The 136,728-nt window shown below is 43.4% G+C and overlaps 16 protein-coding genes across 28 annotated transcripts in view; 8 read left to right on the top strand and 8 right to left on the bottom strand.

Annotated features, from left to right (window-relative positions):
* Positions 1-3,854: 3,854 nt before the first annotated feature.
* si:dkey-250d21.1 (uncharacterized) lies at positions 3,855-15,267 on the bottom strand. The gene is made up of 11 exons (XM_062486397.1): positions 14,960-15,267; positions 14,346-14,466; positions 13,781-13,894; positions 13,533-13,569; positions 11,611-13,430; positions 11,472-11,499; positions 9,119-10,902; positions 8,810-8,858; positions 6,767-8,565; positions 6,600-6,636; positions 3,855-6,417 (listed from the first exon to the last, which is right to left on the bottom strand). Exons 1-11 carry the CDS (start codon positions 15,058-15,060, stop codon positions 4,922-4,924), a joined length of 7,386 nt encoding a protein of 2,461 aa, XP_062342381.1. The 5' UTR covers positions 15,061-15,267; the 3' UTR covers positions 3,855-4,921.
* A 583-nt stretch (positions 15,268-15,850) lies between these two features.
* thap12a (THAP domain containing 12a) lies at positions 15,851-18,967 on the bottom strand. Its single transcript, XM_062485893.1, has 5 exons — positions 18,739-18,967; positions 18,360-18,480; positions 18,156-18,257; positions 18,032-18,068; positions 15,851-17,943 (listed from the first exon to the last, which is right to left on the bottom strand). The coding sequence occupies exons 1-5, from the start codon at positions 18,831-18,833 to the stop codon at positions 16,154-16,156; spliced, it is 2,145 nt and encodes a 714-aa protein (XP_062341877.1). The 5' UTR covers positions 18,834-18,967; the 3' UTR covers positions 15,851-16,153.
* Positions 18,968-19,334: 367 nt separating this feature from the next.
* si:ch211-266i6.3 (cytoskeleton-associated protein 2) lies at positions 19,335-23,043 on the bottom strand. Of its 2 annotated transcripts, none has more exons than XM_062486034.1 (7): positions 22,726-23,043; positions 22,372-22,439; positions 21,430-22,229; positions 20,947-21,304; positions 20,637-20,697; positions 20,238-20,508; positions 19,335-20,125 (listed from the first exon to the last, which is right to left on the bottom strand). In XM_062486034.1, the coding sequence occupies exons 1-7, from the start codon at positions 22,787-22,789 to the stop codon at positions 19,849-19,851; spliced, it is 1,899 nt and encodes a 632-aa protein (XP_062342018.1). In that variant the 5' UTR covers positions 22,790-23,043; the 3' UTR covers positions 19,335-19,848. The 2 variants fall into 2 exon arrangements, with proteins under 2 accessions (XP_062342018.1, XP_062342019.1); XM_062486035.1 differs by having other exon boundaries at positions 22,708-23,041.
* Positions 23,044-27,081: 4,038 nt separating this feature from the next.
* stt3a (STT3 oligosaccharyltransferase complex catalytic subunit A) lies at positions 27,082-33,152 on the bottom strand. Of its 2 annotated transcripts, none has more exons than XM_062485410.1 (18): positions 32,999-33,152; positions 32,049-32,171; positions 31,816-31,876; positions 31,599-31,720; positions 31,208-31,353; positions 30,964-31,054; positions 30,760-30,866; positions 30,494-30,658; positions 30,058-30,238; positions 29,624-29,779; positions 29,392-29,483; positions 29,074-29,229; positions 28,701-28,889; positions 28,488-28,604; positions 28,258-28,360; positions 27,939-28,127; positions 27,688-27,803; positions 27,082-27,421 (listed from the first exon to the last, which is right to left on the bottom strand). In XM_062485410.1, exons 2-18 carry the CDS (start codon positions 32,134-32,136, stop codon positions 27,383-27,385), a joined length of 2,118 nt encoding a protein of 705 aa, XP_062341394.1. In that variant the 5' UTR covers positions 32,137-32,171; positions 32,999-33,152; the 3' UTR covers positions 27,082-27,382. The 2 variants fall into 2 exon arrangements, with proteins under 2 accessions (XP_062341394.1, XP_062341395.1); XM_062485411.1 differs by lacking the exon at positions 32,999-33,152 and adding an exon at positions 32,656-32,675.
* Positions 33,153-33,471: 319 nt separating this feature from the next.
* ei24 (EI24 autophagy associated transmembrane protein) lies at positions 33,472-38,502 on the bottom strand. Of its 2 annotated transcripts, none has more exons than XM_062485422.1 (11): positions 38,374-38,502; positions 37,323-37,456; positions 36,917-37,062; positions 36,756-36,816; positions 36,566-36,632; positions 36,340-36,464; positions 36,090-36,209; positions 35,665-35,776; positions 35,444-35,555; positions 35,255-35,329; positions 33,472-35,162 (listed from the first exon to the last, which is right to left on the bottom strand). In XM_062485422.1, the coding sequence occupies exons 2-11, from the start codon at positions 37,362-37,364 to the stop codon at positions 35,000-35,002; spliced, it is 1,023 nt and encodes a 340-aa protein (XP_062341406.1). In that variant the 5' UTR covers positions 37,365-37,456; positions 38,374-38,502; the 3' UTR covers positions 33,472-34,999. The 2 variants fall into 2 exon arrangements, with proteins under 2 accessions (XP_062341406.1, XP_062341405.1); XM_062485421.1 differs by having other exon boundaries at positions 38,339-38,481.
* A 1,254-nt stretch (positions 38,503-39,756) lies between these two features.
* Positions 39,757-45,595, top strand: LOC134039539 (beta-galactosidase-1-like protein 2). Its single transcript, XM_062485449.1, has 19 exons — positions 39,757-39,945; positions 40,336-40,521; positions 40,620-40,688; positions 41,278-41,373; positions 41,809-41,917; positions 42,008-42,100; positions 42,207-42,288; positions 42,426-42,490; positions 42,617-42,701; positions 42,800-42,937; positions 43,052-43,132; positions 43,256-43,365; positions 43,494-43,640; positions 43,732-43,803; positions 43,945-44,023; positions 44,114-44,201; positions 44,292-44,403; positions 44,560-44,676; positions 44,887-45,595. Exons 1-19 carry the CDS (start codon positions 39,854-39,856, stop codon positions 44,971-44,973), a joined length of 1,908 nt encoding a protein of 635 aa, XP_062341433.1. The 5' UTR covers positions 39,757-39,853; the 3' UTR covers positions 44,974-45,595.
* A 220-nt stretch (positions 45,596-45,815) lies between these two features.
* b3gat1b (beta-1,3-glucuronyltransferase 1 (glucuronosyltransferase P) b) lies at positions 45,816-59,924 on the bottom strand. Of its 2 annotated transcripts, XM_062485450.1 has the most exons (6): positions 59,674-59,924; positions 54,713-54,967; positions 48,686-48,828; positions 47,793-48,304; positions 47,345-47,641; positions 45,816-47,031 (listed from the first exon to the last, which is right to left on the bottom strand). In XM_062485450.1, exons 3-6 carry the CDS (start codon positions 48,795-48,797, stop codon positions 46,945-46,947), a joined length of 1,008 nt encoding a protein of 335 aa, XP_062341434.1. In that variant the 5' UTR covers positions 48,798-48,828; positions 54,713-54,967; positions 59,674-59,924; the 3' UTR covers positions 45,816-46,944. The 2 variants fall into 2 exon arrangements, with proteins under 2 accessions (XP_062341434.1, XP_062341435.1); XM_062485451.1 differs by lacking the exons at positions 54,713-54,967; positions 59,674-59,924 and having other exon boundaries at positions 48,686-51,094.
* Positions 59,925-74,976: 15,052 nt separating this feature from the next.
* On the top strand, positions 74,977-79,630 carry slc37a4b (solute carrier family 37 member 4b). 2 transcript variants are annotated; one of them, XM_062485759.1, is made up of 10 exons: positions 74,977-74,992; positions 75,083-75,253; positions 75,371-75,603; positions 76,898-77,144; positions 77,285-77,440; positions 77,535-77,620; positions 77,752-77,865; positions 77,987-78,052; positions 78,175-78,313; positions 78,418-79,630. In XM_062485759.1, exons 2-10 carry the CDS (start codon positions 75,106-75,108, stop codon positions 78,582-78,584), a joined length of 1,356 nt encoding a protein of 451 aa, XP_062341743.1. In that variant the 5' UTR covers positions 74,977-74,992; positions 75,083-75,105; the 3' UTR covers positions 78,585-79,630. The 2 variants fall into 2 exon arrangements, with proteins under 2 accessions (XP_062341743.1, XP_062341742.1); XM_062485758.1 differs by having other exon boundaries at positions 74,982-75,253.
* Positions 79,631-79,780: 150 nt separating this feature from the next.
* On the top strand, positions 79,781-81,636 carry rps25 (ribosomal protein S25). The gene is made up of 5 exons (XM_062485830.1): positions 79,781-79,880; positions 80,218-80,307; positions 80,462-80,645; positions 80,741-80,839; positions 81,582-81,636. Exons 1-4 carry the CDS (start codon positions 79,878-79,880, stop codon positions 80,836-80,838), a joined length of 375 nt encoding a protein of 124 aa, XP_062341814.1. The 5' UTR covers positions 79,781-79,877; the 3' UTR covers position 80,839; positions 81,582-81,636.
* A 140-nt stretch (positions 81,637-81,776) lies between these two features.
* Positions 81,777-87,056, top strand: LOC134039775 (gamma-sarcoglycan-like). Its single transcript, XM_062485828.1, has 8 exons — positions 81,777-82,857; positions 83,551-83,748; positions 84,175-84,276; positions 84,413-84,503; positions 85,229-85,348; positions 85,451-85,523; positions 86,491-86,614; positions 86,755-87,056. Exons 2-8 carry the CDS (start codon positions 83,554-83,556, stop codon positions 86,932-86,934), a joined length of 885 nt encoding a protein of 294 aa, XP_062341812.1. The 5' UTR covers positions 81,777-82,857; positions 83,551-83,553; the 3' UTR covers positions 86,935-87,056.
* A 256-nt stretch (positions 87,057-87,312) lies between these two features.
* On the top strand, positions 87,313-91,878 carry LOC134039829 (tumor necrosis factor receptor superfamily member 19-like). 2 transcript variants are annotated; one of them, XM_062485932.1, is made up of 9 exons: positions 87,313-87,509; positions 87,621-87,717; positions 87,872-87,982; positions 88,705-88,883; positions 89,010-89,095; positions 90,120-90,281; positions 90,385-90,510; positions 90,664-90,757; positions 90,854-91,878. In XM_062485932.1, the coding sequence occupies exons 2-9, from the start codon at positions 87,649-87,651 to the stop codon at positions 90,945-90,947; spliced, it is 921 nt and encodes a 306-aa protein (XP_062341916.1). In that variant the 5' UTR covers positions 87,313-87,509; positions 87,621-87,648; the 3' UTR covers positions 90,948-91,878. The 2 variants fall into 2 exon arrangements, with proteins under 2 accessions (XP_062341916.1, XP_062341915.1); XM_062485931.1 differs by having other exon boundaries at positions 87,330-87,452.
* A 19-nt stretch (positions 91,879-91,897) lies between these two features.
* On the bottom strand, positions 91,898-99,048 carry mipepb (mitochondrial intermediate peptidase b). Its single transcript, XM_062485933.1, has 19 exons — positions 98,754-99,048; positions 98,365-98,538; positions 98,175-98,263; positions 97,988-98,074; positions 97,801-97,864; positions 97,425-97,607; positions 97,061-97,217; positions 96,869-96,917; positions 96,721-96,781; positions 96,572-96,624; positions 96,173-96,326; positions 95,948-96,025; positions 95,606-95,810; positions 95,306-95,415; positions 94,786-94,860; positions 94,555-94,671; positions 93,940-94,061; positions 93,349-93,422; positions 91,898-92,260 (listed from the first exon to the last, which is right to left on the bottom strand). The coding sequence occupies exons 1-19, from the start codon at positions 98,889-98,891 to the stop codon at positions 92,169-92,171; spliced, it is 2,082 nt and encodes a 693-aa protein (XP_062341917.1). The 5' UTR covers positions 98,892-99,048; the 3' UTR covers positions 91,898-92,168.
* Positions 99,049-99,902: 854 nt separating this feature from the next.
* Positions 99,903-103,216, bottom strand: hmgn1b (high mobility group nucleosome binding domain 1b). Of its 2 annotated transcripts, none has more exons than XR_009932774.1 (6): positions 103,035-103,216; positions 101,676-101,702; positions 101,467-101,496; positions 101,302-101,352; positions 101,103-101,207; positions 99,903-100,911 (listed from the first exon to the last, which is right to left on the bottom strand). XR_009932774.1 is itself a non-coding variant. In XM_062485278.1 (6 exons), the coding sequence occupies exons 1-6, from the start codon at positions 103,050-103,052 to the stop codon at positions 100,852-100,854; spliced, it is 285 nt and encodes a 94-aa protein (XP_062341262.1). In that variant the 5' UTR covers positions 103,053-103,213; the 3' UTR covers positions 99,903-100,851. The 2 variants fall into 2 exon arrangements, 1 of the variants encoding a protein (XP_062341262.1); XM_062485278.1 differs by having other exon boundaries at positions 101,103-101,210; positions 101,311-101,352; positions 103,035-103,213.
* A 4-nt stretch (positions 103,217-103,220) lies between these two features.
* Positions 103,221-107,026, top strand: LOC134039415 (guided entry of tail-anchored proteins factor 1-like). Of its 4 annotated transcripts, none has more exons than XM_062485276.1 (5): positions 103,221-103,349; positions 104,449-104,614; positions 105,943-106,010; positions 106,180-106,294; positions 106,765-107,026. In XM_062485276.1, exons 2-5 carry the CDS (start codon positions 104,491-104,493, stop codon positions 106,839-106,841), a joined length of 384 nt encoding a protein of 127 aa, XP_062341260.1. In that variant the 5' UTR covers positions 103,221-103,349; positions 104,449-104,490; the 3' UTR covers positions 106,842-107,026. The 4 variants fall into 4 exon arrangements, with proteins under 4 accessions (XP_062341260.1, XP_062341258.1, XP_062341261.1 ...); XM_062485274.1 differs by lacking the exon at positions 103,221-103,349 and adding an exon at positions 103,391-103,795; XM_062485277.1 differs by lacking the exon at positions 103,221-103,349 and adding an exon at positions 103,952-103,997.
* Positions 107,027-110,066: 3,040 nt separating this feature from the next.
* On the top strand, positions 110,067-116,608 carry igsf5a (immunoglobulin superfamily, member 5a). Of its 2 annotated transcripts, XM_062486344.1 has the most exons (8): positions 110,067-110,181; positions 110,981-111,292; positions 113,758-114,048; positions 114,448-114,576; positions 114,899-114,923; positions 115,050-115,144; positions 115,335-115,402; positions 115,546-116,608. In XM_062486344.1, the coding sequence occupies exons 1-8, from the start codon at positions 110,130-110,132 to the stop codon at positions 115,654-115,656; spliced, it is 1,083 nt and encodes a 360-aa protein (XP_062342328.1). In that variant the 5' UTR covers positions 110,067-110,129; the 3' UTR covers positions 115,657-116,608. The 2 variants fall into 2 exon arrangements, with proteins under 2 accessions (XP_062342328.1, XP_062342327.1); XM_062486343.1 differs by lacking the exon at positions 110,067-110,181 and having other exon boundaries at positions 110,754-111,292.
* Positions 116,609-123,044: 6,436 nt separating this feature from the next.
* Positions 123,045-136,728, top strand: part of pcp4a (Purkinje cell protein 4a) — a 17,653-nt gene continuing 3,969 nt past the window's right edge. For both annotated transcript variants that reach the window (XM_062486059.1, XM_062486060.1), the window contains exon 1: positions 123,045-123,179. In XM_062486059.1, the coding sequence (XP_062342043.1) occupies positions 123,171-123,179 (9 nt within the window). In that variant the 5' untranslated portion in view covers positions 123,045-123,170. The remainder of the gene's footprint in view (positions 123,180-136,728) is intronic.

Raw genomic sequence — 136,728 nt, forward strand, 5'->3', positions numbered from 1 at the left:
GTAGAATTAAAATAACTGTTAGCACTGTAAGCACTGTTAAAGACTGACCTTTTACCAAAAACATTGCCACAAATAGTTTATTAATCATCACACTTCAGTGTTAGCATACAACTGAAGATAGACAAGGCATCTGGGCAGTTCTACTCACAAAACACCCAGTCTGTCTTCCAGAACGGCAAAACTGGTTTGAATATAATGATGAAACGTTTGGCGGGAACGGCTCTTACTGCCTACAATGTCGGCCCATTGTGTCTCCTATCTTAAGAGGATCAGAGTTATATCAAGAGTATGGAGGCTCGCCAGGAGAAGACTCACCTTTCCCCTCTGGGATCTGGACCTGAATAGGCCCTGAGATGCAGCCTCCCAAGCCCTTTCTACTTGTAAAAACCCCTCTAACTGTCTGGCAGGCATTTAGGACTTTCTGAGGACCAGCCTTTCAGTCCTCTCTTCCTCCTCTCCCCCGTTCTTCAGCTTGGTCGGGACGCTGCTGGTTGATGCATCTTGTAGATCCCCTTTTTAGTAAGGGGCATCTTTATTAAATCAGCTTTAAACATGAGTCACGATGACAGACTGAGAATGTGCGATGGAGAGCGGATGGGCGACCGGCACGTAGTCTCTATTTCTGCTATATAGGACTGGTGACATTTGAGGACAATTTGTTTAGGCGTTCATTGGTCATGCTCCCATCAACTGGCACATAGGAATGCTGTCAGTTTAATGAAGGAACCCAAATTAACCCATGTCATAGTTACAGTAGAAAGACAAAAAAAAGATTTAGTTCGAAAGATCAGAAACTTAACAAACAATACAATTGAATCAAATGTCCCCTTACAGATGTTAAGTTAGAAACATATGTTTCAACGGTTAAACTCTGTATCCAGTAAGAACCTTTGCCAAAGGGTTCATGAATGGATAAATAACCCTATACTGCCATATATTATGTCGGTATGAGTGTGGGGGCTTCTTTAAGACTGCATTAACTGTTTTGAAAGTGCCACCCATCTGTCACTTGAAAGGGATCTGGACCCTCAAAGCAGAGTTGAAGAAAGGTTATACACAAATGGTTCATAGAGTATTTGGTCCAATCTTCTCTTGTAGAACGGGAATTGGATGGGATTGTTGTTTCTGTAGTGGTTCCTGCTGTGACATACACTCTTGTCTGTTTACCCAAGGGCGACACCTGAGAATGTAAAGCAAAATTACTTTTTCACATTGCTGAACGGAACTCCAAAGAGGTCCATTGATGTAGCATTTCTTCACCATTAATTGATTAGGAATGTGTAGTGCTTTTCTGATTACAAACTGTCTTTATTATGAATCACATAAAACAGTACGTAAACAGTCATCACTGTCCTGTAATGTTTTTGCTGGTAAACAAGTATTTGCTGTTGGTATGACATCAATATTATTGCCATCTGTATGTTACCTTTGAAGTGTTTATTCAGTACCAAACAAATGCTGGTTGAACTTTATATTTGCTTATTTATTTGAATGATATGAATGCTATTCCGTTCACTCATTGAGGTGAATTGTTGTCTGCATAATTTATGAATGGCATTTTCTCTCACAGGATGCTCTGTTTACATGCACTGAGAATCCAGTAAGAATAATGGTTCAAATTATGGTTAAATTAGTGGCTAATGATTGCTACAACTGAATTATTTATTCACAGCTTCAATGAAGCATGTGAACCAAATAATATTTACAGTGGATCTGATTTCAAAAAGTCATTTGATTAATTTGACATATTTCCCTAACAATCCTGAAAATGTGCTTGTAATAGTAAAGTAACCAACAATCAGCTTTTAGAATCTAAGATAGATTTGACTTCGGTTCATAAAAGGTCAGATTTAACACAAATGGTCTGAATAAATCAGACAGTAGTGTCTTTGTACAGTTGTGATAAAAAAAGAAAAGAAAAATTGAATCAGCAGAAGAGTTACACAAAAGCTGAACAAGAGATAACTCAATCAAATCCACAAGACAGTGTAGCCTATATTCTTCACATACTGTACTCCAAAATCTTATATCACAATTCTGTTCATCTTCAAAGGGAAACAATTTTCTTGGTTGGTATCAGTACTACGTCTTCCAAGTGTAATTGAAAGAGGAATACAAAAGGAGCTGGTTACAGAGCAGCGACAGGATCATGGTGGGGTAGGAACTCCTATCACCAATCCTCTCTTTTAACACCCCCACGAACACTAGCTCACACCATTTCAGGGGCAAGTGTCACCACCACAGGCTTCTGAGCAGCACAATAGATAAATTGTGCAGACGCATCTGTTTCGTATAATTTTCTTCCCTTTTTAGAAATGCCAAGAGAGGTAACAGAGAACCGGAGAAATGAACATAAATGAGTGATACTTCAACCTAAAAGTGGAGCAGACGAAATGGGGTTACCAAAGCAGTAACCTAATCACTTCATATCGCCAGGTAATCCTACTTGCCCTCTGCTGGAGCAGGGGCATATTTTTGCTGGGCCAACCTCAGTGCACAAGCAATCAGTGACCAATCACTGACGCCCCAGCTTTGGAAAAGTGACTGTGCAGCCCAAATGTCTTCAAGTTGTAAAGTACTGATAACCTGAGAAAATCTGACGGTTAGATACACAACGCTCTGCTCTTGAGCAACGGGTTCATCATTGATATTCCGGAAAATTCTATACAGAAGTGTGTTACATAGCGAGAGAATAAAAATGAGTGTTTCTGTGTCTGATCGGCAAGTCCATATTGCAATAACTCAAACCATTTGTTGGTGGTTGTACATATCCTGACCCAGGCCGCCATTTTTTCCCCTGCAAAGAAACCTTGAAATAAAATCCACTTAAGCCCTCTGCCTTTCCCTCCAGAGTAGTTAAATCCGACCTGTGTATGGACATGATTACAGACTGCCACAGGTCTTAGATCAGTGCAGAACCTTGACTTCCAGCAGGAAACCAGCGCCGAAGTTCAATTATGGTATTTGCTCATTTTGCTGAAACAAGGAGGCCTTCTTTGCCTGCTGTATAAAAGGTCACCAATAACCAAAACGGCTCAACTTGTCACAGTATCTTCCCAATCTAAGAATGTTCACCTTTGGAACAAGAAAGGACACATAACCCCTGAAATAAAGCCCACCTCTATATTACCGTGTGGAGGGGTCTAACCAAGGGTTTAAGATTGAGTAACAGGAGTTTCTAGTACTGGATGTGGAAACCACATGGGCTGAGCTTTAAACCTGTAGGTAAACAAGGCTGTTTGGGGCTCACAGAAGTCAGACAGATCCGTTTGCACAGCAGCTGACTGAGGACACAGAGATGCACCTTTCACACTAAGCTGAGCACCAACAATCAACCCATTGTTAGAAAGGGCCCTCTGGTGTTACAGCCTACAGGAAGAATACATGCCCCTTAAAGACAAGGTGAGGTCATCAGCCTTTGAGGAGAGGATGCTCTCTATCAAGATGGAGTGAAACTGTTTTCAGGGAGCCTGAGTATTATATACTGCTGCCTACGATTGACAGTGTTTCTAGTTTGTGTCCTGTTATACTTATTGTACCACCTAAACGTCAAAAACATATCTTACTTAAACAGAGGGACAAGATGTTTCTCATTTTTATTTGAATATGCTACAATCAAGTATTTCTCTACACCATAAACAACGTCTGAAGTGAATATCTGGTTTAGAGAGAAACCAGTCCAGTTCAGTTGTGTATCTCAAATGCAGACATATTGTCCACAGTCCAAGCTACTCTTAGCTAATTTAACAGCAAGAACTAAAGACAAAAAAAAATAAAAAATACATAGGAAAAAGGATTTTGCAGTCCTGCACAACCTCTGTTCACCAAACCTCTGAAGTTTTGCACAACAGTAAGATTCAAGCAGGAAATCCCTCAGCTATCTTAATCCTCTTTTATTACTTAGTATTAAAACAGTCTTTAGTAAGAGTGTATGCCTACAACTACATACCTTCCAATAAAAAAAACAAATTTTAACTGAATGGAACACTTGAGATTGCATTTGTATAGCTCCCTATTGGATGGTTTATTGATATAATCAAATATATACATCTCCATAATCTAAATCTACAGTTAGTAGAATTAACAATTAAGAAACAAAAAATATTAATATAGTTTCAGTAAGTAAAATCATTTGAATCATTAAAAAACACAACTCTGATCCAAACTGAAAGACTAGTCCCCTCATTCAGTGCAATCAGAAGACTCGCAACACCCTCTTGTGGCATTCCAAAATAATGTTACTTCAACTGCTACTGTACCAGTGTTAAAATAAAAACTATATACATTTTTTTCCACAAGTTTTTATTAATTTTTTGACAAATATATATGAAGGCTGTCCTCTTAAGGAGACAGTATTTGGAGACATTGCAGCAAATTAACCCCTCTAAGACCCCTCTAGACTGGAATCCTAGGCAATCATCATAAAACACAAACATGAAATAACTAACCATCTATTTGTGCCATGGGAGGGAATGATACAAATTAAGTGAATTGATGCAAGTGATTCTTTAATTGAGAGTAAATTAATTAGATCATGTTTTAATAATAGTAAAACAGTTATTCCAAAAGCCTGATGGGACTGAATTATTTGTTGACATCAGTATTATCATGATGCATGGAGTAGACTAAGTTTTGCATAAAGGCACACAAGCATTGGTAACCCCTCAGGTGAGCATTGCTTTTTTTTGGCAAGACATTGGTCCCAATAGGCAGTACAAGTGTTTCAACAAAAAGAATATATGCTTGCAGGAAAACAATAAAATCTTCAATCATTCATGTATACATAGAAATATCACCTAGTAAGTTAAAAAAAGGGACTGAGACCTAAATAAAGAGTGAGGATACAATGGGTCAGCAGTATATGACACCCTCTAAGAAGCCAGGTTTATACTCACGAGCTTTGAGGGCAGACCATTAACTATTACAGAGGATGAAGTTCGGCAATGCACCTTCTCTCCTGCTGTACAAAGCCCTGTAGACTTCTCTTTCCCTGTCTAAAGGTACTTTCTTTCCTTGAGAAGGGCAAGATGACGAGGAGACGAAGGAGAGTCTCAAAGTTACTGAAGCTCCGTATATGCGACACCTTCAGGGTGTCGAGGACTGTGGCAGGGAGATAGCCTGCCATGGGATCCAACCACTTCTCCTTCCAAGACTTCAACTCGGTGTGGAGCGAGGCCACATCTGGCAAGTCATCCTTGTACATGCGGAGCATGTGCACAGCAACACTGTTGCTTTCTAGCTTGGACATTGCGTAAGGCACTATCACCAGGCAACTCAAGGTGCTCAGAACTTGCTCGGCGAATAGCTCTGTGACCTCAGCAATGACATGCTCTACCAATCTTTCACTCACTGCTCTTTTGTAAAACTCGCTCAGGGGTTCTAGAAGTGGTGGGTGTAGCATGGTTATCTGCAACTTGGAAGCTAAAGTGACAGCCTCCTCAAACCAGGCCTGATGATGGTTGTCAATATCACTCATCAATTCGCTGAGGGAAGTCTGGAGGTCGGGCAAGTTACTCACAGCTATCAACACATCCAGGGGCTTTCCCTGGAGAGACTGACTGAACTTTCGGGTCAAGCTCAGAACGTTCTTCAGCACAACTGTGGAGAAGATGAACTCGAAACTTCGGACTGCATTAAGGTAGTGTGACGCTGGGCTATTCGCTTCACCTTTCAGCTCGCTCAAACAGAGCATGATCACTTCTAGAAGCTCTACCATAACCTCATGCATATCGTGGCTCTTCTCCCAATTTTTGATCAGCTCGTCCCTCAGCTCATTCCCTTTCCCTTCGTCATGCTGGAACATATGAATGATCATGTTGTCCAGTTTGGTCTGTCTCTCTGTGTCCTCAGTAAGCCACTGGAGCATGTCTTCTATCGAGGCTGCCCCCTCCGCTGTGTCCCCTGCTGGAGAGGACCTGGCCAGCCACACGTTCAAAGACACAGCAGAGCTGACCGTGCGCACGGCCAGGGGGTATTTCTGGGAGATCACTGTTGTCACTGCCTTCATCTGAGACCCTACTTCTCCAACACTCAAAAAGGCCTGACCTCTACAGTATTCCATGTTGAGTCCCCATTTCTCTGACAGGGCTGTCTCAATATAGTCGGCCAGGACAGCTGTGTCCTTAACGAATGGGACAAAAGCCACAGTCTCCTCGCACTGAGTGTCCTGCTTGTCCAAGTATCGGATGCAAAGTGGGACATACAAGTTGCCCTCGATGTCTACTTCACGTTCAGTTATTATTGTAAAGAACTGGGAGTCCCAGAGTTCCTTGAGGATTTCCTCTCGAACGGGTGGCTCGTAGAAAGACATTGTTTGTCTCGGTTCCGTATCGCTGTCCCCTACATTCAGATTTCCAACTGTAGGTTTCACATCCATTGGATGTTGAAGTCTTCCAGGGCAGGTTGCAGATCCAACTTCTGATAGAAATGCATGAAACAAGATGTTGTTAATACCCCTTTCCCCCCTTGTCACTCAAGTTCTCTCAAAATCAAATTTAAACCAACCTAAACTATCCAATCTTAACCTAGCCAGGGAAGTAATGGAAAACAAATATTTCTATGCATTAACATTATGTGATATACTTTTCACTTTTACATACCAGTTTCCAGTCTCAGTACCCCTGTTATCATCTTCACCTGTAAAACATATGACCTCAGATTAGAACCAAACATTTTCTTTTGAATGCATATGACAATTTACCACAGCATATGTTATTACTACAAGATGGTGGTTTTGTTGTCTACAAAAAATACAAGTTGTTGTTACCCGTGACAGGCATACACTGCTCTCGGAATCAACCTCGATGCACTTATCGATGACCTCTTGCAGACTTTGAATAGTCAGGTGATGCATGCGGAGCATCAAAATGTCGGTTTTGCCTCCTTTACAGATAGTGTTCTTCAGGATATCCTTCATGGAGTTCAGTGTCGTCTTCATGAGGTCCCATTCCATGCTCACACTGGGCAGGACAGCCACCAGCCTGAGCAGCGTTGTGACAGCGGGGCTGGTCTTTGACTCGGGGTGGAGCAGGGTCTCGGAGATGGACGCCGGTGGTGCCACATCCTGATATTTCTCTATCCACACTGTGGCCCAGTTACTGATTTCCTGCTCTGCTGTGTCGGGGTCCGGAAGATCACTCAGGTACAGGCTGTAGAGCTTGTCAGTGGAGTCCTGGAGGATGGGCTGAGGGTTACATGAGGGAAGCAAAGACAGGACCTTAAGGGCCTTCAAATGGCTCTCTGAGAAGCTGTACTTCATTTCTTCTACAAGACAGCTGAGGAGGGGCACACTGAGTTTCTCCTTGTAGTACGTCTCCGGAGAAGAATAGTTGTTGGTTTCCTCTGGAAAGCAGACTTGTTCGGGGGCCACTTTGGATGCGAGTTGGAACGCCTCCTCAAACCAAGGGGAGTGTATTGCGGCGATGTTCTCCTGCATGTTACCCAGTGTCTCTATGATAGCAGGGATCTTCTCCACCTCACAGATGATGTCAGCTGGGTTGCCACAGCGAAAGACGGTACTGCAGTTTCTAAGGGGAGCACAGGCATTCTTGAGGATCACCAGATTTATAATGAAGTCCAAGCTTTTCAAAGCAGAGGACAGGACCTGTGCATGTAACGAAATTGCACCTGTGGCACTGGAACTGACTGAATCTAAACAACTTAAGATTCCCTCAAAGGTGTCGACCAGGATATCAAAGAAGTCCTCCCTCTTTTTCCATCGGGAGCAACAGGTCTCTGGAAACTCGTCCAGGGCCTCCCTAGGTGTGTTGAGTAGCCCGTCCACAGCCTGTGCCAATGCTCCCTCCAGTCCAGGGGACGAGTCAAAGAAGAGTAGCAGATCTTCCACAACATCCAGCATATTCGTGACAGAGGGAATAGCCAAACTACCAGCAAGCCAGCAGGCGAGACCGCAAGACTCACTGGGTGTGATCACTGACAGTGGATAGCTCTTGAGAAAATCCAGAGACATTTTCTTTAGGCTCTGACAGCCTGAGCCCATGCGCATGAATGCTTGTCCACGACACTGAGCCATCTGCAACCCCCAGTCTTCAGTCAGAGTCACAGCAAGAGACTTTGCTTGTACGTCAACGTCACAGTTTTCATCAAAAGGTAAATACCCAATGAGCTCCACTTTTGGGGAACTTTCACCACCAACATACCTGACAAACACAGGCAGATACTTTTTACCAGTGATTGACACTGGTCTGTCAGTGATCAATGAAAAGAAAGGGGACTCCTGGATTTCTTGGAGTATCACTTCCCTGATTGATTTTGTGAGTAGTTTTACCATTTCCTCTTCGCCAATGTTAAGTGAGCACTTGCCATCACTTGGAAACCAGTGACACATGCTGAGCTCTTGAATGACAAGCTCTTGTTCTTCTTTGGAAAGTTCTGAGAGAGAGCAGTTATTCTTTCCTAAGCGGGCAGCCAGTCTGAACACAGTTTCCAAACTTTGCAGATTATCTCCACTGTGTCCATTCTCATCCACGGGTTTGATTTCCTGTTCCTCTTTCTTCTCAGTAGATTGTGGCATCTCAAGTTCCTCTACTCCATCTTTGTCATCCACTGCAAAGACAGACAGATCAGAAGAGGGTTAGGGTTACCTATGCATTCATTAAAAAATTTTTAATAAAGTGTCACAACATTTTGCAACACACAAAGCATTATTTTTTTTATAAAACTTAAAATAAGTTGAGGCTAATTTAATACATTCAATTTAAATGTACTCATTGCATATGCTTACTTTACCTCCTGCGCAGAGGTTTTACAAATATAATTACCATTATAAACAATGGTTTGTGAAACTTACCTTCCATGTTACTTTCAGAGCTCTTCAATAGACACTTGGATTCTTTATCCTGAGAAAACAAAAATAAAAAACATATAGCATGCTTGTTAAGTACAAAGTCTACGCAAGTGCCTTTTTTAAAGATATTATTATTTATTTTTTACTGCACATCTTCTTTAGTTGGACAGATACAGTGAAGCGAGATAGGAAATGAAGAGGAAAGTGAGAGAGAGGGGAGGACATGCAGGTCATGCTGGCTCGCTGGCATGTAAGCTTCTTAACAAAACAAAATACAAAGTCACAGAAACAATAGCCATGAGAATAACCTACCAAGCAGATCCCCTCCAATGTCTGGGGAGTGACCTTTAAGCACTGGGAAACCATCCGGTCCAGATCTCTGCTGAAGTTGGTTCCCACCTGTAACATAGCCAAACATGGGGACCGGTCTTTGGGGCAGGTGTTCCTCAAGTACTCTTGATACTTCTTGTGGCGCATGGTGACACCACAGTCCTCCAGCACGGTGCTGGGCAACACAGACATGATCCTCAGCAGGGTGTTGATGTTCCCAAAGTACTGCATGACTGGCAAACGGAGAGTCTGAAAGATGCTCTCTGGGATAGTCAAGGATGCAACTTTGGTCTTCCACTTCACTCTCCAACAGCACAACTCGGTGAAGAAGTTGTCGGCGTCGGGGAGGTCGCTGCTGTAGAGAGGAGGCTTGGACTTCAGGATCTCAAACATGTAGCTCACGGTCACGGAGCATGGAACTAGGGAGAGGAAGTTCAGGGCTTCCTTGTGGTCTTCAGAGAAATGGTCTTTCACAGCATTGATGAGGTTGTCCACGAGTGGCACACTCAGAGCATCTTTGTAGTACATAGCTGGTTTCAACATGCTATCCCTGGGCAAGGTCGAATTATCAGGCACTTTAATCTGCACACCTAGACTCTGTGCCAGGGCACAAGCTTCATCAAACCAATTCTGGTGAAACACCTTGATGTTAGTCTTCACCCTGTTTAGGGTAGCCACAATGCCACTGATCTGGCAGAGCTGGGAGGCGGCACTGAAATGATCCTTCTGCAGGCCAGCACTGAGCTCTCTGGTGAACGAGGAGGAATTCTTCAAGGCTACCATGGGTACAATGAACTCAAAGTCCCTTATACGACGTAGCAGATTGCCAGCTTGTTCTGAGATGGATGGTTTCCATCGCTGTGGGTTGTCTTTGATTTTCTCCAGACATTCAACTAGGGGTTCCAGCATCTGCACAAAAACCTCATAGGAGTCATGCTTCTCTTGCCAGACGGTACAGAACTTTCCCTGTAACTCTTGGATTTTCTCAAAGCTTTCCCTGAGCCCAAATGCAATTACATGGTCTAACTGTTTCTCAAGTGTAGGCAAGCTGCTAAAAAACATCAGCACTTCCTCAAAGGTATCCAGTGCTCGTTTTACAGAGGGCACAGGGATGGTTTTAGACCACCATGTATTGAAAGAGTAACAAGAGCTGTGAGTGCATATAGCAAGAGGGTACTTCTCCTGGATTTTGCAGGCAAAGGCTTTCAGCTTATAGGACACCTCACCGGATCCGAGGTAGGCTTGCCCTCTACAATAGCGTAAATCTAGGCGCCATTCTTTGGTGACAGTCTCAAAAAGGCGCTCGGACATTGCATCACAGTCGAGATCCACATCAATGAATCCCATTAGCTCCAATCGCATGACATCAAAACTGTCTACGAACCTGAGGAAAAGTGGTAGATAATCGGTCTCTCCAAGCCTTACAACGCTGTCAATGAACAGGGAGAAGAACGAACTCCCCACCTCCAGCAGAATGCCTTCCCGTACTGAATCTTCGCATACCGTGAGCACTTCTTTCATCTCAGACTTGGACACATATTCAACTTCTCCGTCTTGTTCCAATGGCGCCTCACTACCCTGCCTCATTTGGCTGTTGTACGCAGCTGTCACAGCAGCTTGCAGAGCAGATTTGAGGGCCTCCTTATCAGTCTCGGCACACTTTGGTTGCACGACTCTTTCGGCTTCCATCTCAATGGTCATGACTTCAGTTTCTTCTTCCTGCTCCTTTTCAGTGTGGTTTCCATCATTCTCCTCAGGGACCGAAGCTGCAATAGAGGAAAAAAGGGAAAATGTAATTTATTAATTTGCAGATGGCACCACATGAGAAGACATTAGGTGAGAGGCATGTGTACTCGAGTACTCAATTTGGACACCAGTATGTTAAACGTCAAGAGTAAATCACCTATGATAAAAGTAATTTTAACCCTGTTCTATATTCAAAGTTAACATTTTTAGGAGCGTATGCAGTGATGCAACTGCTATCTATGAATATCTGCATTGATCCATGCAGCAAAAAGGATAGGCAGGTGCAGATAAAAAAAATTAAAAAAAATAGTAAAAGAAACATTCCTTTTTTCACCAGCCAACTAGATTTTATTTAATTTACTGCAACATTTAAATGGTTGTGGATGTCTTTTTTCTTAATGTAGGCTGTTTAGCGCTGCACAGGTAAACACCTACCCCCATTTTTGATAGGGTGTTCATTTCAGACTATTCTTACGTTTGCAAGTGCTTGAGTACTCTATAATATGGTAATGTTGGTACTCGAACACTGCATTACTTAACATGTCCATCCTTAGACAACATCACAAACTAAATACAATAATTGTCTTACCTGTGGGCTGCACTTCTATCACATCCTCCTACAAAACAAACATCATCATTAAATATATCATATATCCATCATATGCAAATAATTTAAACCCCTTATAATTGCAATGAGCAATTTATGAGATATCAAATAGACAGCTTACCATATGCAGCAACGCCAAAATTTCAGGGTGCTTCTGGACATAGGTCTCCACCACGTCTTCCACATTGAAGTGCACATCTTGATTTACAAAGACAAATGCCATGTTGCACAGTCTCTGGTCATCTGGTGTGGCCATTAGGTAGGACTGGAATCTTTCCAACACCATATTGTACTGCCCGTACACATCTGCCTGTGCATTCACACAGGGAATCGTGCCCAGAACCCTGAGCAGGCTCTGCACATTAGGATAAAACCCAATGTCTGGAATTTTCAAAGTGGCAAATGCTGTTGTCGGCAGGATCCTGCGCTTGCTAGCATGTCTCCACTTCACCTCCCAATAACCAAGCTCATCATAAAATGTGTCGGGCCTTGCAAGGTTATTCAGATTGGCGTCTGCCACTTTATCCCTGCGGATACTAAAATTGTGATCAGCCATGTAAGAGGGAACCAATGAAAGCCATCGGAGAATCCGTACCATCTCAGTGCTAAACACTCTCTTCACCTCATCAGTGAGATACTGCAACACATGCCTGCTTAGAGTTTCTCTGTACAAGTCTTCCAGGGGGGTTTCAGTCACTGATCCTTTGTCTGTCTCAGGTAAGGTCTCCGGCACACAGACTGCCACACCCAGCTTCTTAGCCCGGCCCACAGCGTCAGAAAACCACTTCCTGTGGAGTATTGCAATCTCCTGCATATACTTGTTGACCAGCTTTAAGGCATTGGAGATTGTATACTGCAGAGTGCTGCTGATGCTAATGGCTCCTCTGAGACTTGAGTTGAGTATGCTGACACAACAAAGAGTGTTTTTCAGAACAACTAGGGTCATGATGAAGTTGAAATTCTTCAGGAAAGGCTTGAGATTAGCCATTTGCTCTGCAGTGTCTGCATCTGTTGTTGAGGATGTGGTCATCTCATTGATGCAACTTAGGAATGGCTCAAGGATCTCCAGCATGACCTGAAATGCATCGATGCCATACTCCCAGTTGTCCTGGCAACCCTCTGTGATCCTATCTGCTTCCCCTTTAAGGTGGCCATATGTTGACCTGATCTTTATTTCCAATCTTTTCCTAAGATCAGGTGTTTTTCTAAGTATCTGGGCTACCTCCTCAACTGAATTCACAACCTTCTGAATTGAAGGTATGGGCATGGAGCGAATTAGCCAAATATTGAATGCATACGGGTCACTTGGAGCTAGTACTACCTGAGGAAACTCCTGAAGGATCCTGTTTGTGAGATCTCTCATCTTCTGACACATGCTACCTGTGGTTATGTATGTGAGTCCACGACAATGCTCCATCCTCAATTCCCACTTGTTTCGAATCTCTGAGAGTAGCATGTAAAACAGGCTCTCAGCATCCGCATCACAGGGCAGGAAACCCATGAGGTGTTTCTGAGGGAAACCGGCCACGGTAACTGATCTAATGAACACTGGGATCTGTTCCTTCCCCTCGATATTTGTGACATCTTGAAGCAATATTGAGAAATAACGTGCCAATCTCAAACTGTTCCGGATCTCCTCTTGCATGAGATCTTCAGTGAACTGAAGCACTTCTTTCTGGTCAATTTTTTCCACACAGATAGGGTTAAGAGACTGCTGACCTCTGTGGCCTCCCAAAGGTTCATCAGGGTTGGGGTTAGCATCATTCCTAATGCTGAAACCAGAAAAGGCAAGAGTTTCCTTGAAATAGACTTTAAGGATTTCCTTTTCTTTGGAGTTGGGTGTCTCTTCAGTCTTTTGGTCCTCTTCCTGTGATTCACATACAATGCTCTCTCCAGGCTCCTCTTTCAATTCAGCACTTAACTCAGGTGTGACCTCGTCATCTAAGAAAATAGATAAAGTTGGTTGATATATACATAGCAGACCCGTAAGATTATACACTGATGTGAAAAACTAGGCACAGTTGGCAAATACATGTCAGTTACCTTTAGACTTCTTCAAGGAAGCAAGCTCTTCTTCAGCCTGGGGTTGGAATTATTTCAATAATGAGGCAATGAAACAATATTTTCATTACTTGCAGTGTGGTTATATTTAATTACTGGTTACAGGATTTAATAACCAAACGGTCTGAATGTTGAGGAAATACAGGATGTAAAGAATTTCATGACATGGCATTCTTTGCATGGCATTAATTAAGAGGATTGATATAATAGTGTGAATTCCAAATACTTACTGGAACTATTGTTCTTTTCCTAGTGTGGGTCAATGGATTGTTTGAATGGCTTGAGAAGATGAATATTGTTGGAATGGCATCCTCCTTCAGCACCTTCTCAGTGCTGTCCATGCCCTATAAAAAAACAAAATTCCTAATTTAACTAATTGTGTCGAATATCTCCTAAGTTGAGTGGCTCATTATTATCTTCTATCTAAACCTAATGCCTTGTCCTTACTGATCTTGTAATCATGTTGTCTTCTTTGATGGTGCCCTTTATAATTTATTGATATAACTTTTTTGCAATTTCCCACTGGGGATCAAAAGTACCTACTACTACCACTTCTTATACCATTATTAATACCAATTATTATGGGAAATTATGGCAGGATTGTTTGGCCACCATTATTTATTGAAACATAACCTCCATTCCATCATTATTGATTCAGGACCAGATTATAATTTAAAATAAATCCCAACATTGTATGATCTATGTTTACTGTGAAACACAACCTAAAACGTGTGTATTTGTATTATCCGGAGTAAATAAATTGCAGGAATGGACACAAACTGTTGTAATACTTACAAGAGGACAAATCAGGGATGGCTCAAAGTGATTAGCACATAGTCTGTAAAGCTTGTGCAGTTGTTCAGGAGTCTTTGATGCCAGATCTTGTCGACGACAATTATTTAGCCATTGTTTGCATCTGTAATGTAACCATAGAACACAAGATTACAAAAAGTAACCACACATGAGATGTATACAATGCAATCACACCAATTATGCCTTTATAAATTCAAAACAATTCAACTTCGAGTTGAGCTAGTGGCTAAAACAAGTTAACATTTAGCTTACTGTACCTAGCCCTAAATAGCATGCTAAGCACTGTAAGGCCCTGTATAATTCCTGGAACAAAATGGAACATGCATTACATGCAACAGAAACAAAACAGTTTACAAACTCCAACGGACTCCTAGTGAAAGCATCGGGCATTATGTTGACGTATTATGCAACGAAACCTGCATGCAATGCTTTCGTTCCAGGAATTAGACTGGCCATTTTCAATTAAACTAGCTAGCTAGCATTGAATAGCTTATTTATGTTGTTAGCTAGTGGATACGCAGAACTTTATAAACTGGTGCAGTAGTACTTGAACACAAATTATCACCAAAGTCGACTTATTTTTAGTAGCTAGTTACCTTTCTGCATCCAAAGGAAATCGAAAAAAGAGGACGTTGGATCCCTCTCTGTGTAGATCACAATTTGGTGCGGCACAGCAGTCGGGCATTTTGGGCTGCATGTACTACTGTAGATCAGAATAAACCATGCCTCTCATAAAAATCCGAAACCCTACGTGTCGAGTTTGTAGATACGAATTCTAACGGAATGCTAGAATTAACTTTGCGTTGAAATAACTTATTTCATTCTTAAAAAGTTGATGAGATGCGTGGGGCTCTCTCGAGTATTTCAACCAGGAAGAAGTCTACCGAGGGACGGAAATGGTTCTATGCAGAGCTTGAATGGCGCACTGATCTCTGATCTTAGTACCATGTGTTCTGCACTGGAATAATGTAATTATTGTGCATTTACTCATCTATAATTTCAATGTACACACATTACAATTCTGCTTATTTCATATTATGACTGTACGTGAATTACAGGTTGAGTTTACAGAATATATAATCCCACCACGAGGCCTCTATCGCCAAACGGTGCATTAATCACGTGACATTTAGAGCTCTATCGTATGCTTCAGATTCGGTTCCATCTGTGGACATCATAGATGGAACGTGTCTTTAATGTGCTGAAAATAGGCCGCTTGATCGGCGTTCACTTTAGATGGAAGCTTTTTCTTTTCTTTTTTTGTACTCAAGATGTGTTTTGAATCTGAATTGTCATTCTCTCATCTGTTCACTTAACATTTTAGTGGTATATAATGAATAAGTGCCAGAATCATAATTCTATAGTTAACTAATCCATTAATAACACTAATCTTAGAACACTGTCATTATTTCATCCAACAAACTAAGATTTCCATGTCTTTTCTTAAATCAACAATTGAGAAATGCAAAAAATAGATAAACAGAAGCTATATACTTATTTATTGAACAACAAATGTGTAAAAATACTGTAATCACGTTAACAGTTTGGATTAGAAAATGATAAATGCATCCATCAAATTATTTTGTATGATTGTAAGACTATTAAACAGTATTTGTTACATTTTACAGCACCATGTTGGCCTAAAACATTTCTATCATCATCTATTCAATCTATTCAGATTTTTTTGTTTGTTTACAACATATAACAGACTCATCTATGTATACCACACACATTGTAATCAAACAATATTTACATTGACTTTAATAAAGATGCCACTTTCTCCAGTCATATCATTCTTTCTCAGGGTACTTCTCCATGTAGGTGTCTACAATGAAGTCCAAGTTGTGTGTAGCATTATAATGCATGTTCAAAAAAATAATACTCTTGGATCTGTGGTCGCCAGGTGTATTTTCCACGTACAGTTTAAGCCGTTTGCGGGCGGCATCACAACTGCTCTCAGCCGTCAAAAACGGCAAGGTGGCAAGCACCTTCAGGAAGGCAAGCACATTGGGGAAGAATTTCACTTCAGCCAGCAGCAGGGTTTCGGGGACACTGGAGGGCAGAGTGGTGACATCCTTGACCCTGTGCTTCCACTTCACCCACCAGCAGTGGAGCTCTGCAGGGAGAGTCTCTGCATTCGGAAGGTCATTTTTAAACACATCCATGTTTTCCTCGGATGCGTTGAACTTCAGTTGACCCATGACAGCAGGGACCAGCAACAGACATTTCATGGCCTTGACGTGACTTTCAGTAAACAGATCCTTCATTTCGTTGAGGACATGGGTCACGACGGGGACAGACAGGTGTTCCTTGTAGTAATTCTCTGGCTGCACCTCGGTTCCAGACTCGGAGCGATGCTTTCTCAGGTACAGCCTGGGAACCTTAACTTGGATCTCCATTGCAGAAGCTAGGTTGATGGCTTCCTCAAACCAGAACTCGTGATACACATCAATGTTGTCAGAGACCTCATTCAGCGAGTGCAACACAGCTGTCAAATTATTTGCAGCAAAGTAGGTGTCAGTCGCTTGCCCTTGCAAGTTCTTACCAAAGGCACGGGTGAACGACAGGGTGTTTTTCAGCACAACCAAAGCTATAATGAACTCAAAATCAGCCAGGGCTGTAGATATTTCTAAAGCATTGTGAGTGACTTCATCGCTCCACCTCATGTCTTCATTGTCATGAACACTATCCACACAGAGCAAAAGAGATTCTATGATATCAACTGCCACCTCAAACGCATCGTGCCTTAATGTCCAGCTGGTACGACATGCCTCTTTCAACTCATTGGTTTTCTCTTCCCTGCCTTGATAGAATATCGAGATGGCATTTTCTAACTCTAATTTCAGTGAAGGGGCATCCTTGAAAAAGGACTCAATCTTCTTAAAAGTAGACATGACAATCTGCGGCCCTGACAGTGACATACTATTTACCAGAAAGGTGTTCAAAGCAAATGTTGACAATGTCGAATGCAGTATCATAGGATACTTCTCTGTTAACCTGGTAGAGATGGCTTTCATTTTGCTGGCATGCACACCAGAGCACAAGTGGGCTTGCCCTCTGCAGTTTTCTATATTCAGGCCCCACTTGTCAGTTACCATAGATAGCAGTTGCTCTGTTAGGGTCTCCTCATCTCCCTGAAAAGGAAGCAGTCCGACAAACTCCTCCCGCAGGCAGTTAGACTGGTCCACAAATCGCAAAAAAACAGGGAGGTGGCACTGCTCTTCTATGTCCACCAAATCATCTGTGACTAGTGAGAAGAAGCGACTTTCTCTGACCTCCTGCAGGAACTCCTCGCGAACCCCATTCTCACACACCTCCAACATTTGACTCAGTTGTGTGGAGGAGCAGAGCTCTTTTCCAGGAGTCAACACTTGATTCCCAACACTCATTCTATATTCTAACAATGCCTGCACATTACTCAGAGTGACGCTCTCCTGTACATCTACAGCATGCCTGTTCAAGGGAATATTTTGTTTGCTTAGCACCAGAAGAACTTCACAAATGGATTTTATGATCTCTCTGGGGTCTGTGTTTTCCATAATTATTTGGGAGTCATCTTCGGTTTTCTCTATTAAGTCATCTGGAAGACAAGGCAGAACAAAATACAATGCATTTTGGTATTTTACAGTGAAGTTGACAATCAGGTAAACGACACATCTAAAACTCACCTTTCTTCACTTTACTGTCCTGTGGATCATCTTGAATCTGGAAAATAAAACATCAAATATGAAACAAAAAAGTGTTTGAAGTATAAGTCTATGAATTTGGAAGTTTCATGCAGCTAATCCTTACTTCTCCCTTCCGCTTGCACTGTCCACTTGTGGGGTTAGTGGGCTGGCCTGATGAATCAAATATGGTTGGTATAGCATCCTCCTTCAATGCAGTGTTGTGAAGCTGAACAACAAGTGAGCAGATATGTTAATCATAGTATTGACTACTCCAGCAGTGTGAATACAGAAATGGTTTAATATTAATGTTGTGAATGATTTCACTTACAGTTGTTTCCATCACTGAATCTTTGAAGTGTTTCGCACAAAGTCTGTACTGTCTGTACAACTCGTCTGGGGTTTTGTCTTCAAGATCAATGCGATTGCAGTTTTCAATCCACTTCTTGCATCTGAGAAGGGGAGAAACAACAACATTGGGTATTATACAGATAATGCCAATAGTCAGAGCCCAGTAGGCTCACTACATAAGTGGTGTAAGGCCTCGGAAATAACACAAGGCCCCTGCTGCATTATCTATTATTATGTCCATGTAGTTAGTTACCCAAGATGTAGTATCTAGTATTACTACCAGCTAACTAGCTAAAAGGCAAGACAATTACTAATAGTACTAGGCTTACTAGCTAGATAGATAGCTAACTTGCTGTTACCTTTCGCTGTTTCTTGGGAACCTGAAGAGGGGAGGAAGGCTGGGCAGACTGCAGTTGTTACTTGAACAACTTGAAAAAGCACAGTTGTTCGCCATTGCTGTCAAATGTGTCTCAACTTCATACGTACACCATTTGCATTAGCTAACTATATAATCAAACTACCACAACTCGGTGCAAGCCAGTGTGCAGGAAGCGACAACTGCCGTAGTATCCCATGAGCCTTTGCATGCATAACATGGCAAAAGCGCGCGTGGCGATGTCTCGAAAGTTAGGTCGCAAGTCACCTATGTCACCAAGAGCCGGAATCATATAGGAGGAAAATAACGGAATTTCAGTTGAAAAATGAATTTATTTTAGATACAGGTTTAATTCACAAATGTTAATGTGTAAGACAAACCCGTTATTGGTGGTTTTCATGAAAGAAAGGACATTGTCCTGCAAATCACTGTGTAAGAAAAAGCACGGCCCCCTGGCAATTTTATTTCTTCTATATTATGTTTTGTCTTACGTTATAATTAAGGTTACGTTTTGTGCTGTTTTCTAATGAGCCTCCTACCACATGAATCACTTTTGTTTAAAATATAAATACAAAAAAACCCTCTTTGGTTTTAATGGCAGACTTAAATCAACATTGAGATTTGCATTGCCGCCACCTACTGTTTAGGAGTATAAGGCCGGCGGTTAAATACGGACAATACGAAATTGATATTATTTTGTCTCATTTAAACTGCAACACAATTCTTTACAAAGCCTCTTCCATCTTTATTAATGAAAGTTGTCAACACTGAACACCAATAACATACATTCATAAAACTGATTTACTAAAACAAAAAGGTATAATACAAAACATAATAAGATTAGAAACTTTAGAAAAAGTGAAAGGCCTAGATGGTCTGACTTCCATGACAACCTCCATGAGTCATATAGGGATTAGTACATATGTAGTGACTTTTGCTCCTCTTAGCGTATGTGTATGTAATAACTGCAGTTAACTTTTTTCCATCAATGAACCAAAATCAATGATGTAAGGTGCCCTTAAGTTACCATGAACAAACATTGGTACCTATCTTATGCATTACAAAGCATTCCCAAGTCTAAGCAGCACAGCACTCAGATCTTCCCAAGGTCTCTTGGATGGTCTGGAAGCTCCTCCAGGAGAGCTGGGTTCTTCCTGTAAATGTAGGCATTGGCATCGTCATCCAGCTGCACCAGTTCAGCCAGCGACGACACACAGGGGTCGTGGTCAGTCAGCATGCCAGGCAGGCGGGATGACTTGCGTTGGATGCGACAGGAACGACGCACTGGTGTCAGGAACTTGAGGTCCTTTATGGTGTTCTTCCTACTCGAGCCAGTAGCACTTGCTTCACCCTCCATGGTTTTCTTGACACTGAAGAACAAATATAAACTCAGTATGAGAAATGGATTGAGAGCTAGTAACACTTGCATGGGAATCTACCCAGTCTATGGTTTTCATTTTCAGAGGAGGAGACGAGACTCACCTTTGCAGGTACGGAGTTGTCCTCACGCTGTATTTCACCACAGATGCTCCTTGAGTCTCTGGCGTGGTCCCCGTCAGGTCCTCACAATCAGATTCCCCTTCCTCGCTACAGGACTCGTTTATCTTCTTTGACGCCCTCTCTTCAGCCTCACTCTTTACATCATCCTCTGACTTGACATCTAAAACAGTCTCAGGCAATTCGTTCTCCTTGTTATCTGGCTCATCGTGTACCACATTCTCCTCCTCAAATTCATCCTGTGTCTCTTGTGGTTCTAATATGGATATAATAATATGGAATACAAAAGTTAGAGAATAAATGCCAACCACCTGATTATAGTCAATTTAATAACTTATTAACATGAATGTATTACTTCAAGGAACAAACGACCCCAACACTTACCATCTACACACTGAGAGGGCGTCTCCATGGCCTCCAAAACATTACAAAGGTTTACTACAACCTACGGTAAAAATGGACAAGAGAAAGTTAGGATACAATCTGGCACTATCATAAATAAAAAGAGCAAATAGTAAACATGCGGTCCCCCACCAGGGATGTTGTTTCTCCCTTGGGTCAGTCAGTGACCAGACTGCCCCCTAGCAGCACAAATTCTACTTTACTATGTGACAAACTAAGAAACAGGGACCGTAAACCGTAGCCCCACCCCCACCATTTTTTTAATTAATATATATAAACATAAAGTTCTTACATCATCAATTCTGACCTCTGGGTCAACCGGGAGGTCCATATCAGAGTTGTCAAGCAGGTCTAAAGTTGTGTTCATGATCAGAGGACTTGAGGCACATGCAGTCAGCAGCTCTGGTTCCTGGTTGTTGTCAGGTGGAGGAGCAGTGTTGGGCTCTGGAGCTTGCAGACCAGGCTGTGGTTTAGTCTCAGTCTGGGCAGGAGGTTGAGGCTCACCACTGTACTCTGGCTCAGGGATTATTTGGGATGGGGCCTGGACTTCAATCACCTCAACCAGTCTGGTTATTGGGGCTGCCCGCGATGTCATCGGGGGTCTTTTCAAAGTCTTCCCTTTGGATGCTAACCACTCTGCCAGCTTTGCTCTGGTGGTCAAGAATATAAAGATGGTTGTTAACTCAGAACAGATCACTTACAAAAGGAATTTACACAATTAAGACGTTTTCACTGACAAATGTTTTTGAATTGTGGTAATAAAAAGGGCACACACTTTCTCTCTTCAGCAGTGTCCGTGTGTACTCTGTACTGACTGAGGGTGCTTGATACAGCAGGCTTGTTGACCTTCGGATTTCCAACAGGCCTCTTGGGCTTGGTTCTCCGTGACTCTGTTCCCTTGGATACCATAGCAGGCTTAGTGGAGCTGGCACGTGCCAGGTATCCACATGAAGCATGTCGGGCAGGGGGACCTGCATCGCGAGCGGCTGCAGTCCTGCTGGCAGCAGGGCATTTGGAGACCGGATTTGGCCCGTCAGACACGGATTTGGAGGGTTGACCTTGAGGACGCTTCTGTGTGCCACGCCCATGCAAATCAGCAATGGATTTGGATTTGACTTTGGTAAAATTTGTAGTCTTCTGTGTTTCAACCTTGGGCACTGATGGTTTTGTGGATGCTTTGTTTTCTACTCCTCCATCCAAGCTACAACTAGACTTCCAGATAGCCCCAATTTTGGACTGGACAACTCTGCCTTTGTAGGTGCCTGGTGCAGGCTTAGGGGGTATGGAAGCCTGTGGCTTTGGAGCCTCTGTGACAAGCTTTCTCTGTCTGACAGCCTGTTTGGTGAGGAAAGCCTGGCTAAGTGTATGGCGTGATTTAGCATCACTTGCTGCCCTTGCATCTTTCTGCCCTGTCTTGACCTTTTTCACAACATCTGCTTCCTGTCCCAGAATAATTTCCTTTTCATCAACCTTTGAATGCAAAGGAGCAAATGAAGTTGTCACTGTTTTGGAGACCTCCCTTGTATTTAAGGTCTTAGTGAGACCACTTGCTGGTCTCGTGTTCTCTTTGTTACCCTAATGTAGACAAAATAGACATAGCTACAGGTTAGAATACATTTTAAAAATACCAACGGGCAATACGGTGCCAATGTAATTCAAGAATCTCTGTAGTCTCGCCTTTTGAATTCTTCCTTTCGTAAAAATGTGCCTACTGTACCTTTTTAAGGTTGACCTTTACTTTTGAAATAGTCTCCATTGCGTTTTCGACGTCCCCAAACACAGTCCCTAATACAAAAAAAGACAGCCATTAGCATGCTAGTTAAACAACAATGAAATCAACAATTCTACAAAAACAAACTAGTTAGCTTTCCATAGGCAGCTACAGTACAGTTAGATCTCGTATAGTTTACAGAAATGCTGGCAGTCCATGTGCACGAACATTATCTAGCTAACACTTCACTGACTTTAACGTATACGGCGAGTAGTCATTACATCACAACTTGAGTAATTTGTTCAGAAATACAGCAGATTTATTTCAATGTATACGACTTACCTGTGCAACTTCACTTACAAAACTGAGGATTTGTCAGATATCCTAGGTCTAGCGTCGCAACAACGTCTTCGTACGGTCTCATTCACATTTAAGTTTGGCGCTGCATTAGATACGAAATGCTTCTTTTGCATTGGTCAACATGGCGTTGGTAGACGATTCGTTTAGCCAATTGAATGCCTTTTCCTAGAGCAACGGACTGAATGTATTGGGCATTAGATATTTGGGAGGCGGGCTCTGTTTCTGAATAAGGACTACTGTATGTTTGAATGTTTGAAACATGCAAGAACATTCCTCTTTCAGGTTGCCTACACCCAAATAGACATCGAGCTGACTGACAACTTGATGTGCATCCCACTGATTCACAAATGTCTTTCGTGTTGTCCTATATCTCGCCTACGTGATTGCAGCAATATAAAAAAGCGAGGGAATGTTTCTGGAATGTAGCTGTCAGTTAGTTGCATCATTGACTGGAACCCCTACAAATCACAAAAGCACAATCTCTAAACATAATGTAAACACCCGATGGATGAAAACAAAAACGTTCTGTCTCGAATGTCCCAGTTTACGTAGGACACAGACTGATCCCACTGTGTTAATGTTTCAGTATATTTATTTGAAGGAGTAAAGTAATGTTTGTCTTACGACTGACATTACAAAAATGTTTCCCGCAGCACTTTTCAGTTCAGGCGGCCGCATAAGCAAAACACGCCTTCCGCCTTAACTACGTCGTCGTCATCGTCGTCAACAAAAAAACGGTCTCCCTTCGCTGCAGATTATCATTAATCATAAAAGGCCTATATCCATGAGAAGACACTGATCACGTTAAGCTCCCCAAGCTCCTTCTGACTTCAGCCATAATGGTTACATGTTGAAGCTATGAAAAAGTATGTTAGTGCTTTCAGTAATATGCTTTTTTTTTCAACCAATCTTTTTAAAAGATTCCCCAGTGATTGTCTGGTTGATAATGGGCAACGTAGGTTAGAGCTCCGCATCCACATTTACCGATAAAAATGAAATCAACCTCGAATCTCTTGCCACTCACTCACTTGTTCTCGAAGTTGTATATCGGTCTTTTGTGGAGGGCTTTTGACGAATAGTAAAGTGTAGCATTGGTGTTTAATGTTAGACCCTGGAATTTAATACTTCTGTTTCGGTTGTAATCTTTATTTGTTTTCATAGAAGATACACGGGTTAAAGACGTTAACAGTAGTCTTTTAGCTTCGTTAGCCATCGATTGTTCTTTGCGTGCGTGTCTGTACCTACAAAGAAAAACCTTTTATCATGCATCGATTTCTGATCCCCAAACCATCTACTACTGCCCCTGCGACAAGGGATATTAAACTCATACTCCAGAGCAGGCAAAGCGTGCTGGTCCTAGTGGAAGCACTTCCCTGTCTCTCGGTACCAACATTACCGCTGCTGTGTGAAGGCGAGCATGGTTTGAATGACAGCAATCCATGCAGCCTGTTCTCCATGCGCATTTTCAGCCAAGGTCCTATAGGCATCGCTCTCAAACTTGGTTAGAGAACTCACATGCATGTTTCTGCTTCCCCTGTCGACAATTTGGAGCCAGAAATGATAAAAGACATCACCTTCATAGACACGATTTTTACCAATTGGAATACGGCGGCGGTTTATTTTACATAGAGCTCAAAAAACTAGTTTGCGCTCAAATGAATACCCAAAAACTTCTCTCGCGCGCTATGCGCGCTCGCACTGTGGAGGATCCTATCCAGCATCACATCAAACCCAGGATATGTCATGGGTTTGGGTTAAGCCCCGAATGTGCATAACGTCTGACTCAAAAATGATAACCTAATGGTTATATAAAAAAATATACGACCCCCTTCCGTAATCATGATGCCCCCCAAGAAATGTTCACTGCCCCCCCAGTCAAAGCAGGCTGCATCCGGCCCTGTGTCCAATGGTCATCTCTGGTAGAGAAAGGTGCATATTGCGCGTCCTGATTGCATCTCGGGGGTGTGAGAAGCCACCTCTCTGAAATGAGTCTCTGCAGGTTGGGATGTCTGTCAATATTCACTTTATTTCTATTAATCTCAGCATTTCTTTCAGATGCATATGTACCCAGCTCACTTGTGAGTTGTGCTATTTTTTAGAACAGGCCTGGCCGACTCATGTGGTCCTTGGGGGCGACCTGGTGCCTCCGGGCACCGTGTTGGTGACCCCTAGTCTATCGCACAAACTCCCTCTTGGGGGGAGTTTGGGGGGAGCGCATTTATCTGGTCATGCGATCATAATTATGATAATATTTGTATAGTTTAAAAAGACAAATGACAATCTTTACTTAATCTTTTTAATCAAATGCTGAAATGGTGTAAATTATAAATGTTTGGAAGTCAAATTACAATAAAATCTTTTGTGAATAACATTTCTTGTTCAAATTAGCAGACAGTCATAGCAAACTGCAGTTACAAATGAAGTTTATAGGACCATCTTTTGTCAATTAAATTCATCATTATTATATCTAATAACAACATAAATCCAAAGGCCAATTCCTGTCATTAGTGACAGCACGTTGAATCCCAGTGCCGAGTTTGATGCAGTCTTTGAATAAAGTTGAATAAAACTCAAGAGATGGTCATAGAAAGAGTATTAATCTAGTTGTATTCATTATCTTGTAAGTAGGAAAGGCACAATTCTGTAACTACATGTATATAGATCCTCTCTGAAAAGAACTGCTCTTCTCCCTGTACACCAACAGTTGCACCTCCAGTCATCCGTCCATCAAACTCATGAAGTTTGCGGACGACACCACCCTTATTGGGCTCATCTCTGGTGGAGACGAGTCTGATTATAGGTGGGAAGCGGCCAACCTGGTGACCTGGTGCAGCCAGAACAACTTAGAGCTCAATGCTCTTAAGACAGTGGAGATGGTTGTGCACTTCAGGAGGAACACAGCCCCACTCACCCCCATCACCCTGTGTGACTCCCCAGTCAACACTGTGGAGTCCTTCCGCTTCCTGGGCACTATCCTCTCCCAGGACCTCAAGTGGGAACTGAACATCAGCTCCCTCATCAAGAAAGCACAACAGAGGATGTACTTCCTTCGGCAGCTGAAGAAGTTCAACCTGCCAAAGACAATGATGGTGCACTTCTACTCAGCCATCATTGAGTCCATCCTCACCTCCTCCATCACCGTCTGGTACGCTGCTGCCACTGCCAAGGACAAGAGCAGACTGCAGCGTATCATCCGCACTGCTGAGAAGGTGATTGGCTGCAATCTGCCTACCCTCGAGGACCTGCACACCTCAAGGACCCTGAGGCGAGCGAGGAAGATTGTGGCCGACTCCTCCCACCCTGGACACTCCCTGTTTCAGTCACTCCCCTCCGGCAGAAGGCTGCAGTCCATCAGGACCAATACCTCACGCCACAAAAACAGTTTCTTCCCTTCCGCTGTTGGCCTCTTCAACAAGGCCAAGGGACCACACTGACTCTAATGACTCTTGCTTAAAACACACTGCTTTTTGCACTGCATTACAAAATGGTATCTTGTACATTTGTATTTTTTGTAATATTTGTATTTTTATATTGTAATTTACGGCAACTTATATTTTATTGTATATTTAATTCTATTCTAATCCCACTTAGTACTGCTAGTTTATGTACCCTTAGTATAGATTGTCCACATATTTAAATTTTAGGTATATGTTTATTGTATGCACCTTCCTGCCAAAGCAAATTCCTTGTCTGTGCAAACTTTCATGGCGAATAAATCCCATTCTGATTCTGATAAAGAAATAACAAAAAATGAAAGGTAAATTGTTTCTCCATGTCTTGTAACATTCGATATAATAAGTGACTCTTGAACTTTAATCACTTTTATGGCAAGATGTCTTGTATCCAATTCTTGAGAAACTGCAATGGCTTTTGAAACTGCAAACTTTCCATGAGGTGCACCTACTTTTGAAGTTTTTGGAAATGTGGCCACAAGACCCACATTGTAGTTAACCCTAAAGCTCCAGAAATAGGTCACTAAATGATTAGACGGAACCTACTGTTCTTTAGTCAAAAACATGCTTAATTTTATCATCAACATAATAAAATCTAGATAAAGAAAATTACTGGTAATTTCATAATTGTATTTGGTTATGCTGTGATGAGATCCACAAAAGTGATCTCTAAATGTTTTTGTATTGTGTACGGATGTGTGTGGTACTTTTTAACTTATGATGGCCTAGTCACAAATAATTTTCTTCTTACACTGTAATTATAGAGTGAGTTGTTAGATTTCTGGCATCTTAACAATTGTGTTATGCAATTAAAACATTTTTTTAATTGAAAAGCATTGCAACTTAAGTTCTCCTTTAACCGTTGGCAAAGCATATTTAAAAACAAGAATAATTTAACAACAACTTGTTTATCCCTCTTTAATTGACCATTGTAAAAATTCAAAGCTCACTGACAAATGTATCTTTTGGCCACTGATTGCAGAAATCACCTCTTGACATTGAATTGGACGTTATGACACCACATCCCTCTGTTATCCAGACAGAACACCACACTGGTAGGTAAAACAAAATCAAAACAAATCTCATTCTGGAATTCCAAACAAAAAGTATAAAAAGTTTGAATTTCACACTCGTCTGCTGACCACAGGGGAAGGCTTCAGTGCTGTGTGCTAACAGGTGTGTGAACGCGGACAGGTAGGGAGGCTTTACGTCCGTGACAGTCCTCGGTTGTCCAGATCTTTCACCTGAAAAAGGTGAAAGGTTTAAACACAGGCCTTTTTTAGGTCACACAGTAAATTCACGGGATGTGGTTTACTCGCCATAACCACACTGAAGCTATTGCAAGCTATTGCTGCACATATAACACGCACAGTGGTATGACAGCCCGTTTAGTTGATGCACCGCACCCTTATTTGATTTTCCGAAAGGTTCAGTTGATAAAACTTTCTGTAAGTCGCTCTGGATAAGAGTGTCTGCTAAATGACTAAATGTAAAACATGAACTTGTGTACCTTGTATATTCTGACCAGCCAATGCTCTGTTGTATAGGCTTCCTCCAGCACATCCAGCTCAAAGTCTTTGTTCCCAATCTCAGCATTTCTCACTCTGTCATAGCCAGGGGGGCGCTCTAGAAGAAGGGATTAGTAAGGAAATGATTTTATCTATACACGGACAATGATATGACACTGTGGACACCTAATAAATGATCCCAGTAATCTCTTGTGTAGACCTGCCATACAGGTAAACCCGTGGAGTTACTCACTGGCCTCTGTGTAGACCTGGCCAAAGCGATAGTAGCACATCTTGTACATGAGGCAGTTGAGCAGGACAGGAGAGCCCTCGCGGTCCACACGGAACTCCCCGGTGGGGGTGTAGTAGTCGTGCTCTTTGATGTGCTTGCCTGTATCCGTACTGCCCCCGATACGCACCATCCACAGGAACTTGTTGATGTCTATAAGACAGAGAGAGAGAGACGGTGTCATAACGCGTTTCAAGTTCAAATAACTTGCTGTAGTCAAGGTCAGAACGTATGCAAATCCAGCAGGGAGAGAGGAAGTATTGATACCGGTGTGTGAACATACCGTCTGAGGAATAACCTGTCAGTCCACCGAAGATGACAAGGACATAGCTGACATCGAGCTCCCGCATGATCTCATAGGCCTTCTCCTCTGTAGAGGCCATGGCCTACATATGACAAAGACAACATTACCCTTACATGACTGGGACCAAACAGAGTTGAAACCATGTCAAACACACTCCCATCCTTCTGTACAAAGGAAGGGAGAAAGGAGTAAAACAACAAGATCGCTACCTGTCCAACTCTGGAGATGTGCGTGTTATTCCACGTGTTGTTGTCCACTAGAATGGTTCGATTAGCCATAGCCGTTATCTGGTAACCGTAATCCCACCACGACATCACTTTAGCGTCCTGGAAACACAGCAGAAAACACAAGGATTTCCTCAGTGAGTCAGGTTAAGCCAGTGGTTAGGTGGGAACAGACAGAGATGGAACCCTGGGTCTGACCTCGGGGGTGTTGTGGCGAAGCCAGTAGTAGGCCTCTCTGAAGTCGTCGAATATGATGCGGCTGCCGTCGCCGCCACGGGCTGACAGCACAATGGAGGGGGAGGAGTAGGCTTCGCTGGTGACCCAGGTGGAGTGGAAGGTGTACGTGATGAGGAAGAAGGCCATGACAAGAATCATCCCGCTGGCCACCTTGACAGAAGGATACGAGATAAGAGTTATTTCCTGATCCAGGACCAGACATGAAACCACCAGACTTATCAACATCCTTTCGAATGAATGGGACTACCATTACAGCGAGGAGTTACCCATTAACCCCTATCCCAGTGAAAGGGGGCACTCCTCGTCAGTCAGGTGTTGCGTTGGTGGTGCTCACCTCGTTCTTGATGGGGTAGGTGGCGTCCGCCTGCTTCTTGCTCTTCTTGTCGGGCCGGCTGACGTCCAGGTTCTTCATGTAGGTGGTCAGCACCTGGGACACGCCGATACCTGACAGGATGCACATGACCGGGGCCAGCACCAGCATCAGACGCACCTTGGGGACAACAGAGCACAATCAAAACAGAGGAACTTGGCATATGCCTAACCAAGAACAATAGTTAGTCAAAACATATTCTCGGTCATTGGCATTGAAAATTGAACGCTGACCCTACAAATTCAAGACCTTTTAGGAATTGTGGTGCTTTTTAGGACTTACCATGACAGCTGAGAAGTACATGCTGGTAACTCCGTACATGATGATAAAAATCCTGGCATCGGACAGGTTGTTGAAACAGTAATACAGACCCACTGTGAAGAGAACCGTGACACGACCATTAATGCAACCATGACCACACCACCTTTCATAATATACATGGGGCCCATGTATATTGCGGAAGGCCCATATCCCTGATGTATGACGAGAGAGAGAGCGAGTCCAGTGTGTTTACCTGGGAACATGAAGACAAGCAGCTGCAGGTCAAAGTAGTAGGAGGACCAGGTGGTGGGCTGGTGCTCTGACACAGAGGCGATGATGGGGATGTTGTTCTTGGCATACGAGGGGTCCAGCAGAGAGTAGAAACGTCCCGTCCAGGGGGAGATCTTACCTAGAACGCACAACAGCGCGGCACAGTGGCTTCAGTCATATGTGACCCGGTTTTGCTATCTCTGAACCTCTCACCACGTCTGAGACAACGATCGCATATGCATTTGCCACCACACCAAACACTTTGCGAGATACTGCGGTGTATTTGGATCCGCAACCATTTCAAATCTTCAACAGCAATCCAACTGCTACAGCCGCCACACTGTACACGCACGTTTATCATGTGTAGCCAGAGACGGCTCCCTCTTGTGACGGCAGAGGCGCAGTGCGCGGTCTTACCGGTGAGCATGAGGACGGTGCCCACAGACAGCAGGACGAAGCCCACCAGGGAGATGACGCTCTTGAAGAGGACCTCAAACTGCTGGGTGTTGAGCTTGCTGCGCAGGTAGTCCACAAACGCATGGATCTGGCACAGGCCAAACACCCCAAAGGCCGCCATGTGCTCAGAAGACTGCACTGGCTAGAGGGGCCACAGGGGGCGGGAGAGACATGGTGGTGAACCCACTGACTCGAATCAAACTTAGGCTGTCCCGTTCACAGACACACAGGTTAACTTCTAACCAAATCCAAATATTGGATAGATAACTACAATTTAATTAGGTTTCATTCTAACTCTAGACAGGAGCATACAACACTAATCCCAGTCCTGTCCGAGACGATTAGCAATTTAACCAGTTTGGAGGACGAATACGCGTAGAGGGTCGTGGAGGGGTACCTGGAAGCCCACGAAGGAGATCTGCATGGAGAGGATGGTTCCCAGGCAGTAGACGGTGCAGTAGGCCACGTAGATGCGGTGGGAGAAGCGTCCGGTGAGCATGAGGACCAGTACGTGCAGCGGGATGAGGTTGATCAGGAACACGTAGCCGCCCCAGGACGACACCTGCACAAGCGGGAAACCGGGTTAAATGGGGGCCAGATCACCACCCAAAAGAGCCGAGGTTAGCGATTCCGATACCGAACGTCCAACTCTGTTCAACCCACCATGTAGAAGTAGGCCAGAGCGCAGATTGAAGACCAGTATACTGAGCCCGTCTTCACTGCCTTGATCCACATGTAGTATGTCAACAGCATGCAGAAGATGGCAATCCCTGGGTAGAGAGAGAGAGGGGGGGAAGCATGCTCAACTAACAATTGTGAACAGGGGAAACTTTGAACTGAGGGGCGTCGTGTGGTTGAGGCCCGTACCTTCATTGTCGTAGGAGCCGGCTACAGAACGAGAGATGTACCCGGGCACCACGGCAATCATGGCGGCCGCTAGGAGCCCGGCGCCTGCATCCTGCAGAAAGAAAGAAGTCTTGAGTTGCTGTGCCAAAACCACCACCGATTATTTCTACAGCATTAGCTCAAGATAAATTCTGGCAACGTGCTTGATGCCTTTTTTCAAATCACCAAATGTTGACGCATACAGTGTGCACGTGTGACGGAGTACCTTGAGCTCCTTGGTGAAGTGGTAGGTCACGATGGTCGTGAAGGAAGAAAAGAGAGGAGCCAGAAAGACGCAGACGTTGCGGATATCGATGGTGATGTGGAAGAAGTGGAGGGCATGGTACAAGGCTGCAGAGGTGACCATCAGACCTGCAGGGAGGGAACAAGTCAAGGTGCATCGGTGTCAAATTGGCTGAAGTGGCCATTATAGTGACCGTCGCATAAAAGTGAATTGAAACCCATTCAAATCAAAGGGAAGTTTCTCAAAGGAAAGTAGAACAGCTCTCCCCCCCCCTTACCTCCTCTATAAACCCCCTATTGTCTCATAGCAACCCTATTAACGGCACTGGAATATTTGACATCTTTACTCAATTTCGACCCAATCTCATTCTCACCTGGGTAAATGGTACCGCCGATGATTCTCCCCAGAGGATACCATGCCCGGTCATCAAACCAGTTATGGAACTTGTAGAAACCCTCCTCTGTCAGGAAGCGGGTGGTACGGTAGTTGAAGTATCTGGGTTGAAACAAAGTATGAGAGGGCACCATACTTGGTGTTGTCTTGGTCACAAATGAGGGAATTTAAATGATTAAATAGCCTACTCAACTTACGGATCAAACTCATGGATGACACTCTCAAACCTCAACACGGAAAATAGTCTAGTAGAAAATGCTGGGGAAAAAAAGAGATCAAGTCTCAACAATGTGCTGCTCACTGTATCACAAAAGCCAAGGATACTTATGTTTGAGTGATACTGCAGGGGAGGAACCGTTTGAAGACTGCATAGGTGCGCCTCATTTGGAGTTTGTGTAGAAGTACAGAGATGTAGAATGAGGAGACTCACAGAGGATAGCAGCCATAGACAGGATGAGCAGCTTCAACAGCGTGTCCTGTTTCTCATAGGACAGCCGTAAGAAGCCTAACTTGGTCATCTTCAAACAGGGTGGGACGACTGACCCTTAGTATCCTAAATCAAGTTAAAAAAAACAATGCATAAACAATGCATGAGTTAAGGTTATTCATGCATGTATATAAGAAATATAAGAATGCAATGAACACTGACAAAAAACCTGAACTGATAGAAATGTCCCAAACTAAAATAAATCACTGAGGTCAAAGACATGGTAACTGACTCCTGTACCAACCAGATAAGGACACGCAGGGTTTGTGTGGCGTGGACCAACACCAGGAAATACTTGGCTAGCTGCAACGCCTTTGTATTTGAGAAACTATACAGCTATATGAGCTAGCTAGCTAGCTAACATGAGCTGTCATTAACGCGCTGCTTTCATTGCATTAACGACATGACACTGACCATTTAGTCGAAACACAACTAGTTATTTGATTAATTCACTGTGCAACATGTCAATGTGATTAGTTAGCCTTAGCCAAAATAGTGGGGCTAGCAAACGCTTCCAATTGTCTTAAAGAAAGCGATAAAGTAAACTTACTTTGACAGTAGTAACTGTTACAAAATGTTAACGAGACACGCATGCAATAACTTTCGTTAAACAGTTGTGAGTTTGCGAACTATGGATTATACGTCTGTTCGGGTTTTCTCGGGTACGTGGCTGAAAACCAGTGCAGTGCTGCTGATGATTTCATTCAATTCAAGCCGACATGCTAATGCTATGCAGCTAGCTAGTGAACTACGGTGTATAGCAAGGAAAGGGAACCTTCCTTTTTTTCTTATTCCCCTGAAGTTGATTTTAGTACATACAGGAGGACAGTACAACAATAACGTTATAAGTCTAGTTTAACAATTTCCTTTGCAAATCTTAGACCTGCACTTACCCACTCCGTTCCTGTATCACAAACACTTTTCACATACAACCCTGCTTTGTATCTCGATCCCGCCCAATAAGCCCATACGACATGATTATTGGTTTAACATCGGTCCTCAGTAGCCTTGCTCTTTTCTGATTCGCCAATAAGTTGTCATTATTTTCTCTTCTTGGGCCTGAATAGTGACGTGTCCTTGCTACCTAGTGAGTGCGGAGGCTGTGAGAATGCAATATGATATAAAAAAAATCAGTATATTTTAGTGGGTGTATCCATAATTTGACAGCAAATGACACTAGAAATGTGCTATAAATGTAGTTACTGTTGGACCTACAGTTAGTGTCTAATCACATAAGATCTGACACTAAGTTCCCATCACATAGGTCTCACGGTTTATAAAGTCAAAGATCTACAAAATCACTGGCAGTAAACATGAAAACGGTATAATGGCCTGCACCATTACTATAACTACAATGAAAAACAAGTGAAGGAGTCAACATGTAATGTATACTGACCAATTTTATTGAAATTAGGCATAATACTTTTACAAAACTTCACTCACAAATATGAATCTGCATACATAAACACTATGCACTTCTTACAATAATTACATACCGTTTCAAAAACACTTCCCCTCCCACCAACCCATAATATGACAGAAAGAAAGCTAGATTGGGATGATACCCCACGGTAGAGTTTTGGTTAAACATTCAGAGCCTAGTGACATCATGTACAGTACAAGTGACAAGATGCCCATAGTCTGTATGGATTTGCCAGTGGAGAACATATAACAATCAGTGGAGGGATTCTCCTCTATTATAAGGTATGCACCATCCTTCATACAAAACCCTGTTAGATCGGTGATCTGTGATGCCTTCCTACAGTGTACTGCAGTGCTTTGTGTTGCATTGATAAAAGTAAAAATGAATCCAAACAGAGAAGATCAATCAGTTTGGCAGTGTCCTCTGACCCAGCAGCAGGGCCATGTAGCTTTGTCAAACTTCTACACACCCACAGAAAACCACTTGTTCAAAAAAGTTTGCGTCACCTATTAACACTCTACAACCATTTCATTTTTCATTTGTCATTTTTGAATTTGAATTTGGTTAGTAAGGATGCTCTTTCCTTTTGATGGGATATTTAGACCAACTCCCTTGCTGAAATGTAAAATATGATTCCCTCGAAAAAAAAGCACTTATAGTTAAAAGAAAAGTCTCCCTTTGTTTTTACTGCACAATATTATTTCTGGCTGTTAGACCAAAGACGTAGCTGTGAAAACCTGACTACACAGACAAAAAGCAATGCATGTGCAAGAATACAACCAGTCTGGGAGAGAAGGTCACTTGCCACCCAGAAGAATGTCACAAGACAACACCATGTGCTTCTCGTATCAATGAACATATTCTCCTTCAATAGGGATGGAGAACACGTGTTTTCTTTTTGTTACACACTTTGGATGATTTATGTCTCCACTCATTCTTTCGTATAAAGAACACCAAAAATCACCTGACCAGTGTAAAAAGCTGTCTCTAACTAATTAATGTAGCTTAGGGTTTGGTAAAAATGTAACCTATTCCTTGTACTCCTCCATATCACCAACTGCTGTAAAAATGGTAAACATTGCAATTGTAAGCATAGGGGCAAAAAAGCAGAGAAAAATGTATGCAACTGTGTGCTGTATTTGAAAACGCCCAAAGCACTCAAAATGGCACATCATACATTAAAAAAAGCAATTTAACATAAAGGAAATTAAACATTATCACATTAGTGTTGTTTAAGGGTGAGGCACAGGGCAGTCAAATCCCCCAAAAGTTATTCACATTAAAAACACACCTGATAGGTGCACCTAAAGAATATGAAAGGGCCACAGACTCAATAAAAACACTAAAAACTCTCCCTTGAACCACACAAACGTCATTTCTCCTTCTGATGAGTGATTCTTCTCCCAGAATCGCACACTTTTTTTTACTGACTAGAACTGATAGCCGGCTCTCTGTCGCCCTCTAGGGATCATCACTGGGAAGACAGGGGTCTCTGGCGGGTGGGCGAGGCGTGGGGGGACGGCAGCTTCTCGGTGGATGTGGAGGAGGTCAGGGAGGACTGGAGGTGGACCGTCTTGTGGAACAGCTTGTTGCTGATCAGGACCACCAGGGAAAAGAGGCGCAGCTGGAAGTGGCTGTTGGATACATGAGGGGGAAAATCAGTGTGAGGGTGGATGATGGTCAAGTCTTTTCCAATTTCGGGTCATTAACTTGTCACTGTACTCACTACAGCTTCGTTGGGGTCTTGGCCTCGTTAGCGCTGATGATGAAGAGAGGGAAGAGGATGGAGAACAGACAGCCACTGTTGAAGAGGGGGGAAACATTGACATTCAGACTCATATGAGAGGACATAAATCCCTGTACTGAAAGTGTGTGTGGAGGGTAGTGGAGTCTGGAGGGGGACAACCAGTCTTACCTAATTATATATGAAGATGGGAGGGCAGTCAACAGGGCCATGGGAAGACCAAAGCCAAAGTAGTAGGGCCAGTTTCTTTCAATGTTGGACAGCCGTTGGTGCATCTCAATTCCTTAGGTAAAAGTAATAACTAGGTTGAAAACGACAGTTTCTTTACTTGAGGGCGATGGCAATTCTTCGTCAAGGGCACCCTCATTCAGATGCAGCGATCTGCCACTCACCGTGGTTGAACCAGCGATACTCAAAGCAGTAGAGGGAGTAGAGCAGAGACATGTGGAGCAGGCTGACCATCTGTCCAATGGCATCGATGGGAAAGAGACTGACGATCATTCCCTGGGGAGTCATGAAAAATAGAGGTATATGAGCTTAAACACTGAACTCCAAATTGATAGATGTCAATCCGCAGGGGCCCAGAGTACATTTACATTTAGCAGACGCTCTTATCCAGAGCGACTTACAGTAAGTACAGGGACATTCTCCCCGAGGCAAGTAGGGTGAAGTGCCTTGCCCAAGGACACAACGTCATTTTGCACAGCCGGGAATCGAACCAGCAACCTTCTGATTACTAGCCCAATTCCCTAACCGCTCAGCCACCTGACTCCCCGTACAGTGTACATGGGACAAGGTCATATAGGGACAACCGTACCTGAATAAGGAAGAGGGCCTGGAGGAGGAGGTTGAAGAGCATGTCTGCGATGATCTTGCTGACGCTAGGGAAGGGTTGCGCCTTTCGACCTGAAACCTCAAATGCCAGGTCGGCTATGTCCTGCAGCACACAACAAAATCATTCTGATTTTCTACCTCTTAAGATCGACACTGCAGTATGAACACACTCGACGGCCAACAATTCAGTTTTAATTATCCACCACGAATCACTGTACTGCCAAAGGCCTCACCTGAAACCAGATGGCATTGACTATCTTGCTGAGTACAAACAGAGGGAGCACCCAGAGAGCACTGAACACTGAAGTCAAAATAAACTCCAGCCAAGACCACACGTTGCCATGGAGAGAGGGGTCACCTGATAAGACACAGCACTATTGAGTTACATGTTTTTCAAATAATCACAGTACAGATAGTTACGGAAAGAACCCACCCACAAATCTTAGCTGTCATACATACCGATGATCCTTGCTGTGAGAGTCTGCAGCAGAGGAATAAACACCCGGTAGAAAAGAAACAGACTGAGCTGTGGAAGACAGATCAAATAAGCTGCACAGAATGTCATAGCAGTAAACTGCTCTGTACTTATACAGTATATTCCACAACTGCAGATATATTGTTTTGATGTTTGTTTGCTTGGAAGTCTTACCCAGAACACTCCCCCGTTCCATGCACAGCACTGAAAAATCCTACTGGCTAGTTTGGGTTCACTGTAACAGAGAGCAACTGTGTTCATGAAACGAACCCCCCACAGCCAATCCTGCTGCCACGGGGCTCACATGTGTTTGTGCTGCTGCTGAAGAAGCCCACCTGTCTGGTTTGCGCTCCTCGCTCTGGGCCCGTCTCTGTGCCAGCGCCCCGCTGGCTCTCCGCCTGCGCTGCTCTTCCCTCTTCAGCTGAATGCGGGCATCCAGCTTGGAGATGGTGCCAATTCCCCAAATCGAGTCCTTGATCCCCTGAAAAAAAACAGGTAGTAAATCTTGTATGAACATTATTTTATTTTTTGGGTTACCATGCAACCTGGGGTTGATAAGGTTTAAAGTAAATAACAGAAGATAAAATGTCAATATTTGGTCAAAGCCACTGTTATGTAGCGCTGTTTTTGAGCTCTAAAGTATGAGGACTTAAATGACATTTGGGAAAATGTTATTGACAACTGCATGGTTGTGCCCTCGTTTGTTGTCACTTGTGTGTGAAGGCAGAGTGCATTGCTGACCGTCGCAACATTGCGGAGGAAGGCTCTGACGCTGTCGGTCATCTCCAAGCCAGCTGCAGATCCATCAACTGCAGAAGGAGGGGGGGCTGGGGACCTTTTCAACTATCATGGCACGGAGGGGCTCACCCAGCAACCTGTTTGAGGAAATGTCCCTGTACTTACTGTAAGTCGCTCTGGATAAGAGCGTCTGCTAAATGTAAATGTATCTATTGAACACAGAAGAAAGTTGAACAACTTAACATTCGGCTTGTTCGCATGCCGTAAATTACTGTTCAAATTAAGTTCTAACAACCTAATGATTTTCAAGCAGAAACATGTTATTATGACTAGTGTGATAACATTTGATACTAAATTACTTGCTGGTTATAGCCATGGTGTAATAGTTCAGACTACTGTAATGAATGGGTCGTTATGAAGCTCATTAGAAGCCTGATAACCAACATCATTTGAATCAGGTGTGTTGGAGCAGGGAAACAAAAAACATGCAGGACAGTGGGTCCTGAGCACCAGGGTTTTGTTTCCCTCTTCTAGGTCCTAGAAGATGCAGTTGGACCTTAGTCTTATGTAAATGCACTAGACTGATAACTGATACTAGATAGCGTGCATTAATATCCAACGTTAACGAGTTGTTCTGATGTCTGACAACATATCCCAGTACAGCTGTAATGTAGTCTAAAGAAAGCTTTCAGTTCGACAGAAAATAGCCAGCTACACAAGATACAATTATTAATTTCACCACAAACTTCGATGAATCGTTACTGAATCATACAATATCAGTTGAAAGTTGCCTTATTATACAACAGGGCAATTAAATATCCATATAACAACACAAGGAACTTACGACTCGAGGCAATAAGGCTAGCTAGCTGGCCACAAATGTTTTTCATTAGCTAGACAGAGCTAGCTAACTTAGCTACTGTACAGTACCCGTCCCTAGCTGACCAGCAACAGTATATGCTGATTTAACAAGTAAGCTCGTAGGCAAGTCAGATAGTTAAACACATATTCACTCTTACCTCATGCGACAACTAAACAAAAGTCTTCACTTTACCTCTTCTTACGGTTTCACCTTTTTTAAGAACAACAACAAAACCTAAACCAGCTAACGCAGGGCCGTAACTTGTGTATTGCGCAAGCTCAGCCTCAGTCAAATAATTGTGGGATATGTAGTGATGTGACGGAGGCGTAGACGTTTCAAACGGCGTTTGTGTAACAAATGGTAAACGCACTGTTTCGTTCCAGACTAAGTTGACTATGATATTTTATTTTACTCCAATGCTGGGCAGATTACCATCTACTGTTGAAAATATTAAATTATATAAAAGCTCAATAATTCACAAAATGTCTATATCAAACTGTCTGAGGAATCCACAGAGCATATTATGCAGATCGGTTTGGCCGTTCTTGCATGACCCCAAAAGTGAAAGACTAACTTCTCTAAATGCATGTTTATTAGGCTACTTTCAATTCAAACGATCTACAGTTGTGTCAATCAATGCCGTTGGGCTTAAAAAGGCAACACTACCTAATTTTAAACACAAATAACGGTAATGGGTGTGGAAGTAGGCCAGACATTATTAGAATAATACGGTGTATATTTGAGATTTTTCTGTACAATTTTGAAAAAGTTATTGAGCTTCTCGAATAGGCCTATATAACTCTTCACCTCAACATTTATTTGAATAGCCCTAGACTAGAGAACACAGGTGCCCTCCCAGCCAAGACACATAGGTATGCCTTACCATGCATCTGTGGCAGTATTATGAATATAGTAAAATTACATGAGCAGAGCTACATGTCCAGGTTAAACAGTCCTGGTTTTGTATGTGTCTGTCCAGTCTGTGTTCCAGGTCACATACACCAATACTCCGGTCCACATCTTCCAGTTCACCTCCCAACCAGACACTTGTTACCACAGACATCATCGGCTACCTATTCCATCACCTACAACCTCGGCTCCCTCCTCATTCCCTCCTGTCTGGCTTACACGGACCTCACCATCATCACCCTCTGTGTGGCTACAAAAAACTGGTTCATATCACATCAGCATCTGAGTGTTGCATTTGGGTTCACCTGTCACTTCCCAGGCATCCGGGTTCATAACATTTAAGCTATATCAAGAAAAGGGGCCTAGTATGTCACGGTCACTTTTTTGTATCTTACAAACACACACACAATGTACGTCTAGTTAACTTCCACATAACACTTCTAATCTTCAGTAATCTTAAGAAGCATAGGCTAATATATTGTTTGCAGAAACTCACAAAGCTAGACTACACCCACAAACCACAACATTTACTCAACATTTTGTCGTTGTTTCATTATCCCAACCATTATGCAAACGATCTAATAAGAGCCACCCATTGGGCGGTGCGATGATCGTTGGGACTATCAGTTCATTGTGTGTTGGCGTTAATTCTGTGTGGTCCTCTCACTTTGTGGAATAAACACTGAAATCGCGAAAGAAGTGCTTTTCTCACATGCAATCTGTGAGTTGATTTTTTTTTGGTAAATCAAACCTGAGCAGATCAATGGTTGTTCTAAGAATAAGGAATGCCCATAAAAGACATTATGCACTTCTCTGTTTGAGCATCGTTGCTTTTCTCATGTACAGGGGCATCGGGTAAGTCGATCCCATATTTTTCCAAAACTTCTTTCATCTGAATTCTCGTAAACAGTGTTTATGTTGTAATGTTATAATTGTGAAGTTGGCAATGTTAAATGCTTGCTACCTGCAAATCAGTTGCGTATTTGATCTCGGGGAGAAAACTATGAGCTTTATGTTGAATAAGAACTGGTTGTAAATGCGGTCCACGTGAAAAAAGTAAAGTGTGATGCCAGTATCTTCATACCAAATATACAAACAGCCTGTGTCACCCATTTACAATAGCCTACTGAACCTGCTCCATCAGGAATTCCAATCCTTTGCTGTCAATTCCATTTGATTTGAATGTATGTGAGTTCTTTACTTGAATGTGTATGACCCAAATCACTATTACAACCCATTCTCCAGTCTCCTGTCTGGGAGGAGGACAATGAGTAGGAAGGTTGGCTTGCGTGCCAACTCATCCCAGTTCACTCTGGAGGGGGAACCCTTTCGCATCCTGGGGGGGTCCATTCACTATTTCCGGGTGCCCAGAGCCTATTGGAGGGACCGGATGATGAAGATGAGGGCGTGTGGCATCAACACACTCAGCACGTACGTATTCTGTCTACACATACTTTCAAACCCTCACTAATGTCTGAATCATCACTCCACTTCTTGAACGTTAAAAGCGACCTGTCTTTCTTCTATAGATATGTACCCTGGAGTTTACATGAGCCGGCGAGAGGCGTTTTCCAGTTTCAAACGGATTTGGACTTAGAGTAAGGAAAGCTTTCTGCTTCTGTCACACTCTGATAACCCCCCCCCCCCACACACACACACACACCTCCTCTCCACCACCACAAATGAATCAGGCAAATGAAACAACACTGAATGCAAATTTGCTGCAGCTGTATCTGTTGGGTGCAAAGGCAAACACCTGCTGCTTTCTCCTCGGTCCCCTGACGTGAATACCTGGAACAAAGTGCAGTGATAGCAGCCCCTGCTGAGAATAGGTATCAGGCATTTTCATTTATTGGGCTGCAATGCTGTGGGGAGGAGGTAGCAGATGCACCTCAGCTGACGACCGCAACCACAACAACAGTTTGAGATGCAATTACTGTGAGGATCCTCAGGAGATAGGAGTAGTTGCTAAGTAAAGGTTGCGCACCTCAAACAGTTGGAAATAGGATGTGTATGTAGTCTGTAATGAACAATGTTTCAAGAGTGGCTTATGCATGAAGGGCATTTCCCATTCGGAGACAATCTCTGCTGTACAGTGTACCTGTAAATAGTTGGCCTCACTGACTGTGTAATGCAGTCAATACATGTTTTGTTGTATGTTTGCATGTCACTTTCTTGTGTTCCCAGAGCTTATATAAACCTGGCTGCAGATCTGGGACTGTGGGTGATTCTATGTCCAGGCCCTTACAGTTCCTCAGAGTTAGACCTAGGAGGGCTGCCAAGGTAATGTCGCTGTCTTATAATACAATCAATAATCTGTAACTCTTTACAGAGAATATGGTGTGTATTGTGTATGGGATCAAATCCCAAGTGTTCTGTGCTTTAGAGTGAGTATCTTATCCTTGCAGCATTCCTGAGTTAACACAATTAGGGGGTTGGTGAATCTACTCACACAAAGGCCACTTGAACTCGCTGCACAACGTTTTATTTTAATTGTAATGTGTTTCCATGGGAACCATTATAAACAAGTTAGATGCTCTAGGGAAGGAAAGCGGGATAGAGACAAGAGGTGGGGCTGGTGGGGGTTATGATTCACATAACTCAACAACACTCATCTTCTCTGTGTGTGTGAACTACTTACATTTGTACAAATCATTTTCAAAACATACACAGTACTTCCTTTATCCCTGTACCCTTACACTGTCTCCTTCTCTCTAGTTGGCTTCTCCGGGATGGTAACATGAGGTTGAGAACTACTTACCCAGGATTCATTGAGGCAGTGAACACATTCTTTGACAAGCTCATTCCAAAGATGGTTCCACTACAGGTATATTTCGCTTACCACCACATCTCCTTTGCAGTTGTTGTCATGGCCGAATTGTAAACTTAGCCCTGTAAATCACTTCTTTTGTTTAAGTTCAAAAAGGGAGGTCCCATCATTGCAGTTCAATTAGAGAGTAAATATGGATCCTTCAAAGGCGATGACAGTTACATGCCTTTCATCAAGGAGGTAAACGCAGACATACTGTACAAGCACATTCAAACACTCACACACATTATTGTCATGATGTGTTGGTAAAGTCTATAGTGCCAAAAGTCTGCATTGCTTTAAAAAGGCAATTGTGTCGAGAGGGATCAGTGAGCTCCTTCTTACATCAGACACCCCCCAGGGCTTACAGGCAGGGGGCGTAACGGGAGGTATTGTATAAACAACGTTCATACTATATTCACAGATTATCATAACAATGTGTTAGGTTTACTCATATTTTAAGTATCATTTTGGCACACTGTATATCATGATCAAAGACACATCTCATGTCTTATTTTGTTTCCAGCCCTTCGAGCTGTAAATCTTCGGAAATTAAATCAGGGAAACATAGAATATCTGAATGCTGTTCAGGTATGCACAAACCATGTTGGGTATTTCCAACATTAGTCGCATATGCAATCAATAAGCATTTATGATTGACAGCTCCCTGAATTCAAAGAGAATGCCTTTGGTTGTTTATGTTGTCATTGGTGACAGCCTAACAGCCCCGTGATGGTGATGGAGTACTGGACCGGTTGGTTTGATGTATGGGGAGATCTCCATCATGTTCTCGCCCCTGAGGGTAAGATACGTTGCATGACTCAATTCTGCTGGTATGTAGTGTGTGACGCTAAGTTAACTGTCCATCTAGCTAGCTTTGGAAATGTCACTATTGTGCAGACATGGTGTCTTCGGTGCGGGAGATGCTGAGACGAGGCATGTCCATCAACCTGTACATGTTCCATGGAGGGACAAGCTTTGGCTTCCAGAGTGGAGCACTGGCCAATCCCTCCTACAAGGCCTTGATCACAAGCTACGGTGGGTCACCCTGTCCCTCTGTCTTCCTTCCTGTGATATTCCATCAAGTCACCACTAAGTGGCAGTGTTCATTAACTCACCCGAAGTGAACCTTTCGTCGTCGTCCTCGTCTAGATTATGATGCTCCCCTGTCGGAAGCAGGGGAATACACTCCAAAGTACCACCTCCTAAGGGAACTCTTCAGCCGCTACCACAGTAAGTCCATTACAGAGGTAGATAGGAACGCCGCCTGCGTTAAGGACTAGGATGAGCATGTGAGAGAGAGGAGGCCCTGTTTAGACCCTGTTGCCTGGTGACTCTCTTAACCTTTACCTGCAGGAGTTGAGAAGCTCCCAGACATGCCAGCCCTGCGCTGGAGGGAGGCTTACGAGCCAGCCATCATGTACCACCATCTGTCCTTGTGGGACGCATTGAGCTTCACTGAAGAGGTAAGTGTGTGTGTGTGTGTGTGTGTGTGTGTGTGCGTGCGTGCATGGATGGGCACACGTGATCCATGTCAGCAGATTTTTCCTCAGGAGGGCAATAAGGATCGGTGCATCCCTTTCTTGTCCCCAAGCCTTTTAAATCCCCAACGCCTGTAAACATGGAGAATCTTCCGGTCAACAATGGGAATGGCCAGTCTTATGGCTACGCCCTGTATGAGACAACCATCACAAGTGGAGGTCTACTCAAGTCTGAAGACCATGTGCGAGACAGAGCACTGGTAAGTCTCAAGAAACCTGTTCTCATAACTGAGAAGAACAGGAATCCCTATGGCTGGGCATGTTATTGACAGGTGGGATATTTATGTCTAGGTGTTCGTGGACAGACACTACATTGGCATCTTTAAGCACCAAAGTCTCGAGCTAGCAGTTCCTGATGGTAAGGTACGACATCAAGGTGGTCTGTGGAATCTGCTTTAAAATCTGATATGAGTTTTTTTGAGTCAATATCTAATTTTATGGCAGAGATGAATGGTTGAACCGATACAAAGTCAGCCCAATACTAAAGTCATGCTCGCCCTGCAGGGGAAAAGGATATTAAGTCTGCTGGTAGAGAACTGTGGGCGAGTGCAAAATGGGAAAGCTCTTGATAATCAACGCAAAGGTGAAAACCAATTATATATCACACAATCATAGAAATTGTGATAAATGAGCTTATTTTGAGGATTAAACCTTTTTTTATTTTGTTTTGTAGGTCTAGTAGGAGACATTTTCTTGAACAATGTTCCATTGCGGGATTTTACAATCTACAGTTTGGAAATGAAAACAAGTTTCGTTGACAGGTTTGCACTTTTTCAGTTGTCATTTTATGTTCCAAAGCACTGTATGCAGCAGATACCTAACACCTTCTACTGTATTTAAACACATTTCAGCCTCTACCTGGCACCATGGAAATCTCTTCCCCACATTCCCAGCTTCCCAGGGTTTTTCATGGGCAGATTGTTTACGTATGGCTATCCTAGCGACACCTTTGTTAAGCTTCCGGTGGGTAAATACAAACCAGCTCTACCATGTATTGTCTAAGCTAACTACACTACACTGCCTTTGTACCAATTTAGTTGAATATTCAGGTCAATTATAAATAACTGAAGTTGCAGTTTGATAGTTATTTAATCTTATTAATGATTCTAACGTCTTTAGGGCTGGGGAAAAGGTGTGTTTTTTGTTAATGGACTGAACCTGGGTCGGTACTGGTCCATTGGCCCCCAGCAAACTCTCTACCTCCCTGGGCCTTTCCTCAACAGTGGTGTCAACCAGGTAGTTCAGGTTCAAAGTTATTGTCACATGTACATTAACACAGTTATTAATGAAACAATATAAAGCTAGTGGAATTTTTAACAAATGTGTAGAGGTATTACTACTACAATACTACTACCAAACACTCTTCTCCAACCTTTAAACCCTGCACATTCTTCTAATCCTGTCACTTTGATATTCTGGTGTTCACCTTTGTGGGCTGTCTCTCAGGTCATCATGTTTGAGGAGCAGGAGGCAGACTATAAGGTCCATTTTGAGGATGTTCCTGACCTGGGCATGGCTGTGGACATCCAGTGACTCAAACCACGCTCTGCTACAGGTGGACCAGGCTGAATATGGATTCAACCTGTGAATTGCATTTTGCTGTAACATAAAAGGGCTTGACATTTTGCAGGGGGTGACTACTGGAGCTCACCTCAGTCCCTGGGTGAATATCAGTTGTGCTTAAAGAAAATGCCACTCTGACTGAATTAATTGGAACAGCCTCCAAAACCTTAATGCCATTTTTCTATAGCTGTGGTGATCATGTTGGCTGGCCGACAACTGTGCTTGTTTAACTATTCCCTTTCTCCAGTTTTTATGTATTAATTATGGCTGTAGTCGAACATGGTTGGAATACAATTGTGAGTAAAATCGGACTGATTGTTATTTTCATCCCAGTCCCAAAGTGCCAAATTGTCTAGACAGCTGTGGGAAATAGATACTGTTCTGTCTGTTGCTACAATATGGAGGATTTTCAGTACTTGGTTCCCTAGAGACCAATACTATATGAAAGCTGTCAGAGTCTAGCAATAGAAAACAATGCTTTGATTATTAACAAAGGAAAAATAAGATATCACAGTCCCATCCAACTAAGAGAAAGACCCTGGCAGATGGAGTAATGTTTTTTATTTTATTATTTATATGTACATAATTACAGTGGCTCATTTATATTGCAGGCAGATTCTTTGACAACTTACAGTAACCTTTGAATATCCAATCAAAAAGTGTATAATGGCCCCTTGGCACCACATTTGAAAGAAAATGGAAACATGGAAATCAAAGAAGAATCTTAGTTGGCCGATGTCCAGTGACTACACAATGCTTTGTCCATTGTGATATAATACTTCAGTAACTAACACTACAATTAAATTCAGCAGTGTCACATACCTTTAAAGATCAATAATTTCTGTTGGAGAACTCTGTGATATATACTGTAATCTGTACAGAAGACCCTGATCTGAACATGAAAGTGCTGAAACAAAATCAGTAGTGTTGCATGATCAGGAAATGTGTGCATACGAATGGAAGGGAAAAAATGAAGCTCTGATTACAGTAACGTAGTGTTAGACTAGCTATTTTTCTCCCTGCTTTGTGTGTACGTGTGTGTGTGTGTGTCTGCATTTGAGTGTCTGCATGCGTGTGTCTCATTTGCAATGAAGTTGAGGGCGCTGTCTGAATAGCTCAGTGTTTTACAGTGAACACGGGATGGGTTCATGTCCTCCCTGACCAGTCTGTCAGTCACTGCTGATCCCCGCCAGACAAGGCCCCCATTCTTCTTTCCTGCTTCACACCCCACAACAGGCCAGGCCTGGACAACCGGGGCCAGCTCCCCCTACAGAGAGGAGAGACCACCAGGCCACTGATTGGTCCAATGTGTGGTTCGAGAACACTGATGGGATGGTTGGCTTGTTTTGGCTGGTTGGAGGATGCTTCCTATTGGATCCAGCGTCTATGAGTCCTGCGCTCTGCATTGCCTGACTTGTTCTCTCTTTGCTCTCTGGCCAGCTCATCTTGGCAGCCTTCCTGTCATCAGGGCGCCAATGCGCTCAGCTGAATATTGCTCTCCTCTGTGACTTTGTGCTTTGATATTTGATGCCCGTGTTTGAGGCTGTGTGCTACAGTACTGTATTTGTGGACTGGTTGGCTCCCCTTTTAGAACTGTTACCATAGCAGCCAGGGGTGGACCTAAAGAACTGTACAGTACAAGCACCACTGACTCCCTCACTCAGCCAGAATACAGAATACTCCACTGTCCCAGCCAGAGGAGGTACCTGAAAAGCCAGTGTGCTTAGTGGGCAGCGAACACATGTTCTATCCAGTATTCTTACATTTTGAATAACAAATGTGCAATACATATTCAGCAGGACAAGCTTCGATTCTACAGTAGGTTTCCAGGTTCATGTCAAGTCCCTGGGGGGCCTAGGAGAGCGTGTCGGCCCTCCGCAGCCCTCCAGGGGGTCAGAGTCATTTACATATCTCTTTCATCACCTGGTATCAGACCAAGTATCATATCTCTACATTGGAGTCAGTGAATCCTTTCTTGCCTTCATTCACCAGAACAGGCTTCTCTGTCCTCGTGTGCCATACAAGTACCTGCTCAAAACAGAGAGGACATTAGAGGATTGTTCTGCTTAAATGCATTTCTCAGTCACTATTACACTCACACTCAGAGAGCAAGTTAAAGATGTGTTAGGCTTCAATTGAATTGGCACTCCATTCTGAACACTACAGCTGTTAAGTTTCAGGAAGTGTTATTTTAAGGCTGCATATAGTATGTTACAAGTGTACTGCATGTTCCCAGAGTCATATGCTCACAGTCTCTAGACTGAACTAATCAAGAAAGATCGTGAAATACCTGTATATTTTTGCTTCTCAAAATTAACACCCCCCAAAAAAACATCCTCACCTTAGTGCAATTAGCAGCCTTGGGCTCCAGGTCATTGAGTGTGACCAGTTCCCTCAGTAAGCTGCTCTCCTGGTAGCCTCCCTTTACTCCTCGCAACTTGAAGTAGGCCTGAGGCTTATACAGAATAAGCTGCAGGTTGACCGCAAAGCCAGCCATGTCGATGGCGAAGGGCCGGTGTGGGTCAAATACAGTCTTCCAACCGTACACTTTCCCCAGGGTGTTGACTTTAGGGGACTCGTAGCGCAGGCCTCCTACGAAGGCCACAGGCCACACCGACACCTTTTTGGTCGAACGCATCTAGAATGGAGACAGAGAGCATGAGCTACTTCACTGAGAACAACATTTCAATTTTTTTTTCATGTTCTTCATTTCGCACTTCAATGCAAAGTACAAATAGCGCCTATCTAGGGGTTGACGATGAGGAGCGGGAATGCGCGCGACACCTCACCTCCTCAAACAGCTCCAGGCTGTAGGTGTTGTCGTCGTCTGCAAAGTAGACGATGCCAGCTTGACTGCTGTTGACGCTGAACGTCTCCCGGAGCCAGCGCAGCGCCAGGTTCCTCTGCATGGTTCCCCGGGGGATCCGCGGGTCTCTCATGTCCCCACGCAGCTTATAGTTCCTGGGGGTCTCCACGTTGAGGTGGGTGTAGTTGAGCCCTGTGTCCCGGAGGAGCCGGGTGACCAGGGGCGTCCTCCTCTGGGAGTCCTCCACCAGGATCCAGTGCAGGTTGGGGACGTGGAGGAAGGTGTTGGCCAGCCGGGTGAGCTCCGCCTTCTGGACGGGTCGGCTGTAGGTGGGGGTGATGATGTGGATGGTGGGCAGCACGTCGGACCAGGGCGGAGGCCGGCTGTAGACGTACTCTGTGCGGACAACTTCCACAATGTCTCGGTTCTCCATGGAGCAGGGCTCCCTAAGGCCGAAGGTGTTCCGAGAGTCTCGCCGACTCTCATGTCTGTCATCTAAGGCAGGGAAGAACATGATGTCATTGCTGCAAAACCCACTTATTCTTCAGAATGTTTTGTCTTCTAGATGAGTCAAATGAGTTTAGCTGCTATATGAAATGTAAATATAAGAAATCCATCATTGACTGAAGGCTTGCCCCCAAATAGATTTAATATTAAGTTATCCATCCATCATGGCTCAGCAATGGGTTGTTGGCATTTGAGATTTTCAAAACTGCAGTTCTACACTTTCGGTATCTGAAAGAATGCACGGTTGGCAAGATGCAATTGGTGATAGATGTTCCAAAAAATTGTTTTTTATGAAATAGTCTGGATCTGGCTAGCAGATTTTTGTGAAACCATGAATTCTCACAAGAAGCTCCCAAAAATGGCCATTACCCTTTCGAGCAGCCAGCAGGGGGGCGATGGTACTCTGGTGCCAGACGGTGATCAGTAGAGTCCAAGGCAACACGATCAACACGATGGCTAATATGTCCCGTCTCTTCGGCATCTCCGGGGTCGGACCTGAGCCACGTCATTACCTGCGGCACACATCACAGAGGGTGCTTCAAGGTCAGACTGAACGCCACTCAATACAAAAGCTAAAATGGAGATGTTAACTTGAAAACCCTTTGCTAAAATACAGGAAGTGGGTTTGTGCTAATAATACATGCAGTTTCTCCCTGCCGCTGTATTTTAACCGTTGGTACGAAGGAGGTGTTTGATTAAGTTCACCGTGTACCCAACAGTAAAGTCATTTGTCAGAACATAGAGATCAATCGAAACACTCAGCTCTTGTGTTGAACTGAGTCTATTGTATGATCAAGGTTGAGGACATTTATATTTATTCATGGATGTTATTAGCAGCTTATTAACAGTTCAAAGACAACAAGTTGCAACTTTAACACTTGCTGAAAGACGTCTCCAGTATAGAGTCAACACTCGAGAGAGTGAGGGTGATCCCTGACTTTCTAAAAGGCTTTATACAATACAAGACAGTGCATCCCCCCCTCAGCCAGTGACATGATGAGCTGGCCCAGGAAGTAGAAAAGCAGCCTTCTAATGAACCATCTTTGTGCCACCATGAAAAGTCAGCTTGAATCACCATACAAGGATCTGGCTCACAGGGTCAGCTCTGCAGAAAAACATTTGCGATTTACGATCCCTCTGCCCCCAGTGGAGCCACTACACACCCGAAAATAGGTCAGGAAGGGCTGCGAGCGGTCCTTTCATCGCCTCATGAAAAAGCAATCTGAAACACAACAAAATTCCTCTGTTTGCATGTGATCTAAGGCAATGGGTCTGTGACAGTAGGCTGTAAAAGAGTGTTTGGAGTCCATAATGTTGGGTTGAATCGCAAACTGTGAATGTGGACTACACCTGTCACAAAAAAACAGCCTGAAGCAGATATCATGAAGCCCAAAGCGATCTAAAGGTTCACTGCAGGCGAGGTGATGACACAAAGCTTTCAAATCCGCAGAGGCATAACACATGACCTGCTAGTCGACTCCACAGGTGCAACCAGCCAGAAGATGTGGTATGTTTTCTGATTTACCTTCATAAGAGTTAGGGCTATGGTGGTAAATATAAATGATTTAAACCTGTGACTATTCCTTCGCTGTTGACGTAGTTAGAGCATGTTTGATTTGAATCAAGTGTAGGTTTGACTTGCTGATTTCCAGCGTCTTTTGTGACACCAGAAAAAGGTGCCTGAACCACTGCAGGAGATTGCTGGGCTCCCGGAGTGAAACACAAGCGATAAACAAACTCAACAATCAAACTCATCCAATGAGCTCAGAGCTGGTTGATTGCTGGAACCACAACATGACATTGATTCTGCCTTCCACGCCACATTCAGTAGATGTCTCTGACCAGTGGAAAGAAGTAATGCAGAGCACAGCTAATCACCTACTTCACCTTTAGCATGGGATCAAGACCAATTGTCTTCTCATTAATCACAGCCACTAAGGTATAATTAATCCTTGATTAGAGGATGCAAACCCCGGTGTAAAAGATCCATTGGCATGGTGGGTAATTATCCCATCATGCCGGTCTTAATGGGGTTGCTGTGTTAATGAGGTGCCATTAATATTGGCAAGGTAATGACAATGCAGAATATTGTAGCAATCAGTAATTTAGAACCCCCAGTCCATATGACTTATTTCACAATTATGCTGCACCTGCAGGCCAGTGCTGTAATAAACGGAACACTGCATGTCCTGCGTTGTAGACGGATCCATCTGGTCAGTTCAAGGAGAGTACTTTCTATACTGGCATGCAGACAAAAGAAAGCCACAGGAAGCTTCAGGCTACCAGCAGTTACTCTACAATGGAGAGGAAAGCTGTTCCAATCACAGACCCTCAGCCTCCCAGCAGTCTACTGTTTGCTGTGAGACTCATATATAAGTGTCCATCAGTGTAACCCAGTGTGGGTTACTGATCCACTGTATAGGACAGCTCATAAGCACATTATTCAAAGCACATTATTATGCAAAAAAATACAGCTCCCTCATGCAAATAATTATTACAGCCTACATTATGCAGAACACGATTACCATGCAGGTAAATCAGTGTTTATTGGAAACTACGGTTCTCCCGGCCTGATATTCTATGGAATCTTGTGTAATCGTACCGTGGTCTTATTGGTGGTGTAATAAAATATAATGCTTTGATCCAGTGTTTCTTCCTCTGCTCGTAGCCGCCAAGAACGTGAACAGACACATCACGAAGTGAACCGAAATGTTGAACGACGGCTTTTTGAGCCGCCTATGTTCATCCTTGGAGACTGAAAACTGTCAACAGCAGAATGGGACTCCAGGGACAATACCTCTGCAGTAAATGCCACTGCAACACAATAGCCCACAAATCAGCCAGTAGCTGTGTATTATTCAATCCATAAGCCTCCCAGAAGGATGCACACACACTCAGACTGGCTGTGTGTGGAGATAACACAATCAAAAGCGCAACCGGGACTAATATATTCTGTATTTCTTTAACCAATCTTTCAAAGGCTTGTTGCTTTTTGGAGACAAGATTTTCAATGAAAATGGCCAAAGATATTAGAGAGCATTGAAATGAAAGAACACTCAACATTTCCAAACATGTCAATATAGACCTTTCTTTGGCATTAACCACTGAAATACTGTTAGAACTATGGACTTATGACACTTGATTATTTGCTGTTCTGACCACAAGCACAGCTTTTTTTCTATCCCTTTGGAGAAAAACTTCTGCTTAATAAATAATGGGTCAAATGTATATTTTCAGTGCTGTCCATCAGGAAACATGTGCTCTCATGCATGATCACTAAGATATCTGGTATTTCTGGCGAAGATGTGAGTTGAGTCTCACACAATCCTTTTGTATAAATACTCTGTCTACATAGTGCATCTCGGGTGGTTGGAGCCATGGATTAATGAGCATGGACTCAATTATATGCTAGAAAGTTGGCTTTCCCTACTCAACAGCAAGCACATAGAGATCATCTCCCGTTTGACTTCAAAGTGTCACATGCCTTTGAAATTCAAGAATTTCTCCTCTCCTCCATGGCAACTGGCCAGAGAAGGTATCAGTATGTTAATGAAGATGAGTTCTGGCTTGCATCATGAAGTGCTGCCATGTGCTCACTTCCTTGATGTTTTAAGGTTAGAAGTCTTCCTATATAGATTGTATGTACTGTATGATGTTACTCATTTGGGTTGGTAAATTGAATCGTATGTGACAGATCATCATCCCTGATTTCTCATTGGATGATTTGCATGATGAAGATCATTAAAACTTTATCGAAAGCTTGGCAGCTGTAGCTCTTGTTTGGACTTGGCAGCGCTGGAGTTTGTGCTCTGTTTGTGCCATTTATTTAGGGGACTGACAGAACCAAGCTCTGTGGTGACTGAGGCGTCACAGAAAGACCCAATACTAGGGCACGCACACACATACACACCCACACAAACACACACACCCACACAAACACACACACATCCACACAAACACACCCACACAAACACACACCCACACAAACATACACAAACACACAAACACACACACACAGAAAGCTGGACAGGAACCAAACCATTAACCGCACTAGAGGAAGCAGGACGACCAACTAATGGGCACCACTAGGGATGCAGCATTACATGTGGAAATGGTTCCAATTAAGCAGTCCAGCCATAAACTCCGGTGGGCTGAGTGGGTTGTCTAAACATTTGCGGGCCTTTTAATCAAACTGCATCAGCTGAGAATGCACAAACACAGACAAGAGACTCATAAATCAAGAACAATGCCATCGATTTACAGAGACCTAGAAAAGCAACAAAAAGGATTCTTTCCTACCACAGGACGGCCACACTATTTCTCTGTTTCAAGTCATCAGTCTCAAACTAACACTTGTTGCTGCCTGTTAATTCCTATCACCTAGCCATTGTTCTAGTCGGGGCCTTAGATTATACAATATATTTTCCTTTAGACTTGCGAAGACTGAACTACCATATATTTACTTCACATGGTTATTTATATAAAGTGTTGTATGTCACATAACAGCTGTCAATTTCTTCACTAACCTTTAGTCTGTTGCTGTGCTCACCAAATACTGCAACCTCTTTGGAAAAATTACTTCTGCGTGGAAGCCTGGGTATAGGTTACCAAAGAGCTTTACCATCACCTGAACCCTGACATCCAATTGAAATGCCCAGATTGATTCTTGCCCCCGGAGCACTCATTTCCCACCTCACCAAATGGAATGATTTTCAGATACATAAAATAAGATGAGATTTCTAAGATGGGGAATGGCTTGGCATATTTATTTCAGTGTAACTCATACATACTAAAGTCACAAATTAATCTGTTTATTTTGATCCATCGGACACACACAGCACATCCAGGCAGCACATCCAAGCATATTAGGTCAGCTGTGAATTGCACTGTATGTGAATTCTATATGCAGGCTCTGAGCCATGAAGTCAAATTCCTATCATCAATAGATGTGGCAAAATGGGACCCCTGGGCAAAAGAAATAATCATAAAAAGAGAAATCCATTTCCATATATTTACTAGAGCCTCTCATGCCTCACCACTAGTGCCAGAACAATCTTTAGCTTACAGTATAAGATGAATGTACAGTAAACTGTAATGAGAGTGCAATAAAGCACAGAAAGCACTAAGTGTCATCATGCTGGTGCTGCATGTTCTAAAGTCTCTGCTGTATGACAAAGGCATGGAGAGACCCCATCCACAAAACATCCGAGTGCACATCTGAGAACACTGAGAATCGCAAAGGAAGAGCGGCAGTGTCGATCACCACAACGACAGGGATGTTCCGATGAATGCAAACCAAACCAATCGGACTAACGTCATCGACAGTCGGGCATGGGTGGCGCCCGTGACAGGTGTCACGGGAGGCAGAGTGTGTGTGCATCAGACCGGCTGCCCTGAGCCCAGTCCATCCTCCAGTCACGACCGAAACAGCCAGACTAGATCAGAGGCCAGGAGAGCGGGAAAAAGACCAGACTGTCAGGGCACATTTAGCACTTAGAAAGATTGAAAGCTCCTTACCATGTATTTCATGAAGCGCACGGCTCACCACAACTATAAATAGCTAGCCCTCTCGTAGCCGACCTCTCAGTCAGGGTCTGTTAAATCCCGCCTCCGTAGGGAGATCCATCCGAATGTAGTCTGTTCTAATAACCGTCACGTTAGATTGCATTGGGTCCACATAGGTATCAACCTATCAGTGTGGTGGGAGGAGGACAGATAGCTGTTATAATTGCTAAGAAAGTAGTTGAGAACTCAGAGACATACTCTCCCTGCACCTCAACTGGGCTCTGGGGAGGCCTAGTGTCAGAGTAGTCAAGAGGATTACCGTGCTGTTGAACTGTACAGCCATACCCAAACACATCTGCACTTGTCCCCTCTATAATAAAGATGAATCTGCTTAGACAGAAAAAAGCTTTCTCTCATCCAGGATTAACCCTCGTCAAAGCCAGTCAAATCCTAATGATGTCTATCATTATTTCATCAAACCTATGCCTGCTAGTCAGTCTAGTCACGATAGACAGCTGTCATTATTATTATAATCTTCATCGGGCCACAGAGAACCACGATCACGACAGAGTTGATCTCTGTTCAGACATAAAGTTTGGAAAGACCTTGACCTGGGGCTAATTTGAACTGTTTTTGATTGCTCTGTAGTTGAGTTACTTAGCTATGTGTTGTGTTATGAATGCATGGTCTGTTCTTTTATTGTACTGATGCCTTTGGCTTCACTCTGAAGTCTAATTGTATACTTTAATACAATTAAATAATTTTAGCCTTACACTACTTTTACGCGACAGAGGGTTTGGGATACTAGATAGGATACATACTAGGTTCAGGCCCTGCCAGAAAACCTGGACTTCAGAGCAGCCATGAATGTATACAGCACACTGTACTCACACAGGGTCCTCCACTCTTCCCATGCAGAGTCCAAAAGTCCAAGTCTTTTGTTGTTGTTGTGATGATGTGTTTGTTGTGTTACCGCTCCCGGTCACAGAGGTCCATCAGGTCTGCATCCTCCTCACCAGTGAACAGGGCAGAGTGGTCAGCCCACTGAGGAGGACTAGACAGGCTGCTGCCTGCTCTGGACACAACGTCCGGGCACTGGCCAATCCACGGGCAGGGTGGGCAGGGTCACGTCCTCAGTGTCAGCCCCTGTGGAGACAGAGGAGGTCATCGCTCTGGAAGAATGCTGCTTCTCATTCGCTAAAACAAAGGCCGGGATTGTCAAAGCTGACGGAGAGAGAGGAGATGGAGGAGTGGGGGGCGGGGGGTGGGGGGGAAGGGGGGGATGACGAGGGATGGGGGACCAGGGACAATGGAATAAATCACATCAAAAATGTTCCAGCCCCTCCCAGTGGAATGTAGCTCGGGGATGAATCTGGGTTTGACAAATGGAGAGAACGATGCATGATGTCCCTGGGTCGTTTCGCTGCGCCATAAGCAGCGTGTCACATGGTCCAGTCAGTCAGACAGTAGTGCCACTTCTTCATGTCCTTTCATTTCCTGACAAAGGACCACATTCTGAACGGACTTCCTGAACAGTCACATACTTGACGTGATAAAAATATGCTTCCAACTCACAGGAATTTCACAGAGGGGGAATAGACTATGAAAGTAAAACTCATTACACATCAATAATTCTTAAAATCGATGGGATCAAATTACGTGCTGATATTGGAAAATTCTTCTGACATTGGTCAAACTGAATCTTGAATTGTGCTTACAGAAGGTGTTTTGGATGTCTGTGTGTGTGTGACCTTGCTGTCCTTTGAAAGATTAGAACAGAGGAGATCAGAGGTACTGTGTTACCGTATGGGAGAGGCTGAATCAATCTACAGATACACATCTCTGGAACTGAATATTTGGAATGAAACACAAACGCCATCAACTGAACACATTATGGATGAGTAACTACCATACCAGCTTCACTGTACCAGATGACAACTTTTGCAAAGATCAAGACAAGACAGAAATACTCAGAACCTGTCAACCAAATGAATGATGTGACACTGGAAATCACATGAGCTATTTTAATTGGACTGCTGAAACTGACATGAATCTCTTGACGAGTCGTGCGCTGCCGTTTCTGTTTGATGGGAATCTGTCGGTGAAGAGAACACACCTCCAGACATCCATTCACCCTTGACAAGGCTGATCTCACAGGTTACAAGGAATCATGTCAGGTGCACCAAACCAAGAAATACAAGCACCTGCTCATTGAGGGGTTGTCAAGTTCCAAATGCTGTAGCCTCCAGTTATTCTTTGGGTCCGGCAACGACGCTACTTTTGAACATTGTGTTGTAAGTGAGGTGGAAGCATTGGCATTTTACTGCTCTGGCTTTTGACTTATGTTCATTCCTGCCAGAGCCATGATCACCTACTTCCCCTCTGTATCTCCTCTGATGTCTCCCATTGTGAAAGAAAGTCGGAGGGGGCCAGACATCATCCTCATCCTCAAGCTTTCCACACTGACCCTAATCACATCGGCAATCCATTCTACATCTCTAAAGACTGAACCCCGTCAACAACCTATGATTTGTGTCATTCGGAAGGAAAGTGGCTCGCAAAACACAAGTCATTTGCATAGTATACAAATGCCAATCACTTATCTGCTCAAAGCGGGGGGGGGGGGGGGGGGGGTTCTCGCCTCCTGACTACAAAACAATATAATATATTCCATCTTAAATCCTCAACTGATAAATTCCTTTTCATTCACATGCCTGCATTATTACCCAGAAGCAGAATGGCCAGAGTGCACACATGACCACTGTCAGATGAAACACACGAGATGACAGTAAATAGCACCAGAAAAAAGCCACATGAACATCATTCATTAGGTTAACATCTTTTCGTCAGACAGTTTTTCAGTAGTTTGACTGGGATCGGCCTGTTTCCTCTGTTGCTCTGGGACTTATTATCAGCCCGTATAGATGTGACAAAGCAGGCCACAGACAGACAAAGAAACAGACTTGTGCTCGATGACTCTGAACTCCCACGACCATGCTTAACGACCGTTGCTATGGCAACAGAGGGAACACACTTCTCGACCGAAAGAGAGAAAGACATAGGGAGAGAGACGAGGTTCTGGGAATGGGTGTGCTGTTGTGGGAGTGGTGTCGGTGTCCGACCTAAACCATAATATTCATAATCTGCCGTCGTACCTATAAATTGATAAAGCTGCAAATAAAAGTGTAAGGAATAAAACTGTAAAAATGTCAATTAGTGTTACAGAGTGGAAATTCTTCTAACGTCTGGTTCAATTGCACCAACAGAGCATTGTTGGGATAGGGGATTATGCATGGTGCTGTAGTCTGATACCCTGCACTGTGTAACTCTTAAATATAACTGGCTATTGATAATCAAAATTGAATCCAAATTCCCCATCTTATTGTCAGTCCTTGGTGAGTAAACTTCTCATCATTTCCTCAAGGGATTGAAATGCAAAATGTGCTTCAAGGACCTAGGAAACAATGACACTGGTAGCTCTATGGCAACGAAGCGCTTAGCTCTAAACTATTTCGACTCTACATTCCTGTAATCAACAATACTGTTCATTCATGGGCATGTTCTCCCATTTCTGTACCTGTGATTCCTTGCTGATGTGATATCACACTGTGCCCTGATATCAGTGAAACAGCTAAATACATGGCATACTAAGACTAATCTAGTCAGCATTTTTTACCATACGACAATTTGAAAGACTTGAATTTGAATCAACTGTTTACATATTAGATCAATTCTGTGTACAATTACCGGTATATATTATAAATATTCCACTTGTGCAAAAGCACAATTCGGAAATGAAACATTTCCAATCCAAGTGTGAAAACTGGTCATTAAAGATACAAACACATTATTTATCAACCTGTCCTCTCCCAGATTGTTGGTAGCACAGTGAATGCTGGAGAGAAGATGTATTCCCATACAAACACAATCATCCCGTGCAAACATTTATTTTCCCTCACCAAGATCTGGCAGGCTCCATGCGCATGCACAAATGCATGTACACATGCATATACACACACACACGCACGTGCGCACACACACACATACACACACTTTTGAACATACTGTATGAACTCAGCAATAATAAACAGAGGCTGGGGGCAGTGTTACCTGGCCTGGGGCTACGAATCAATACTGAAGTGCATGTGAGCTTATATTGAATGTCATCAGGATCAAAGCTTGGCATTAAGGTGACAACACCAAGGTTGACTAGAGCCCACCCCCACCATGGAAGTGTGTAACTAACATCATGACAGCTGAGGGTTTGTGTAAGCTGTCATGCAACGATTGGTTATCAAGATAAGTTGAAGTGATTCAACAATTGCTGTGGCGTCACCTTCACACTAATGAAATCAGCTGTCAGTGCACAGCTATATTCACCGAAAGAGTTGTCCCTGAGGAGAGTCTCTGAATTCTGCTTTTGAAGAGTGATTTCTACCAGCCACATGGAACATAAGGAGGGGTGGGTGACATTGAAGCCTAGATGGCCTAAAGCGATTCCCCATGCCATGCGCAGCATGATGAGACTACCCTCTATGGAAGACACATAGTCTAAATATATTAGTGTGTGTGTTGGGGGGGGGCAGATTAGGAGGCTGGACGGTAAGCAATGCTCTTCAAACGCTCTTCCCCGAGACTGTTATAATGACAGAACTGTTTTGGAGCATTGATCTGCCCATACTGTGCTTCCATCACTGGTGGCAAGATATTCGGAGATCATCCTCAGATCTCTGGACTTTCAACTTCAGCAAAAGAATCTCTGAATCAAAGACACTTGCTTTGAATCCTCAGCAGCCACTAAATTAGGCTACTTGATGTCAAACCTCCCTTTGCCTCACTTACCTCTCATTAATTCTATACATTTTATTAAGTATATAAAATAGCAGCTCAAAACACAATGCTATGTTCAGGAATGTAGGGTCATTATATTGTGACAGTGCTGCTTGCCACAAATGGATCCTGATTTAGAGACTTCCTGGGCATCTTTACAAATAGGCAAACAAAGTACAATTCATATTATTACAGTTTGCTTTGTTTCTTTTCACTTTGTCATTCCTAATGCCTAATATTATTTTAACCCAATACTTTAAGAATGAAACAATCTCAACCAACTGACTCAGCACACACAAACACACACACACACACACACACACACACACACGTGCAGGGGGGTGTCATATCATAGTGTAGAACTGTTCATTCCCAACCAAACCTTAACAGCCATAATTCCATGTGGTACTGGCAGCGACACTGCTAATAGTACAAGAGATATTTCCTTCAGAGACTTTCAGCTTTAATTTGAAGGCTTACATGTCAGGAGAACAGAGAGTAGGGTGATTAAGACTGCACCAGCATACCAGTGCAGTGGAAAAGAAATTTGGGGCTCTCTCATTTACTTTTTTCACCTGATCAATCATTGCAGGGTTTATCGATCACAGTAGCTTGTACTCGGTTTTAACAATGACCAATCTTCTTTCATATCACCTCTAATGAATGGCTTGGGGTGTTGTGTTTCAGCTGCACACAGCACTACACATAATCTATCATTTGACTGTAACCTCAGACACTGACACACAAAGAGACAAGTAACTCTATGGAAGCAAATACATTGTGCATGGCACTGATTTCAACTCATTCTCGTGTGGAACAGAAACGCTGTGTACATGTGAACGACTGTGTCCCCCTTGAACACAGATGTGTCCTCAGAAAGTGAAAACCCTCATAGATGAAACTCAAACACCTGATACGTGTACAGTCCTCTCCACCAACAGAACAAAGTGTTGAAGTGGTTTAGAACAGACATCAGAATCACAGAACAAACATCCATAATACAGATATAGTAAAAAATGTACCTTATATGTTGAGTCCTGTTTTACAGCCTTCCCATGACCACATGTGTGTGGAGTGCTGTAAAGTCCATAAAATCCACTTTACTTACAACATTTTCTGAGCACTTTCCTCTCTTCAAGATAGCCTCAAAGCGTTCTTTCATTTCCCTCTATGCCCACACCAGAGCTGACATTTCTGTTCAAACCCCCCAAACACAAAAAGCTTAGAGGAGACGAGCATGGAAAATACTCGGTGTTCACTCCGTGCTCCAGTGCACATGCACGTAGCTATGGGAATAGTGAAGGCAGCGTATTCTGTAGTAGATCCTCCCTCCCCCTTTCCCCCCCCCCCCCCCCCTCTCTCTCTCTCTCTCTCTCTCTCTCTCTCTCTCTCTCTCTCTCTCTCTCTCTCTCTCTCTCTCTCTTTCTTTTCTCCCTCTGTGTCAGTGCTGGTGCTGGTGCTGAGCCTGGCAGAGAGAGGGAGGCAGACACAGCTCGGAGCGAGACATCTGTGAGTGTGTTTAGAAGGGACTGAAGGAGTCTCTGCTCTGAACCAAGGACCCCCACCCCTGGCAGAAACGTGTTAGCTACCGGCATGTACCATTCACACGCAGAGCAGGGTGGGTGGCCTCACATTACAGTAATAAATATTGACAATCAGATAGGGAAAGAAGTGAATTTGAAGGAAAGGCAAAAGGCAGTTCACTGTAGTTAAACACATTCCAACCTAACCTTTACATACTCTTGAGGAGAGACTATTATGTCAAGCAAAGTAATTGGAAAATAGAAAAAAAGTAATTTTTGTGAGACATAATTTCAACGTGTTCACATTGCACACAGAATTGTTGTGGTTGTGAAACGACAAACATCCAATACGTAAATTGTCTTTGATAAAAGAAGCAACAACTAATTAATGTTTACATATCATAGTAAGCCTGTCCTGGTGAGACGTGTCAGCTTTAGGTTGGTTTGGAGAATTGCTTTTGGGGGGCCAGTGGTTTATTATATATACAAGCAAATCAGCTTTCCTTGGTCTAATTAAGATATTATTTATGCTTTCAGTGAAGATGCTACCAAGATAATGAATGTTTTTAGTATAGTGGATAGTTTAACAGCCTGCTCACAGCACAAGTAGGTCAATGCACCCAGGGATCTTGTAAGTGTTTTGGGCCAACATACTCACAGATCCCCTGGAAGTGAGTCTCCAGAGAGGTTATAGGAATAATTAGGGCAAGGCCATACACAATGAGTCTACTTTGCAGACTTTGTTCAGCCTGCCACAACAGCAGCAGACACTTGGGAGTGTTTGGGAGCAGAGACACCTCTTCTCCAAACTTGGTCAGATTGTTATTGCTATGATGGCTGAGATATACTAACTTTTATGACCTCAAAATCCTAATGTTTGACATCTTATTATTTGGATGTAGGCACAGTAGGAGGTGTTTCTGCAGCACATGTTTATTTCAACTGCCTCTAAAAGTATTTGGCTGCTACCCAAGGCTTCATAGGAGACCCATCATGCACCAGATTTACCTCCCTGTTACCATGGGAGACTAAAGGGCAGTTGGTTCCATATGTGTGTTTGTGAGACGGAATGAGACAGAGATGAAAGTTGAATTGAGGAATCAATGACACAGCCAAGCTGAATGCTGTTGTATTTTGTCTCTGGTTGTCTCAGGGGTAACCTACAGCGTGTGTTAATTCACCCTTCACAAAGGGCCTTGAAGCAAGGCACTTCCCAACCAGCCAACAAATCTCTTTTCAAGCTCAATTGGTATGCTCAGAGGGTGAGTCTCTGGTCTTTATGTTTTGTAAACCGGATATAAGAATTCTAACCACAGACTCATGGTTGCAGCATCTAGTCTGTTACACAAAAACGTTTTCACAAACCATCTCCTGTTGCTTATGAATGTGCATTCACATGGACACACACAATATACCCAAAACGACCAACCCCATAACACAATGTCTCAAAGTTTAATACGTACTACTGTGATTTTGCAGATGAGAAAATCCCATTTGAACCTGCAACGCTTTAAGATGCTTGTTTGATCAATTTCTTCCATATTATGGAGAAAAGAGGGGGGTACATTTTAGAAACAGTGAGCCAACCCAAATTACACTTTAGAGGATATTCTTGATTTGACTTTAATCATTAAATACATTATTTGCGTTTAAATTAAAATAATTTCTCATTTTCTTTCTTTTTCTTTTTTTTACTGATTAACAGCTGTCAGTCCAAGCTAAATGTATATGAATCTTATAATCAATTTATATTTTCTCCTGTGTCCTCTTTTAGATGTTTCACCCGCTTGGGTCATAACACTTGTTTTGAATTATTGACCAACCAAATGGCCTTCTTCATTATTCAAAGACTGTGAATAGCAGGGAAGCATCATGGTTGTTGCAGCTTGTTGGCAATGTGAGGGTACCTGCAGGGGTGTTTATTTGGAACAATGAATATTTTATAGAAAACAAGACCTACAGTACATGATTACAACAGTGAGGGGGGTGTCACATGACCACATATGTGTGAGCATATGGGTACATTCTGACCCTTCTCCTAGCTCAGGATGTACTAATTATGGAATGAAAAGACAATGAAAAGGACAGAGGATTACTGAAAATGTTGGAAAATAGGAAAAGGATTCCAGAGGAGTTTTACATTAGTTCTCCTCAACCTACTAAAGTTCACATATACAGTAGGAGCTGACATTCCCAAGGACTGACTCTATACTGAAGCTGTTACATGGCATCCTTTGTTTTGATTGCGAACAATACTCCTGTTTTGATTGGTATAATGCCTCATGTGTTATGGCAGGTATATTGATGAGAAGCAAATACAGAAACACTTGTGAAGCAGGTGACTGTGACATGGACACGGTGCCCTGCTCATCTCACTGAACTCACCATCCCTGCTGACAGCAGAGAGACAGTCACTCAAAACTCTCTCAGCCCTCTTAAGCCACACACCCTCTCAACGCACGGAGGTCTCCAGTGAAAGCAACAACAAAAAAAGAGAACCTCATTTCAATATCCTCCCACAAGACAGGCGGAGATACCAGCCTAGTCTTTAATAATGAGATCTCAAGCAAGAAGGCCTTTATCTTGCGAAGAGACAGGGAAAATAATGGGAGTAATTAACTGAACGTTTCTTCTCAGCAAGACCTCCTGAGAGCTCCTGCAGTCATTACCACCCTGCTTGTGCTCCAGCACTTCCTCTCTGCTTTAACCGATGTTTCTGTCTGACCTAGCGCGCTTTGGAGACGCTGCAACCGCTTGTTTTCACGATATATTCACTTGGGATTCTTAATTATTTTCGGGTCACCAATGCACCCATGCGGTAGTTATTGCTCATATGAAAGACAAACACCTTTCGCTCCATGTATGAAACGTATTTCAGACGTTCAAGGTTTTCAATTTAAGACTCCATATGGACATGACATTTATTCCACGGTGAGTCGTGTTAAAATCTGTGTTTCACATGCAGCCACAGTGTGCAATCAGGCTGCCTTGGCAGGCTACAATAAATTATTATGCCCCGATAATTTATGACAGCGAGGGAGATCTGATCATTATGCTCTGATGGGCTCATGTAGAGAACTCTCACAACACATGCTTTAACCAAGGCAGGCCAGCCTCATTTATGTCTGATGGTTTGTCATGACAAATTACCCAGCTGCAGGGCTTGGGATATCAGGGATATTGTTTTTGTTTCAATGCAATGGGTCTCAGAACACGATCTGCTAAGATATGAGCCTCATTATGCTCTATAAGGTAACTATTGACCAGCACAAGGAAAGCATTAGGATTATCAATGCAAATCTAAAAAGATCCTGCAATTTATTTCACTGGTGTAGCTTTTCTATGACCAAAACAGGAGGTCATAGAGCTTACTGAGTTCTGCTTGAAGTGTTCTCCTTACAATCGATCCCTCAGGATCCAGTTGCTCATGAAGGAAATCAATGTACTGTATATACACCAACTGCAGTCAAGGTTTCCTCTGCTACATTTATATTCCAAACAATTCCCTATATTCTACATAAATGCTCTATATGTGGTTCATACATTATACTCCTCAGTCCTTACTTCTACTTTCATCAGTATGCATATCAGAAAAACATCATAGCCTTAACCTCCCCTGTCGAACATTCTAGTGCTACAGTATGGTTTCCCTCAGCTTTTTGAATTCTGCCAGAGAGACTCGGTGAGCCAGGGTCGATCAGGGCCTCTGTCTCGCACTGTAACATTGTGCAACTTTCTGGATTGATCTCTGCTTCGTGTGAAGTCAGCGATGGGAGGATAACTGAATGAGATCAACTCTGCCAGCAGTCCAGACCAGCCCAGGGCTGGATGGAGGTTTCTCCTATTCTCTGAGGGCTTAAAGATCCATAGAAGAAGAACCTCGGTCTCGTCTTTCGAGCAAATTAGCAATATTGGGCTACAATCATTGGTATTGATCAGTGCCAGTTCAATGGTCCAATGCGAGCCAAAGTTAATAAAAGAACAGGATGGACTTCTTCTGGCACAGCTGTTGCTGTGTCGAGATTGAACCCCCCCAGAGTGGCTCACTTTCACCGTCTCATTAGGCTAGCAAGAAGACACAAAGCACAGCAAAACATCTCTATCACCAACACCAATCCCTCCCATTGTAATGATGCCGGGCTGGTATTGTTTGTCTGTGGGTATATTGGTATATGTCAGCTGGTATGAGAAGCCTGTCTTCTTAACAGCTCACCTGGGGTCACGGCAAAACAAATCTCACTGCTGTTGTGATTCCTGTAGCCTGGAGTGCCTTCACACAGAGCTGGATGAAACGAGCTCAGTTCATATTTTTTGTCGGTGATCTGATATAAGCATCTGGGTCTCTGAAAGGGAATTAGATTATCTCCAGCTCTCACATATGAGATCCATTCTTCTCTGTCTGCCTGCAAGACCAATCGCTCTAAGTCAGCACAAGTCGACATGACAAATAACACTTTCATTTTGAGGGTAAGGGTACCAAATGGGGGAATGATGGTCTTACAGAAAATCATAAAAATACATCTTGCTTTGGAAAATTGTAGGGCGGCTGTTCTTCAAGGACACTGTCATGTCATCACCGAATAATTAAGGAATGTGATTAAATGCAGTTATGACTATGGTAGATTTGGTATCAATCTTTTTGTAGTGTTAAAATGCTGATTTCATTTAAAGGTTGATACAAAGGAGATTAATCTAAGAGGTTGCAACAATACCTCTAACGCAAATATGAAATATATTTTCAACAAGGTTATAAGATGTTGAATAAAAGAGTGACACTTTTGAAGGCTCATTTATTGCCACTAAACGAAACCTTTCTCAATTTCTCTACCATATAAAAAAATCCTCGTGAGAAATGTAAGAAAGCAGTGAATAAAACCGTGAAGAACTCTGGCATTGATTTACCCTAAGCCCAGGTCTCTGTGATGATAATGTACTGACCCAGAAGAAGGAGCACAGCTCTAAGGGCTGAACAAATCCTTAAGTTATACACCTCACCTATTTAGTTAACCATGCATTATTCTGACATGGACATTTACAGTACAACGGAGGTAAAAAAAAATTATGGGATTTTTGTCCATCATTCTCTCGTATTGAAGTCTGAAGGGGGTTGCATAATGGGGTGGATATGAAGCTCTCCACTCAAATATCAATAAAACATAGTAGTAGATGGGTCTCAGGTGAGAAGTGAACACATGGTATGGTTATATTTATATTGCAGAATTATCTCCAAGGTGAGAGAAAATGTGTTTCAGAAAGTCAATGTCACTTTGTACTACACAGACGATAGCTCAAAAAGAATTGCTGTAAAAGAAATGTAAGATACATTTTGGGGCATTTTCATGCTTTGTTGGACAGCTTTTCAGTGAAGTGTGACTAGGAAGGCAGGGAGAGAGAAAACACATGCAGAAAAGGGTCAAGGCTGGATATAAACTCAGGCTTCTGTTTACATGGTACAAACATTTATACTGCGTGCCACCGGGGTGCCCCTAAAGCTGCACTGTATTTGGTATGCTTCCTCACACAAGCTAGTGGAGGAAAACAAGTCATTACTTTTAACAGCAGCCACAAAGGTGATCCTACAATGACTGATTTGCTACTGGATGGAAATCATACTTTAGTTACGATTGCCTTCTGAATCTCCTCTCACAGCCTCACAATAACATTTTAACGCTCCTTCTGCTTCTCCCATTGTGGTGCTGTCTTCAATGCTATTGGACATCTCTGACTCCTCTAGTCAGCACGCCTCTCACTTTACACTGTGATCAACAACGGATGTCTGGTGAGCAGCTGACATCCGCATAAAGCTATGCATTACAGATGTCAGTGCCAAAAGGATTTCAATGTCAAAAAGGGTTATTAAAAAGTGAACTTTGAATTCAATGGATAAAGACTAAGGATTGTTCTGGAAGAGTTTGTGTGGAAGCAAAGCTACAGCAGCACCATGGACAACAGCCGGTTCTACAACAGCACATTCAGGACCATGGACAGGTCAGAGTATGGTATTGCATAGCAGCCTTGCAAAGCAGGATGTATTGATCATATCTATTTATACACACACGGTCATACAATAGCAGTAGTCTTATGTTGACTGGATCAGTCCTTTTTGTTCTTTTAGCTTTTGTGAATCGGTCCATTTCTGTACATTCTCTGGATTCCTCACTTTCCTTTCTTTCTGATCTCAGTTCAAGAGAATGTTGGAAGACGTGTAAGTGGCTTTAGATCATGAGTATTTAGGTTTAGAATTAGGCAAGAAAATGGCAAAAACAGAATAGCCCTCAGCTCCGTGGACAAGCCTTGTTTCTGACTTTGCCAACTAACTTCTTTACCAGCTCTCAAAAGCAGTGGGTTGGTTTCATCCCCTTGTCATATTTGATTTGTCATTTCTTTATAAATCCAGGATGGGGCGGGCCCTGACCACATTAAGTTCAGAGTTTAGATAGAGCGCAGAAGGTCAAGAAAGTGGATGCGCTGGAGATGTGGAGGGCAGTACATAGGACAGGGTCGGCAATCATATTAACATTCACTCACACATACACCCACACATGCACACACGTTTTCTCACAGAAGTCCGGCACTTTCTGGTCTTCATTCAGAAACACAGGACACATGAATCTTTCCTCTCATGATAACTACTTCAATACTATACATTCTTGTGAGCTCCAGAGCAAGAAAACATGTCAGGTTCCCTCAAGAGGCCAAAATGCAGAAACTCCCTGCCAATGTCAAATTCGGCAGGAATGCTTCTCTTTGTAAATTTTGCCCTTGGCACTGTAGCCATCGGTGGATTTGATGCCCTTCCACACAATGAGTAATGCATACAGATATTCTTTGACTGGCTGCCTAGAGGCTATGTAAATTTGAGCTCTTATCTATCACAAAGTTAATTTGTATGTCCCTAGATCCACTGCTTCATTATCATCTGTCCCATTCATATGCAGTCAGTGTGATGCTTGGCATGAGAATCAACCTGGAAAGATAAGCAGTCGTGACTGTGGAGGACGCCTTTCCTTGGAACATAACCAGAGATGGAGAAGAAATTCTATTCTTGTAGACAGTCTAAGTATGGACAATTTCTATGTTATTTTAGATTTTTTTTTTTAACCTGCCATCAGCCTGGTGTATTTTTCATAGGTCGGCTCCATGTATATTGAGAGAACAGTCAGGTGACTGAGGGAGGATATCTACTAGATATTGTCTCCATGAAAAGTGACAGCCCTGGGGGAATACTGTTCAGATCCATGAGAAAGGTAGCATTCCATTGCCCACTCATGTGTCACATTGGGACATGTTTTTTTACACACTCTCTGCCTTCCCATCCATCTTCAGAAAGCCAGAGTCCCTGCCAGAGGTGACTGTATGACCTGTCATGATCTGTGATGGAAGACACCACCACATTGCACCCCGTGGACCCCATTGATTGTGCACTAGCCTCGTCTTGGGCTTGGGAAACACAGCTCAAATGGCCATCTGTGGCATAAGCAGATGGCGGTACAAAGCAGGGGCTGTCTGTTGAATCAGGTGTTACCTGATTCACCTCCATTACCTCTTGATGATAAACCGTAGAATAGGTTAAAAGAGAATGGTCTGAAGGAAAATCTTTAAGGAGGGTTTTAAAGGTGATTAGCTGGTAAAACGCCTGGTAAACAGTCTCTGATGCGTAACATATCCTGCTGTGGCTCCTCAGACCTTCATGACGCAAGGCCAAAGTATGATTGTATAGCTACTTTCTGTACTGCTCCATGTTCTAGATGAATGAGCAGAGGGAAGACGGGTGGAAAAACGTTGTCTGGGCGTTCAACAGGATTGCCTGGGATGGTGAACTGAGCCTCACTCAAGGAGGTTACGGAATTCTCTCTTTCTTGAGCTGTTGACAAGGAGGTAGCAAAGTGTGATCTGTTGTCTCTGTGTTGTCTCTAATCAACAGTGTCATTCATTTATTCAAATCCATCCCAGGAAGGGAGACAAAAAGGGGTCAAATTATTACAAAGCACCAGACACACGTAACAAGTAGTGCCCTGGAGGATAGATAAGTGTGATAGATGATACATCTTTTTCAGGGGGAGGGGAGGGGATGAGAGATTGGAGGGGAGTTGTGGTACTTCAGTGCTGGTGAATGGAAGCTGAGAGGTTTAGAGGATGTCGAGGGGATTGGAGTTGACCTGACTACTTAGTACAGTTAAACTAATGGGTTCTACTTGCATGCATTTCCATTAGTCCGTGAGACAACTGTGAAACTACAACAAAAAAAATCGGAATAAATATGGTTTATTTAGGAAAGGAGCACTCACTCTTTCTCCCTCTTTCACTTTTTTCTGTCTCTCTCGCTTTCTCTTTTAACCTTAAACTTTATTTTGCAGAACAATGATTCCTAAGCACAGGTTAACTTTTCCTGTGCTCTATTACAAAAATCTAGTCACTGACTTGTAATAACTTGTATGCCAAATCAGTTTCAAAGAGGACACCAATATGTAGTCTGAATGGTCAACTCACTCTGAGCCTCCAGTCTATTGGCTCTTTTTGGCGGCAATATTTATATAGCTTATCACTGGTCGGTTGGCCACCCTTTGTTAATGGAAATTACAGCTCTTTGCCCTTGCTTAACAAACAATGAATAAACCTTGACGCTCACTAGCAAAAAGTTCTCAAATAGAGGACAGAAAGCTTTTGTATCAAGGAGGGAAGGAAAGCTCATATGAAATAATGTCCCTACACAGAAACACACACACACACACACACACACACACAGAAAAAAGAAACAGACACCTTCCTCACTACTGAAACCCTCTCGAATGTAGGCTACACTTTGCAGGCTAGTCTTATGCATAAACATGTATAACGTCTGAGGACTGCAGCACTCCATCCATCAAACAAGACCTTGATTACAAGAGAAACGAGTCCAGGGGTGAAAACGGGGGGGAATTCTGCTGACAGAATGACACAGTGCTCCACACAGGTGAAATTGGATCTGCAGGAAATCTGTCTCGAAACCTTGGGGGCACTCGTTCATTCAAAAGAAAGAAGGCGCAGGAGGGGAAAAGGAAGTTGTAATAGCCTGCCAAGTTCCAACAGCAGGGGGTCGAATCAGACGCATTAATTGAAATTTGGAGCTCATTCCGCCGTACACTGCCTCCACTCCCATGGCTCCCCTGCCGGCCCAGCTTTGTTGCAACTGGTGAGTCGATGGTGAAATAGCGAGGGTAATTACCCAGTGTCCTATCTACACCGTCATGATGCTCCCTGACTCATCCCCACATCCTTGTCATTTTTCTCTTCCTGTCCAATCTATTATTCGACATGTTGGAGCCGCAGTGTGGGTCATGATGGATAGACTGTCCAGTCGGCTACCTGTGCTGTGTCGGTTCAGGCACCCTCCCATTGGGCATTCAGCAGTGGGACTGAGTCTGTGCCACAGCAGAGCAATCTTCCCTATACCAACCTTCTCTTTCATTATATGATGCCAAAGTTAGCAATTAATGATTTCCTCTTTTGCGCTGCTTTTAATGAACGTGTCTTTCACCCATCTGGCTCCATTAGAAAGTTGTGACCTTTACATTGTGTTAAAGATGTTCAACTCATATGAATGATTTAAGACACAATGTAAGCCAACATCACGTTTGGGCTGTAATCTCAAAACACATCTCCATAGACGTCCATGTTTCAATTCTGTACACATTGGCCAAAATACCACTGTCATGTAAACCTTTTATAGGTTTTAGTCGTATATAATTAATATCCCACTGGCACTACACTATCCTATCCTAGTAACTAAGCATATTTTTATGGCTTAGGAGGAGAAACAAACAGCTGCCAGAGAAAACCCATTTACCCTGTTCCTCATGGCATAGTTTGACTTGTGATAGCAGCATTCTCTGTTCTGGCACACTGGCACCAAAGACATTAACTGCAAATGTCTTTTTGCTTGTGTTAAAACACAAGGTTAATTCAGTTGTTGAGTCATTTCGTTGACAGAGGTATTGGGTGAAACAGCAGTCGAGGGGGAAGGGGGTGTAGCAAGGCTTCCTGAGACCTCCCCCTGCGTTACCTCCTCCAGCACTTCCTCTGTGGTAATTATCTACCTGACACTGTCTGCCACACCAATCCCACCTTCCCCACCACTCCCCAGAGCAGCGCAGCCACTTAGTTGCCTGGCAACAGAACTATAGATAAAGCAGATAAAATAAAACATCTCACTGGAGAAAAACTTGGATTGGCTTCCTGTCTGTTTCGGCATGGCTGACACATTTGTAAAACCTTTAGGTTAAACTACAATGAACAGAACACAATGAACTCACATGGTAATGCGGAAGAACAGGAAGCATCCTATGACTTGATAACAGGCTGGTGCTGCAGTGACTAGTGATATGGAGTGTGACACAGAATGCTGTACGTGTATGTCAAGACAGTGGCATTCTGGGAGATTTTGCACACCTTCAACCATCCAAAATGGTGTTTTTGTGTGCTGCCTACCACAAGTGTCTGAACACTTGAACACTCTGTCAGACAGTGCCTGACAGAAGAAGAAGGAAATATTAAACAAGAAAAACAAGGTTTCCTGCTCAGTTTGTGTACCCTGCACCAAGCTGAGTTCTCTGGATATGTAAAGTGTCTGAAGTGCACACTTCAGATACTTCTCCACATGAATGTTCAACCTTAAATGGAACACAGAGTTCACCATCCAAGGCTTAAACCTGGATCTCGTCAGCTCGCCTGACTTATTCCATGTGACATATACATGTTAAATCCATGGAAACTGATCCATGTTGTCATTTTGATGTTTAAAACAGACATCATGAAGCCTCTCCTGTCAGGAATAAAGCTTTTAGAATGAGGAAAATGTCAATCTGTCATGGACTCAGGATGAAAGCTGATGCTAAACAGAAAACAACATCAGCAAAAATGTCTGCCTTGGAGCATTCAGATGAGAAATGAGGGCCCCTCAGTGTTTTTATTATTCCTTTATTCAACTTAAACCCTTATGATCCGAGTGCCTTAATGATTCATCAGCGTTCCGCTGATGCCACGAAACGGAACGCATCCCGTACATTTCCATGCACAACCCACTGTGGTACATTATGACTGCTGCCGAGCGTTGAACAGTGGTAATGAGATCTGGCGCTAACCCTCAACCTTGTCTTTTCGCATCACAACAGATGCAATTAGAGAGCACTTCAGATGCTGTGCTAACACAGAGAGGAGATCATAGCCTGTCTACTTACCCTGTTGTCGCCCTGTCTTAATTGGGTTCTCCTTAGAGGCTCAAGAGCTATCAAGGACAGAAGCCAGTGATGGGAGAAATTGTAGAAACTCACCACCAACAGTTCTTGACTTGACCTCCCACCTTCCCTGACACCTCCCCCCACACACATACACACATACAAACACACACACGCATGGATATATTCTGCTTACTTGCATGAATATTTGTACTGAAAATCATTTAGTGATTTTCAGATTTTCTTTTTTCTCAACACGAATGTTCGCCAATAGAGCTGTGGGCCATTGATAACAAAATTGGTTTTCTTATTTCTTTCTGGTTTCCCTAACAGGGATTGTGAGAGTACTAACCTAGCAATTTCTTTGCATTTATTCAAAGGGTCCCAGCAGCTTTTGGGCCACACAACAAATGTTCTTTGTAGGCTTAAGGTGAGATTATGGGCTTGTTAATTCACTCACAGATGGGTACCGTTCCTAAAATGGGCAACGTGTTTATTGTGGGAGAAACACAGGAAACCAACATGAAGGTAAGATACAAGAAAAGGTTTATGCCATATAATAAAGAAACCCAATAGGAAACCCACGAATCAACGCATAGTGTGTCAAAGAGGAAATGTGTTTGTATGCAATCATGCATGATACTGCTTGTATCCCTTGTCAGAGGATTATTTAATGGGTGATTACAGTTGTCTATGAATTTTAAAAAGACCTCGGAAGACTGAATATTACATGATGCACTGGAGTATGAGCACACTGTGACTTTAAATAATAGAAGCCTGTATTTTGGTTTAATTAATTAAGTTAAATTACGTTGAAATCAAAAACTATATTTAGACATCCACCACTTTTGGATGGAAGACAGCAGCTTTGTGCCATTCATCCAGATGGGCAACTATCTACAAAGCCAACTTGGCTGCATATCCTATTAATAATCAACGCTGTTTGGCACGTAAGATGTCGAACCGCCAACCGTATGTATTGGTAGAATCCACATCTCCGTCAGTGACATGGCATCACTGGGCTTGTGCTCTCTGAGAGAGGGCAAAGATGCTGTGGATGTGCTCTCTCGCGGAGTGCTGACTGGCAGGCCTGGCTTCTCTCTCTGCTGCTCCTGCCAAGGCTTGTCTGGCTGCTTTTGGCAGCACTGCCCTGTACATATTCTTCTTCTGTCATGAAGAAGAAGAAGACTACTTGACCACAGAAATGTCTATGGAATTCATGCTTGACAGTACAGTAATCAACCGACTGAGCCCAAACCTCAGAGTTCCATGTTGTTTCTGTGGTTCTTGATGGAGAGGAGTTGACAAGGTAGTTTTCGTAGTCTGAACTTTAGTACATAAATGGGTTAAAAACCATACACTGTTGTGAGCCCAACCACACAAATGTAAACCTGAAACTAATAACATTCACTGTGAAATCAAACAAGTGGAAAATTGTTGAAAGAAACAAAACAAGAACACCGTACCATTATCAGAATGTTGTCGTTCTCGTGTCTGTCCTGAAGATAAGAATAATGGATCCTTTCGCAACACTTCATAATATTCCTAACATGATTTTGTTATCCAACGCCCTCTCACGTACGGTTTGATTGCTCTGTTTTACAAGTAGGGATGTGGAGAGATCCACTCATGTTGAGCATGTCCCTGCCGACCCGTTGCCATCTGGTCTGTGCTCTGGGCTTCCCATCTGCAGTGCAGTGAAGAGACAGAGCTGAGGCAGCTGCAGGATGTCTCACAGCATCACAGCGTCCATGCCTCTATTATTGTCATGTTCGTGTTTTGATGGAACGGAATGCTATTTGTTATAAGAGATACATTTCCTACTTAATTGTCTTTGAATAGCTCATGCTAGCAACATCAAGTTAATTAACTAAACTAAAGCCTGGGAATTCATCAATTTGCATGTTTGTAACTCGGCCTAGGTAAAGTTCGAGTTGTGTTCCTCTAACGCCATCTGCTGGCAAATATTCAAACTATGCATCAATTGCTACAATGGCAGCAGACTGAATCACACGTTTCACAGTCAGACACAATGTTGGAACGTGGCCATGCAGCCTGGACAACCTCCTTCCTTACGAAAATGTAGGCCTACTCATTAAATGAGTTTACGTAAGCTATGTAACCTCATCCTTCTTAAACTCAAATGGTCTTTGGGCAGGCTTCCGATCTTCGAAACAGAAGCTGGACAGTGTGCACAGATGGGGAATGAACGATCTGTACATTACGTAGCTCACATTTCTATATCAAAGCTGCGTGAGGAACGCCTTCTTGCCACGGACTAAGCGAATGGCATTTCAACGGACCAATCCAGGTGCAGAAGAAAGCAGGAGTTCCTGTTGCCGTTGTCTGGACACAGAGGGATTTGGGGTCCGACTCACAAGGTATCAGCCACGTATCCAATGTTTTGATACACTTTAACGATAATTTAACACTTTACCAAAAATGTACCTAATTTAATCAATTCCGGGTGTGATTGGAGAAATTATGTAGGATGCAGTGAACGATGTTGCTTCCGGATTGAAGATGCAAAATTGTAGTTCCATAGGCCTGCAGTGACTTTACCAGCTGTAACAGATGGAGATGCGTGATTTAAGTATTTACAGTGTCAGTTTAATATCAAGCAGAATCTTGTTATTAATTGGTTTTAAGAGAAAATACCTATTGTTTTGGAATACTGTATTCATTTTGTATTCATGTTTATCGTATTTATAACATGTGATGCTGATGATTATTCCACATTATCGCGAAATAGGCTGCAGTTGATTAAACATGGATTACGTAAAGTTTCCGTTTAATAGATTGTAGCTGTAGAAATTCTTTCAGGGATTTGCCGTTTGCCTTGGTGGTCAAGCTTGAAGTTTCTCCATGGGTTTCCAATTTAAAAGGTCGACTGAAAGGCTATACCAACAGATAGACTGGCCAATTAAAGAGCCACTCAGTTGATCTGCTCCTTCATATTCTATGAAGAGTGACAAATCCATTGATGTAATACAGAAGACCAAATCAATGGTATTATCTATATCATTGTTCTGTGATTATATAATTAGTTTGCTGGGCTGTTTGTAAATGTTAAAACGAAGGTAATTGGTCTTGAATTTCCCTTTGAGGTCAATAAAATGAATTGAATTGTGTCTTTGTTTTTAAACTAAAATCTAATAGAAGACCAGTAAGAATTTTACTTTCAATGAGACATATGGCAGGCCTAATAAATGCCCATTACACCCTTATTGTTTTGTTTGATTATCTAGGCTTTGGTGTAAGGGTTCACCTTCTGTTCTCTGTTTCAGAGGATCTCCACCTGCTGCCTACCTATGAAGAACTGGTCTGTGCAGAGAATGCACTCTACCAACCCCAATAACATCCACAGTGGAGAATACCAACCCTAAACGAGAAGCAGAAAGGAAACATCAGCACATTTCTGTTTGACTGACAAAGCGCTCCAATCAGCTGTCCACCTCATGCCTTAACCTCAGACTCTGTAACAGTTATCCTACAATTTTTTTATGTTTCTCTACTCAGAGAAAAGTCTGCATTGAGCCATTCCTCCTGTTAATGGAGCATCACTCTTGAGTGAACAGGTCCCAAGCACCGAAATATTTCAGAAAGTAATTGAATAAGAATTGGAGCCAAAACCAGGAAAGGACGTTTTCTACAAACTTTTTGTTTAGTTTTTTTTTTTTTTTTTTTTACCCCAGATACTACCTCTACATCTGGAAATATGGGGGCCACAGGTTATGGATACTACCGCACGGTCATCTTCTTCTCTATGTTCATTGGCTACTCATTGTACTACTTAAACAGGAAGACCTTTTCCTTCGTCATGCCCTCAGTGATGGAGGAGATCGAACTGGACAAGGATGACCTGGGTAAGAGCACTGATATGTTACCAAACGTGTTTACCTAAGTCAAGGATTTATATTGACCTCCATCTCTTCAGTATTGGTGTCCTGTTGAACCGTATACTTTCACTCCTGTTTCTTTAGGCATGATTGCAAGTAGCCAAACCATGGCTTATGCCATCAGCAAGTTCATCAGTGGTGTGCTGTCAGACCAGATCAGTGCTCGCTGGCTCTTCTCCATTGGACTCTTTGTGGTGGGAGTTATCAACGTGGCTTTCTCCTGGTCCTCTACTGTGGCCATGTTTTCTGTGCTGTGGTTCATCAATGGTCTAGGCCAGGGCCTGGGCTGGCCTCCATGTGGGAAGGTGCTGCGCAAGGTAACATTGCTGCACTCTGGAAACATGGAAACCCTAGGTTCTGGAGTGTGTGGGCTACGTGTGATAAAGAAACCTCCACCGGCACTCATAAAGAAAGCATTCAGTGCCAGTTTAGGTTTAGAAATATGCACATGAACATTCTGAGAAGACATTGACACCTCTTAAGGTAATGCATGGCCCCAGCACTGGCCCCTTGTGTAACAGGCCCCTACGATCCACAGGTTTATGCTATGCTATGTGCCTGAGCCTTTTCCAATAACGGGAGAATGCACCTGTCATTTACCATTTGGGACCGTACCAGCATGGTCAGGAATTTTGACCCCTGTCCTTGACCTTTTGGTCAAGAGAACTTGAGCTGTTTACCATGGTCAGTTCTAGACCGCTCTAGCTGCCTACATTATATGTTTTTCAATATGGAATAAAACGGTCAGTGTTTTTCCAAGACTTAAATATTTAGAAACACTGGTCCACATGTTGGACTGTCCATTTGTCTTTCCCACAAAAACATATTCCAAATGACTGAAATATAGGGGTTGTCTGGGTTTGAAGAATAGATAACCCAGAGAGTAGGAAATAACTCCTTCTATTGCGAATTGCTCAAAATGAAACAAGTGGCTGAATACATGGCTTCCGACTTACAACTATTCCGTGCAAACCTTTGTGCCACAGTGCACGCTGAGACAGCTGCAGTCCCTGAGAAGCGGACGTCAAAGTGCAAGTGTTTAAAGATAGGAGAGAAAATAGGCTTTGGCATTCACTGTGTGTCATGGAGCAAGAGAGAGGGATTGGATTGCAAGTAATGGTATTTATAGAGGCCCCTGACACACAAAGGTGTATATTTGTATGACAGAATAGGAACAATGACGTGCGACTGTTTCAACACAGTACAGGAAATGCTGGTGAGATGCAATGAAAGTGATTTGTTTTCATCAATTAGGATCAATGTGTTAAATCAACCTCCATGCAGGATTAAGAGTGGGGGATAGTGGGGAATTAGTGTAGAAAACCTGATCTATGCATAATATGTAGGCATTCCATCAAGGGAGTGCATTTTAGACTTTCTTATTGATCATGATGATGGAAAGGAGAGAGAGTGTTCCGATCTTGAAATCCTCTTCAGTCGTGTCTTCTGGCCAGAGTACTCTGTTTAATCTCATCTCACTCATTATGGCAGGATCACATCCCATCTCACACGTACCCTGCATCCTAACATGATCAGCTAGACTGTGTAATAACATAAAAGTTCATTAAATGGTAACATGTGTCCTCTCGCTGTGTTTCCATTTGTCCTCAGTGGTTTGAGCCTTCCCAGTTTGGGACGTGGTGGGCGGTGTTGTCCTGCAGCATGAACCTGGCGGGGGGCCTGGGGCCTCTCCTTGCAACAGTCCTGCTGCAGTACTATGACTGGAGGGCCATTCTGGCCATGTCTGGCACCTTCTGTGCTTCCTTCTCATTCATCTGCTTGGTGTTTGTTAAGAATGAGCCCAAAGATGTGGGTCTGCCCAGTGTCGAGGCTGCTGCCAAGAAGGGGGGCAAGGGAGGTAAGGAGAACGTGGAGCCTGTAGACTCCTCATGTTAGCTTGTGTGTTATAACATGTCGACCAGTGAGCATACTCCAGGAAAGTCATTGGTAGTGTCTCTGTATGAAGATACACCCAGGTCTTTATTTTCTCCCCTGTAGCGGTCAACAGTGAGAGCACCCTGAGAGAGTTCCTGCTCTCTCCATACTTGTGGGTTCTGTCCCTGGGCTATCTGGTGGTGTTTGGGGTGAAGACGGCTGCCACCGACTGGGGTCAGCTCTTCCTCATCCAGGAGAAGGGCCAGACTGCCCTCATGAGTAAGAGAGTTGAACTGAATAAAACTTTCTTGGGGAAAGTCCAAGTGTAGCCTATCCTTGTGATTCAATGCTCATGACAAAATGTGTTCCACAGGCAGCTCCTACATGAGTGCCCTTGAGATGGGAGGTCTCGTGGGCAGTCTTGCAGCCGGTCTACTGTCTGACAGGGCTGTAGCTAAAGTAAGCCATCACACAAAGCACACATTGAATCTTTTTTTTCTCTCTCTATTAAAATGTGCTAATTTTCCTTAAAACATGTCTCCTTAATGCTGTCTAATGACTTTCCGGGCTGTCCCTATCATGCGTCACAGAAAGGTTTGAGTACCCATGGAAACCCTCGCCATGCCCTGTTGCTGTCCATGATGGCTGGCATGTTTGTCTCTATGTACCTGTTCAGGGTCACAATCACAACAGAGGATCCTGAGGTAACACAGGTCAAACTCATTTGAAATATTTGTCAGTAGTTTACAGTGAGAAATTGAGGCTTACTTTGACTAAAATGTTTAATTATTATCTTCATTTAAGTGTGTGTTTTTGTTCATACAGGAAGCTCCTATTTGGGCCCAGGTACTCCATCCTATATCTGTGCTCATTGGCCTGTCAGAGAAAGAGGTACTTGATTAAATGTATTAGATGTGCATTTAGTGTATACACTGACGTTTCTAATCCTGACCGGTGTCAGGGGAAAACATCTTGAAGAAAGCACACTGACTTTATCCTACTCTCATATCTAGATCTGGATCCTCTCTTTGGGTGCCATGTTTGGATTCTCTTGCTATGGACCAATAGCTTTGTTTGGTGTTATAGCCAATGAGAGTGCTCCATCAAACTACTGCGGGACATCCCATGCCATTGTAGCACTCATGGCCAATGGTGAGTCTCTAGCTTGGCGTCCTACATGTCTAAAGCACATACTTAGTGAACTTTAGCATTAGCATAATGACACTCAGTAACAGATGCAATTCTGTTGATCATAGTTGGGGCTTTCCTGGCCGGACTCCCATTCAGCACCATTGCTAAACACCACAGCTGGGACATGGCGTTCTGGGTGGCTGAGGTGGCCTGTGGCCTGATGACTGTCAGCTTCTTCTTCCTGCGCAACATGCGAACCAAAATGGGCCGGATACCCGAGAAAATTGACTGATTGCCAAGTCACCGGAGACAGTAAAATACAATGTTATGAGATGGTCAGCCTAGTGGGGCTGTATACTTGTATACCGTATAAAACGCTTCTTGCTCTTCAAGGCACAACACTGTCAATGTGATCTCATCTCAAGACACGATTGTAAATGTTTTAATCTCTAGAAGTCACTTGAGTAAGAATGTTAACTTTGTAGATGTTCAAAATGTTCCACTTTTGAATCACTTTTGATACACATGAAAACTAAAGTTTGAAGTCTCCACATTGAACACCACACAGTTTTATTAAAAAGCCACAAGGCAATGTTTTTGTTTGTAAATAGAAAGTAAAGTATGTTAGCTGGCACGGACAAAGGTTATATTTTATTATATTATTTCCTCTAGTGGTGCTTGAGAAGGACCTTCTGTTCTCCCGCTTATTGAAGGATCCTTGTGAATGTTTATAATTTCAGCTGTCATTTGTCTTTTACAAGTAATTTTTATTACTGTGTGTTTATCAAGAGACATTACAGATGATGAACTAGCTGAAATATAAGTACACTGTAAATATGTGCTAGTCATCGCATAGTTTGCCTTCAGTGGAGGCCAATTGTCTTGGAGTTATTCAGTGTCTCATCAATGGGTTGGCTCAATCAAGCCTGTACAGTAGACCAAGGAAATGCCACTGTGTTACATGTTCTCAGTAACTATGCACATCAAATTTTTAGGTATTTTCTTAAAAGAGCACTATTAGATTGTACTAATATGACATTGTTATGTGGTCTATTTAGTTTAATCAAAACGAATTCAACATCTTAGTTTAAAAAATGTGTACTGATATGAAGGAAAACATTCTGTATTGTTTGTTACCTAATACCCTTCTGTTTCTGATTGTCATTGTTGTTAGAACATTTTGACATGAACTGGAGTCTTAAATCTTCATATTTTTATCTTGTGTTAATTTGACACCATCTCCAATAATTTGCTAGTTTGAGGGAAATAATCATATTCTCACTATGCATTACAATTCGGGTATGTTTTAATGTACTGGAATAAATACAAACTCTGGTCTATCAGTATGGTAGTATTATTTTATTATGACTATGAAACCCACGGATAATTGTTATAGACGCTAAGACATCCTACGAACAACATTATATCGGACAATATAATACTGCACAGTAAAAAAATATATAATACGAACGAGAAACTCAAGTTCCCAGAATCACATGGAAGCTATACCGGATACGACACATTTGCCATAAGCGGAGCGTGCGCTTCAGGAAGTTCTCTCTGAACCAGCTCGTGCGGCCTCAACATGGTAAGAACGCGTGCTACAGTGAATTGATCCCGTTTTGCCACATAAATGCAGTAAATAGCCAACGGGATTGTGTTACATGATGTTTGAATACACGTTTTTAAAGAATTAATACGTACAACATGTTTAAACGTGGAAATGATCATATTTATGCAGTCAGATTTTTAGATGTGGTGCGGCCTGCTAGCTTAGCTGTTAGCGTCGTACTTGACTAGCTCCCACAGCGGCGGACTATGCATGTGTACAGACCAAGCCACCACCGGGTTGATCAGCATTGTACTTAGCTAGTGAGCAATATTTCCAGTGCATTTGATCAGAAACTACGAGATGTTTCTTGCAGCCTCCCAAGACTGATAAGAAGAAGGATTCGGGGAAGGCTAAGAAGGACAAGGACCCCGCTAACAAGTCTGGAGGCAAAGCCAAGAAGAAGGTAGCTACCGTTAGCTAGCAAGGCAACGATGAAGTTGGCAATGTACTATTTTTTTATATCGTTAATTTATTTACTCACTCCAAGATCATACTCAAATGTGCCAAGTTTGTTTCCCAGCACTTCAATTTTCATATACATTATCTGTCCCGAGTAGAAGTGGTCCAAAGGAAAGGTGAGGGACAAGCTCAACAACCTGGTCCTCTTCGACAAGGCCACTTACGAAAAGCTGTACAAAGAAGTGCCCAACTACAAACTCATCACACCTGCTGTTGTTTCTGAGAGGCTAAAGATCAGAGGCTCTCTAGCGAGGGCAGCCCTCCAGGAACTGCTTTCTAAAGGTAAAGTTCTAATTGTCCTGTATGTAAACAGTCAGTTAAACTTTAAATGCACACAAGTTGATATGCATTTCTTGATTGCATCCTTCCACTAACAGGTATGATCAAGCTCGTGTCCAAGCACAGAGCGCAGGTGATCTACACACGTAACACCAAGGGCACAGAGGAGGGTGCACCAGAGGAGAAGGCGGCATAAGGTGAACCCCTACTTGGCAATGCTGAGCTATTGGACCCCTTAATTTAGGTGTGGGCAATCCTGGTCATCAGGGGCCACTGTCCTGCATGTCCTCGAGAGCTGCTGTCCTGCATGTTTTAGATGTTTCCCTGCTCCAGCACACCTGATTCAGATGAATGGTCATTACCCGGCTTCCACAGAGCTTGATAACAACCCATTCATTTGAAACGTGCTGGAGCAGGCAGTGTTTCCCCTACCATTATATTAGGGGGCCGCCCCCCCCTGGAAGGTCAAGTTAATAATAAAACATAAAACATTTTATATATATATATATATATATATATATATATATATAAAATTATAGTGCCCAATCACAAAATAAGTCATTTTAAGGTTAGGTTTCCTATGAAACAGGTCTATAGCTTGCTCTTTTATTAAACAAACTAAATGGCCTTATGTTATTTATCTTATTTACACAACGGCATGTCGTGCCCCCCCCCTAAGCTGTAAACCTAGGGGAAACACAGGCAGGGAAACATCTAAAACATGTAGGACAGTGGCCCCTGAGGACCAGGATTGCCCACCCCTGCCTTAAATTCTCACGGGGATATTTGGCCTACTAGCTCTATAGAACATATCCTTTACACGTCCAGTTGGCTTCAGTCCTGTAGTTTGAACTGATCAATTGAAATGACCTATCAGACATCCAACAAGCACGTCAATGTTTGATTCTGATACTGATTTAGTTTTCTCTTGTCTTCCAGGTCCCTGCTTGTTGGAAAAAAGTTATTTGTAAAATAAACAAGTAAATCACTTGTATATGGTCTTTTAATTTTGTTTTTTAGATCTTGTGCATAGTGACTGTGCTGTTTAATTAGATAAACGAACCAAGGAAACATTAGCCATTAGGCTTGAAGTTTATAAATGTGTATATACTGTATTTTCTATGGTGGATATAATCACACAAACTAATGTAAACAGTAGCTTTTGATATTGTAAGTAGCTGTGGTCGGGTATTTCAACAAGTATTATGTACCCAATGTGCAGCCCATGGAAACTAACAATGTTGCATGTATGTAACTTCAAATTGGATAAACCATGACATTAAGAAATAGCCTATAGTAGAATGTGTGTAACCTAGATTGAGTCAAAACTAGTGTGTAGAACTGCCCAAATCGCCTCAAATTAATGTAACGTCTTTAGTTACTGTGTCCTCTGTGAAACGTCTAAAAAACAAATTGACCTGTCCATTCGTGACATCGCTCCTCCCTGGAGTGGCATACTGTCTTGATAAGAGCTTTACAATTAGAATAAGCTGCAAATGGACAAATAATGTCCGTCAATTATTCAGAGGAAGCTGAGAGGGAAGCTTTACAACGATCGTAATTGTGATTTCATTACTGTTCAGTAAAAATAGAAATTATAATGTTCTGATGTGTCACAGGGAGTGAGCCAGGACAACATGACAGTGGATTTCAAATAAGTTAAATTTAAGTATTTTAGTATGTAATTTGGCGAATTGTAGCTAGATTAACACCTTGTTATAATGGGCTAGAACGGCTGTGCTCAGGCTAATTTGTTATGCATTATATTCTTATGTATTGAAAAGGGATATGCAACATGGCTCGGCTGTAGGCATTCAAATACCAGCCCTTATTAATACCATTAGGCTATAATTGTATCTAAGAACATACTCAGACCTAATTGATGGGTTGTCCTATAAACGATTACGAGTTGCTGTTTTAGAACGTCTTGTCGATCATTTAGCCTTTTCCTGACCGCTGATTTTTCTACCACTCTGCAAAAAAGTTTTCGACAAGGAGTTTTTCAATTGATGCCTTTGCATAGATAAGTCTTGCTGAAAAGGAGAGAATGGGTAGGCAGATCTGGGATGTAGCTCGTGAGGGAGGGAGAGAGAGAACATCCTCAAAAAAGGAAAGATTCCAAGCCTGTGCCGATTCATTGCATCTTGATGTCAAATGCCTCGGGTCTGAGGAATCGGCATCACAAGATACTGAAGGAAAGAGTCCTAAGACTTAGGTAAGAGACACTCCTCAACTATGACAACTGCGAACATTTGTGAAATCTTAATTTATATGTATTAGCCTATTAATTGTGTATATTGTATATTTTCGGGTGGGAGACAAAGTTAATTTGATAATTAGACAGCCTTTGTGGAATCCCCCCCCACAATGATTGCTTTTGAAATCTCAAAAATTATCTTAAAAACTGCATGTTTTCCTCGAATTGTCAGTCAGCCTGCCAACAAACGGCAAGTTGGAATTCATTATACGTTTTAAATATGAATGGTTGGCAAGATTCACAAAGGAACATACCTTAATAATTAAAACTTCATAGGAGTTCAGCTGTACATCAGGATGTTTCATTATAATTTCTACTTGAAATCTTTCGTTTTGGTATCATCCCATCACTGTCTCATCATTGCCTGACGATTTTGTACCCTGAACTGGGAGTAGGCTACACACAAAAAATAAATCGTATTTTCAGCCTCAGACCAAATGTGTGAATTATACAATGACCTGTTGTTTTGACCTCTTTTGGGGGGGTCCAACCCCTCCCGTAATTCGAACCCTGGACCAAATGAAAGATTAATCTCACAAGACTTCCCACTTTACTTGGGATTGGGATGCATAGTTGATTGCTGAATTCAACTATTCAGGCAAGGAACACTTGTGATGTATAACAGCGGTGTCCGTAATATCCATCCATTAGCTGATGGTCCAGGCACAATCTGCCTCGCCAGCAGGGGGTGCCGATGGGGAGGGCACAGAGGAGCAGTATGTCTATAGACTGGGGATCTATGGATGGAGGAAGCGCAGCCTCTACCTGCTGGTGATACTACTGCTCTCCATACTGGTCATCAACTTTGCTTTGACTGTCTGGATCCTCAGGGTCACCTGCCTCAATACTGTGAGTGTGTGATTGGTTCTTCATCCCTTGTAAACATTTTTTTTTTTAAATTGGACTTGCTACACAGTCCTTCCACCAATTCTGTGATTTTATGTATGGGAAAAGGAGATGAACTTGAACTAAACATGACCCCACAATGTCTAAACTAAATGTTGAAAACCTTGCTTGACTACCTTGATGAGCTTTCTTGGGTAGGGTTGAAGGATTCTTTTCTTCCATCATGCATTCAGCGATGCTTTTATCTATAAAGAGACACTGAATAAATAAAGAGGATACCTCTGTATAATCGAAAGTCTCAATCACAGAAAACTTTTCAAAGATTGTGAAGAGACATTGTCTGAAAGAGCATCAGCTCAACACAAGAATAGAAAATGACTCGTGGGGTTTTGTATGGAAGATAAACATGTTTATTTGGCCCATTTGCAGGAGGGAATGGGACAACTGAGGATAAGGGCAGGCAGGGTGAGGCTTGATGGAGTGTCTGAGTTTCTCTTCCCCCTCTTTGCTCAAGAGATTGGCTCAAAACAGGTATGTTGAAGTATAATATTTTGCATGATTGTCTTGACTCATTGATTGTGTTGGAATAGCTTGATTTGATTCTGAATGACTGCATGTGTCTACTGTGGAGCGGGATGTAGCTCTGACTCGGTATGCCAATTTTTAGGAGACATCTCTTCTCGTCCACTCCGAGACTCACAATGTCTCAATAAAGTCCATTAATAGAAGAGGAGGCGTGTCAAGCAGCCTAACTCTGGGTGAGATTCTTCTTGGTAGGACCGGATGAGAATGAGAATAACATTCGAAAGAATCAAATGTTTGAAACCGTTTTTGATTATATGTTTTGATAGATTTATTCAATTTAGACCCGTGGGACTGATCCATTTAGATTCATGGGAAAGACTGATGCGTCAATAAGACAATGGACCTTTCTGGACAAATCTAAATGGATGGGTTTAATGTATTCAAATCAGACCTGTGAAATCCCTGGATCAAATATTTTCTCAGGCTATAACTCAACAATTCTATTGCATTTCATGCAAATGTTTCCCTCCGTTTTGTGTGTGTGTGTTAGAGAGACAGAGAAAATGGGTGTGTGTAAGGTCTACACATCTTTCAGGTCTCACACTGTCATACAATAATGACGGTGGGAGCAGATGTTAACATTAATTATCTCCAAGTTTAATATATTCCTGGTCATTGCTCTTTAAATGTCTGCAACTGCCCCTTGTGCACCTCTCGAGTCTGAATGAAATTAAATGTGTTGTTCCCTAATTAGTAAACGCAATGGAAACCATCCTAGTGCAGCCTTTGGCTTCTTCAGCATAATGTTCTGTGTGGTTGAATTACAACCCCATAACTAAGTTAGTAGGTTTTTGCAATCACATCCAAATGATCACTGTGTGTGTGTCCCCTAGATACACAGCTGGATATCTAAAGGGTCTGAAAAGTTATGCATTTCTACTGTTTTTTCTTCTTCCAGGTCCACAGTCCATAGACATCACAGGCAAACGCTTTGAGGTGATGTCTAACACTGGGACTAGTCTGTTTTCTGCCGGGCCAGAACATTGCGTAGTTGGAGTAGGGAAGCTAACAGTCACAGGTACTATCACCACAGTGTCAGCCATGCAGGACTTGTTTTATATCTTACAAAGTCTGCCAAGAAAATCTGGTAAATATGAATATTCTTATCTGTATTATGCAGGTGAAGATGGTGCTGAGTGTGATCACTCCATTGAGACACCACTAGTCAGGGCTGAAGGTTCCAAACACCTCAGGTAAACAAGGAAATGTTACGACCCAGTTCCTTATCGAGCATTTGATGAGGGTGCAGACCATATTTCATTAGTGAGCGGTTAGATTAACATGTCATACTGTGATTTGAGTAATTCTCAATGTTCCGTACGCGGAGCATTTACTGTCCCAATCAAAAATCGATGGCCATTTCATATTCACAGCAGTATTCACAGAGCGGAAGCACAGTTTCTGTGAGCCTTGTGTCCAGAATATAAACGGAGCCATCATGCAGGATCAGCAGTCCACACACGCACGGTCACCTGACCTGAGCCCCTGTGTTTCCCAGACTGCATGTTATCTCCTCCTCCAGCTTGTTGTTCTTGCAGTGTGGCCCTCACAATTAACCATGCTCACTCTTCCATAGCACACGTTGTGTGTCTACCTAATTCTATTACAAAACAAACTGCTCTGTTGTCGTGGGCAGGCTATGCAGGTAGGCGGACGCAAGCCAGGAGTTAGGTAAACGCTGGCTGTAGTGACAAAGTAAAATATCCCCAATACTGATGAGAAAGAATCCAATTTACATATTTAATTTAGATAAACCCTCAAAGAGATGTTAAGCTGTTTTCTTAATTTAGATGGAGGCGGAGGTCTCATAGCAACAGCATGGAGGTGCCAGGCATAAATATCCATGTCATTGGCTCATATCGAGAGGTGAAAAAGCCCTGTGAGTGCACACAGAGGGAATGTCATTCAACCATGTTCCAAATTCTAATCGCTAGAGGCCATGTAGAGGAAACAAAATGTTTACTTAATGTAATGTATATCTTTGCTGCCATCAACAGGTATTTGTGTGGATTCAGATAGTTTGTCCTGACACTTCACTACACAGCACTGATCATTATTTATTTCGTTATATTTTTGTATAGCTGTGAGTTTTGCATCATCGATGTCACTATTATCCCTCCTCCTCCCACCCCCACCTCCACCACCGTCTGTATGGTCCAGTCTAGAAGCCCCCACCCGCTCCCTCTACATGGACGCACCTAAGGGTGTCCACATCAATGCTGAGTCGGGTAGCACCAAAGCCCTGTCCAACACAGACATCTCCCTACTGTCCACGGACGGAGTGGTACGCAGAGGTTTCAATGTAGCACTGCAAAACGTTCGATCGATACAATCCAACCCAGAATCAATGTTATTTTCACTAACGACATATAGAATAAGTTGGCCTACTGATAGTGAGCGACCTCTTCTCCCTGTTTCCATCAGTTGGTTCTGGATGCTGAGTGGGTACGACTGCCGAGGCTGCCTTTGAGTGGGCAGGCAGAGGGAACAGGACAGGATGAGGAGCAGCCGCTGTATGAAGTGTGTGTTTGTCCGGATGGGAGGCTGTACACCTCTGAGGCTGGACTCACTTCCACCTGCCATGACTACAGTGGGAAGTGTTAAAGCAACACTGTGGACAACAGGCCTGTATCACTGTGGCATGAAGATGAAATTCATGAGATGTAAGTTGCCATAAATGGAAAAAAGGATGGACATATTTTAATAAAGAGATTTCTCCCCCCCCCCCCCCCCCCACAAAATAAATAAATAATTGTAAGTGAATTGGGTTATCTACTTTTTTTGTGTTTTACTACTTGCATGTGAATTTCACATGCACCAAAAATCGTTTGATTGGATATTTTTGAAGACAATATTCCGAAACGTATTCGTTCACTGAGGGTTTCTATCAAGATGTTTTGCTGGTGATCATTCGAGTCTCTTGTGAGCAAAATAGTTGGCCTACTTCGTATAATTTGGAAGGTTGAGGTAGTGCTGTGCTAGACAAGTCGTCAGAGAATATCACCACATAGTGGTTGCGCATTTACTGAATTGTATTCAAAGTTGGCACGTGAAAAGGGTTAGATATGCGTAGTAGGTGCTCCGTAGAGATGGACCATTAGATTTTTGTATATGGACTACGTGTAGGTTAAAGGCAGTTATATTAACATTTTAATTAACTTTATATTTTAATATTAAAGGTAAAACGATACACATTTCATTTTTCAGTAACGTTTTTCGGTAAACCTGGTGCGTATCTGTGTCCGATTAAAGTGTTATCGCAACTCTTATTTGGTTTCGTCTCTGCACAGTGGAACGTTCTCAGAACTCATTAGACACATGGACTTGAAACCTTGGAACCATCGAGCCCGTTTACTGGAACTGACAATATTGTGGTACTGCTTTATGGTAAGTGCTCTTCAAAATCAACGTGTACACATTTAGATACCAACAAACACACTCACTGTCACTACAAACCATATCCTAAAGACGCTGTGTGTTTTAATAACTGGACTGCACCTTTGTGTGAATGCTACTTTAGTGTTTTTCTGCTTGTGGTCAGGATCTTGATGCAATAGAGGAGGCCAGACAATGCAAGGAGCACGAGTACAGAACAACAGCTAGAAACTGTCTACCCTGCATACAATGTGACTCAGGACAGGAGTTATCCACGGTAATTACTTCATGACATTGCTGAAGTATTTGTGAAGGCTTATTGAACAACAATTTTCAAACCGTGACACTTCATATTATTTCTGTTGTCCATCAATGTCAGTTGGTAAACTCTTAGATATTCTTCAGAAGATTAAACAGATATCAACTGCCAACCCTATCCTAGACGATTTAGCCCAGCAGAGGAAGGTCTAGGGTACCACTGTAGACTTCTCCAAAAGAATAATTTTTCTGTGTTTCTCTCATAGATTTAGTCAGATCTGTCACAGATGACTAGCTCCTGCAAACAGTTATAGGGGCTGTCTCAGACCCCCAAACAGGTTTTTATAGTGTAAAGATAGCACTGAAAGGGATCGTTATACCCTGCTTTCAACTTCAACAAGTTGAAATTAGTGGCTCATTCAGAAAAATGTTTATACCTTGTAAAAGTCAAAACTGCCCTGCATATTTTTTGAGCAGCTGATTTATTCTTTGATCGCTCACTCAACATTTTATCCGAAGGTATCCCGCGTGTATGAGAGAGGAACAATGTGGTTTGATGCTAGATAGAACGCAAGTCACAGGTAGAGGCAACATTAGTAGCACCTCCGTTTTGTATCTTTTATTTCGTTTTCTTTCCGTCCCTGTCAAACAAAGGACCCTGAGTTTCTTGTTGTTGCCCTCCTAACCCCCCACCCTGTAGAACATCCTCAACTGTTGGGTCCTCTGTGTTAATCCCCCCAGGAATGTGGCTTTGGCTTCGGAGACGGTGCCCGCTGTGTGCCCTGCAGACCTGGGCGCTTTAAGGACGACTCTGGCGTCCAGAAATGCAAACCCTGCCTGGCATGTGGCCGTGCGAGTCGCCTCCAGACATCCAACTGCACCGCCACCATCAATGCTGTGTGTGGTGACTGTCTGTCTGGGTGAGAGGCAGCCAGCAATCAACTCAGTCCTCGCAGTAGAGGGTTGATATGTGCCAGTGTTATCCTAGATGTTTTTGTACTCGCACGTCACACAGACTGCGCTGGTATTTTCCTCATATTCTCCAGGTTCTATAGGAGAACCAGGTTGAGTGGGTTTCAGGACATGGAGTGTGTACCTTGTGGAGACCCTCCCCCTGCTAATGAGCCTCAATGTGAGTCCTGTGTTTGGATCCGTCATCTCATATGTTCTGTCTTTGACTATACTCACCACACTCAGTTGACATTGTACAAAGGTGTATGAAACCATCTTTAAGTTATTTTTGGTGACATATATATGTATACCATATTTGTATATGCTCACATTCTTTATTCTTCATGCTAAACTCAGTGACTGTTTGGTAATGGAGTGTGAACTGGCTGGCAATTGAACCTCTGTGTATCTTGGCAGTCACAATAATTGGACATGGGAAAACATACACATTTCTCAGATCTAGCAAGTTAGTGTAATGTGCCAGTTTCTATAGATATTCTTAGTGTTAAAATAAAATAATTAGACTTATTAGTATTTTCACCTTACTGCATCAAAACAATCAATAGTTAAAGTATTATTTTCAGAGGGGACTCATGCGGGCATTATTTCATAACCTTAGTATATCATCACAGTAAACAATAACTTTTATAGGATTAATTATGTTAAAAGAGAGATTCCTATCATGAATGCAGTCATTATTGATATGAAGTCTGTAGACATTTGGTTACTTTGCCCCGCTGCACTCCTGCAGTTGAAATGTGAAATTCTTATGAAACAAATAGGTTGTTATATCCCAGAGCTGAGGGGCCTTCCAACTGTAGTCTCACTGCGTCTCCCTACATACCTGGACAGAATTTGATTCATAGTGGAAATGTAGGAAAGTCTTGAGAACGACTTACCTAATGTGTCTCCACAGAAGCACAGAACAAAATTACATTTTGTACTGTCAAGATGGTTCATAAGGGACACAGCATTTCAGTTCACGTGTTGATTAATGTACAATTACCTGTGCTTGTCTTTCATCCACAAACTGAACCTACACTCACTTCCTGTGGGATCGACTATACTGTATATCTATACATATACAGTATATACTTTGATAGTGGGTGGAGTGTGGTGCCTCATATTGCACCTGAGGAGATTTATTTAGAGAAATAATACTTTTGAATCATCATCCGTGTGTGTGTGTGTGTCTGCATACACAGGCACCAGCAGAGTGAACCTGGTCCCCCTGTCATCTGCGGTGTCCAGCCCCCATGACAACGCTCTGGCTGCGGTCATCTGCAGCGCCCTGGCCTCGGTCCTCCTGGCACTGCTGCTGCTCTGTGCCACCTACTGCAAGAGACACCTGGAAAGGAAACCTCATGGTACTTCAGGCCCCTCCCTCATTCTTCACCAGCCAACCAGATGGTGCGAGGATGATTAAGTGAAACATTTGTTTTTGCATGTACATATTTTCTTCTTCTTCAGAGCCCTGCCAGGAAGGACACTGTGATGCAGAGTTCTCCTGCTTGGAACATATCCAGGTCCAGCACCTGCCAGACTCTTACCAACAGAACAGCTGCAACTGTTACCATGTCTGGGGCCATACCTCCAGTAGGATAACTCTCTGTTCTAGGCAACACTTCCTCCTCCATCAATAGGCAACACTGTCAAGTTTCCTTGATTCAATATTCTCATTGATTCAAGTTCAAAACCACATTAACATGGTAGTATTCTTTTGTGTGCTTATTTTCCTGTCTCGTTAAGGAGTGTTGCACTGTCCATGTTGTGATGAGCCTTGCAGTGTGGGTCATATCAGTAGCTACTGTCTCTGCTGTTCTCAGATCAGCTATGACGACAGGTAAGAGGTCACCTGTCTTCAGTGTGTTTCATGTCAAATGTTAAGTTTGATAGATGCACCCTCTGTCTTGCCCTCACCTCATCCTCTTGTCTCAAGCTTCTCCAATCCAGGGAGTGAGACATTCTCTGGATGTCAGAGATTCGCTGGCAAGGAGGTACAGATGGAACTACAGGAGAACACTACTGTGTGAGGAGAACCACCATTCCCAGGAGGAGCCTGAAGACATTCCCACAGAGGAGATAAGAGACTAGAGGATGGTTCGTCAGCTAGTGAGGTCAGGTGCTAGAGGATACACACTAGTAGATTTGATCTTACAATATTGGAAATCTGGGGATTTATAATGGGCAGAGAGGAATTATTTGATTAAAAGGGTAACGTTGAAGATCCTTGTCTACCTTGAGAGCAGACCAAATGTCACCAGGAAACATAAATACTTCGGCAAATATCGTTGCACTCACAGTAATCTGTACATATAATTTGATTAAAACATTTCAATAAGTCATTTAACTGTCATCTTTGACTATTGTAATTTATTGGTTATGATAAGGTTAAGATTCTGCAATAATGTTAATGTCACAGACGCATGTATATCTTCTTTTCCCCCCAATTCTAGCATTATCCTGGCATTATTTCCCCTCTCATGCAGGCCCACTTGTGAGGCTGTTTTCAATAATGAACTTTTGCATTCAGTGAATAAATGATTGGAGTGAAGCTTGATTCTATCCCAGTGGAGTGAAGCCCTTTGAGGCCGGTGCAGTCAGACCGCTTCCTCTCATCTCCGCTCCAGTGAGTCTTGATTACCTGTCATCCCTCCAGGATCCCTCAAACACAACACAGATGCCTCCTTATCCTCCATGTCAAAACACTGGCAGGGTGACAGCCAGTCTGGGAACCACCACTCCACATGCCCCCATTCTACTTCTGTCCGCCTTGATAGGGTTTTCGGTTTCCAATTGTTGTAAACGCAGTCAATGAAGCTGGAGTTTCTTACATTTCACGTAAAATCTGTTTTATTTCAATCCATTGTATTCATATCCTGGTGGATAGGAACTTCACATAGAACTGCATTCACACTAAATTATATGAACTAATTTCCTCATTCTCACTCCATGCATAATAAATCGTACTTTAAAAACAAACTTTTGTAGTCAATATATTTTATTCAGGCCTAACTATGAGCCACTGTATGTCAATGTGTTATCTGCACTCCTGAGGATGTATCTGAATACTTGATAGAAGTGTCACTTACAGATGAGGTCAAAGGTTAAAAACAGTCATAGCAAGCACTCTTAAGTATTCAGTCTCACAACTCTTCAAATGTCCACACAGGATAAGTGCACTAATGGGTTAATCTGTGTAATGAGGTAAAAGAGGACATAGTTCAGTAAAAAAAAAAGCATGTCTAATCACGTCATGACAAATCGGTGAAGGTTTCAGTTGTATCCAGGTCTGCTACTAAAGCATCTACCAATTCCTCCACGGTAGGAGTCCTTTGCAACATGCCTATAAGGTAGCCCAAGACAGAAAGGGAGAGATGGGAGAAGGAGATTATGTAAAAGTACTACTAAGTATTTCTACGAACAAAGCTACTCTGAAAAGCTGTCTATTATTCTTGATTCAAACACACTTTTTCCTGAACAAATGTCTACCTTTGATGGACAAGTCATGAAAGGAGTTCAACAGGTCTTACTAGAGTGGTTGTAATTGGTCAGACTTCCCACTTAGATTGGACACTTTAATCTGAGTGTGTTGCCAAATCCCCTTGTGCTTTCAGTAAAATAGTGCTGGCAAGTACTGGTAATATGTGCCATTCTGAACAAAAGTACAGCTGAATCTCCATCTCACTCCCACTTTGAGACACAGATGGAGAATTACTGTATTAAATACAGGATTGACTGCAAAAGCTTCAACTGACTGAATTTAAGAGTGGGTTTGGCAACTTGTCTTACCCTTTCATAATTATGAAATGTAATTTATGTCACTCAGTACCAACACTGAATACAGGGGGCGGGCGGGGGCATATGGAGGTAGTGATTACCACTATTACAGCAGTGATACAGCTATTACATGTTATTATGGGGAGTCAGGTGGCTGAGCGGTGAGGGAAGCGGGCTAGTAATCTGAAGGTTGCCAGTTTGATTCCCGGCCGTGCCAAATGACGTTGTGTCCTTGGGCAAGGCACTTCACCCTACTTGCCTCGGGGAGAATGTCCCTGTACTTACTGTAAGTCGCTCTGGATAAAAGCGTCTGTTAAATGACTAAATGTAAATGTAATTACCCATCAAGGGCAAAACAACTGCCATCAAAACCCTGTAATCATGAAGCAATCAATGCCTGGGCCTCATCTTAATGCACTGGCAAAATAAATATTGTGCATCAGGGTCATTGTGAAAATACAACCCCTTCACAAGTAAGGCAAGTTTACCCGGGCTGTGCGTCCGACAGATTTGGTTGCGTCAGCCAAGCTCTGCTGACTTTGAAAATATAAAGGATACAACAAAAAGAAACTTGACTCTACATGCCCTGTGTCATCGACAGATTGCGCAAGGAGGGAGCAAAGTGGCCGAGGGAGGAGAGTGTGAGTGTGTTACCTTGCACCATCAGCAGGGGCTCCTTACTGCCTCCATGAGCCAACATCTCCCGGCGGTAGCGCTCTCCCATTTCCCTTCAGGCACAAAGACAAGGTGTGAACCAGAGGCTAGGCTTGTTGATAAAAGGCTCCTGCACTCTCTGTCAGCTCCCGTACTGACATACGCACGTCCTCGACAGAGTGGTTTGGCTGAAACTCGGGCTTAAGCTTTCACTGCCAGTGACAGGAACCTCACACGTCAAGCTCCCGCAAAAGAACCAAAAGCAAAACCAAAAGCACAATGCTGGGGCAGACATAACACCCCAGGCAAAACAATCCTGGATATCTAAAACCGTAATCCTCTGATGTGCAATCCAAGGAGTCACAGGGATATCTAAGGTGATTTTGCATTCCTCTAATGCACAGTTCTCCTGTTCCTGTCAGGACAGATCGTTGGTGTGATTTCAGACTACAAGTGCTGAAAGTGTTATGTCTAAATCAGGGAACACGTGACCAAAATCAACCTGACAACCCCCCAAAAATATTTATTGTATGCCCAGTAAGACAGACAAACACTGGAACATTAGTATTTAATCATGTCACCCTGTCTTACCGGTTGAAGGGGTCCTTGCTGAAGCACTGCCTCCACACCATGGAGGCCACAGCTCTGGACATGAGGTAGGAGTAGTACTTAGCCCCGTAGCCAATCAGGTGGCTGAATCTCAGTTGCCAGGCCTGCAGGGAAAAAAGGTATCGAAAAACACGACACTGGTACATACAGCAACATGGTCTAATATATCATTACTTTTTGACGTAAGTTTTTTTTTAATGTTTGGTTTATCCAGTCTGCTCTCTCTACTTCTACTAGGAAAATATTAGCTATTTTCTAAAGTATACCTTTGTGGGAGCTATAGTATTCCATCCAGCTCATGGACTGTGATGAACAAGATAATTTAGTCCATCAGGACTATTTGGTCAGTTGAGGTTTAAATAATGTCAAGGGACCAACATTTTTGATCAGTTCATCTGTGGACATGATGTCTCACAGCAGGGCAGTGGAATGGTTTTAGATCTTAAGACAAGAAAGAGCAACAACAGTCACAAGATAGTCTCCTTGAGGCTCCTGCCAGTCACTGTAATTCTGTCCCCCTAGCTTGGACAACACAAGAGGCCTTCATCAGTAGAAGTGTTACGAGTATTTGCTGTACATACAGTGTTATCAACTTACAGTGTTTGGAACATATGGAAGTCCGTAGAATTTCTTCTGCACCTCTTTTAAGAGGTCTGTTGTAGACCTGTTTTGGGGTTTTCCATGGTACACCTGATCCAAAGCTGCATAGAAAACCTACAAAAACCACACATGTTTCTGCCTCACCTCAGAACGTTTATCATCACATTTGCTGTAGTTGGTAGCTAGCTAGTGTGTCTACTTGACATAATAACTGTATTATGTAGTTACCTGAAGTTGAGTGTCTGCAGCTCCACAGATTCTCTTTGAATCACAGAGGCGAGACACCATGCTTTTAGACAGTGGCTGGAAGAGATGGCACGAAACATGAAATGTTGTCATTAGCATGTAGTAAAGTCTTTTTGAACACTCCACTCCACCAGATGGCTTGGTGGGGTGGGGTGGGGGCTGAGGTGGATGCTGTTGAGACACAGAGATAGACAGCAGAGCCCAGAACAACTAAGGACATATGTTTGTAAGTGAGTCTACTAGGATAAATTAGCCCCAGCACTAACCAACACACATACAGTACACACATTCAGTAGACACACCAACAGATATCACAATGTGAGCTAACTCGAGCTAACATATAATAATAACAATGTATACATTTAGCGGACGCATTCATTCAAAGGGACGTATGGAGGGGGATTCAAACCTACAACCTCTTGAACTGCAGGTAAATCTCTACCACCAAGCTATACCTGTCCCTGTATTCCTATACCTATGACCGTGTGTGTGTGTGTCTCACCTGTCCAGTCTGATAGTGGCGAGCAAACTGATTCACAACACGATAGTCTGTGGCAAAGTACTCCATGAGGATGGAGGGAACCTCCGCAAAGTCAGTGGAGCATCTAGTCCCTGGAGGAAGAAGTGGGTGAAGCAGATGGTATTAATGTAGCTCATTGTTACATTAATAACCAAAGCCACATACATAACCCCCCTCAAAAATCCAATGATTTCCCGTAAGAAAAGATCTATGAAAACGTCCAATATTTCTGGTAAACCGATGATTGTGCAAGCTTCCAAGGTCATATGACAAAGTCCGGACCTGTGACATGCTGGTAGCGTGTGCGTCCCAGCATGGAGTGCATCGCGTGGCCCATCTCATGGAACAGGTTCTCCATCATGCCCGGGGTGAGCAGGGTGGGGGTGCTGCGAGTGGGAGGGGGCAGGCTCAGCATCAGCACCACCACGGGGAGCTGGTACTGCCCGTCCTCCATCAACCGCCCCCCGCGAATGGTGAAGTGGCAGTCCTGGGGGGGCAACACCGGGACAGGGGGAGATGTGGAGTGAGAGAGGGAGACAGATCTCACTCTCTCAGTCCCAAGCATGTTTTTAAGGGTAACTTTCCTGCACCTGTAGAACCTTTAGACAGGAGCCTGTCTCTTACCTGGTTTGGTTTGTCAGACCTCCTGAAGAAGTCACAGTAGATGTATCCCAGAATTCCCTCTGTCTGGTGAACCACCGCCTGTAGGGTTTGGATAATGGGATGAAACCACTGTGGAGGACTGGTCGTGGGGTAGACATGAGTCTGCTGTCCATCTAAGCATATTTTTCCGGACTGGGCAGGGAGTGGTAGTGAGTGAGTTGCTGTTCGATGGACGTGTGGTCTCACCAGCTTGCGGACGTCCTCGCTCCACACCTCCCCAGTCATGGGCTGCTGTGTCTGGAAGGACACCCCCAGCAGCTGGCTGAACAGGCCGTTAAGACCCTCCATACAGGCCCCCAATGAAAAGTAGGGACTATACTGACTGGGCTCGATATCATACCTGCAATGACATTAGGCGTTACACCAGGTCATGCTACGTCAGCAAATATTTGGTAACACGGGTTGATAGAGGGTTGCTAAGGAGTCCTAACAACATAGTGGAGACTTAAAGCAACGCAGCCCCCTCTAGAGTTCGAAGACAGGTGGTTCCAACATACTCTCCAGTTTTCTGACGAACTGCCTTTCACCTCAGACAAACAAACTAAACGAACTAAACAACAGAACAACACATCACTGCTTGTTTACCTTTCTGCTCGCACAGCACAACTGAAGTAGGGGTGGTCCCATGGCATTAGCTCCTGGGAAAAAGCATATTTAGAAACTGTAATAACCTGGTTGTCCAACATCTTCTAAGACATTACTTTGAAAGCTGTTTACACGGGATGAAGACTCACCGTACTTCTGGTGTTCATTTTGACCTTCACCTGCCTCATCATACTGAAATCTTTGGCAGTTCTGTGGCAGAAAAATTGAACATGTCACATGAGAGTGCAGGTTTTCAGTGAGATTGTGTCACTGCTTCTTGGTGACACAATAACATACCTGTCTGAGAGTTTGTCTGTCAGCAATTCAAGGAATTTCATTACAGTCTCTGAAAACGAAACACAAAATGGAAAATACTCATCAGCATAGAGATATCCAACATTTTATACACATCTCCACTTGGTGTTGACTTCCATCTCCATCCTTTACAAGTGACAGAACCTTCACAAACATGTCCAGAGGTCCATTTACCTGGGTTCTTAGCCATGGTTCCCTTCAAGGCCCTATGTGCAAATGACTCATAACCCACTAGCTTGGCAAGCTCATCCCTACAAGCTAGCAGCTCATCCAGGCAAAGCATCAGACTGGGGTTGGGGTACAGAAAGATCTTATATGCAGCTTCCCGGACCTATGAAAAAGAACACGCACAAAGATAGCAACTTCGGACAAAATTTGCTAACTACTAACAAGTGGAGGATGAAGATCTTAAACACCAAGTTTGCAGTGAGTTAATGGGCCATTAAGCATAACTGGATGCAATTTCAATTATTTGCCACATGCAAACCTAGCACCAACAACAGCTAAATGGATGGGAACCCAATGCAGAGACACATGCCAGTTCATCTGGAGAGTCTGCATGGAATCCTCCTATCTGGATGCAGTTGCCATCTATGGAGAAACAGTGTCGGATGTGCTCTGGAAGAACCCTCTTCTCTACCCTGTTGGGCAGATTACAGCCATTCAGAAACTCATTGTTTAGATCCAGGAGATTGACGTTGAGACTGACAGCCTTCCTTCTCTGTTAAAAAAAGCCACAAAAAACAATGGGAGGTAATGTTCAGGTTCTGCAACAAAATGAGCTTCGGTGAGTTAGTAACTGTTTAGCAGAGCATTGATATTCAGAGGAATTCCACTGCATATCCATGTATGATGAGCTATTGAGATGGTATATTACAATATACTGTGCACTGTCGTGACAGATTGTTACAAACCTTTGATTCATCCAGGTGAATTCCACTAATCTCAAAATCAAACATGAACAGTTCTGCAACTCGTCTGAAAAGTATCAGAAGACAAAATACAATTTTAGATTTTCCTTTTAATATGTTTTTACCCATTTCTGCCCAAGACAGGTCTTACAATGAAGACAAGTTAGTAACACACAGTAGGCCTACACACCTTGTATCTGGATCCAAGGACTCCAGAACCTTGTTGTTATCCAATAGGTTCTTGAGACTTCTACACAGCTCAACATTTGTGTTCAACCTATCATGAGAGGAGACATTAAACATCATGACAAACACTTGCAAAACTTGCTTGTAATCAGTCTAATTTGGCTACTGGACTGGGCAGGGCAGGCTCATACTTTTCTACTACTGTACCAATGTTTAAGCATGCTTTTTCAGCAGCTTCGCGAAAAGCAGGATCTGGGTGGCCAACTTTGACAAAATCTGCCTGCAAGGAGTAAAAACAGCAGGTTACACTATACTTGTCTGAACGGAGGTTATGTATTGGTAAAAGTGGTACTTTTTGAGAATGTCGAATGTTGCGTTTACCAAGTCTGCTACTTTGCACAAGCTGTCTGACAACTGGTCAAAGGACTCCACTGTAAGTGCACCTGTTGGGCAGCGGCAGGCTCTGTCAACCAGTTTCTCCGTTTCTTTGAACGCTCGCTGCTGGGCCACCTGGAAACCTTCAGGGGTGCTCAACTCTGGTATACCAAACAATCCCTGAGCAAAGGAAATGCATGCCGAAATTAAATTATAAAGGTCAATGATAACTTTATATATATATATGATAACTCGTCCGACCTAATGAGGGATGTAGCCTACTCGACAAATGGGGAAACCCAGGTCGACGTGTATGTGGGCTAGAGCATTGTTGCCTGGAACATGTTGCTGGTCAGCTTTTTGAAACTCCGACTCTGTCTTGAGAGAGAACGTACCACGTTTTTCTGAGACACTTCGGATCTCCTCTGCTGTGCATTGAAAGCAGCTCCGACCGGGGACCACGTTGTGACATGTCGTGATAATGTCCTTGTGTTATTCCTCAGAATACTAACTAGGCTTTGACAAACCAACATTTTTCAAATATCAAATTGTGATGACCCAGGCTCTCATTGGGTTCTCATGGGTAAGATCTAACATTGTAGGCTATGCATAGCCTATGCAGTGCAAATATTATGCACGCTTGAGCTTGGTGCTGTTGTTCCCTTAGATAACTAGTTATGCTGAGAAGGTATGGCCCCATTCATTTCTACACTAAAGGTTGGCTAACGCAGGTCATTGAGTCGTGTTTACATCCACATAAAGGTATTATTTTGTTCCAGTCAGTACTTTCGGAAGTTCAACCTGGCTAACAACATTAAAGACAATACGGCTGAGTGTCACGATAAAAAATATATAACATAGTCCTAAAATAAAATAAAAACATAAACCAGTTTATTTTATTTTAGTCACAAAAACATACAATGAGTTTGTACACAAGCAACGAAACTGCGGCCATTCTTTTACTTATATGACGTAGGCTGTCTCGGGAATGCCCCCAACATATGACGAAAAGTACAAAAGCTTACAAATATAGGCTCACTTTACAGCTGCAACGGTGTCATCGTAAATAAATGGACATATAAAGAAATTTTGTGAAAATTAGGGGTAGCAAGAACCCCCAAACCTGAACTAAACTGTGTTATAACTTTCTTAAGTTGGCTGAAGCAGTTGGGGGTGCTGTCCTTGGTGCTGATGTTAGTGGATATCCGAGAGTGGTCTATAGGTGATCTAAACACATGCAAGTTTTTAGGGGCATTGTGTGACTTTACATGAACTAAAGTAGGCTATATATGGAAATGGTAAACGGATCTGATTGAAACAATGCTAAAGTTACCTACCCCGTTCGGTAGGGTGTACCATTAATTATAGGCTGAGACAGTCAAGTTTTGTATTTTAAAATTTGTAGATACAATTTCTTTAATCAACAACTGAGTTAACACTATATTTCAGACTTTCACAAGAGGGTATATTCTGAGTTATGGGTAAGCACTCAGAAACCTTTGTAGATATAACACAATTCATGTATGACACACAATGAGCAAACAAACAATTACAATATTTTATTGTTTTGTTCATACCAATCATTACACAGAGAAACATCTATAAACAAAGGAAAAACTGTACACTTGTACTTTATACCTAAAAACCCACATGAATATTGCTACTGCTGGTATGTGTATCTGACAGGTCAGGTGGATGTACAGTTTGTCTCATGGAATCTGAGGAACTCACGGTATGTTTCACACTGTTATGTACGTCATTATCTTGGCTAAAAACACATATAGAATTTTTTTTTAACCATCCTCATAATGTACCGTTACACACTGTATATAGAAAGTTTGAAAACCCTTTTCACAGCAGCTATACAAATTTATTGCGATGCTATCACAGAACGGAGACAAAACTAATACACGCAATGCACAGGCCTGATATAGGGAGAACTCCAGTACTAGGGAATAGGTTTATTTTGCAGAATGGTTAAGAAAAAACTGCATGAGTACAAGATTTAACATATGGAACACAGCTTACAAACATTCTAAAACACTTTTTGTCCTCATTATAAACAATAAAACAAATGTGTTTCCCCTTGAGTAATTCCTCCCCACCCTCTACAATACAGGTTACATATACCGTCCCTCATATAGCCTATGGAATGTTAGTCTCTCAGGCAAGCTCTCTCAGTTGTTTCAGACTCCTGTAAACGATGGGCTTGCATTGTTCTTAATGCAGCAACCTGTCCCTTCCCTCCCCAACATCGAAAATAAAACCATTGACATTTACAATGACCGTAATTGTTTTGGAGATGCAAAAAATGTGGGATGCGATGATATCCCCCGTCTCCAAATGTACTTTTTGTTTCATAAAAAAATGTGTTTCTACAATCAAACTACTAAAAAACCTGCTTTTAGAAAATAGTTGATAAAAATATTCCCCTGAATTGTACAAGAAAAAGAGGTACAGGGAGCACTGATAAAAGATGTGGTTTGAGAGATGCTATTCTGCTGCCTCCTCCTCTTCTTCTTCTTTCTGTTCAGCTTCTTCCGTGGCTGGTGCCTAAAATGACAAACATCAATGACATTTCTGCAACAGTTTATGTGCCTTACCGTGACTATCTTGTGCAAGATCTGTGATTTGTATTGTCAAATTAACGTTTGAAAATAACTTTTAACACACATTTTTTTCTTGTAAAAAAAAGAAAGAAAATACAAGTACAAACAAAAACTGCAATCCCTGAAGCCCCTTACCCCTTCCTCGGCTTTGGCTTCTCCATTCTCAGCGGGAACGTCCTCCTTCTTCTCCTCAGGCTTAGCTTTCTCTACCTCCTTTGCTTTTTTGGGCTTAGCAGGTGCCTTCTGCAAGTGCACATGTTTGAAAAGTTGAAACACGGATCTTGGCCTTTGATTTTCAACCATCTCTTAGGAGTAACTATTTTAATACATAGACTTATTTTACCTTTGGCTTTGGCTCTGCTTTTGTGGTTGTGGTTGTGGGTTTCTGTAATAAAAAAAACAAAACATGTTTTGTTGACTTCCATTATATGATTGAGTATGAGGAGAAGGAAGAGGAAGTGCATTCTAAAGTAATCTTAGATGTTGGGAATATACTTACATTTACCAATCTCTCCGATCTCCTTTTGGGCTGCAAAATATTTCAAAAAGACATTTGGAAAGTTTAGTTATCAAGTGGACTGATGCTGACCTCTAGTGGAGAAGTAGTTGTATTGTATTGTAAGTTAAAGCTTCCTTGGTAACAACAAAGTAAAGTCTTCCCAGATGTAATGCAAATAATTAAATTTAATAACGGTTTTGATTATTTACCTCCGCTGCCTCAGCGTCATTGTTAGCCTGTGATAAAAAAAAAAGGATTAATATAATTGTAATACTACAGAATCTTAACAGTGGGTTTACTGAAGGGGGAGGGGCCGTTTAAATGCCAATGGTCGCGTATAATGAATAGGCTACGTAACCCGAATAATACCAAGAAAATTATTTTAAGAATTCATAAGTTGTTCCACAGATATCACTCATTTACAACACCAAAAAAGAATATGCTATTCCTTGATACAGTTTGCTGAAGTAATTTACACATTCGCCAATGATTAGATTATTACAAGCCCTCCCTGCTCGCTTTGAAGAGGAGGGGAACACCGACTCCGCCTCCTACCGACGCATTCGTTCGCTTGTAATACATGGGACTTGCCAGACTAGCTCCCCACCGACCAGTGTGATATCTGTTCCCGCCATTCATTCGAATTTCGCACTCCGACACCCTCAGCGATTCTCCGAATGGTTACAGAATCGACTAGAATCCCCAGCAACAAGAGCGGCGCTGTGATGTCGTAGAATCGCCATTGCATAACCCCGAACTGGCACGAGCAAACAAAAACACGAAGAGGCACTCTAACGAAAGCACGGGATAATATTATGATTTAAATAAATGCAAATGTGTGCACTTGTGCATTGACATGCATTAATTAAAATGTGTCTGAAAATGGCAATGGTTAGCCTATTGACAAATAAGTCGTCCGGTGTTCATCTTTCTCAAATGGGTGGCCATGACACCAACACTTCATGCCCTTTGAGAAGAGCCTTAGAGTCTTGGTTCTCCGCCTACTATGCATTGGACATCAGTACTGTCCAGAAATTAGATTGCATCTGGAACGGCTATTCCACATGTAGGTTTGTGCAGAAGGGCATTCTAAAAACTAAACTCATGAACATATACATGCGACGTTCTTTTCACTAAATGATCGCTGCCTCCAACTTTCTCTGCAGAAATGCCATCTCACGACGCGGCTACCTACGCCTCTTTGTCTGGTTACAAGCTAAAGTCTTATTTGTAAACAACCACGACACTGCCAGTGGAAAATAATCGCTTATAAAAATCCACTTGCCGTAAAACATGTTTTATATATTTTACATGTCATACTTATCAAAGTATAAAATCACTGCATGAACAAGAACCCGCCACTTCCCGGATCAAAACAGAGGGATACGTTTTAAACCGATACGTGCACAGAGCAGTGCAACAATGTTGCCATTGCGCCCAAACCAAAGTAGACCACATTATTGCTACATTTGAACATCTACAGCCTACGTGTCGCTTAAATACAGTATTTCATGAAATATTTGTTATAGGCTAAAGATGCATTAATTTAACGATCTTAGTTTACTCACTTTGCTCCTTTTAGGCATGGCTGGCTTGCGTTTGTATAAAAAAAAATAGAGAAATGCAAAAGAGAGAAGCAAGAAAATACCGTTCAATGTTCAGTAAAAGATTCAAACAGTACGTTCTATTACGGCGTAGCAAGACGTTAATGTTCCATTGGAACAAAAACTAGCTCAAACCGGATTGGATTCTCCCCCTCCCTCCCTCCCTATTCATTTCATTATAGCCCCAACCTGATGGACAAGACACTCTCCGCCCCTGGGTAGCCATTGATTGGTCTGAGGAGTCGTCAACACGTTTTCAAATCTTAGCGAGATACCTGTGTGGGTATTCTTACATGCCAATCAGATCTATATTTATTTGTCCTTTCTGTGCAACCTTTGGGTGTATGGGGAACCGGACCGACTCAATTATAATTTTGGGGAGATATTGTAACCTACTGCATCAAACCGTGTCCAATTGTTTGATGTAAACGACCTGTTTATTATTATATTTGAGAACTAAGATAACATCACACATCCAGCACAAAGTGCGACATAAACATGCTTTGAACACGCATTTACCATACACAAATAATGGACGTGGCATTAAAGACATAAACGAAAATAGTTAAAATGCCGGTTAAGAAAGGGGATGTGCTTCTCTAGTAGCAACGGCTGGTGTAAATAATCGGGGGAAAATGGCGACCGGGCATGTCTGGTTACTGGTTTTAGGATCTGTGATCTTGTGCAACCTCGTCAAAATAATGTTGCCGTCCATTTCCTCCCATGTGAGTAGTCTATATTTACACCGAGACGGTTAATGTAGCTCGTTGACCATTTAAATCCGTGACTGCTCAGTTGCAATGTCGGCCAGTCTTTTTTTAGGACATTATGTTCATTTTTCTGCTTGTGTGGGATTTACTCCAACGTCTCTCGGTTTTAACATATGTCAACTATTTATAGCAAAATGTCGATGTTGTACCATGTTTAGTGCGTATCGCACCCCTAACTAATGGACATTATAAAGTCCGATTGTTGTAAATTGTACATAAATATTTAGCCCCAAAATCTAATTTAACCCACGGTTGAACGTTGCTGTTTTAAAAGGCAAGATAATCATGTCCAGGAAATAAATTCAAGATGAAGTCTGAAAGCCAGCCTATAAACACCATGGTTAGGATACCTAATGGACTAATATTAGTGTATAGTGGAGGTTAACTGTCCATAGAAACAAAAGTTGAAAAATGCTGCCCTTGGGTCAATTACTATAGCATATATTAATCCCTCTTAATCTGCAAAGGATCCATTCTAATCCCTCTAGTCTCCTATATAAATCAATCCTTAACCTTCATGTTATGCATGTCACACCTCTGTGCAGTTCACTGTTCCTTTAAACAAATATTTACTATAAAATGTTTTTCCTGTTCCTTTCTTATGTCAGTTATCCAGAGTGTTTCAGAAGAATGCAGAGCAGGAGGTGGAGATGAGGGCCAAGATTCAGGACATGAAGAAGGAGCTTTCATCGATCAGTATGATGGACGACTTTGCTAGGTACGCGCGACTCGAGCGCAAGATCAACAAGATGACCGACCAGTTGACAACGTTTGGTAAGACACACAGGTTTTTGTTGCCTAACCATGTTATTTCACAAAACAGGTGTAGCTCAGTGGTTGAGCATTTGACTGCAGAGTTTAATCTCCCCCCCCCCCCACCTACTTTACTTTGGATGCAAGTGTCTGCTAAATGAATAGATTGATGTTCTTTTCCTTCTGTGATGTTGTATACCCCACATCTCATGTGTTACATGGAATATCCTCTCCAGCAGACCCTTTAATGTCCTGAATAGTCATAAACAAGTGGACCATCTTAGCCTTTATATTGCCTAATGCCACAGGGTGAAAGTGAGTCAGCCCAGACAGATTTGTATTCCGCTTGGGTAGTTGTGTCAAATTGCATAACTGTGTAAATATGTATCATCATGTCACCTGAGTCTGCCTTTCATATTCCTTAATGGTTTAAGTTACTGAAATATATTTGTTTGTTGTGATTATTACTCCTCTCTCGTCAGGGTTTGTAGGCGGTAAAAGTCTGGCGTTAACATACACATCGCACCATCTGTTTGTGGGTCACTAGGCGGCAAATGTATGTGAAGGAAGGAGGGAAGAAGAGAAGAAAAAAGTGGGATTTGTGGGCGGGCCTTAGATGACAGTGGTGCGTTGACATGGGGGGGGGGGGGGGGCTACCGTTACAGCTGCAGCCTCTAGTCCAGCCCTCCTTCACTCTCTCTCTCACTCTTGTTTTTCTCTCTCTCTCTCTCTCCCTCTGTCTCTCTCTCTCTCTAATTTTCCCGCCCAGGCACTTGGGCATTGACAGGACCATAAGGAGTAGGGAGTGGGGTCTCCATTTCAGGAAACACTCCATTCTTTACAAACTACCTACCCTGCCACAGTTTAGTCACTTATCCAAGTCCACACTCAGCTCACTGTTACACAAGACACTATGAAAAGCAGAACTCTAAAGGTCCAAGTTTCATGTTTTTTCAACACTTAGCATTAATGTTGAAATGTTACACGACACTGTGTGAAATTTGTGTTTTTAAAGTTGTTGCATTATAAGAGGTGCGGTGTGACTAAGTGAAAGGCGTATTCATGGAGTGGATTGGATGAAAGACCTCCCATAATCTTCCTTTGTAGAGCATCAGGAGGATGAAGGAAAAGGTGACCTCCGACATGACACATTTCCTGTGGCTTGACCAAAGCTTCTTTGAGGAGGGGCAACTTTTCCCATCTCTCTATCCCCACCTTCTTAGCCAGCTGTCTTTCAGTCTCACCTGTTGGTCGTCCAGCACTACTGTGATAAACAGTCTTACTGTGTGTGTGGGTGACAGCCTAACACAAACATTACGCTGAAGTTGTCTTCTCCCTTTTGTTTACAGTGAAGTCCAGAACAGCACAGCAAGCAAAAACAAAAGGGGTGGTTAACGTTTTGTACTATCTACTACAGGTATGTGATGTCAAACTGAAATATACAGAACGTGTAGGAAGTCATTTGAATATTCATTCGACACACTACTTCCTCAATGAGGATCATGAGAAGGGAGTGGGGGAGAGGGGTGGGAGTGTGACTATGTCTCTTGCTCTCTCTTCAATCCCTTGCTTTTTCTATTTCCCAGGCTGTGTTGATGATCTCCCTGATCTGGCACTACTGTGCTGACCCAGTGACTGTGCTCCCCAGTAAGTGGATTTCTCCTCTGGAGCGAATGGTGGCCTTCCCATCTGGAGTGGCAGGTAAGCCAGATTATTGCCTGCCTTGAGAGAGGGGCTGTATGAACCACCAGTGGCTCAGGGTCGACATTCAAGGACACACACAGTGACATAAGTGTTTATGCTTAAAATGTTCGAAGCTACACACTATTAGGCTGTAGCTATTTATGTGAAGGATTATCATTGGTAGAAATTTAATGTTGTCCACAACAGAATGGCAGTGCCTGGCCTGAGCTGAAAGGTATTTGAACCTTTAAATGAGGGTTTACAACATTATTACGTACACTACCAGATCCAGGGAGTTTTTTTTGTTCCTTTTTAAAATCCCATTTTCCGTGATCTGGGTAAAAACAATTGGGGGATTAAATTGGTCTTAATTGATGTTCTCCATATTATTGACACCATATGTCTATGATAAGAACATTTATTTGTCTGAAATGTGATAGTGTTATTGTAATGGGGCTACTGTGGGAACCTCTACTCATGTGTTTCAGGTGGGGTTGGAGTCACCTGCTGGCTCGTTGTATGTAACAAGGTGGTCGCCATTGTGCTCCAAGCTGCGGGGCGATGAGCTGAGGACTCGGCACTTCCTGTGGATGAGCACTTCCTGTGGATGAACACTTCCTGTGGATGAACTGGAGATGAGGGGCAACTTTGCTGTCTATTGTGACCAAATGATGCACTAAACAAATATTTGCAATTGTTCTCATGTATGTCATTTGATATGAAAGTGTGTAAATAAAGTATTTTCATACATAGATGTCTATTTTGGATTTGATTTCCAATATCTTAAGTTTCACTAAGTAATTTTTTGTGTCTCTGGACTAAATGGAAGAAACCAGCAAGATTGTGTGTGTCACCATGTGCCACCAACTATTTTTGCTATGACTAAACTGAGCTTTTTCAAGGAAGTTTGTAGTTTTGTGTTTGTGATGTTATGGTTATGTACAGCGACCAGCGTTTTTTTTCAGCAATTATCATTCCATGTTGTTCCATGCCTTCATTTCAACATACCTGTGAAAAGCACATTTGTAAACACTTTTGTTCAATACTGATAAGAGCATGGTCACAGTTTTGAAATGGCAGTACAGCTCAAAGAGAATCAGACCTTTGCAGTTCAGTTAGCTGGGGACAATAACCTCAGTAGAGACCAGAAAGCCCCTGAACTCTCCAGCAGCAGTCTGAATGACCCTCAGCTAAGCCCGGGGCATAACTAGCTTCTAACTATTGATCAGCTTGATAACTATTACAATTAAATGAATGCACACACACACAAAACACACCAGCGCATTCCTCGATAGTCTCTCCTTTTGTTATTGAGATCATTGTCTGGCAGTAGGACCACTCCCATTGCTTCGTTAGCCTGTGAATGAAGGGTGATAGAGCATAGCTGATTCTTAATGACAAACTCTCAATAGAGGCAACAGAACAACAAAGCAAAGACACAAAGTCAACCTTACGAGACAATGGGAGAGCTCGGCTTTAAGGCTTCTAACGTATGCTCTCTAGGACACAGGAGGTCTAATGGTGGAAAGGACTCATTACTCCTGTGCACACGCCATATGGAGGGGACTCCCACTGCCGCCCCTCCCCCACCATCTACTTCCTGTTTTTCATGGTTGTCTGCTCTCCTTTCCCCCGTACAATACCAGCTGTGTCTGGAGACATTCCAGCTCTATACGTTGGCTGTCTGAAGGGCCAGACTGGCTGTAGGCTGGGCCTCGCTTCCATGATGGCCGCCGTTGTGCTTTTTGAATTTGTTTTCTTCTTCTGGTCTAGTGACATCATATCGAACATCATACTGTAGCCTTTTGTGCCTGTGTTGTGTGACAAAGCCCATTCAGATGCGGTCAGCAGACCCTTTATTTAAATGAGCACACATTCGAATTTCACAGACTTTAACATCCTATTTCTTTGTCTTTTATGTAAACTGAGATAGGAATGACATTCACTCTCTTTAAGCTGAGGGGGTTACTGGGGTTATCTATGTCATGCATGTAGTGTTAAAAAATATGTACATATATATATCATAACCATGGACTGTATTTGAATTTGTGCAATTAGATCATAGACTGTATGTCTATGCATTGGATGCATGTGTTTTCTTCAGGGCTGTTGCAATACTCTTTCATGCCAACGTGTGGTGCTAGAGATCATCCATGACAAAGATGAGGTATGTCATTCGGTTGGGTTGGTCATTCTTAAATTCAAAAGAGGGAAAGAGGCCTGCCAGACACCGCCCTGATAGAAAGGCTCTGAACTGTAAGGTATAAAAACGATCTCAAGGAGAACCTTTTTTTTTTATTTGGAAGAGAATAACCCCAACTACCTAATACTCTTGGCAGTCTCAAGACCAGACTTAAAGGATTTCCAATACGATTTGAACCAGGTTTGGATAACTTGTGCTTATACCACAACCACATAGCGTCCTCTTTTGGTAAAAATGGGGAACTACACCTTATATGTCACCAAATATGATTTTCATCCTCTGAGATTCTCTGTTTAAAAAAAGTATTGATACTCTGATGTCAATTCAAATACTGATAATCCGACATTAATTTATTTTTACATTTCAAACTTTCTCTGAATCGGAATTCGTACATCCCGTAACAGGAATCGTACGTTTAACTCCCGACGACTCTGACCACAGCACATTCAGACAAGGTCGGGTTGACCTTGTTGGTGAACTTGATGTGGGCCTCCCGTCAGCATTCATCAGATGCTATGCGTCACAGCTCCATGCGATGCCCCGCGGCAGGAGTGTGAACTCTGATGGACGCCAGCGAGGAAGATGACACCTGCTCTCAGACCACACCTGTCCACTGTGATATCACCCTGCCACTGCCAAGGTCCTTCCACTGGTTGGTTGAAGCCCAAAGCTGGACCTTTTGTTTATCGTGTTGGGACTGCTGTCTTTAACCTTGCGAGCGTGTGTGCTGTTGGAAAGGAAATGTGTAGCCTGTGATGTGACTTGTTGGTAAAGATAAAATCACTTTCTGGCAATCAGCATGCAAAGCCTTCTTACTCTTAAATCACCACCCCAGTGACACATTGGGTGTGAGTATTTAATTGCCTTTCATAGGAGTGTCTGCAAACACATGTAATCAGTAGCAATCCCCTCACTCAGTGTGTCATGGGGTAACAGCCCCCAAATCTTTTGGGTAAACAGCCCACCTTAGCTGACTTCCTGATAACCATCTGGTTAAGTTTCAACACATACACACAAACGCACACACATGCTGAAATACCCACTTGAACACATACTCAAACAAGCCCTCCATCAAGGGTTTTACAACTCACAATAGTTCTTTGGACTCATAAGAAAACTGGGATAGGCGTGAACTCCATAGGGAGAAATATATCAGGAAGTCAGGAAGCAGTTGATTTCACTCTCGAAGATGAATCAACAGGATATTCAGCTTGGGTTTATTTAGCCATCACCAAGCAAGATTGCTAAAAGTAAGTTGGTTGACGTTGGGTCTGGAATTCGACAGGAATTGTCAACCGAGGTATTTGAGAACTACGGCATAAGGATTACCTTCATTTGGTTTCATGTATTCTATACAGGAAGTATGGCGGTCTACATACTGTACTGTATCGTACAGGACAGGACAGAACAGAACTGTATAGTAAACTCACAGTTCCCATGTCTGGTCACAGTTTTGATGAGTAAACAATAAGATGTTTTACGTCTGTGGCTAGCAATAACAGTTGTGTATGTGTGTGTATGTGTGTGTGTTTGTGGACGCACCTTTTTTCAAGGACAGAGGAATATACTAAATGTTACCGGTAGTTGTACCATTGACGTAGTGTTTGTTTTGTGTTCACAAGAAAACAGCATGAGCTTTAGCTGGTCAACATGGCAAGTCTTCACAAGTTCTTCACACTGCTTCTACTCTACTTAACTGGAGGTGAGGACATCTAATTATTTTTTAAACAGGTGTTTGGAAGATTAAACATCACTGGTTTAGTTCACAGAATGAGCATAGGAGTTCTGATGACATGTTATACATTCCTGCCTGATAATTGACTTGCTTCATCTTACACTGATCAGTCTATCCTTGTTTAGGAAGGATTAACACTGAATTTGTAGTCAGGGCTCTTCTTATGTTTATCACACCAATGTAGGAGAATGGTCTCTAATGCACTTGGTCTGCGGGATGTATCACTGAAAGTTACCTTCAAAACATTTATTTCAAGCCAATCAAAGATCTCTTGCCAATTCATTTACATATAGATCAAACTGTACACAAGCACAACATTACCGTTTTCCATTACAAAGATACAGAAAACATTCTACATTTGAAAATATTCAAACAAAGAAATTCATGAACCACAAACCGTTCTTAGAGAAAGAGACCGTTGTTCCTCTGATAATCCCGTTTTACACACCTGGGTGGGTTTGACGAAACTGCAGTTTGGCAAAAAGCCAACAGGACTTGCTGTGTTTACTCTTCTGAGGGTGTGGTGTTGGCAGCAAACACATGAATATAGCACAAACCTTCACAAACTGGTAAATCTGTAAAGCTGGTCCATGTTGCCGTTTATCTGAGTTTCAGCCTTCACACCCTCTTTAAACACCTTCACAATTACACCTCATGATGATTCAGTCACTTCTTGATGTGTCGTTGACTCACAGCTTCAGAAAAAGACGACAGTATGTAAAGTATATGATGGTTCTCCACACCACCTCTGTGTCCATCTCCTCAGAGGTGTCAGGGCAAGTCCAGCTGGAGCCCCTGAGCGCAACCGTCCTCCAGGGCTCCAAAGCCCGCTTCAACTGCAGCCTGGAGGGGGACTTTGAGGTGATGGGCTGGCTGATCAACGGCCGCCTGGCTATCACCATCTCCATGCAGATCGGTGTCCTGGGGAACTCTCAACGCTTCTCCGCCACCAACTTCTCCAGCGGCACCACTCAGCGCTGGGAGTTCATCATACGAGAAGTCCAGAGAAACGACTCCGGCACTGTCAGCTGCGATGTCCAGAACATCCAGACCGGGGAGGCCAAAATGTCTGTCCAAGGTAGGGGCTCCCCTCGTCTGCTCTTAACTCTTCCAGGGCCAGGCCCAGTACAGGAGGCGTGGACCTTGATAATACTGGAGGTCTTAGTATACAAGCAGGTGTTCATAGGTGCTGAGGACAGAGATATTCATGAGTAGCTTGATCTTGCAATCTTACATTCCTCAGGGCTGGCATCTGTCTGGTTGGCTAGTATGGTTACGAACTGAAAGAATACAACCTCTCTGTTTATGTGAAAACAACTGTAGCTTGACACCCCGGCTCCAACGCACAGTAGGCTCTGTGACACCATGGTGGGATGCTGGTGTAATGACTCACTTGGCCTCTGGAGGGCAGTAGCACACACTATACTCTGCTCCCAGCGTAAGGAGATGGGGAAGGAGGGATGGAGATCTGCTTCTCCTGCTCCTTGTACTCGTTTTCTTTGCAGAAACACAAGAGCAGGAATCTGTTGGCTGACTTTGTAGAGGCACATTCATATCAAGATCCACATACCTGACCATCCTTTCCCCTCATAACACCTTTGATGTGTTTCCTGTCATGTAGAATGTGCTGTTTCATTTGGCTGCTTTCCTATTGGTGTCAAGATTTTTTTTTTTTTTATACATACACAAATCCTAGTATAATTGTTATCCGCTTGATATAGCTGCCATATTGGTGCTGTAAATGAAGGGCAAGTTTCTTAACCTGCAATGCTTTCTGCCACTGCAGCTCAAACAGTCCATTCTGCACCATATCCCATGTGACTAGCCTATGGTTTTCCCTGTCCAGCTCATTTGCCATTGTTGCTAAATTGACATAAATAACTTACGGACCGAGTCCATATAACCAGACACTGTTGATGAAATCTTGGAGGTGATCACTCATTAACACTAGTGGAGATTGTACTGTACAGCCCTGGTCTGCCGATGGCAGGAACTGCACAGACAGACTTTTCTAAGTGAATTACATGCACAGGCATTCATCGTCCACAATCAGCAAATACAGTGCACAGGGCTTTTAGGTGATGGTATAGGATTAGACGGACTGGTAGATGGAGAGGCAGTGGAATCACATTATGCACACACGTGCACACTTACTGTAAATGTATATTGCACACATGCACACACACACACGCACACACACCTTGTTTTCTCCTTCCCAGCTGCTTGCTCTCCTAGTATAACTAATGGACACAATGACTCAGGTTACATACTGCTTTTACATAAATCCATTTAAACACCTCACAATCTGTGTAAGACGCACCTTATTTTATTTGCTTTCACAGTCCTTCAGGGTTGGGTCTCACAATACAAAAAGGATTTTCTTTCAGCAGGAAATGTGTTGAATTGGACTGATACTGAACAGAGAGCTGTGAACATTCTGCTAGGGCAGATAAAGTTGACAAGAAGGAAACATAAGGGAAACACAGTGCAGATATGCAAATTCCTTGTAGGGCTCAGCAGTTATGTACTGTCTAGAAGACTGGTACATGCATATTCATGAGGGGCAGACTTCCACTGATGTACAAAACCCAACTCTGTTTCCACATGATGGGACTGACAAAAATGAAAGAAAGAAAGGTTGACATCAGATTCCCAGAGATGGTTCAAAGAAACAGGCCTGGGGTGAATATCAAACACAATATGTTCAAACATTTAAACTAGCCGAATGTCTTAAGGCCTGAATGACATCAGTTATTTAGCTATCACCAGTCACCAGTCATTGTAGTATATCATCAGAGTGAATGGTCCAGCAGTGCTCATGTGGACTAGTGTGACAGTTTGCTACTACACATTGATCTGTGACAACGTTCCGAGGGTTTCCATTTACTCCATGCCTGACGATTCTCCCCGTACAGTCCCCCCCCCCCCCCCCCCCACGGCTCTTGTCATGTGACAACCCGACCATTCAAACCTCGGTCTCTGCTAGAGTAATAACCCTAATCAAACGCACACCTGCTTCATCCACCACCACTTTTCCCCTCGTAGTGATTCTGATGTACAGAGGGCTTAACCAGACGATAATCTGCTTGTGGAACACCGGGTTCTATTGGATGGCTTTGATTGGATATCGATTTGCTCCCGGTCCTATGGTGCAGGGACTCCATCTCATTCAACTGATTTGGCTCTCCCTGATTACGAACACAGTCCCTGTGTCAGTGCTCCCAGCCCAGGGCCAACATGTGTGCCACATCAACATAGAGATTGCATTGATTGTGTACATTTCAGACTAGGGTAAAGGGATACTAAGTAAGGGCACTGATGCTCCAAGAGGAACCACTCTACTGTTGGCTTGGTCTGCAGTGGAAGTTCAAGTCAAAGAACTCAAAACCACGACAGGCTTTCCCCAAACATGTGCCAGGGCGTATCTGTGTCATCCCCAACACTAGCTAGACCTCTGTGGTCCTTGTTCCTGTGGCAACCCTTCAATGTCCCTAACCGCGGTGCTCAGGGTCCCACTATCTTTTCGTGTCCCCCCCCCCACAGAGAGTGGCACGGTGGCCATCGTCGGAGACAACGTGACGGTGACCGAGGGAAGCCTGGCCGAGCTGTGGTGCGTGGCGCCCGGCTGGTTTCCTGCTCCCGCGCTGACCTGGGCCAAGAACGGGAGTGCGGTGAACAGCAGCCTCTACAACAGCAGCAGTGAGCTCCATGGCGACCTGTTCAACTCCACCAGCGTCCTACGGATCCGCGCCGACGTGTCCGCCCCTGTGGAGTGTCGGGCTAGCATACTTGCTCTGAACGCCCCGCTGACCAGCACCATCTACATGGTGGTTGGTAAGAAAACCCAATCACTGTGTACCAAACTGTCATCTTCCATGTTCCCTCACAACCTACCCTCCCTACATGCCATGTCCCCAGCTGCTTCTAATGTTTCCATAATCACCGATTCACTGTCATGAATTACCTATTCAAGTCTATATTTATGCAGGTATGTGCTTACTTGATTTATTGATTCAATACAGTTTTCAGTTGTGCCCAATGGCTCACACTGTAGACTCTGTTTGCATACGTAACATATGCACTTGGTAAATACTGTATTTCAAAGGTACATTTGACCTGTTTTCTAGTTGATATGATTTTAGATCGATTATTTGGCATCGCCTTGTGTGCATCTTCTATGAAACAAAGTGCCCTATTTGAGAATGTTCTCTCTGATGTTGCCCTATCTTCCAGAGGCTCCGGTTCCTGAGCCCACTGATTGGACCGTGCTAATAGCTGTGGTCGTATCCATTGGGGGATTTGCTCTGTTGGTGTTGCTCATTCTTGGAATCCTCTTCTGTTGCAAACGCAGGAAAAAAGCAAGTAAGTAACACCCCTGCTTGTAGCTGGTAGCAGAGTTATGGTTCTGCTGTGTCAGTGCTTGGCCTACCAGTCTTAACCATTGTCTAACACGCTGGTGTTCAGGACAAAACCACAATCGGACAGGGTTCAGGTTTTCATTAGATGGGACCTCTGACCATGGGTTCCTTCCCTGCACTCCTGGGCCAAGTTCTTAATCAATAACGTGAATAGATTACAGCTTCGATAATGCAATATATTGCACAAGCATTGAGCATTTTACACTTTCATCCATACCAATTAAAGAGCCATGGTGATTCATTGCTTTCTTCCCGGTCCATTCTAGAATCAAGCTATGAGGAAGAGATGAGGTAAGGTCAATAAAAAGTTTTTTTGTTTTTGTTTTTAAAAACTTTAAATACTATCACCTGCACAACGAATGACTATGTGACAGTTACGTATAAGGTAGGGTGGGTTGTTTTAACTTTGCCTTGCAGGAGAGCAAGGACACAAAGTCAGTTGAGTATTGTCAGTGGAAGTCGACAGAAGCCTGGTCAAGTTAACCTCGGATATGTGGCAGACGGTCAAACAAGTAAGAATGTACCCGGGTGCATGCACGCACACACACACACACACACACACACACACACACACACACACACACACACACATACACACGCACACAAACACACACACACAACACGATTTGGCATATACACTGTGTTACTCTTTCCTCTACAAAAAGTTTTCCTGGAAAGTGACATTTCTCTCTTTTCCTGCAGATATACCTCCCAGTGAATTCAATGACAGTGGATACAGCCAGACAAACGGTTCAGGAACATTTGTAACGGTACTGAAAAGGCTCTTACACTTGCAGTTGACTGCAATTCTGGGGTGCTATGTGAATGAATTATTTTCAGGTTCAAAAATTATTTAGGTGGAAAATTATAAAATGTATGATATTGTTTTTGCTTTTCTTTTTTCTTTTTCTAGCACTTTCCTGATAATTTGAATAGTAACCAGACTTCAAACGTTCACATGAGAGCAACCAACACCCTCGACGGGAATGGAATCAAGAATCACCGGCATGCTACTATAGTCTGAGGAGAGCTTACAACATCCCTGGCTGAACTGAGACTTGAAAACTGATATAGCAAGCAAGCATAAACTATTTTACCACGACGAAACATCAACAACCATTTGGACAAAGCTGTATATGTTTCCAAAAACTACTTTATAGAGCTTTGTTTGGAGAGAAATCTACCATGCTGGATTCTGACTCCACTTATCAACCTCGCCTTGGACCTAGGGGCCAACCTCACAACTCCTTTTAGTTCTCAAGAGATAAGGACTTCTGTGTGGAAAGTAACCTCCTAAAGAAAACTGATGTCACTTTTATGGAGCACAATGACTGAAGCACATGTACATCTCCTCCATACTCCTGATAGTTAAATAAACTCTTAGGGAGAGTTCTGGCATTTGAGTGCTGAAGACATGACTCCGTGTTCTTGGACCCATTTGTGCCATGCCAGGTTGTGTGATGAAAAGACTGACAAAGTGATTGATGCTGCGTGCTCCTATACAGGGTGCAGTGAGTTCAACAGAGGGCTCCATAACTCTGTCTGGTTCGAAGCTTGTCCACCCACAGCCACATACCTATCTACACACTGTACCTCTACCGCTGTGGCCCTCGTAAAATCTGCCTGATTGAATAAGGCCTTTATGACAGTGAGCTGCAGAGCTCAAAAAAATCTTCCTTCCAGCTATAAAGCTGCATCTGGCTTCGTTGCAGTATCCCTCTCTCTCTTTCTTTATCTCTCTTGGCTATATGTATGCTTTGTACTGGAGTTATCAGTACATTTTGTTAATGACATGCATTATGAAAAGATGGAATGCTAAGACAAGCATTGAGAAGTGACTGATTGATAAGTTTGAACTTTTGTAACGTATGCCTGAAAGGTCTTCCATATAATGCTTAGCTGTTGGCCTCACCACGGATACATCAAATTGATGTCTTAAACTGAATCTGAAATATACATTTTTATTTATTATCCCTGTTGTCAGATCTGGACTACACGAGTTGTATTACATGCACATTACACAACAATACCTCCAGTTGTGATGTGTGTCAAGTCAAGTGACATCATCCGTAAGCTATTTTCTGCCCCTCCATGTGAACTCATCACCGTCACGAGGGAAGGGAGTTGATTCCCAACACAATGGGTCAGGTCTCTAAGAAGATCACAAGGGACGTTCCCCACATCCATATTCAGACAGGGAAGTAGGTTTCATCAGACCTACCATGTGGATCTCAGTGTTCCATCATCTCACGGAACGTGCCGAAGCTACGCTGTGGCTTACACAACGTTGCTCGCAGATATCATTTACTCATGAAGCAATTACAGAGAATTGATGATGTGTTTACATTGGCTCCGAGAACCCACAGAGCACACACAGACGCCGGGCCATAAACCTGGAGCCCACGGTGTACTTCCTCCAATTTAATGACTAAAACATTGTAATGTGGTTCATCCACCATATAGTTTCTTTGCAGCATTCCAGAACATTTCACAAGCCTTCCCCTTTGATGTGAGGACAGGCTGCAGTGAATCAATGGGAGAGAATAAGGCTAATGGCTTCCCCAGGGACAGTATAAAATGGCAGACTAACTAAGGGCCGGTATAGAACGTCTGTTGACGCTCTCAAGGGAATCAATGGAGACTTGGGTTAAAGGTTTGGGATTGAAGTCATGTGACTAAACAGGAAAACAAGTGTGAGCTCGGAACAGTGTAATGGTACATAGTTGGAAGGGATCTAAATTAATCTCAGGAAGGACTGATACAGTAACAGACAAGTTGAAGTGAAAATGGAGGCTGTGGATTGGGTTCACCGCCTGTGTCCTTGTGCACTGCGGCTCTTTGGGGAGACAATGACATTTGAATGAAAGATGAATTCTTTCCAAGCCACAGATAGAGGAACTATACATGCCTAATGAGGTGACATTTTGATTTCAGCTTCCAGACTCAAGCACACACCCAACATATTGCATTGGGAAATTTGAATATCATTATGCAGTCTGTGTCTTTAAAAACAAGAGCGTCCTGTTAGGCTTTGGCACCTGCTTATTCAGGAAGCGACTCTAGGAATGTGAGTGGGGTTCGAGTGAATGGATGAGCCGAGGTTCCTCAGTGGCTCGTTACCTGGCAGGTCTCTGCTTAGCTGTCCTTGTTTATCCCTGGTGTCCCTCAAAAAGAAGGAGCTCAAGCCAAAGCCACTGGCTGGCTGCATTGGAAGACCTCAGGAAGCAAACAACTTTCCTCCGGCCTCCATTCATAAACACGTTCAAACTTCCAAACCTGACTCATTCTCCTCCCAGAGGAGGGGAGACAGCCTTGTACAGTGTGTCGGAGACATATTAAGAGAGCGTATGCTTTGTTTACGATTACACTTCCATTATTTTCAATCTCGTAACATAGAAATGACTTGCCTCCGAGTGCTAGCACTGGCCTCCATTAGGACTGACAGGAGCTGCAGATTCAGTGTGAGGAGTCAGCAGAGGCGGGCTGCTTTACAGCCGAGCCTGAACTCACTTGACCTCTGCTCGACATCCCGAAGACAGCCAGCCAAACAATTAAGCTATGCTTGTCGTCCACAAAGTGTCAGCAGGGAGTAACTCACCCTGGATGGAGACATAAAGACAAAGAAGCAAGTGTGAGTTTGCACACGAGCAAATCCAAACATGCAAACTACACACAATCAGTCACATGAACACACGCGCAAAACATGTCGCGCTCGCTATGTTTAGATCAGCTTTGTGACTATGTTTCCACAGTAGCACGCTAAAGGAAAGACCTCGACACAGCCAGCGATGACTAATTAAGGCTCTGACTTAATTAGCTGTTGAATTCAATTCAATTTCTTTCGAATGGTTGCCTCTGCCCAGAGCAAGCAACTGCAGTGAGAATGTGGAAGGTCAGCCAGCTTGTTGAGTTTATTTATCCACATGTCCGCAGCATGTCCTGCAGCCCAGGGTCCACTGGTGGACAGTGACACTATGCTGGGGAAGGAAGGCTGCTGGCCATGGCTAAGGGAGGCAGACAAGGCTAGCGTGGACTCTCCGCAGCTACCCAACACAACGTAGCTTTGTTTACATGAACTGCGCCATGAATCGGTCCTCAATGTTGTTTTCATAATACCCTCATTCAAACCATGTCTGGTTCTCTGAAGAATTTTATATCTCACTCTCTCCTATGAAATGTGTCCCCCCTAGAGAGTGTCCATAGAACACGATTATATTAATGACCATGCAAATGACTCAAATCATTTATGGCATATTTTACGCACTACTTACAAATCCTCTAGGGCCATCATTATACATGCACACTGCTCTGGTGAATATTATCACTGGCATGTTTCATGCGGTGTGAAAGATAGCTGATGTTGCGTCTAATGGTCTTCCTCCATCCTGAAGAGGATTCATTAGCCCTTTAACCCTATCAGTGGCAAACAGTTTCTTAATGCTTTGCATGTAAAATGTATGAGCTTTCAAGACACAAAAAAAAATGCTAAAAGAAAGGTTTACAGTTAGGCTTCTGTTTGTCTCAACTACGTTACGTTGATGCGTACACAACTGAGCAAGATGATGTAATTTGTCTGCACTAATTAACCAATGGTTGTGATAGAATGCCTATCTTACAGAGCCAAGGCCCACAGGGAATTGCAGCCAGCTAACCTTCTAGAATGTTCCCACTGTCACTGTGCTGAAAGACTGCCTGACTCCAAACACATGATGACCACAGGCCCTCCGATGTGCCTTGTCAACTTGATTTGCATGCAATGAGTCAAAGTCCAAAAAACTGAGTCTTTCCTCAGGGGTATGCTACAAGAACAAAAAAATGACTAAATGTAATGTAAATGTAAGAACACCTATATATGTTGTACCTAACCAGGCATTTACTGCAAACGTAGATTGCCTAATCCTCAATGAGGGAACTAAAACTAGAACTAGACCATCAAGAACCAAAGGATCTGAGTCCAACTTGCATTCAGAGAGACATATTTCTCTTGCATTTCCAAGCTGTTGTCAATTACTTGGGAAGTAGAGGGTGGACTAGAGAAATAATGAATAGTGCTATACTAATGGCTATTGATAGGCCATCTGTAACATGGCCTCTCAACTCATCCAGGCTTCAAGGGATCTGACTACAGTATGTCCACTTCCTAACAGTTCCACCATCGCGGAATCAAGGAATACCTCAAAAAGTAATCTCTCAAAAAAGACTTTAATCATGGAAGTGACTTTGGGGTTTGAACTGGAGACCAACCGACCAATTTGAGATAACCCATATAGGATTCCATGTTTGCTCATTTTTTACAGTCAGATAGCATTCGTTGAGAGACAGGCAATTTTCAATGTTTGTGTAATTAAGATGTGAACAGCTATGCTATTGATTGCGTGGTCTTCTCTATCGACTTTTTAATAACGCCTTGCCCATTGGGAGTACTACGGAAATCAATAAGATTGTTTACTCATAAAAAAAAGAAATTACTTAACGTTTGAATAAATAATTGGCATAACTGACCACTAGAAACAGCCCACATTAGCATTCATGGACAGAACATTACTTAGCTACATGATCAGTTTACTCTGTAGTGAATAATTTCCAGGTCGGAATGTTCTGGTTGTTGAAGAAGATAATGGTGTGCCATCGGTACAGGAAATTACTTTCTCTCATGATAGAAAACCTGAAAGAAAGATGTCGATACTTTTGGATTCTCTGTGAGAGACGGACATGCTAGACCATCAGGTGCTGGGATTTCTTGGCAATCATTTCTGCCGTCAGAAATGATTACACCAATAGTTGCACTATCTTCTACTATGCAGCTAGTATTGAGTATTCTGTGTTTTGTATGTTTGTGTGTGCAAAGCAAGTCTCTAAAAAGAAAATACAGCAGGAAATTTATGGCCATTTCTATAACGCGGCCATCTGATTTAAAATAATGGCAGCTGTAAAACGTTCCTGTTGTTCAAGGTCTCCTATCAATCCTTGAACATCTAAAAAGACAAAGGCGTCTCAACAACTAAAACAATCATCAGTGAACAAGGACACCAAAGAGGGCCACATCTATTGTAAACAGCCTGTGCAATCGAGCAGGAGATCTTGAGAGAGGAATCTCTAGGTCTGTGCTGGAGGGAAACTGGCCCCTTCTAGTCACGTGGGAGGCTCAGAGCAGGACTGGAGGACTTTCCCAGTGTAGCCAGGCAGCTGAGTGGGCCAGCTGTCTCCACACCCTAGCAGCAGAGAGACTCCTGGGATGAGATGGAGTCACCCGCCTGCCATGTAAAACACAGAGGCCCGTCATCACGTCTCTCTATACGGGAGACCGACAGCTCAAAAGAGAGATGGAGGGAGAGAACGAGAGAATGCTTACGCGGGTCTGTGGCAACCTCTCAGGAACTGGGAAGCAAGGCACACCCATGACATCGTTGTTTAGATATTGCCTTCTCCAAAGCATGTCCCCGAGTCACTAGCCTGAATGGATAGGTGGAGGCGGTGTAAACGGCCCCCCTTTTTAATTGCCTCTCTCAATTACAACACCTCTTTTAAAAGCAATAATGGGACAGCACAAAAGGAGAGCAATGAGCCACCGTGGCTGTGGGTCACTAAGTGTCAATGAAAAGGGCCACCAAGCTGAAGTCCTCTGTGTTCTCAGTCCAGTTTTAGGCGGCCAGCTATTTTAATGGCCCATTTCAACAGTGCGCCTATTCAAATATTCAGACTTAAAAAGACCTTTACTTCAAAGAGCCATCCTGACAGTTGCCTCTGCTCTGTCTTGTTGAGAGCAAACCTGACTCAATGAGAGGCTGCCCTTGTCTGTACTCCCTTATTCCTGTTGATCAATTAGGGCAGCGTTCAGCATCAACGGTCAGCTAAAGTAGTTTAGGAGGGTTAACCTTGTCCCGTTAGCATGGCTCGTGTTGCGGCTTAGGGGAACATAGAACAGACCTGTTGCTTTACAGAATCTACAAGGCCTTCTGCAGTTGACACTTGATCTTTTACAGGTTAAGAGACTGGTGAACTCGCTTTCCAATGCTATTGTGTAACACTGAAAAGTGTCTGCAACGACTTCACCTGTCTGTCAGTGTGCACATGAACCGTGTTCCACACAGCAAGAGGTGAAGTTGAAACATCTTTGGAAACAGAAAAACCCAGAATGCATGTCTGCCTCATTTCCCTGAGCCTGAACTATTTACTCACCATAAACACACACGGCACATTGATTCATCTCACATCTATTGGTCGTCAAATTATTTTCAACTTTAACTGGCAAATTAGATATTACGAGCTATTTATGCAAATAATTCTGCACCAATTAAGTATGTGGGCTGAATACCAATTAGAGTTGGATCCATGGAATTCTGGTTTGAATATGGAATCATGGTATGATGTGTAACGGAGAAGAACATTAACTGAGCGATCTGTGACTACTATGGGTTTCTCCTTGGGAACAGAAACTAACTTAATTTAATTTAGTAGGGAGAATAGGGCTTGATACTCGTTTTGCTCACGGGAGAGGACTGGTTATGTTGTTCTCTTGGATCATTCTGGTTAATCTGAGCCCAAACTGGTTGTCAGTTGAAGGCATCATCCTAATGGAAACTGATCCTGTTGGTTCATTTAAGGCTGGCTGTTCCATATGGATTGGAGGCCATGGCTGATTGAGGGAGAGCCAGTCTCACTCATGCCCCCCCCCACCCCACACACACACACACGCACACACACACACACACACACACACACACACACACACACACACACACACACACACACACACACACACACACACACACACTCACTCAAGTCACATCATATGATGTTGATGTTGCATGGTCAAAGATCCGGAAGAGTCTTTGCCTTTAGGACTAGAAATATGCCTTTTCATTGTGTTCAGACGAATTACACAAACCAAAGTGATTCAACGGAATAGAGGAATAAAATCAATGTCCCTCATCCTTTGAGCTACATCATACTTTAAAGCTCTCACAAAAGTACTTCTTTACAACACAAGTTCCAGTTTTGAAGTAGATTCTCAGAGGATTCTGCACTGCAGCAAATGTATTGTCTTCTCTAAAGTAGAGAAAAATTAAAAGCATGTGTTGTTAACTACAGTCTCATTTTAAAGTAATAAGACAAACAACAGCGAGGAACAGTGTTTTTTTCTGCCAAAATGTAATATGCATAGTCATACTGCACAGTTTTGTCAAGCATCGGTGTTTACGCTACAGTAATACTTTGTGGTCTCTTCCTGTTTCATTTACAGTAGGTGAATTTGTCACATATGTGCATGTGTCACAAGTACCATATTGCTCAATCAAAATAACAACAAAGTGACAGTGTGTGCATCTCCGATGAAGAGAGTAGGCTATTGTGCGGCATGTCTAAAGCATTCCTATTGGTTTAATAGAAATGTGATGACATGAAAGGGTTATCCTCACGGTATAAAACCTCCCTCTAACAGCACCACGCACCGTGGCCACGAGGACTGTCTGCTTACCATAGACTTGCGCATCAAGTACTGGAGCCGAAGACGCTGCCATACTAAACCACTTTGTAACCATGAGTGAGGTAAGTGCATTGAAGACTACCCGCATTTTAAAAAGACTCCAATGTTGATAACTGATTTTCTTCCTAGACGCCTCTCAAAATTTCACCCTATTGCCTCCGCACTCATGTCAGCATCGAAGCGCAGATGATGGAGGCTACTTTATTAATTGTTCTGATAATGACAACGGAATTGTATAAGATAATCATAATCATTCAACATTTAAATGTTTGTTTACCTATTACAGCTATAAGCTACAACCCAAATACCTCTAATATGATTAGGGTAATATTAATAGTTAGGCTATTATATTGATTGTGTTGTGGAGTGCTTAAGTTTGTTATCCTGCACACGTTGTGTAGCCTATTTACAATTGCATTTAGACTAAAGTTCTGATCGTGGATATTAATTATTTACTGATAGATTTGGCTATGGTGTTTTATAAATTATACATAAACGAACTTCCTCTGAACTTTTATGATCCTTGTCATAACGAAGACGCACAGCCAAATACGAAAAGTAACGAGTAAAAATAAATGTGATAAAAATCACTGACGAGTTTAAGTTTCATTTGATGATCTTCAAATAAATTGTATCTGCACCGTTTGTAATTGCGGAGAATCACCGTGCATCACTGTAGGCAATGAGCTTGAGCCTCAAGCATTCCGCAAAACGAGCAGGTGGGCTTGCATATTTATAGCCACTGTGACTATAAGAGGCATGTTTCAGGGTCGTCAAGTCAAGATGTGTTGTCAACTCATTCCGTAAACAATATTCACATTCCACTCTGTACTTCTAATATGTATTTTCTTGTCGGTCGTGCTCAAGTCTGAGCATCAAGTGACCAAACGGTGCTCTACTAAACTTGTGATTATTATTCACATACCATTATAATAAACATAACTGATAAGGCATGACATATAGAATGAAAGTTTAATCATAATATAAACAGTACATGCATGGAAATGTTGACCCAGGCACAAATGTCTGCCTGTCACATTCCAGTCAAGCAACTAGAGCTAACCCATACCCATTTCTAGTATGCATCCAAGGTGTCCTTGCACTTGCTGCACTGATTGTTTGAGAAAATCACGGCACCAGCCAGAATCCTCACTATGCAAACAGTGCACAGCCAGACTACATCATCCCACAGACCCTGAATTATTCAAGGCATGCTGCTGACCGATAGAAATAACACATTGTGTCACTGCATATAAGAGGAATGGAAATAAGTGAGGCCCCAATCCAAGACCTTATCACTGTCTCATTCTCTCCGAACAATGGAGCAATCTGAGATACAATTGAGCCACATTCTTCGGGCAGGATCGCGCGTACAGTTGGCCTTGAATCACTAGGCACACCATTGCTGGCTGTCAGAGTCAATGGAATCCTGCAGTTGCTAGATGTTAAGCTATCACGGGCGGAGAGGGGAAAGAGAGTAAGAGCAGGGGGGGGGGGTTGTAGAGAGAGAGGGAGGGAGAGAGCGTAGCAGATGGGCCCAGTCCTTGTAGTGGAGCTGTGGAGCTGTAGTTCAACCCCCCCACCACCACCACCCCCTTCCAACAGCTGCCCCTGAATCCTAGCACGCCACGATCAGAGGCTGCCTTCCTTGCTAGGTAGCCCAGCAGAGGAGCAGCAGGAGCTCTGTGTGTGGTTGAGGGAAAGACCAGGCAACCTTTCACTGTACAACGCTGTGAATACATACATCCATCGCCAACTGCCTCAGGTCTGTATGAGATCTTTGGGCTGAGGTGTCACTTTGGTGTAATCTGTCAACAGACCCTCATCATGACACATATTGGGGTGTCAGATTTCTTGTCCCTGATTCGAAACAACGATTCTGTTTTGTACACTGGGTTTATAGTGCATGGGGTTCAGATAGTCTTATAAATAAGACATTAGACCAGGGAAACCTTCTTGCCGCACAGGACTATCCGTAGCATCCTGTCTCTGTGATGGATTTATTTGGCTATAAAGACTCAGGGCAGGGCTGGGGAAAGTTGCTGGGAATGAATAATGAAAGGAAAATCGATGCTTTGCCTCCCACTGCACCCTTTACCCCCTGTCGCCGGCTCACACTGCACCCCTCCACCCCTTACATCCACACAGCTACCCCCACTCCAGCCCCCAGCCTTAGCTACCTGGCACCACTGCAGCCTCCAACCCCCGTCACCTATCCCCACCACACGCTCAATCCCTTGCCTCTTCACACCTACCCCCCGCCTCCCCCCCTACCCCCTGCACTCTCCACCCCCCATTACCTACGCCCATTTCATCCGCTGGGAGGCCAAGCTTCTAGCATGGTGTCACTGTGGTGAGCTCCCCAGCATCTGCGGCGTGCTGTGCTCCCCAGTCACGAGGGCCTTGCATCGGGATGGACATGGAACGGCCATGTCTCCCCCAAAACGACATGCAGGCACCTAGACAAGTGCCTAGTTAGTACATTTGTCAGGCGCAGTACGAGAAGGGAGTGTAGTTGAGTTCTAGTGGGGTAGTGCGACTGAGAAAGTGAAAGAGAGAGAGAGAGAGAAAGAGAGCGGAATCAGACCTGAACAAGAGACAGAATCACATGCAATCATCGAGCGCTCTCACACTCTCCCCCCCCCCCCCCCCCCGTTTCATAAAAGCCTCGAAGATTGATTGGTCTCCCTGTCCTTAATTCACATGGTAACCGTTGGCTCCTGGGGCTTTGGAGTAACACGGCCGCTGAAAAGCAGCTCGGTAATCCCTTAAGTATTATGCAGTGTGCTATTTGTCAACACATCTGTACATGCACTAAATGTGCGGGAGGGATATGAGGGGGCATTAGACCCCAGCTCTAAACCCACATCCCCCCACATTCAAAAGGCGTGGCCGAGATTGAAATCTGGTCTCCACAAACACGGATATTAAGCGGATTTGTTCAATACTTGTGTTGCCAGGGGGGGGGTTATGTAATCCTGCTCTACTGACTGATCTACAGAGTGAGCTCTGTCCCATAAACAAATGGAGATGGGCCAGACTCGCTCAATAGCGTCTGCATGATAAAGTCGAGGGTCGGGCTAGATGGGAGCCTCCATGCCTCAATATGGAACTTGGGGACCAAACATCCATGCTGTCTACTGTCCTGTATCTTGCATCTTTAAGTCCCTCAAGCTTTGTGCTCGGACATGATGAAACGTGATGTCAAACATAACGGCTGCCCTGGTGCAGCGTGGGTGCGATGATAGCTAGATGATCCTGCGTGTTCCCATCCCTCCCCGCCAAAGCCCCGGGCCTCCAAACGAACCCTCGTAACGTGCTCCAAACCAATGTCAGCGCGTGGTTGTCGATCTTGATGAGACTGACAGATGGATAAACTGGATAGATAGATGGGAGGAGAGAGGGAGATGGGGGGGGGGGGGAGGCAGAAATGGAGAGAAAAAGCTTCTCGGTGTAGCCTGAAGGTTTGAAATCTGGGTGCAGCCAGCCTCGACTGATTAGCTTTCAGATCATGGTCCAGTGGTTTGGTGTTTTCCATGTGGATGGAGGCACAACTGAGTTTCAGAGAAGCAACATACAGCAACGTACTTACTCACATGGAAGGGTATTTAAGTGTGAACACACAAATAAACAAACAATGTAAAAAGTATAGCGCGTGTTCAAACTGTGTGAATATTGTTTTGAAGGGGGCGTCTCTTTAGGTTTGGATGAGATGCCGGGCTGTGTTTACACGAACATGGAAACAGGAGTCAGTTGGCTGAGCGGTGAGGGAGTCGGGCTAGTAATCCGAAGGTTGCCAGTTTGATTCCCGGTCATGCCAACTGACGTTGTGTCCTTGGGCAAGGCACTTCACCCTACTTGCCTTGGGGGAATGTCCCTGTACTTACTGTAAGTCGCTCTGGATAAGAGCGTCTGCTAAATGTAAATGTAAACACAGAAACATGGAATCAATTAATTCAATCCATTTATGATCATTTGTCATTGTAACAGTATTGATCTTAAATATATTCAATAATGGTAGTTATAATTTAGGCTCTACTCACAGTAGACACAGTTATTTCATAATTGATCATCTAATTATAGTAAAGTGTACGCCATGCTAATAAGGCTATAAATCTTCTCAAGAAATCCAGGTTGTTTTGATCCTATACCCTCCGTAGAGGATGCCCCACCTTGCTGATGCAACACCCTTTTAGAGAATATTTGATTGATTGTCCGGTCCACTGTGGTGTTTTCACCACTGCCTTTAATGTCATGGGACTTGTGGCTCCGGCCGCTACCCAGCACAGCTTCCTGTTTCATCATCACAAGTGGACCAGGCCTCCTCTTCAACCTTTCTTTATACATCAATGGAAAGAGAGAGTGTGTGAAAAGGTTGCCACCAATTAGAGTAAAAAGGTCATCTTGGCTGTGATGCGGGAGGCATGGATGGGGGTTGTCAGTTTGGGTCCTTTTAAATCCCAGTAACCGCTGATGAATTACAAGTGAAGTGAATTAAATTCAGTTCAAAAGTGTATATCGTACAGATTTAGACGGCAACTCAGTCAGCTAAAGTACTTTTTTTAATGTGGTGCTTTTTTGCGTTGAGCTATTTCTGACCTTAATGAAGAGTTTTCATGTTCGGTATTCCCTGGATGGTTGCTTTAATCTCACATGTCCATGTGCATCAAATTCAAATTACACTTTCACAAATAACTAAAAACAAATTGGAAGCAAATCCTTTCCCCTTGCTTGCAGCCCTCAGTTTTCCATGTTTTGCCCTTACATAATACATAACAAACTTACATTTGTTTACATTTTTAGCAACATTCCGCTGGTGACACAAGCTTCAGATCAGAATAATTTTGAGACAGTGGGGGAATCATACCTCACTCTGACCCTAATCACCCCACACAATGAGCAGAGATTACATTCAGATCAACTGTAATCCATCTAAATTGTTAGTACGCTCTGATTACAGCACTCAGGTTGACCTGACCCACTGCTCTAATCCTGGTTGCTGGCAGTATTTCGAGAGAAAAAGGCAAACATCAGCGAGTATGTATGTGTGTGTGTCCGTGTGTGTCTGTGGAGAGAAGTGTCGGAGAGACTCAGACATGAGGAGGTGAACTCAGCTTGAAGGTTGAGGTTGAAACAATTCCACAGAGAGAATGGGTTTACCCTGATGCTGCTGTTCCACCAGTCAGTCATTGAGGGATTTAGTCCAATATCCCTGAACTTAGAGCCGAGGACAGCGTCCTGTTGATTCACATGCATTGTATGTACAAAGAACAGTCTTTCATGTTTTTATACTGATTTTGGATGCTACTGCACAGGATTGTGGATTCTGAAGAGTAGGCACATACTGTACTCTGCATAGCCCTCCAGTCCTCTTTGAGTGACAGGCCTCACTCATGGCCAGGCTGAGGGAACTGATTACTCATTCTGACAGAGACGCAGTAGATAGTAGCCATGTCTTGTAAGCTGTGCTGAATGCCCTGGAGTCAGCCTAATGTCTGTTAATGTTTTATGAGGAAATCATGCAGCTGTGTCATTAGTTTTGCTCGGATTATTCCAGCAGGGAGAGAAACTGCTACGTCCTCCTTATGTTATGAACAGAGATTAAGGTTAGAAGGAGAGAGCGAGGTTCTTCCTAGCTTTCAACAGATCACGTTTGAAGTACCCCTGTCGAAAAATGTCGGTTTGATCCTTTAACCAATTACATTTGGAATTGATTTAATACCTGAAAGAAAAAATCTGCAGAAGAAATCATTTTTATGGTCTGAATGTGTAACTTTGAGTTAGTGCAAAGCAGTTTTAAAGACTGACTAACTCAACAAAACAGCATCTCTTCTCGCATAGTGTTACAACATCTCTGGGCCAAGCGCTGGGGCAAAATGCCCCTATTGACTTTTAAACCGCTTCTAACAAACAGGGAAATGCAATGTCTGAGCAAATCAGAGAAGTTATCTCAAACCACAATCGCTTAATCGCTGTCACAGGGTTTACTCGGAACAGACCCACCCCTACGGTCAATACCATCAAGGTCATCCTTAACTTGATTCATCTCGTGGGCAGAACTGACCCAGGCCTTTTTAAAATAGTGGCCATGTCAGCTTCACTTCATAGATGGATGGAGAAATCAAGCCAACTTGAGCACCCCAAGTCTGCCCTGCAACACCAACGTATGTACGCATGAGAAGAAGACCTCTCCATGGCATCACTCTAAACTTGGCTTCAAGTCGTTGCTGAGCATGCAGCATTGTCAATGTGAATGGCCATTTGACAGAATTCCAGTGGCTATCAGTTTAAGTAATAATTTCGGGATGCGCTCGTAATGAATTTTCACTATGGGCCCCCTTGCCAAACGTGAAACTACTGAGGTGGAAGTAACACATTAAATAGAATTACGGTTTGGTCTGAGGCAGCTAATGTGTTGGCGGCAGACGAGGGACTTGGCTCGGTCTCCAGTGGAGGAATAACGATGAGGACTAGCACAGCTCAACGTCCTTCCTGGAAAGCATTCATCAGAGGGAGACCATCCCAAGTCAAGTGGTTTGTGTCAGGGAGCTGATGTGTGCGCTGGAGCATCTGTGTGGATGGATGTCAACATTCCCCTGACCTGGGAGAGGGGGGGGTGACTCTTTGGTTAATGAATGGAAGATGTCAACAGTCAGTCATTCCAACATTCGATTTTTCCCTTTGTTTCACCAATTAGTAGATTTACGGCCCATCCTTGACTTTGATCCAAACTGTGGACACGCTGACAATTAGTAGACAATGGCTGTCGTCGAAGCACTGAATGAGAATTCGATTGATTTCGGCTTCCCGTGTCCACGCAACTCAAAACGTTCCGTTTTCCCAGTCCCTGGATGCACCTGTCGTGACGTCTTCATCCATGCGTGCAGCGCTTCGCCTCCTCCCACTGACGCTCCTCCCTCTTTCTCCTCAGCCGTGTCTGACCCACACCTGTCACTCCCGGCTTCCGGCCCTCCCGGCTTCGAGGGGGTCTCTCTCGCCGCCGAGGAGGTGGGACGGCGTTGGGTTGAGACTTCGTCTGTGGCCTACTTCCTCGACTCCTCGTTAAATAGTTAATAGACAGTGAGTGCAGCACGGGGTCCCTCTGGAGAGCCCAAGCTGCCAGAGGAACCCAAAATAGACCAACAAACGGCCGGGGGGGAGAAGGATCATTTATTTATTTGATTAATCCCCCCCCCCCCTCTAACCCCCACTGCCGTGCCACACTTTCATCACTGCAAGATGTGAGCGTGTTGTATAAGAGCTGACATAGGTTAATCTGACATGTTTGCATCCAACAGGAAGCGATACTCGCTGTGTAAATGTCCTCGGTTCCATGGAGACCATTCAAACGCATGCTGCAGGGAGTTTCCCCTCGGTAAGCTTGATGTAGCAGCATCCTGGCTGTCGGTTGGCAGCAGTCAGGGGTCAGCTGAGACAGGTTGGCATCACTTTGGGGGGCGGTGCCAGGAGAGTTACGCAGAGGGGTGGTGGATGTGTCGCGCCAGACCTCTTGCTGGCGTCAGGTTAAACGCAGTGCGCTGTGGCCTGAGCCAAGCTCTGCAGGCAGGGCTGGATTGAACAAGCCCAAAGGGAAAGAACTCATTAGTTTACCACTTACAGGGGGCAGGTGCATGGCAGAGGCTGAAGTCCTAGGACTGTGTGTGCGTGCATCCAGTGCGGTGTGTAATATATGGCGGCTCATCCATTTATGTATGGAGCTGGTAATGGCAGAGTGGTATCAGACATGAGTTCCTGTTCCACCCGTTTCTTTTGGAGTGTGATTTATTTAATGAATAATTAACATACATATTAAGATACCATGCTTATTTAATGTATCTGAGACAACCGGAGGAGAAGATGATGGATGCTCCGATCTCTGTTGTTGATTCAAACCACGAGCCTTCCAGAGCTGTTGAGCACAGAGCCTATCACTTAACGTTAACTGTAACAACCCCAGTATGATGACAGCTCATCCTTATAATCGTTATTACTATCGTTATCATCATCATTGTTCATTAGTCCATCTCTCCGGCTGACTGCAGCATATGGGACTGGGAGCGGGCCAGCATCTTGTCCTCACCTCGGGGACTGTGGCAAGCGGAACCTTGGTCGACGCTGCGTTCGTGTCCGGTCTGAGACTGGCGCAGGGCGCTGTTATCTCCAGGAGTTAGACGGAGCCCGCTCCTACCTCCACCGGCCTCGCTGTGGAGGGTCGGCGAGCAGCCTGTGTGTGACCGTGCCCGCTGTTACCCCACTGCCTCTCTTTCTTAACGAGGCGACTGTGGTCATGTCCATGTTGACTAGTGGCCCAGAAGAAGAAGAATGTCGTTGTTCTGGTTTTGGCTTGTGTCATTGGTCTTCTTGGCGTGGTTGCTGTGGTTGCGACAGAACGTTCTGACAGTTTGTCAGAGTGGTGCTCCAGAGGGATAGCCTCCCACCACAGGGGAATGCGACCCATCACCGCGGGTGTTCGTGAGGTCAGGGCCCGGCGAACCCCAGGTCTCGTCTGTGACTCAGGGCCAGCGATGGTCACAACGATGACTCAGCAACACCGAGCAAATTTAAGATGTTTCACTTTCCCACTCCATTCTGCTCACAAACATTTCAAAGGCTGATGCTGAGTTTGGCTCGAGCTGAGATGTGCAAAACCTCTCCCGAAGCGGTTTCGGTGAAAATCATGCAGAACTTCGGAGGAAAAAGAAAACATTCAGCTATATTAGATTGTAATCTCTAAACGGTGTGGACATTTTGCTAATCCGGCACTTTGTTTAGCGGTTATTCACTCCCATGTCGTTCAAAACCGCCATAGGAGATTGTTGGGACTTGTCTCAGTGACTTAGGCTCTACCTGTCATGTAGCTCCCTGTCTGTGAGGAGAGAGGAGTTGAGGTCAAGATAACGGTGAGAGTGAGAGAAAGGGAGGGAGAGAGAGATAGGGAGAGAGAGAGAGAGAGATAGGGAGAGAGAGATAGGAGAGAGAGAGAGAGATAGGAGAGAGAGAGAGAGAGATAGGGAGAGAGAGAGATAGGGAGAGAGAGAGAGAGAGAGAGAGAGAGAGATAGGAGAGAGAGAGAGAGATAGGGAGAGAGAGATAGGGAGAGAGAGAGAGATAGGGAGAGAGAGATAGGAGAGAGAGAGATAGGGAGAGAGAGAGATAGGGAGAAAGAGAGATAGGGAGAGAGAGAGATAGGGAGAGAGAGAGAGAGAGAGAGAGAGAGAGAGATAGAGAGAGAGAGAGGGAGAGGGAGAGGGAGAGAGGGAGAGAGATAGGGAGATAGAGATAGGAGAGAGAGAGAGATAGGGAGAGAGAGAGAGAGAGAGAGAGAGAGAGGGAGAGAGAGAGAGATAGGGAGAGAGAGAGATAGGGAGAGAGAGAGAGAGAGAGAGATAGGGAGAGAGAGATAGGAGAGAGAGAGAGAGATAGGGAGAGAGAGAGAGATAGGGAGAGAGAGAGATAGGGAGAGAGAGAGATAGGGAGAGAGAGAGAGAGAGAGAGAGAGAGAGAGAGTGAGAGAGAGAGAGAGAGAGAGAGAGAGAGAGAGAGGGAGAGGGAGAGAGATAGGGAGATAGAGATAGGAGAGAGAGAGAGATAGGGAGAGAGAGAGATAGGAGAGAGAGAGAGATAGAGAGAGCGAGGGAGAGGGAGAGAGGGAGAGAGATAGGGAGATAGAGATAGGAGAGAGAGAGAGATAGAGAGAGAGAGAGAGAGAGAGAGAGAGAGAGAGAGAGAGAGAGAGAGAGAGAGAGAGAGAGAGAGAGAGAGAGAGAGAGAGAGAGGGAGAGGGAGAGAGGGAGAGAGATAGGGAGATAGAGATAGGAGAGAGAGAGAGATAGGGAGAGAGAGAGATAGGGAGAGAGAGAGATATAGGGCCTAAGATGTACAGGAAAGAGGCCTGATGGCACTTGAGCATGCCAGCATGTAACAGCCACGAGTCACGAGTCAGCCCTCCGGGTAAACAGTCTCTCTGACTGGGCATGGGTGCCTGCTCCCACGCGGACATATGCAATCGAAACCCAGATGGATGGCCGCCCGATTCTATCGGTGTTCGGCAGCCTGCTTCCTATTTCCAGGAGTCTCACAGGTTTTCAGTCAGAGAGAAGTCCGTCTGTTTTCCCAGAGGCTTTGTGTGCACACATCAGTGGGTGATCGGATCTTTATTTAGGTCTGGCATGAGTGGGACTCGCACGAGCGCACGCGCTCACACCCGAGCACGCACGCTGGTCACACGCGAGCCTCACAAAATGAGCGTTCAAACATTGTGAGCCATCTGTTTTGGCATCTCTTGCTGGCCCACTTAGAGTCAAGCTTTCCTTGGCCTGTGCTTCTGGCCCGACCAAGCCGAACCAAGCTGAGCTGAGCCGAGCCAGGCACTGAAGACCTTGTGGACTGGAGGACCTGTTATCTCCAGCTGTAGGCACTTTGAAGATACTGCCTATTTCACGAGTTTAAAGACCACAACTGGATATATTTGGCTTTACTTGAAGAACAAAGATGAATGAATGGAGTGAGGGAGGGAGGGAGAGGGATGCAGGCGGAAGGCTCTGGATTTGGTGGATGAGTTCTAAGGGCTTGACTGGCCCTCTCAGAGCTCGGACAATCCCCCCCCCCTCCCCCCCTCGAGGTGCCTGGATAGCAGAAGGAGAAGAGAGGTTGGGAGGGGAAGGGATTTCAAAGTTGAGACAAGTGAGTGGCTGGTGCGGCAAGGTAGTATTGATATTCAGTTACTGACTAGCCTGAGCTGTCTGGTGGATTGGCAGACGAGTGTCAGGCCTGTAATCGACATGGAAACCAGGTGGGTGGACGACGTTGCAGATGGGAGATTGTGGTGTGGTCCTCCCCAACCTCAATTCATTCATACTCCCATTAACAGCCGCTCTCCCGTGTGTCATCATCACCATAGTAACTGCTACCTTGGTGTGCTTGTGGGGTTTCGACAGTAAGGGACAGGACAGTCGATGTGACTGTATGGCCTCATGTTTGGAATCATGAATTATAGACAGGGTGCGCCACAGAAGCTCCACGCTCAGCGTTCACCTTCTCCGTGGAGACGGGAGATCCGCTATAATAATGCATGAGCGTGCTGGAAAACGGAGGGAGAGAATGGAGGAGAGGATGAAGGAGAGTGAGTGGCAAAGAGCTGCGCTATTAAAAATGGAAAGGGTGGGAAGCGTATGGGAGAGCATGGTGAGTGTGTGTGTGTGTGTGCGAGAGAGTGTGTGTGTGTGTGTGAGTGTGTGTGTGTGTGTGTGTGTGAGAGTGTGTGTGTGTGAGTGTGTGTGTGTTAGACCAGGTGTGTGCTGGAGGTTCTTCTCTCTCTAGTGCCAGTTCACATTGGGTCCCTCTTTCGCCCAGGCATACATATTCATTCAGTCCTTCACATGAGACAAAAAATGCTAATAACATTAACATCTCTTAGAGCAGATTGGCACAATATCTTAACTTGTGCTAGTGTTGAACCTTTGCCAGACATACTCTTTAGTGTTCACATCTATGCTTTGGCAATAATGTCAAAGACGTTCGCTTCTATTACCTTCACTAAGTCGTTTCCAATACTGTATGTGGTGATGGGTAGCATTTAGCAAACAATAGATCAATTGCTTTTCATATGTTTCAACACTAAACAACAAAGGACATGCACCTTGCGAAGGCCAAGACTGCCAGTATGTCACGTCATATTATTTCATTGTCAGACCAACAACACTGCTCCTTCGAGAGAACAAGTTCCAACACTGAGACAAAGGACGAAAGATCCCAACGGACCTTGTTGTCATTTTAATCAAGATCGTTTATGGTCTCCCACTGCTCCTCTGTGTGTGTGAGGAAGAGAGGAAATGTGAAAGCGAAAGACCCTGGAGAACAGAGGAATAAGGGGACGAGTGGTCTGTTTGTTTTTGCGGCTACTCTGACGCAGGTTCATCTAACAGATCGGAGTGAATTGCCAATGTGGCTCCACTTACCTGGAACTCACCATAGCAACCGATTCCTACGGAACAGCAGCCGAGGTTGCCACGAGAAGGGCGGTCGATATGGGTTTCATAGTGAGTGTTTGAATCTCATGAGGACAGCTATACATCTCGGGTAGATGTCTCTGGAATAGCCACGGAGAGAGCTTTTCATGTGAACGCTGTTCCAGGCCTCAGCCAACAAACGTAAGAGTCAGACAGGCTGAGACAATCGCCTCTTTTGAAATTCACTCATGGTTTCTAAAACCTCATGTGAATGTTTATGCAAATGCACTCTTTTTTTCTGCACATTTATTAAGGGCTGTAAAACAAAGATAGAGCTGAAAGAGGGGAGATAAAAGCCACACTGGAGAAGGCGGGAGGAATAATGTGGGGGGAAATGTGCCAGCGTGTTGAGAGTAATCTTCCTGCATATCATGACCAGAGAGCCGTTATGTAAGCTTCCACCGTATCTAGGCAGAGAGAGGGATCACAGAGCGACAGAGGGAGAGAGACGGAAACTGAGAGAGAGAGACAGAGAGATAGAGCCAGAGTGGGAGGAGGGGAAGGAGGGAGTGCAGAGACAGGGGACACGTTCCATAAGATCCTCCGACTTCATGTGTGAATTATCTCTCAAAGTGAAGAAGGACACGTCCCCTCTGTTAAAGGGCTCCTCATCACAGCCCTTCCAGGCGCATCAGCTGGCCTTCGAGTGTGCCCGGGAGCCAACAAACGGCAGACTTGTCCATCATAAATGACTCGGAGCAAACAGCATGAGGATCAGTCCAGATTAGACGGCGACGCTGCTTCTGATATACTGCTTGTGTTTCTGCTTTTTCTGACACATTTTCCCTTCAGTCAATGTGTCTGAGAACAGTGCAGGGCCAGACAGTGGTGTCTGCCGGGGAAGGGTTGTCGGGGCTGGGCAATGGCACGGGAGACTGTAAAAGTTCATTTCATGGGTCTAATGTGGGCTGATGCAGAAGGGTGTCTTCTGCCTTTGAACTTAAGATTAGCTGCTCTGCTTCCTTCCCAGGTCTGATGCCACAGCCCCGTGTACTCAGGGAAGGAGGGAGACACACAGAGAGAGGGAGGAAGAGAGAGGGAGAGAGAGGGAGGGAGGTAGAGAGAGAAAGAGATAAGATTGGGTTGAGAGGGAAAGCGAACGAGAGGCAGGATAAGGTTAGAGGGAAGGAGCGTGGAGGTGGAAGAAAGAAAGTGAAGGAGAGAGAGATGGAAAGGATGAGCGGAAAAATCCAGAGAGGAGGTCGATAGCCTTCTAGAATGGCCTCCCTTCCTTCCCATTACTGTAGTTACAGTAAAGCCAACTAAGAAAATCAACCTTTCCCTACTCTGCGCGGAAACCCGAGTCATCTTATGATTGATAGTCAGATGAAGCTTTAATATCTCCTCAGCAATAATTCTCATATGATTTGTGGCCATTTTCCAACTGGCACTCAGGCCGCCCCCCACCTTCCCACCCCCTACCCCCTGTTCCCCCAGCCCCAAGTGGTGGGGTGAGGTGGGAGTTTAGCGTCGCTCTGATCCCCGCCGAGGAGAACACAATGCAGACAGATGAGGCCCATCATGGACGCCAGCACCCCAGTGTCAATGACTCCTTTCGGTTTTTACGCTGAAACAGAGAAACAGATGGCCGGGCTTCCAAACA

The sequence above is a fragment of the Osmerus eperlanus genome, chromosome 19 (assembly GCF_963692335.1).
Source record: "Osmerus eperlanus chromosome 19, fOsmEpe2.1, whole genome shotgun sequence".
NCBI lineage: Eukaryota > Metazoa > Chordata > Actinopteri > Osmeriformes > Osmeridae > Osmerus > Osmerus eperlanus.

What these genes read in the sequence shown, in the direction of transcription:
- rps25 (XM_062485830.1), top strand. An exon ending in GAGGCAAAGCCAAGAAGAAG is followed by an intron (nt 80,308 to 80,461) that starts GTAGCTACCGTT and finishes TGTCCCGAGTAG; the next exon opens with AAGTGGTCCAAAGGAAAGGT. An exon ending in CCAGGAACTGCTTTCTAAAG is followed by an intron (nt 80,646 to 80,740) that starts GTAAAGTTCTAA and finishes TTCCACTAACAG; the next exon opens with GTATGATCAAGCTCGTGTCC.
- LOC134039775 (XM_062485828.1), top strand. Translation starts at nt 83,554, where the DNA reads ATGGTCCAGGCACAATCTGCCTCGCCAGCAGGGGGTGCCGATGGGGAG. An exon ending in AAGAGATTGGCTCAAAACAG is followed by an intron (nt 84,277 to 84,412) that starts GTATGTTGAAGT and finishes GCCAATTTTTAG; the next exon opens with GAGACATCTCTTCTCGTCCA. An exon ending in TACTGTCCACGGACGGAGTG is followed by an intron (nt 86,615 to 86,754) that starts GTACGCAGAGGT and finishes TGTTTCCATCAG; the next exon opens with TTGGTTCTGGATGCTGAGTG.
- b3gat1b (XM_062485450.1), bottom strand. Translation starts at nt 48,797, where the DNA reads ATGCCGAAGAGACGGGACATATTAGCCATCGTGTTGATCGTGTTGCCT. An exon ending in CCTGCTGGCTGCTCGAAAGG is followed by an intron (nt 48,305 to 48,685) that starts GTAATGGCCATT and finishes TCCCTGCCTTAG; the next exon opens with ATGACAGACATGAGAGTCGG. An exon ending in AGGCTGCTAATTGCACTAAG is followed by an intron (nt 47,032 to 47,344) that starts GTGAGGATGTTT and finishes TGTTTTGAGCAG; the next exon opens with GTACTTGTATGGCACACGAG.
- ei24 (XM_062485422.1), bottom strand. Translation starts at nt 37,364, where the DNA reads ATGACCGACAGCGTCAGAGCCTTCCTCCGCAATGTTGCGACG. An exon ending in TCTCACAGCAAGGATCATCG is followed by an intron (nt 36,465 to 36,565) that starts GTATGTATGACA and finishes GTGTCTTATCAG; the next exon opens with GTGACCCCTCTCTCCATGGC. An exon ending in AGGCCCTCTTCCTTATTCAG is followed by an intron (nt 35,777 to 36,089) that starts GTACGGTTGTCC and finishes ATGACTCCCCAG; the next exon opens with GGAATGATCGTCAGTCTCTT.
- si:ch211-266i6.3 (XM_062486034.1), bottom strand. Translation starts at nt 22,789, where the DNA reads ATGAGACCGTACGAAGACGTTGTTGCGACGCTAGACCTAGGATATCTG. An exon ending in TCTGACAAATCCTCAGTTTT is followed by an intron (nt 22,440 to 22,725) that starts GTAAGTGAAGTT and finishes TTTTTGTATTAG; the next exon opens with GGACTGTGTTTGGGGACGTC. An exon ending in CAGAGGTCAGAATTGATGAT is followed by an intron (nt 20,698 to 20,946) that starts GTAAGAACTTTA and finishes TTTTTACCGTAG; the next exon opens with GTTGTAGTAAACCTTTGTAA.
- thap12a (XM_062485893.1), bottom strand. Translation starts at nt 18,833, where the DNA reads ATGGCGAACAACTGTGCTTTTTCAAGTTGTTCAAGTAACAACTGCAGT. An exon ending in TTCCCAAGAAACAGCGAAAG is followed by an intron (nt 18,481 to 18,738) that starts GTAACAGCAAGT and finishes TCCCCTTCTCAG; the next exon opens with ATGCAAGAAGTGGATTGAAA. An exon ending in GGACAGTAAAGTGAAGAAAG is followed by an intron (nt 17,944 to 18,031) that starts GTGAGTTTTAGA and finishes CTTGTCTTCCAG; the next exon opens with ATGACTTAATAGAGAAAACC.
- mipepb (XM_062485933.1), bottom strand. Translation starts at nt 98,891, where the DNA reads ATGTTGGTTTGTCAAAGCCTAGTTAGTATTCTGAGGAATAACACAAGG. An exon ending in AACCATGGCTAAGAACCCAG is followed by an intron (nt 96,918 to 97,060) that starts GTAAATGGACCT and finishes TTTCGTTTTCAG; the next exon opens with AGACTGTAATGAAATTCCTT. An exon ending in CTGCAGACACTCAACTTCAG is followed by an intron (nt 94,672 to 94,785) that starts GTAACTACATAA and finishes TGGTTTTTGTAG; the next exon opens with GTTTTCTATGCAGCTTTGGA.
- hmgn1b (XM_062485278.1), bottom strand. An exon ending in ATGACGCTGAGGCAGCGGAG is followed by an intron (nt 101,497 to 101,675) that starts GTAAATAATCAA and finishes AATATTTTGCAG; the next exon opens with CCCAAAAGGAGATCGGAGAG. An exon ending in GATCGGAGAGATTGGTAAAT is followed by an intron (nt 101,353 to 101,466) that starts GTAAGTATATTC and finishes TTTTTATTACAG; the next exon opens with AAACCCACAACCACAACCAC.
- LOC134039415 (XM_062485274.1), top strand. Translation starts at nt 103,706, where the DNA reads ATGGCGACCGGGCATGTCTGGTTACTGGTTTTAGGATCTGTGATCTTG. An exon ending in TGCCGTCCATTTCCTCCCAT is followed by an intron (nt 103,796 to 104,448) that starts GTGAGTAGTCTA and finishes TTCTTATGTCAG; the next exon opens with TTATCCAGAGTGTTTCAGAA. An exon ending in CGACCAGTTGACAACGTTTG is followed by an intron (nt 104,615 to 105,942) that starts GTAAGACACACA and finishes TTTTGTTTACAG; the next exon opens with TGAAGTCCAGAACAGCACAG.
- slc37a4b (XM_062485759.1), top strand. Translation starts at nt 75,106, where the DNA reads ATGGGGGCCACAGGTTATGGATACTACCGCACGGTCATCTTCTTCTCT. An exon ending in GTGGGAAGGTGCTGCGCAAG is followed by an intron (nt 75,604 to 76,897) that starts GTAACATTGCTG and finishes ATTTGTCCTCAG; the next exon opens with TGGTTTGAGCCTTCCCAGTT. An exon ending in TGTAGCACTCATGGCCAATG is followed by an intron (nt 78,314 to 78,417) that starts GTGAGTCTCTAG and finishes TGTTGATCATAG; the next exon opens with TTGGGGCTTTCCTGGCCGGA.
- si:dkey-250d21.1 (XM_062486397.1), bottom strand. Translation starts at nt 15,060, where the DNA reads ATGCAGCCCAAAATGCCCGACTGCTGTGCCGCACCAAATTGTGATCTA. An exon ending in GATAGAAGTGCAGCCCACAG is followed by an intron (nt 10,903 to 11,471) that starts GTAAGACAATTA and finishes CCTCTATTGCAG; the next exon opens with CTTCGGTCCCTGAGGAGAAT. An exon ending in GCAGTGTATGCCTGTCACGG is followed by an intron (nt 6,637 to 6,766) that starts GTAACAACAACT and finishes TATGTTTTACAG; the next exon opens with GTGAAGATGATAACAGGGGT.
- LOC134039539 (XM_062485449.1), top strand. Translation starts at nt 39,854, where the DNA reads ATGGTTGTTCTAAGAATAAGGAATGCCCATAAAAGACATTATGCACTT. An exon ending in CAAACGGATTTGGACTTAGA is followed by an intron (nt 40,689 to 41,277) that starts GTAAGGAAAGCT and finishes TTGTGTTCCCAG; the next exon opens with AGCTTATATAAACCTGGCTG. An exon ending in GGCAGGGGGCGTAACGGGAG is followed by an intron (nt 42,289 to 42,425) that starts GTATTGTATAAA and finishes TTTTGTTTCCAG; the next exon opens with CCCTTCGAGCTGTAAATCTT.
- igsf5a (XM_062486343.1), top strand. Translation starts at nt 110,869, where the DNA reads ATGATGATTCAGTCACTTCTTGATGTGTCGTTGACTCACAGCTTCAGA. An exon ending in TGTGGCAGACGGTCAAACAA is followed by an intron (nt 115,145 to 115,334) that starts GTAAGAATGTAC and finishes CTTTTCCTGCAG; the next exon opens with ATATACCTCCCAGTGAATTC. An exon ending in GTTCAGGAACATTTGTAACG is followed by an intron (nt 115,403 to 115,545) that starts GTACTGAAAAGG and finishes TTCTTTTTCTAG; the next exon opens with CACTTTCCTGATAATTTGAA.
- LOC134039829 (XM_062485931.1), top strand. An exon ending in TGTGGTGACTGTCTGTCTGG is followed by an intron (nt 88,884 to 89,009) that starts GTGAGAGGCAGC and finishes CATATTCTCCAG; the next exon opens with GTTCTATAGGAGAACCAGGT. An exon ending in CCTGGAAAGGAAACCTCATG is followed by an intron (nt 90,282 to 90,384) that starts GTACTTCAGGCC and finishes CTTCTTCTTCAG; the next exon opens with AGCCCTGCCAGGAAGGACAC.
- stt3a (XM_062485410.1), bottom strand. Translation starts at nt 32,136, where the DNA reads ATGACCAAGTTAGGCTTCTTACGGCTGTCCTATGAGAAACAGGACACG. An exon ending in GTCTATGGCTGCTATCCTCT is followed by an intron (nt 31,877 to 32,048) that starts GTGAGTCTCCTC and finishes TTTTTTCCCCAG; the next exon opens with CATTTTCTACTAGACTATTT. An exon ending in TCTCCTTCGTGGGCTTCCAG is followed by an intron (nt 30,239 to 30,493) that starts GTACCCCTCCAC and finishes TGGCCCCTCTAG; the next exon opens with CCAGTGCAGTCTTCTGAGCA.